A 144,179-nucleotide genomic window follows, 5' to 3' on the forward strand; every position below is an offset into this window, starting at 1 on the left:
TATTAAAGTCAATTAAATAGTCACAAAAAAAATGTATATCACATATAAACAATCTAAAATTACATAGCTGTATAAATTAAACAAAGAAATTCAAACACGCAAATTGGTCATTTTTTATAAAGAGCCCGTTTCTTTTGTTTAATTTCAGCTGTCATATGCGTATATCTGTCAAAACTGCAAATAGCAAAAATGATTAGCAATGAAGATCTACAACTCCGTGCCATTTAATGATTTCTATATTTTTTTAAGCGTTTTGGTATTACAGTAATCCAAAGAGAAACAGTAAACAGCCAAACTTTAAAAGAAAACTGCAAATCATTCTAAATCTAGATCTGAATATATACAGACCCCATGTCCACGCTTTGTTCAATCTAATGACTGTTTTGGGGAGAAATTGAGCCATTCGATTTGTGGGAGGGAGGATTTTGAAATTTGTTATCTTATTTTTTTTCACGTAAATATCAATATTGTTTAATCGGGCTCTTGTGGCCTCTAGTTTAACACATTTATCATACTTTGTGGTGGAAGAATGAATCGTTTGTCGCAAACCATTTGATCTCTTAGACGTTACGCACGTTATTGAGTTAATGTTATATATTTTTTTTTTCATACACACCACAATGATAAGCAACTCTGATTAAAATTCACAGCATATAAGCTATGTTATCTTTATATCTACAGATTCAGTAGGTATAACCGTTTCTAGAAATCTATAAAACAATATCTCATATTTTATTAATGGTTACCGATACAGACGAAACTATTATCAAAACGTAAGACGTAACAGACTACATTTGGTCTCTTGTGGAGAGTTGTCTCATTGGCAATCATACCACATCTTCTTATTTATAATATATATATACGCATAAATATCCTTTACGGATGTGTTTGCTCTCTTCTGAAAAATGTGGAAATTTGCAGGAATGTTCTATGGCACATTTCGTTTATGATTTCATTAGCGATTTTTTTTTGCTAATTTAACGACCGAACCGATTTTTTGTAAAAATTAAGAGTTTTCACCGTGGTCAGACTTTAGAAAATGTTATGAAGACATTTGCGGTATTGATGATGGTCTTATCGAAAAGTTAGCTGAAAAAGACATGGTTGTTACGGTTTAAGCAGAGGATCCAAACTATGAATATTTTCTTTTAAAAGTAACAGCAAAACCATAAACAATCGAACAAAGTATTTATATGACTTGCGCTGTTCATTCGACAGAGTTTTGAAAGTTGTCAAAGGGCTCTAATATGATTGGATTAAAATATGAAAACTGTGACGACGCTTCTTTTCATTCAGTTAATTTATTATCTTTCCTTGATTGCACAATGTTCATCTTGCTCCTTGCATTCTTATAGAATGTGCATTTCTCAAGTTATAAAAAAGAGATGTGGTATAATTGCCAATGAGACAGCTATGCAACAGAGTCCAAATAATGTGTATTTAAGCGATTTCAACAATGAGAAAAATCCATACCGCATAGTTTCTCAAGTAAGTTCGTTAATTTTTAAAAGTGTAAGATTTTCATGACTTAAAATAATCCAAAAATAGGATTTTGTATTGATGGCAGATATCTGATAGCTTCTATCTGATAAATTATTCAAAATTGATAGTAGATCTTTGATTGTTAAACTTATTTTCAATTTTTATAGATTGCCGATGATTTTGTCTAAGAACTTGACATAAAATTATGTAGTATTATATCTGTATGAAAATAAGACGATGTGATATGATTGCCAATAAAACAAGACAAAATGACGTAGAAGAAAGTAACTATAGGTCACTGTAAGGCAATCAACAATGAGCAAAACCCATATGTGTATTGTTGAGTACTGTATTTTGTCCTTTATAAGTCGTTTTGTTACTTTTGTCGTTGCGATATATATACTTCTTTCATTCATATTTAGATATCATCCCCATGTATCATTATGACCCTCATGATTACTTGACCTTTGACCTCAGGATCAAAATATTCGATTTTGGGGACGTTTAGTGTCCTGTACATAACTTTTTTTTTAAATAGGGTTATGATATTCGGTATACGAGTGCACCACCACAAGACGATTTGCAGGATTATATGAAGGACGATCTCTGACATTGACCTTTGACCTCAGTGTCAATTAATTAATTACTTAAAACTTTTATTAAATTGTTTTATAGATACAAAGATTTGGTTTGGGAGTTTGGTTGTATCCTTTGAAATCTTATTACAAACGGGCGGTAGAAGAGGAGCTATTCTTTCAAGAGTCATATGATTTGTTACTTTTGGAATTAGACAGAAACGGATATTATTTTTTATAAGAGTCAAATTTAAACTTTTAGTCATTTTGAGAGAGAGAGAGAGAGAGAGAGAGAGAGAGAGAGAGAGAGAGAGAGAGAGAGCAAAATACAAAACTGATTGCGCCAATGTGTTCTTATGTAATCAGGGACATATATACGGTACTATATGTTTTCAATGTAAATATGAGGCTTTTCCCGACGGCATTGTAGCCACCTGCATGTTTATTGTTTAAGACCATATGGTGACCTCTAGATGTCTTTGGGTAGCTGTCACTCACTAATGTATTTACCACATCTAAATTTTTATACAATATCCAACATACCATCTTTTTCAGAGGCAGTCTAATTTCCCGACCTTCATCCTAGTCACACTTTGCTGAACCTACCTAATGAACCTATATATAATTTGTTCTCGACCTGAATATAGATGAAATAATTGCCACTGGACAGTAAGCAATCAATCAATCAATCAATCAATCCCTTTTCATAATCAAATTGTTGGGTGATTAAAAATATGGAGAGAAAATGTAACTTTAATTTGTAAAGTTTCTGCTAGTCTTTTTCGTTATTGGATGATACCATAAAATGAATACATTTGGTATCTCATCTTTCCTTTTTCATTTATGGTATTTATGGTATTTGCATTATTTAGATTTTTGCATATACTACCAATGAGGGGGCAGCTCCAATTATTTTTGGATTTCATGTTCACAAATGTATTACCAATTTAAGGATGTCAAGCGTACCTTTCTATGTTCATTCAAGAAGGTATGTCTTGCACACTGATATCAGAATCTAACATTTACATTAAATAACATGTAACTGTCCATAAACCAGTATTATAAAGTTATGTGCTATTCCCGGGGCTGTATTGATGTTCATCGTATGTTCCGTGTATTTTTAAGTATTTCACTGTATTGATGTTCATTGTATGTTCTTTGTATTTTTAGTTATTCCACTTTATTGGTATTCATCGTATGTTCTATGTATTTTTACTTTTTCTACTGTATTGATTTATTGATTAATGTTTGCTTAATGTCCAGTGGCAAATATTTCATACATGTTCAGGACGTCCACTATATTGATGTTCATAGTATTTCCCTCTCCTCTGAATTTACTGAGCTAATTGGACCCCAACAACCACCATTGGGGTATCTTCTAGTTTAAAAATGTGTTAGAGTGTTATTTTATCTTCCACTGTAATTAACTTTGTCATATTCAAGTTTTGGTTATCGTCTGTTAAAGTCATTAAGTCAAATGGCTATCCTGCAATAAGAGATTAACATAGCATGTTCTCTAGGTCACGTAGTAAATACTTTTATATGATTTATATGTTTTGTTTTTGTAAACAAAGAGTTGGAGAATATTTGGAGAATATTTAGGTCAGTTGCCGAGAATATTTGGAGAATATTTAGGTCAGTTGGAGAATATTTGGAGAATATATAGGTCAGTTGGAGAATATTTGGAGATGATAAATATACAAGGTTAAGATTTTTCTTATTCTGGGCAGATTTTAGTAGATTCTGGGCAGATTTTTATAGCAGATCTTAGGAGGACTTATAGATTCATAGAAAGTTGTGTTACATTACTATTCAACTGTATTTAGTTTTGATATTTTGTCCGCACAGTATTGGACACTGTTGCGTGGTTTTTGTCCGCTCAGTATTGGACACTGTTGCGTGGTTTTTGTCCGCTCAGTATTATACACTGATGCGTGGTTTTTTTGTCCGCACAGTATTGGACACTGTTGCGTGGTTTTGTCCGCATAGAATTGGACACTGCGTATGCATGGTTTTTTTTGTGTGCACAGTATTGGACACTGTTGCTTATTTTGATGCGGAATGTAATGAAATCCGTTTGTGATGTGTGAAAGTGATGTACCAATGAATCTTTGAATCATACATTTTGTGAACTGTGTATAATGTGAATATTAGCCTGGAATATAATTTTGAATAAATCATAGATTAGTCAATTTACTTGTATATTATCTTTAACAACAAGACTACACATCATTGGATTATTTGTCGTTAATTGACCGTTATTTCAATGTACCCGGCCTGACCTGAAAGTTTTACTATACTCGACCCAGTGGCGGATCCAGAAATTTTCATAAGTGGGGGCCCACTGACTGCCTAAGAGGGGGCCTCACTCCAGTCATGCTTCAGTGATTCCCTATATATAATCAAACAAATTTTTCCCACAAAAGGAGGGGCCCGGGCCCCCTAGCCCCCCCCCCCCCCCCCTAAATCCGCCTCTGCGACCGCCATGGCAAATGTGTCGATGATCGACGCTTAACAACCAACAGGGCGGATTGGCTAAAAATAGAACATAAGAGTAAAATGCAATTTTGATTATAATCTTGAAACTCCTATAGAAAGAGAAAATCTTACAGTGGCAAAAATGTTCAGAATTTTGAGATCTACCAACTGGTAATTTTCATCAAAATTGAGTGAATTTTACCTTTTTTCTTCATTTTTAGCACAGACGATATACCAGTAGTACTATATATTTCAGTGTTTTTAGGCTATTATCTTCAAAACAAAATATAATAGATAAATAGAAACTTTAAACAAGCAATAACAAGCATTCTGAGAGTATTGCATGGCAATACAGAGTCCCCTACCGGTTAAGAATTCATTGTACTGGAATAAAATGCAAACTTGATCTATAACTTGTCATGGTGTAAACTAAATAACAAATATCAAGTCAATATATTCAAGCATGACGAAAACTAGAGGCTCTCAAGAGCCTGTGTCGCTCACCTGATTCTACTTTGGTTTTGGAAATCATGTAAAAATAGATTAAAATCGTAACAGATACCCTAATAATGAGTGAGGCCAAATTTGGTTTAATATTGGTCCTGTAATTTAATAAAAAATCCTGGTGGCCATCTTGAACAGTAAATCGGCAACAAAGTAGCAACACTTAATCAGCACCTCATAAGAAACATTTATGCCATGTTTTGGTTTCATTCCATTCAGTGCACCTCTAGAAGAAGCATTTGTATGTATTTCCCATAGGGTCTTGTGTTAAAGGAAGTCCCCCCATTGGCGGCCATCATGAATGAAGGATCAGCTTCAAAGTAACAAAACTTAGTCAGCACCTCATAAGGAACATTCATGCCATGTTTGGTTTCAATCCATTCAGTATGTGGTTCTCTAAAAGAAGACATTTGTATGTATTGTCCATAGGGTCCTTTGTTAAACATTGTCCCCATCTGGCAGCCATCATGGATGAAGGATCAGCTTCAAAGTAACACCACTTGGTCAGCAACTCAAAAGGAACATGCATGCCATGTTTGGTTTCATTCCATTCAATGGTTCTCTAAAAGAAACATTTGTACGTATTTCTCATAGGGTCCTATGTTAAACTAAGTCCTCCGCTGGCGGCCATCTTAGATTATGGATCGGCTTCATAGTAACAACACTTGGTCAACACCTCATAAGGAACATTCATGCCATGTTTGGTTTCATTGCATTCAGTGGTTCTCTAAAAGAAGACATTTGTATGTATTTCCCATAGGGTCCTATGTTAAACTAAGTCTCCCGCTGGCTGCCATCTTGGATGATGGATCAGCTTCAAAGTAACAACACTTGGTCAGCACCTCATAAGGAACATTCTTGCCACGTTTGGTTTCATTCCATTCAGTGGTTCTCTAAAAGAAGACGTTTGTATGTATTTCCCATAGGGTCCCATGTTAAACTAAGTCCCCCGCTGGCGGCCATCTTAGATTATGGATCGGCTTCAAAGTAACAACACTCGGTCAGCACCTCATAAGGAACATTCATGCCATGTTTGGTTTCATTCCATTCAGTGGTTCTCTAAAAGAAGACATTTGTATGTATTTCTCATAGGGTCCCATGTTAAACTAAGTCCCCTGCAGGCGGCCATCTTGGATAATGGATAGGCTTCAAAATAACAACACTTGGTCAGCACCTCATAAGAAACATTCATGCCATGTTTGGTTTCATTCCATTCAGTGGTTCTCTAAAAGAAGACATTTGTATGTATTTCCCATAGGGTCCAATGTTAAACTAAGTCCCCTGCTGGCGGCCATCTTGGATTATGGATCAGCTTCATAGTAACAACACTTGGTCAGCACCTCATAAGGAACATTCATGCCATGTTTGGTTTCATTCCATTCAGTGGTTCTCTAAAAAAAGACATTTGTATGTATTTCCGATAGGGTCCTATGTTAAACTAAGCCCCCCGCTGGCGGCCATCTTGGATTATGGATCGGCTTCAAAGTAACAACACTCGGTCAGCACCTCATAAGAAACATTCATGCCATGTTTGGTTTCATTCCATTCAGTGGTTCTCTAAAAGAAGACATTTGTATGTATTTCCCATAAGGTCCTATGTTAAACTAAGTCCCCCGCTGGCGGCCATCTTGGATGATGGATCCGCTACAAAGTAACAACACTTGGTCAGCAAGTCATAAGGAACATTCATGCCATGTTTGGTTTCATTCCATTCAGTGGTTCTCTAGAAGAATTTCAAAATGTAAAAAGTTAACGCCAACGACGGACGACGGACGCCAAGTGATGAGAAAAGCTCACTTGGCCCTTCGGCCCAGGTGAGCTAAAAAAGTGTTGAAAACTGTTTATTTAAGTGAATTTTCTAAGTCAAAGGACCATAACTCTGCATAAAATCATCAGACCTGAACATAATTCCAACTTGATCTGTAGCTTGTCATGATAAAACTATATACCAAATTTCAGATCAATATCTTCAAGCATGAAGAAAAAAAGTGTAGAAAACTGATTTGCTGGACTGACGGATGGACAGACAGACAGACAGACAGATGGAGTGCAAACCTAAAGTCCCCTTCAACTTCGTCGGTAGGGGACTAATAGTCAGCTAAATGAGATCTACAAATAATTCAATGTGGCCAAAATCACTGATTAGACTTCTCCTTATTGGAGTTATTGCCCTTAAATGTTGATTTTTAGCATTTCTCTTTTCATTTTTGCCTATATTATCTTGAAAACTATAATAAACAGAAATTTTAATAAGCAATAATGATCAGGAAGACAAGATCTTCAAATAAGTCAACATATTCCAATGTTTTAGAGTTACCATTGTTGAAGATGAACATAGACCCGTTGACTAGAGCCTCTAGTTAGTTATTCCACTTAAAAGAGTGGTTTAACAATCAAAATCCTGAGTTGAATCTCGACACATTAGTAGTTGTCTGGTTATATCTTAAGGTTTTTTTTTTGTCAATTAATATGGACGTTGGTGTTAATGACAGATCTTTCATAGTCTATGTTAAATTTATTTGTCTAGACTCTACACAATTAAGAGCCTAACATAAGGAATGGGAATTTGTATATTCTGGAAGACCATATGTAATCTTCTAATGATCACTTGAGGCTTTTTATCTTGCTGGTTTACTGTCATTGATATATACCCCACATCTCCTTTTATTCATAAAATAAGATTAATGTAACTCAAGAAACTTAACTTGTTGACCTGCTATGACTCAGTTTCTTCTAATCAGTAGATAGATATAAGAAGGTGTGGTATGAGTGCCAATGAGACAACTCTTCATTCAAGTCAAAATTTATAAAAGTAAACCAATATAGGTCAAAGTACGGTCTTCAACACGGAGCCTTGGCTCACACCGAACAGCAAGCTATAAAGGGCCCAAAAAATTACTAGTGTAAAACCATTCAAATGGGAAAACCAATGGTCTAATCTATATAAAAAACGAGAAAAGAGAAACACTTATGAACCACATCAACAAAAGGTTGTTATAATCCAGAATATTCAATATAAAATCATGAATCTGGTGGTTCTAATGGAGACTCAAAAAGGTCTCTCTTTTGTAAATATGGATATAATAACAATTTCCAGTAGAAATATGATTTAAGCACTAGCATCTGTTATTATCTATCTCCGACCCCCTATAAGTTTACCGTCCTGTAGATATTTTTGTGACCTCAGTAGCCTGGTTGTCAAAGCAGCTGATACCTAGTACAAGTAAAAAACACATTAGCTTTTCATCACTATAGTAGATGTCCTTAAAAAAGTTCAGGTGTATCTCATAATCTGACTTGTGATATGTGATTATTTAATCGTCTGTGATATGTGAGAGTTTAATGTAAAAATAAGGAGATTTGATTTGATTGCCAATGAGACAACAATCTGTAAAAGACCATATGACATGGATGTAAATAACTAGATTGCATTGTGCAGCCTTCAACAATGAGCAAAACCATACCATATATATAGTATGCTATCAGAGGCACAGGCATGACAAAATATGAAACAAATCAAAAGAGAAGATCAACTGCCTGATTTGTCCATTTTTTACTGAAGGAGTAATACCACCATTGTTTTCCCTATTAGTCTTTGTAAAACTGCATTTTGCAAAAAATTGTGCAGAATTTATGTTTCTCATTGGCAAGCATACCACATGCATCTTCTTATTTTTATATGACGGTATTTTTATGATGTCAAGAAATAAGTCTTTGTTCATGAATATTTTTATTCAATGACTATATATAGATATATATATATAGTACTAATGAGAAATGATGAGTATGATGATGGTTTTAATACTGCCCAACAATCTGACAAAAATATCATACACTGTACAAAATATCACAGAATTAGTATACTCGGCCAGATTTTATATCAACATTTAATCATACAATAAATGTATTTCTAATTTATCATCATCAACAATCTAATTTTCAAATAGTGCAAAGATAGTTTGTTTTTTTGACAATTGTCTAAGGGAAGATAACTCCAATAGTTGATCATAATTTACTTATATTGCTTTTAGGTTGGAGGAAATTGTTTCATATCTTTTTGAATTTAGCATTTTATAACTTAATATTAAGCAACATCTTTTGTTTATACATTGTTTATAATTTTCTCAAATTCACTGTACAAAATATCCCTGCTCACTATAAAAACTTTACTGGGCAAAATACTAGAACTAAAAAAAACCATTGAAAATAAAATGAAAGTTACATAAATATTTTTCCTGGAAAGTTTTCTTTTTTTTCCAACAATTTTACCAAAAGTCTGAACAAAATGCCCACTTATGTTACTGATTGTAAAGATTGATAGACATTCCGTTAAAAAAAGTTTCAGATTATCTGCCCAATTACCGAGTCAATATTAGCTGACATGTTTTAAATAACTTAGCTGTTGAAAATACATTTAAAGGGTAATGAAATATCATTAAATTACCTATACAATGAAATATACACCAATTAACAACATTAAATGACTTTTTACATGCAAAAATAAAACATTCTTCATAAAAAACCTTCTGTAAAATGACTGACTTAAAACATCAAAGTTCATAAAAAAACACTCCAAAATGCAAACAGCATAGCTGTAATATAAATGACTAAATCTAAAATAATTTAAATTCATAAAACTATAATTTAACCCTTAACACAAGATTTTCTTGTAATTCATAGCAAAATAAACGTCAGCTTTCATAAAATATAAAGATTAAAGAGTAATCACAATTTACATTGCCAAATTTTTGCATATTAACATAAGAAAATTATAACGTAACACAATTATTCTTTGAAACATGTCTTAATTATCTATTAAAAATAAAAAGTATTTGATGTAAAACGTAATAACATTTTATGGGAAGGCAACTTCATAAAAAAATGAAATGACTCATTTTAAATTTATCTTTGGCATTTCATCAAATAAAGATTTTTTTACATATCTTTTCTTACTGCTTTTACTTTTTCCAAGAGATTAAAACTACAAATGTATCTTTGTAAAATATACAATTAAGCACCTTGTGAAAATGCATAAAAGAACACTAAAAGAGTACACCTTGGTTTCAAACCAAAGAAATATAAATAAAACCTGATTCACAAAATGATGTAACTGAACTTTTCATTTTTAATTCATCTGAAACTGCAACCCTTGTGTTTATACTTTATAGTCAACTGTGCATTATATAACAACATATTCTATAAGAAATATTATATAAATAAGTATTTAGAAGGTTAATAAAACCTCTCAAGCAAATCCCTGTATGCAATCTTACAACTGATCCTGGCAGTCTTTGAACAGGGATCCAGTCTAAAAGAACAAAGGACAGGATAGGTAGGATAAGATATCTAAAGGAAAATTAAAAATTCTTAAATTACAATAATTTGGCCATTATAAGAATAAAAAGTCAATTTTTTTTTTTTCAACTTGATTGTTCTAAATATGAAATTTTGCCAGAAAATGCACATTTCCTGAATTATTGAGTTATGAAACGTTGATAATCTATTGCAAATAATTCTACAGACAAAGACCTGAGTAAAAGTGTGGTAAACTTGGTATGAACCTGTGAGTTATAAATTTTACAACAGAAATTAATGTTCTATCCTATTAGCAGTTTTCAAGATGAACACTTTCGAGTAAACATTAAGTTTTTTTTCACAATTTGCACATTTCAATTAAAAGAGAACTTTATCTTATTTGCAACTTTACAAACATGTATATGCATTTTGTTTGGTAAAAGATATTGTATAAAAAAATATTTTTACACAATGCTTAAACATTCTTGCTGTGTTATTTTCAAAGGTCCAAAAAAGCGCTTATCAACATTGTCCTCAATTGTAAATTGTTGAAATGATAGCTAAATGCAGAGTGGGTCTTAGAGTACAAAATTGTCACCTTAATCATGTTTTTAAATGATTCCCTTTAGATGAGTCCGATTCACAAGAAAATGTACTAAATAATCTAACTATTACAGAAATAAATAAATAAACAAATTTTCCTGAACTTATTTGTATGTAATTGGTTATAAACTGGATGAAAATGCCATGTAAAAATAAATTAAAACCCTGAGAAGCAACATTCTGACAAAAACCTGCTGCTAATAAATTTATATGTTGCTGAGACAAATAGCATAAATTAAAATGGAATAATGACACATAAAATTCAAATCTTGAAGCCATTACTAAATGTGACAGGTGTTTTAAATGCAATTTAAATGTGCCTCTGAGGTCAAATCAGAAACAGATGACCATAATGGTGATTTACAATGAAAAATTGATATAAAATTAATAACATAAATTCAGGCAAAAATGTAAGAAATGTTGATGTTATTCTAATGCCACCTTTTCATCTTTTTTAACCTTATAAATCTTTATACTCTATTGAAAGCGAAATGAGAATGAACATGAAACTTCAATAGAGTATTGATAAATAAAAGAATTTTCATAAAACCTAGAGTTATCTCCCTTACAACAATCTTTGAAATTTATTAAAATATTCTGCTCTCAATTACAGTGCAGTGTGAGCTTTTCATAAAGGCCTCACTTTAACTCTTTTTTAAATAACGACAAGTAGTATAAGAATTGTTCCCTTCTTTCCTCCTTAACTAGAAAGATGACAAATACAAAATTATTTTGTAAACTTGTATAAGGAACAAATAACCACTATAAAAATAACCGAAACTTTTCCAAAATCTGTATTGTACAATGTGGTCAATTAAAAAATATTTATTGTGCAAATGTCAGGTAAAAAACAAAGCATTCTTAATTGTTTGTACTTTATTCAATAATTTTACGACATTTTACATAATTATTCTAAGATTTAGATTCCTTCACAAATTACTTAATGACAGAAGGAAATATAAAACTAGCAATCGATCACGTAAATCAAAAAGATGTTTTTATATTGACAGTTAATAACGATGACTTATCTTATTGTGCAAGTTTTATTGTGGAGAGCATCTCAAAACTGATTGGAGAGAGAACCTGACATCAGTGGTTATCTCAGGTCATATCTCAGTGTTTTTTGTTTTTGGGAGAATTTGGTATGATGGGGGAAGATCTTTGATGCTTTCTGTGTAGGAGAGTTGGCCCTTGATGTATTTTATAGACACCTGTCTATTGCCAAAGAAAGTGTTTGTTTACCTCTAAGTGTCTTTTAGTTATCTATGTTGTTGGTTTGCTGACTCATTGGCATAAGCCCCACATCTCCCTCCTTTTATTCACAAGAATAAAATTTAGAATTTTTATGGAGATATCCAAGTTTATTTTACAAAATTGCAATGAAAGGTTTAAATGATGGTAAATGACATTTATAAGCCTTGCCTACTTTAGTTCTTTTCTTGTCCACCTCTTTTTCTCCAATAATGAGGTAATAATAAATGATGGACATTCATTGCAGTATTTTCAATCCATAAAATGGGTTTTAGTTGACCAGGAAATCACTGTATAACCATTGCAACCAATGTAATACTTTTAATTATTCTGAAAGTACATTTCCTTGGGAGCAATGTGTTAACACAGGTAACTTTCACAACTTTGTAATGGAATGTGTTTTGAGATGCTCCCTTTGATCTTTTACCACAAGTACAAATGACAAATCCCATCTTCATTAATGAAATATAATTATAATAATTTTATGAAGAAATACCTTATTCATGTTATTCACGACAAAGAATGTCATTATTGCCAATTTCAGATACAGAATATTTAAGAATTTCAACATTTTTTTAGAAGATATCATTACTTGATGACATTATCAAATTAAAATTATACATGACATATTTTTTTAATGATTGTTGACATGTTAGATGTCCATTGTGATAATTTTTTTGCTCATTAACAGAATCTGATATCCCAGATTGACCCAGAAGCAATTGTTTTTATAAGCAGACACTGATACAAATTGACATTATCTTCGTCATCTAAAATGGCCAGGAATTCTTCTCTTATGCCCTAATTAAGATTAATATCAATGAAACTTCTAAGGTCAGTTCTTATAAACAAATTACATACTCAAATCAGCATACAGCCATTAATAAAATTGAGAATGGAAATGGGGAATATGTCAAAGAGACAGACAACCCGACCTACAACTGTTTATTTGACAAAAATTACCCTTAAAATTGTTTTATTAAAAAAAATGACTTTATTTTCCCTTTTTCTGAATGAAAACCATTTCAATTTCTCAAATTATTTAATTTTTTTCTTTAATTGGTGATTAAAAAAGTTCTTTTGTAAAGTAGTAAAAATTAAATAAAAATTAATTTGTAAATTTATTTTGATAAATTTATTTATAGTAACTTAATAAACATTATACACAAGCACATTTTATATCTTAATAAATAAGGTTAGCTAATTAAAAAATATTTATATGCTCAGCACAACAACTAATGATTTTGAAAATACACATAAATATCATTATATACAAAATATTTTGCTACACCAATGTTGACAATTTAGTACCCGACTCTTCAAACAATGCAATAGTTTTAAATGGTTTATCTGGGAACACCTTATCCGATGAGGTATGACGTGGAAGTGTTGAAGACTTTATGACAGGTGGCACCACTGGTCCATGTTCTTCTACAAGTTGTCGCCTTGGCAACATTTCAGGTGTTTGATTCATTTGTTGTCTATTATGAATTAAAATATCCTGGTGAGTTTGTACTTTTGTTTTCATCTGATTGCCACTTTTGGATGATTTATCTGTTGATTTTGAATTTTCTCCACCCGTGGAAGATTTTCGCTTTTTACCGAACAAACTTCCAAATGGATTCCATGATTTATTTTTAGAAGCAACACTTGTTGATGATGACCTTGGACGAGGTTCATCCCTTTCATTGAAAATATCATTTGGATCACTCTTCCCTGATGCTACAGACACAGGCACTGCATGAAAACTGTGACGATATGATGCTGGTCTTTGAAGTTGCGTAGCTAAATTCTCCTTACTCTGAAAAAGATTATATATATCAGCAGAACTTGCGAAAACGGTCCTTTTTCCATTTTGATTAATATTGTCCACAGACACATATTTCGTCTTATATAAGTTTCCCGGCACTGAATGGCCAGAGTGTACACTAATATTATCATTACTTGCATGAATAAAGTCCTGCGATGAAAAATGTCCCGAACTATTTGATACAAGTGATCGATATGAGGTATTCTGACTTTCATAGCCATTGGATAATCCATAGTTTTGAATTTGCCGTGGATCTTGTGAATATGCTCTTTGACATAATTCAGGCATATTTCTAGTATGCGATTGTGTTGGCAATGTCTGTGACCTAGAATAATCCACTGGATTCGAAGCACTTTGATAAGAACTAGGTTTGTAATAATTGTCCTCTCCATATTGTTGTTTAATCATTTTCTCTTGAAAATATAGCACTTTTGGACTATCCTTTTCATCACTTTGCATGTTATCAAATCCATAATAGTTACGATAATTCAAATCCATGTCTGTTAATTTATCGTATAATTCACCTTCAAATTTCTTCAAGTCATTTTGAACAACCTCTTCCTGTTTTTCCTCCTCTTCTGACGGATGCCCTCTTCTAGTTATTCGGGTATTGTCTCTCGTTGATGTAGAATTAACAACACATTTCCAATGTGAATCATTGTCAGAAGAATAACCAAAACTGCCAGCATCAGAATTTCTCCGTAGTGTTCCTAATCTATCTTCCTGATTCTCATCGTGAGTATTTTCTTCTTCAATTATGGCAAGTTGACGTAATTTTTCCTGCAACGAATTATCTTGTGATTCCGTCATTTTTGTCCTTCTCCTCACAGCCCATGTAGTATTAGACTGTCCATTTTGTGAGGTATTGTACACATAAGAATTTGCAATTCCATTTATACCGTTTGGCATATTTTGTCCAGTTTTCTTTAAAATACCATGAAGTGGTTTTTGTTCTAGATCCCCATTAGCAAGCAATGACAAGGCAGAAGAAAAGTTTGTACTTGTACTTGAATTTGTACCATACCCATCATCTTCTTCAGAGCTTTTAGGTGATAAATCAATGTCCTTAGAATGTTTTAGATATTGTGTACCACCATTTTGCATTCCAATAGGATTTGCAGTCTCCCTGGTAGGAGTCTGTTCTCTAATTGAACCACATTTTGTATTCTCGAAACTTTTCTGATTCTTTTGGATTTTTTCGTCATTCCGCTGTTCCTCTTCCGTTGTCATCATAATCATTGTATCAGCTGATGAATCACTTGCAGAGTCTAATGCATCAAGGGGATCATAATTATTCCACAATTCTTCTGTAGTTTCAGGGGTTATGTCCTGAAGAGGTGGTACAAGTGTTCCTGGTCCATGTTTAGGTTCGTCCCTTACCCAGATTTTGTCGTGTTGCGTAACATTGGTTCTTGTCAATGGATTGGCATCCCTTATTTGTTCTGATACTCTTTTATCCTGACTCAAATCAGTTTCTGAATGCAAGTTATAGCTATTTTCCTTTCGTTCAGAAGTCAAATATTTGTCTCTATTTGCTATCTGACTTGTTCTCCTTTCAGTTCTTACTGGAAGAGCGCTTGGCTCATTTTCTTTACTTTTTAGATGATGATTTTGAGTCCTATAACTCTGATTAGGGACTGAATTTTGAGTTCTCTCTAATTTGTTTGACGTCTGCTCTTGAACTCTAGGTGATGGCAGTGTTCTTCTTTCTGTTCTCACTGGTAAATTACTCTGTGTTCTTGTAGATGAAGGTTGGCTTGGCAACCTTTTTCTTGGAGGTAACTTTGGTGGCGCTTCTGTATTTTCCTCTTCTTTTTCTTCTTTACGAGAGTCCTTCAAATAAGGTGAAGGTCGTGCAACAGAAGATACTGGTGTGATGATTCGTGGCTTTGAATCTTTTGTATCCTTAAAATCCTGAGAATTTCTATCCACGATTTTTGACACAAAATTATTAGCATCTGGTGGAAACAATGGTTTGAATCCGTGTGCTTGACTTTTACGCCCAGTGACAACTGATCCAGATCTTGATTTTTGAGCATCTTTACGACTATCCCTAGGCAAAGAGCTATGTGCAGACGAGGAAACAACTGGCAACATTCGTGAACGATAGATCTCAGATTGCCCCGAGCTTACTTTGCTAGCCATTGTGATCAACTTTTTATCAGATAACAATTTACAATATCAGTCTGGTGATCTTGATCTGAATTCATCCATTTTTTATCCAATTAAATCATGATGTCTGCAAATTATAAAACTGTTATGTCTGCTTATTACCTCAAACAAGGTATACTCAAATTAACAAAATATATTCCAAAGATATTTCCTCAATGAACTTAACACCAAATATGCCTCTCTTTATGTAAACATACGTACACACGAAGTAAACTTTAATTAAAATTCATTAAAATATGTTCCTGACATTAATTTGTAATTCCCTTTTGTAGCTATGTCAGCAGTAATTTTCCTTTATAACTTTTTTGTTCTACGTATGGGTTATATATCCTCAAGATACATTTAATGTACGGTACTTTAAAAATTTTAACATTCCTGTCAATAATTTATGAATAATATGTATCCAATATTTCAAAGCAAATAGGTCACAATTCACGCTGAATTAACCATAAATTGCAAAAAAATATTTATTTTTGTTGCAAATTGTTTCCAATCCAACAGTTTAGTAATCCACTCATGAATATATCGAAAATCACTTTGTAGCTCCTAAAACTGACTTTGTGTAGGTTTTGATGTGTTATTTTTAGCCCTCCTTATAACCTACTACCATCTTTTATATTCTGAAAAGAGAAAAAAGGACATATAAGCATTATTTCAATACCAAATGGTGCAATGATAAATACAAAGTCTGTATAAGCGTAATATCTAATCAGCTTATATGAAAGTTCATGTGAAGACATCTACCGAATTGTATGTGCACTTTTACAAATAAATCTTATATCAGAGACTTGGTTTAGTTCATTTGCATATTAATCTAATTCACCTGGCATGCATATCCCAATGTTTAATATTGGAATGATTGTAAATGTCACTTATTTACTTACAAAATTTATGGAAAATATGTTTATTTAACAAAAAGTAGGTCTGGTGAAGATAAATTACCCAAAGTCAGGTTCAATTTAACACAGTAATTTATTTAAACTGATTATAGAATTTCACTCATTACATCAACTCAAATACCCAATAAATATCCAACTGAAACTGATTTCAGGTCAACACTGAAAATTGTCTGATATCTAGAAATATTCTCATTTCAAACTGAAGAAACATGAACCTCACAATATGTCAATCAAATTCATATTAAACAAAGCATTCAATCTGTAAAATCGTATGATGCAAGAATTTTTCAAAAAATATTTACTCAAAATAATTGATTTAAATTTACCTTCCATTAGTCTATTGGACTTCCAATCAAGAATCTGATACGAGTCTAACAGTTATATTTACATGCACAAACAATTAAGAGGAACATCCTAATGACAAATTACATGTATACTATAATGTACCTGCCCACAAAACACCTTTTTTTTGACAATCTAGAACAATAAGCATGTTACCTGTTAATGACTTCCTTTGATGTTATACAGGTGAGAACAGGTATGCCCTGACACCTCTTACTTCATCCTAACACCCCAGGGAATTGAGGTACATCTTGTAAAACATTCCATGCTTCCTTTCAACCAAGACAATGTCATTATTCAGGGGGAGTGAGTGTGAGGTGATAGTATCATTAGGATATTAACAATATTTAATTTCGACATTTTTTTTCATCTAGAGTACTTTCTCTGTAAAGGGGAAGTAACTCTTAAATATGAAAGAGACAACAAATTAAGTTAAAAGTAAAAGTAAATACTTAATAAAATAATTGTTTTAAAAACTTCAGCACATAGATCATTTCTTCCTTTCATGACTTGTAAACACTTAAAATAAATTGAAACCTTCAACCTTTCAGGAAAATAATGTAAGATGTTTTTTCTGAAACATTTAGGACGTAGATTTACTTTGTGCAGTGAATTATTGTAACATTTCCAAAAATTCAGTTAACACCTTTATTTTAATGAAGTATTAAAAACTGCTATATCAGTCACATAAAACCATAGAAACATATAATTAACCATTAGACAAAATGTTTTTAACAGAAAATACTAATTTATTCCACATAAAACCAACTGAAATTCCTCAGAATCAGTTCAATCTATTTTAATATCTACCTAGAAACAGTTCTTTCAAGGATAAATTGAATTGTTATTAATTCTATCAACAGTTAGTTGCATAACTTTTCACTGATATTTTTTAGACAAGGGGAGATAACTTAACTAATCTAATGGAAATCTACTGATGAACAATCTTCTGATAGAAGATTAATTCTTCTGATCAACCTACCAAAATGTAAATTTTTAATTTATAGATCTGCATCATGTATGCCTTGTCATTAGGAATACTTCATTAATCTAAATCAAAGATAGCTAAAGTATGCTTTATTTTATTTCATTGGAATAACACACTGTTTTTGGTTGTTTTTAACAATTCTAGAGTAGCTTTGACATGAAAAGACATCTTAATATGCTTTATGAACTACTGCACAACCTGCTTAATGCTTTATTCAAACATGGATTGATTGTTGCTCACAAATCGTCCAGTTGCAAATATTTCATGCATTATATTTAGGACATTTTAACATGGAGTACTTATTAATATTTTGAAAAAGTTAAATTTTATCTGTCCAATAATATTCTAACAAATGGCAAAAAATTGGACAACAAATGTCTTTGTCGACCATTTTCCTCATCTACGCACACAGAGCAGGAAGTTGATGCTTCAGCAGTTCCAATGTGTTACAATTTATAAATGTATTTATCATACAAAACAGACTATTGGTTATGATTGTCATGTATACAACATAACCACAATAAAATATAAATGTCAGTTGCCAAACTATTCATCAAACAATTGGTTCCATTTTATATCAACAATATATGTACTGAGCAACCCTGCCCCGCCCCCTTATTTTGTCCTACTTGTTAAAATGCTTTTTATTCACCACTTTTTAAAAATTTTATTTCAGAAATATTAATTTGAGTTCTTTGTTTACAAATATAATCTAATCTAATTATAACAAAACTAAAAGCCTTAGATCAGTGACTAAAATCATCTAGCTATGGAACTGCCATATTGAGTTCTAAAACTTTCAGAAAATGTATCAAATAATATTAAAATGGCTACATATCTGAATCTTTCACATTAAGTCTAGTTTTCCTTCTAAGAAATGATAAATAGATACTTATGCACCAAATGATTATAAGTAAGAATACATATGTTCCCTCAGGTTTCTGACATATAAAATATTAGAATCAACTTTATTGAATCAGTAACTCCAGGCCATATTAAATAACCTACAAACCTACTTAAAGAAAGTCCTTGCATGTAAAATGGTTAAAGGTGTCTATAAAATTATACTTGTAATATATTTTGTTTGTTTTTAGTGGAGAAGGATGTTCAATAAAAAGATCTGACAGTTTAATGTTTTATCAACTTTTAATTAAATATTCATGTCACAAATAAATTGGTAAAATATGTTCAAAAACTCGGCTTCCATTTTAACAGTACAAATTTGGCTGACATTATATTGCAATCTTTGAATTTTTTTACTATATTTTCAAATTTATTTTGACATCAAGGATGCTCTGTGTGAATTGCTATTTCCCAGAATCAAGATAAACTGTTAAGGAGAATCATCCCTTTAAAACTCAATATTTGAAAACACATCCAAATGTAAACTATTATTGAGTGGGTGGTTTTAAAAAAAGAAATGGTCTGTCCACACTTTACAAACTGGAATACCCTATATAGATGTGATTGTGTACCCAATAGCTTGCTTAACTCCACCTTTTCTAATTCCTGCTAAAATAAACAAGAAAATAATGCCCTATTATAGTTATTGATGTGGTTAATCATTACTCCTGTTAAAGGAATTTGAGGTTTGTTGTTATCAGGGGAAAATTTCATCTTGTTTTACTTTTGTATTACAATTACCTGACACTAAGATGTCCTAAGCCTGCATTTATATTCCAATATATGTTTACAGTCCAATTTATTGACAAATTGGACCATAAAATAGACTCTATAAAACCTATTGTTTTCAGTGTATTTTTTGTTGATACATTATTGGGTCTTTGATCATTGTTGATAAGATAGATTGATTGATTCTTGTTTGCTAAAGGAGCTACCATTTGATTTTTATGGGGGGCTAGGATGAAAAATTTTGTCCTGCCTATTTATTTTTCCCTCTATTCAGTCCTGCCTTTTTATTTTTCACTCTATTTGGTCCTGCCTTTTTTTTTTTAGTTTATCCTGACTTTAAGTTTTACATAAATTGTCATCCTGCCTTTTTTTTTGCAAATAATCTCATCCTGCCTTTTTTACTCAAAAATCCTGTCCTGCCTATTTTTTTCAAATTTCATCCTAGCCCCCCCCCCCCCCCCCCCCCCCCATAAAAATCAAAGTTTCCCTAAAGGTTGAATCACTTTTTAAGACATTACAATCACCAGAATAGGCAATAAAACATATATACATCCATGAAACAAATCCTTATAATACACACATGACAAAGCCTCAAGCAAAGAGCAATTATTGTATTGCTGCTTTTTTCATCTAAGGTCATATACAATGTGAGGCATTCGACATAGGAGGAAAAACTCCTACCTTATTAACTCCATGTTTAAGACACTGCCACTATCACCTGTTTGAGGAAATGTTTTTGCTACATGTCGATAATTTTACATCACAACAAAGATTCAGGGTAAAATCGATGAATTACAAACTATAAAATGAACACAGAAATCTCATAACTACAAACTATAATGAACACAGAAATCTCATAACGTGAACACAGAAATCTCATAAATACAAACTATAATGAACACAGAAATCTCATAAATACAGACTATAATGAACATGGAAATCTCATAACGTGAACACAGAAATCTCATAACGTGAACACAGAAATCTCATAACTACAAACTATAATGAACACAGAAATCTCATAACGTGAACACAGAAATCTCATAACTACAAACTATAATGAACACAGAAATCTCATAACTACAAACTACAATGAACACAGAAATCTCATAAATACAAACTATAATGAACACAGAAATCTCATAACGTGAACACAGAAATCTCATAAATACAAACTATAATGAACATGGAAATCTCATATCTACAAACTGTAATGAACACAGAAATCTCATAACTACAAACTGTAATGAACACAGAAATCTCATAACTACAAACTGCAATGAACACAGAAATCTCATAACTACAAACTGTAATGAACACAGAAATCTCATAACTACAAACTATAACAGAAATCTCATAACGTGAACACAGAAATCTCATAAATACAAACTATAATGAACATGGAAATCTCATATCTACAAACTGTAATGAACATGGAAATCTCATAACAGAAATCTCATATCTACAAACTATAATGAACACAGAAATCTCATAGCTACAAACTATAATGAACACAGAAATCTCATAACTACAAACTATAATGAACACAGAAATCTCATAACTACAAACTGCAATGAACACAGAATTCTCATAACTACAAACTGTAATGAACACAGAAATCTCATAACTACAAACTACAATGAACACAGAAATCTCATAACTACAAACTGTAATGAACACAGAAATCTCATAACTAAAGTCCTTATTTAGACCACAATCTCAAGTACAAAAACAATAAAAATACTTCACAAACACCATTTTAGCAAATAAAATCTTAAAAATTCTCTTACAAAAATACTAAACTTACATATATTGAAAATCTGCAAATTAAGAAAGAACATAAGGTCTAGTTGTCCATCCTCAGTTCTGTTAACTAAATGTAACAATTGGCACACACTCTGACAACTTGTTTCATATATAGAACATCCCATAAATAATATGCACTACATGTAAACAAACCTGCACTATTTGTAAATAAACTCATTGCCAACTATGCAGAGCCAATTATAATAGAAATGTTGCAATATGTGTGATATGTGTTACAAAGTATAAGCATTACATAAATGATAGCAACTGTAACCAACTTGATAATTGGCCAATTTTATAATCAAGCAAAAAATAGAAAGTCAATAAACTCCTAAGTGTCAACAAGAAATAAATCAGAACGTTTTTTGCAAGTACCTCCATGCAAAACCACAGGAAAACTATTTTGATCACCTGGGTTTTCTACGTAATGACAAAGTTATAACAATGGTAGCTTTTGTAGCTGAATGATCCGAAAAGTCATAGAGGGTTCTACAGAACTCTTTGTCTCAATAACCATCACTGCTATCAGAGTAATAGTGTAATGTTGACTGCCAAAAATTTAAGCCCATTTATCAGTAAAATACAGATTTTTTCATATGTTATTTAGTGATCATGAAGAAGCTTCTGTCCATTAGTGTCCTAACAGTCAATGAAGGTTCCACAAAGTAATTTATATCTAAAATATTTTATCTTTTTGAATTTTTCACTGTTGGGGGATTCAAATGATTGCTAAAAACATACAATGTTCATGCTAATTTATCCAATTATACTCAGTATTTATTTACAGTAAACAAATAGTTGCACACTTGTAAGGTAAAAGGATATACTAGTACGCGGTAAATGCATTGCATCCGACAGAAAAAGAAATGATAATAATTATCTATCAGAATGATTAATCTTTGTACTTTAATGTGTTGAATTAAGTCTTCAATGTCTAGTCTAGATAAACTTTAAACATGTAAATCATTTATTTATTCAAAAGATGATTTTATTTATACTGCAATATAAAATGTTTGCATATGTAAATACACTAATTTCTTTTCTATTTATCTACACTTTTCCTGCATGACCTTGCATAACAAACTGAAAATGTAAAGGCATGTATAAAAATCATCAAATATGTAAATAATTTATTTATTTTTGATACCTTACAGGTAAAAAATTGTTTATCAATTAGTTTCACGTCACTGACCCATCAATCAAAGGCCAGAAAATAATTTACAAATTTATTAAAGATGAATGGGATTACTGGTAGTCTACTGAAATGAACATGATTGAATAATCAGGTATTTCTGTAATTTATGAATGTTTTTGCAAGAATGATCACTCACTAAAAATCTGCCAACTTGTCAATTTCAGATCTCAAATCTTTATGAAATTATTAATACTCAATTTAAATAAATTTAAATATGAAATCATTTTACTGTCAGTTTGGTTATATATAAAAGCAAAAAAATCACTTTTACAATGAATTCTGGTACATGTCGTTAACATTGACCTTTAACCTTAGAGGAGTTGAAGAAACATTTATTTAATGATTATTTTACGAATGGTTTAACAAATAAAGTGAAGAATAGCCTCTTTTTAGCTATAAATACATGCTGTGTATATGTTTATGTGTGATACAAATTAAGTACCAAATTTTGTTATGCGAAATAAGAAATTCTCTACACAAAGCCAATTGAAATTTACTTAAGTGATTTGCATGCAATGCAGAAAAAAAACCTTCCAATTAACAAATATTTTTCCATAAAACAGGGGGAAAAATATTTTCAATGTTGAACAAAACATGTATTATAATTTAGCAGCACTAAAACTTTAATCATGGGAGTATCTAATACTCACATCTGCCAGATGATAATTTGCCATTTACCAAAAAAATACTAGAACCAAGATTTTGCTGATGCCAAATTACAAAAATGGAAAGTAAGAAAATGTAAATAGTCAGTAAACACTTCTACAATATCAATGTTTCACTAACTTACTGAATCCACAATATCAATGTTCTATTGATTAACTGAATTCACAATGTCACTGTTTTACTGACTGACTGAATCCACAATGCCAATGTTTTACAGACTGACTGAAATCCACAATGTCAATGTTTCACTAACCGACTGAATCAATGTTTAACTGACTGACTGAATCCACAATGTCCATATTTTATTGACTGACTGAATCCACAATACCACAATGTTTTACGGAATGACTAATATCCACAATGTCAGTGTTATACTGACTGACTAAATCCACAATGTCTATCTTTTATTGACTCGCTGAATCCACAATGTCAGTGTTTTATTGACTGATTGAAATCCACAATGTCAATGTCTAAATGACTTACATGAATCCACAATGTCATATTTTTACTGACTGACTGAATTCAAAGTCATAACTTTGTCTAAATATAATACTGTCATTGAGAATAACACTTCAACATTATGTAACAAAGTAACTATTCAGAGATCACAAGCAAGATGTAAAATCGTGTTCTAATTTAAACTTATGCATAGAGTTAATTAGTACTACTAGTACACAAAGTTGATTAGTACTGTATTAAAAAAAAATCAATTTGGTTTTTAATATTGTATAATGTCTTTTGTATTGTTTCATTGTCAAATCCTGCAATGTTTGCTAATAAATGAGCTGCGTCACATAGAAATCGTCTTTATGCAAATGAATATCAATACACTCTGTAAACCTATTTTGGGTTGAAAAAATCTCTTGCATGTTCCAAAATCAATCAAGATCTTATACATGTACATGTATACATGCACTTGCATAAGGTTGATTTCTATCTGACGCAGCTCAAATGTTAATACTTACATGTAAGTTTATATTTTATATGTATAAATACTTGTATAACGCAATTTTTTTTTAATAGATATCCATTTACAGGTATTATATTAACCAGCTCAGGAGGAAGCAAATCAGAGCAGAGCAGCTTATCTTTCTTATTAATACATAAATAAGAAGATGTGATAGGATTGCCAACAAAACAACCATCCATAAAGATCAAAGTACAAAGATGTGAACAATTACAGGTCACAATATGGCTTCAACAATGAGCAAAACTCATTCTGTATAGAAAGCTTTAAAAGGCCCTGGTATGACAAATGTGAAACAAATCATAAGAGAAAACCAACAGCCTGATGTATCCTACCATAATGAATTAAAACAAAGTCTCTGCACTTTTCAAACAGCTTGCAGCAATTTTCCAGGATCTCTCACCTCAGCAAAAATATGAACAGTGCTGATTTATATGTATCATTTCATTTTTGTAAATGCATACCATTTCAAACATATAAATATCAACATCATCATAAAGGAAAAGTGTGGAATCCAAATCATATATGTAACCATAGTGAGATTTAAAAAGACAAGTAGCATAAAGACTAAAGAAATATTTAAAACTGATCTTCTCTCTAATTTCATATTTATCTTATTTTAATATGAAAATTATTACCAGGTTAAGTTTAATTTGGTCAGATTTGACATTAAACTCTTCACAACTTATACTCTATTGAACCAAAAATATCTATACACAAAATCTCATACATAACCACTATCTTTCCATATTATCTCATTTAATTTACATTTAGAAGATGTGCTCTAGAAATTATCTACTTATGATACATTATCATAAAAAATTGCTTTTGGAGGTATGATTTTATTTTAAATTTCTTTATGCTTTTCATTGGTTGCATGTACATGGGAGTTAAAATAACTTTTACGTGGACAAATCTCAACATTATTAGGGTATAAGTAAGGTATTAAAATGCTAACTTCTAAGTGTCATTTGAACCATAGCAATTGATTCACAATTTTGGTGAATTGTTGGGCAATTGGACTGTATTTATTTTCTACATATAAAATATTTTGTTTGTTGGAGGAGATTGCGTCCTGTATTTTGGACAGAAATGGATTTAAATATTGTAAATTCCGAAATTTTTGCAATGTTTATCTTTGTAAAAATAATTATCCTAGCATTTTTGTCAAATAATTGAGTCAACATTGGCAATAATAAACGATGCAAAAAATTTCCAATAAAATAAAATGGAGAGGCATGCAAATGTTTTCTTCTATCCGAGAAAATTAGAATGTCTTCCAGTTTAATTTATAAAGAAAAAAATATATAGTATTTTACATTACATCATTCTGATGTTTTTGATTTTCTAAATACAAACTTTTTACATTTTTTGCTTTTAAATAATAATTAAAATGCACCGTTTCAGAAATAGCTGCAGGTTGCTATTTATATAAATTCATTCTGACATAACCTAATTTCTGTGAAAAATAACACTTGTTATGTGTCAAAAATAGTTTATATAAACAACAGCCATATGTTACTTACAGTTTACAAATTACGTCCATACCAATCAATCCTCGAAAATGCATCAAAAAAATTCTCACAAAAAATTCAGTCCACAAGTTCTCCGAAAAAATAAAAATAGTCTGTTAATTTGTCTAAAAGTCATCAATAATCTATGAGTATTGATCCAGTACTGATCACAAGCAGTGAAATCACCTTGCTCTAGGCCCTGTGTGTTATGACAATTTATTACCCTACCTTCACCTAGCCAAATTACTACATAGTTTAGTGATGAAATCACCTTGTGCTATTTTTACCTGTTGAGAAGCATTAAAAATGATCACTACCATTTATTATTAGAGTTGGGTTGTTACCCCCATATTGTGCAGTTACGAATGGTCTTAGCTCCTTGGTTTACAAATAGCATTGTGCAGTGTGACAATAGCTATAGAGATTTACCTAAGGAATTTAAATTTTCTTTTTTTCTTCTTTTGAATTAATTGCAGGGTATTTTATTGCAAGCTAGTTCTTTAGCTGACCTTCAAAATTTTAACACATTTTAAAATCCTTTCAGTAATGTGCAGTATTATCGCAGAAGTTTACTTAAGATAAGATTACAGGACAATTGCATGATATACTCTTTTGTTGAGTTCTTTTCATTTTCTTGTTTGTGTTTTGTTGTTAATATAAACATGATAAAAGTATTTAAGTATATTTAAGATTTTTTCTAAAAAAAAAAGAGAAAACACTGGCAAGCACCTGGCACATCTGCTCACGTTGTGATGTACCATTTTAAGGCTACCATATAATAGAAATTATACAAAATAAGCTTGTATTATTCTTAGTTATATGAAAAATTGTGCCACATCTTTTAAAAACATAGCACTTATTTCACACAGGCCAAATCAGTTTTTTTACCGTCCAAATAGAAGGCCTTAACTAAATATATATTCTTTATCCTAAACTAAGTTGCTTTCTTGAAAAAGAAGAAATGCATTTGAAAGGCATTTGAATATTGTTCTAAAAATTAAGATAAATAAATTTGGCGCTAAATTGTCCTCAATCTATTCCCATGGAACTGTGGGGGAATATACACTTAAAAATTCCTAAAACCTTTCATTATCTTTTTTGCTTTCCTTTCAGTTTCTTGCAATTAATTTGATTATCTTGTCAAATTTACAAAGTTACCAGTAATTTGCATTTAATTAACAGTAAACCATTGGAGTTAATAATTTTTTTATAACAATATAACTGTTAGTCAGTCACTAGGAAGAGAGATGCGTTTATAATTTACTCCATTTAAAAATAAAGACTAAGGATTGTTCAATCGAATTAACTTTTTCAAAATATTGAACAAAACTCCCCAAAAAACATACTATTTCTTTATCTTGAAATAAAAATGAAATAGCACTGAAAAAAATGTAATTGTTTATTCTGATTTCCACATAAACAAGGATCTATTTATCATGGTTATCATTCATATAGAACAAATAAAATTCTGTAAACCAACTTATTTTCGCGACTTTTGCGAGTAGAAACATAATGCAAATATAAATTTTCGCGAATATTTAAAACTTGGATCTTTCCTTATCTAACATCATCAAGTAAATTTGAAAATCGCGAAATTAAATTGTGCGAAGTGTGCTAAAAAGGCCAAAACCCGAAATAAGGTATCCACGAAAAATAAATTGGTTTACAGTATCCTAGCTAACTGACAATAAGCAGATTGGCCATGAACCTAGGCTACTCCAAGAATGTATTAATGTTCTCAAAATATCATTATGCAGTGATAATAGAGGCAAAAACTGTTAAAAATGAAAAACTTCTTCATGCTGAATCAACATTAGATAATGTATGTAAATTCAACTCCAGTGAAGGTCCAATATGCATCCAACCAGTCACAAAAGTTCAACCAATTATAAAATGTTTTGACAGTAATGTATTAAGTCTGATCTTGCTTGGCTAATGCCCTTTCCTGTTAGTTTATTTAAATACTTAACTATTTTTACACAATTATATTTGTTATAAGAAAGAATTATTTTTTAAACTTAAAACCCATTTACACTAGACTACACGAGACTAATTTGACAACTCCATCAATTAACACGTACAAAAAACTCATTTTAGGTGTCATAATTTAATAGGATTACAAACTTCAGGTGGTAAACATTTCATCTCCATAATACTGCATCTAAATTAATTTGAAGGTACTTTAATATAAATCAAACCTTCTGATTATTTAACAAAATGATAAAATCAATTAAATCTGGTTATCAATATCAAATTTAAAATCATAATCATATAAGTTTTAACAATAAACTATAACCTGTTCATTAAAATTTTAAAAATATTTTCCATATACAATTCAGTTGTTTTTGGGTTGCTGCCTCATTTGGTGAACTTCTATTTATAGCACTTCTGTTCTCTATTACGAGGGTAGGAAGGTCCTTTATCGTCAAGCATCAAACGTCCGTTTTTCGCTACCGTTAGCGTCAAATGAGCTTTAATTTTTTTATCGTCATTCGTCAAATCTCATTTTGTAGCTACCGATAGCGTCAAATGGAGTAAAATGTTTATTGTTAAAGTTATTTTCACAAATATTTTACCGTCATTCGTCATGTGGGGTACCCCATTTGTACCCTCTATTACAAGCTGCAGGTTAACAATGTTATGTCACTTTTTAACATGATCCCATTTTAACAATTAATCAGCCTGGTTACGAACAACTACAAATGAGAAATTACAAATGAGACAGATGTGTACAATTTATCCTAAATGTACACAACATTTAATTACTTGAATTCATCAACATAAAAAATCAGTGCCCATGAGGCAAATCATGAATCATTGCACAAGATGAAACTGACCAATGAATACATTAGCAGGGTAAAAAATAAAGCATTTAGGAAGCCACTAAAGTCCAGACTCACTCACCATTGAACTAAGAGTATAAAGTTGTTGTGTAAGACATAAAACACCCAAAACTGACCATATTTAATCCTTCCATCAGTTAGCAAGTCATTGAAAACCTATAACCAAGTGAGCAAATTAGTTACTGACTAAGACTACAACTCTTTTCTCATTTCTTCAGGAATTTTTGTACAAACTTAAAGAGGTCCTTAAAAAATCATAAAACATAAAATTGAGAATTGAAATGGGGAATATGTCAAAGAGACAACAACCCGACCAAAGTGCAAATAACAGCCGAAGGCCACCAATGGGTCTTCAACGCAGCTAGAAAATCCCGTACCCAGAGGTGGTCCTCAGCTGGCCCCTAAATAAAAGTGTGTACTGGTTCAGTGAAAATGGACGTTACACTAAACTCCAAAACATATAAAGGAACTAAAATTAAAAAAAACATGTTTGATTAATTCAAAAAAGTTCGTAATTAAAGTTTAAGAATGCCAAAAACGTGATACAATTTGGTCAACAAATTCATAATGGAGAAAAAAGCATAAGAAATTTGAATATCTTTACCTGTGCAAAATCCAATTAACGCTACTTCCACAATCCTGCTAAAAAGGAGAACTACCGAAAGTGATGAACCCGAAATCCTATACTTGTACCACAACTAGTTCACAAAACAATTTTTTGGGGCCCTATATAGCTTGCTTTGCGGTGTGAGCTAAGGCTCCGTGTTGAAGACCGTACTTTGACCTATAATGGTTTACTTTTAAAAATTGTGACTTGGATGGAGAGTTGTCTCATTGGCACTCATACCACATCTTCTTATATCTATCTACCGACTAATTCAAGGATGACATCAAAATCTTTTACACAATGAAAACGACTTATCCGTTTTGCAAATCTTAAATTAAACCAAGAACTGAACAATTTCCTCATATATAGGCAAGGTAACATGTAAAAAGTTTTCAGTTCAGAGGTAGTTGAATGGATGGATGAATTGATTGACAAATTCAAAATTAATACTCAATTGCCGAAATACATTCTCCTCAATCAAAGCCAGATATACAATAGCTTAGCAAGAACATATGTTCAAAACAAGTTTCCAAACCTTAGCTCTAACGGTCATTGTGATATTTTTGTTTTTGATAATTTGCAGACCATAGATATCACAGCTATTTCAGACCAAACAAAACACATGCAGGACTTTGATTGTGGGGAGAATATAGACTGATGTTAACCTATAAAATTAAAGGGCAAGTTTTTTAAAAGTTGGTATTACAATAATGATCTTTGAGATTACTATACATGTATTGATAAATCATTTTTATGCTCACCTCTAACACTCAGAACAAGGCTTCTCACATCAATGCTCAAAAAGTTAAGACGATTTTAAGATCCAATTATGTATTTTGTCTTAAAACATGTAGAATCCATTGAATTTTCATATAACTTACACAATGAGGACAAAGTTCTACGCCAATAAGTAATGCTTTTTATTTTTATAATCCACTTCCAGAAATTCCACATTTTATATCAGACTTGAACTCCAACAAATTGTTCAAAGTTAAAGTTCTGGAATTAAAAGTTATCTGCCCAAAAGGTTCTTCATGTCTGACATGGTATTAAGCCCAAGACACCATTTTGTTTGGACAAAAATTACATGGTGAATTTGAACTGATAAAAGGTCAAGATGACATTTATTGTATTTAATAATCCTCTCTTCAATACATGTTATAATCTTTAGGTAAGAAAATTTTAAATATATTTTAAACCAATATGCTTCATTTAACAAAGATAAGTCAGCCTACTAAAACTTGTGAATTAGTTGTTATTTATAGAAGTCTGTTGGTATTCAGCTTTTAAAGGGTACATGTTTGAGATAATTTATTTAAGTCGCTGTGACCTAATGTCCTATAAGAATTAACCAGTTAAAATTATTTCCTGAAGGGAAAGTAGTAATTTGCAAAAGGCCAGACTTAAACTGTACAAAAGGAGTACTGTGGATTCATTTATTTTCGTGGGTACCAATTTTCGTGGATAAGGGAAATTTGGCATGTTCGTGGATATTTAATTTCGTGGTTTTACCGAAAGTCTGCGTACAAGCCTATACAAAATATGTCATTCGTTGAACATTTAATTTCGTGGTTCACTTGTACCCACGAAATCCACGAAAATTGGTATCCAACGAATAATAATGAATCCACAGTATTACATCCTATATGAAAATAATAAGATGTGGTATGATTGTCAATAAAACAGGCATTTACTAGACACCAATGATGTTGATAAAAACAAATGTAGGTTACTGTAGCTATGTTTGAAACAGACTCCATATTCTGTTTACCACAGTGAAATTTGAACTAAATGTTTATTTTCTCTTTTACGAATACTTTTTCTTCTGTGAAGAGGTAAACTCCACTATACACACATCTGCATAGTTTCCAGATAAACAGCTTTATTGGTAGAGAAAGCTAGAGTTGTGAGAGTTAAAAACGTCCACAAATGAATGAATTCTATTACAATTCATGTGCAATTTGTCATTTTGCAAACAGTGAATCTAGGTTTACATCCATACAACAGCTACAATTATTGGTAGAATATGATATAAAAGGCAGGGTTTGCAACTAAAAATTTCAGGGTCTTACCAGGATTTCATCTTCACATTCGTCTTTATTCAAGAATTGTCTCAGAAGACACAGACATGAAAAACATGAGTTCCTTTGACTAAAAGACATTTCAACAAGCCATCATTGTACAGAATGTATTGAACAGTGAAGAGAAACATGCAGATCCCAGCTTGGGATAAAACTACCTTGGAATTTGGAACTGTGAAAGGGAAATAGCTCAGAAAATGTTTAGGCCTGGAAGACAGACACAAAATTCCAAGATTTTTCTAGTTTTCAACCCTTGACCATCTACCTATAGCTAGCATACTCAACAGCCAGGCCACATGTTTTTAAAGGGTTCAATATGAAACCTTACATTTTCTTGCAGGTTGTCCTTAACAATCATAATAATAATAATATTGAACCTAAAATTGCTCTGGTTGAACTCAGTTAAATTTAAGGTAATTAAGCAGTAAAAATTTCAAAAACAATTGGTACACTTCAGGTCTAATTATACTTGCACTCTTGCTTATCTTTTATGCATTTCTCATTTTAACTTACTGAAGCTATTTGAAAATTCATTTTGAAAAATTACAAGTACCTGTTCGTCTTTTGAGAATAAACTCTTAAACATTCATATCTCTTAAATGATTTTGCAATTGACTTGATTTCAACATGCATCCTTGCACATTTCATATATATTTGTGTAGTTAATAATCTTTTGAATGCACATTCACCATTAAATAAGACTTTGACACCTACTTATGTCATTATAAGAAACAAAACTTCTGATAAAATTCCTCAACTTAGGAAACAATATCAGGAAAAAAGCTTTCTTTAACATGAAAATTTGTAAATAAATGATAAAACACCTGGTGATATAAACATTATAGTGCAATCAATTTTTCCTACCTGGCAAAGATGTCTTTTTCCTTATCATTAAAAACAGTAAAATAAATAAATGTTTGTACTATATGTAGAATTGATGGCATGGTGTAAAATATAAAGATGTCATTATCAAAGTTACATGTACTTAGTCCAAAAAAAGTGATAGTCAAACCGTCATTATCATGTATATAATATAATACATAAAATTATATAATAAATAGGTAATAACAGTGTCAGAGATAATGGAGTTCAAGTAGTGTACAAATTGCGTTCAAAGCAAGTATCCAAACATGAAATTTGGAGCAATGGAAAAAGTTTTCCTCGTTATAAGTTTACATACTGTAAAGCAGGAGATTTATTTGAGGGTTTTATTTTCACTAATTTCATGAACAAAATTCCTTGGGTAAATTTGATCTTTAAATCATATCAGATTAAGGGAAAAGAAAAACATGAAAATAAAAACTCTGATGAAATAGGTTAGGACTTTATAGAAAACAATGGAACTTAAACTTAAAACAAAAGTCCTTACAGAGTATTATACATCTAGATATGCATTTGTATGCATGTGTCAAATTGCCCCAATGTTTTCCTAAATACTGGAAAGTCAAGTTTCATGCAAATTGAGATGATGCACCAATTAAACATTATTAACAAAAAAGGAAAGTCAGTAAATCAAGGCTAATCTTTTAGGTGGTCGATCTACCTTATCTTCTGATTGCTGATTGAATGCAGATGAGAGAGAGAAAGAGAAAGAGAGACTCTTTTTTTCACAAATCAATTCTCCTGTCATCAAATAATGAGCCTAAAGATTTAACAAAACAAAACTTCAACCATTATATTATAAGAAATCATTAAATTCAGCTTAATAGTACTGGTAGTTAAAAAAAAGTTTTGTAACAGCACAACACTTAATACTGTTAACTAGATGAGAGCATATTTTTGTATATCAATAGTTGGCAAACGAATATCTAGGATAACATAAGAGAAGTTAATATATTATGTAGTCCTTTTTACATTTTTTTGAGACAAATTGAAAATTCCATGCAGAAAATCTCTAACCAATGACAAAATAAAACATCCACAATTTCCACCACTCCCTCACTTTTTTTTACTACAAGTTTGGATGACCTATTTTATCTTTGAAGGCATTAATTACCTATAGTAATGGTGTCCCCAGCAAATTATATGATATCTGAGGGAGATCAGAATTGTAATAATAAAGTCCATTCTATCCAAGTCACGCTGGTTTGTTATTAGGAGACAATTTTTATCTCAATACATACAATTCAGCCGTATTATCCCGTCACATAGCCTTCTAACAATTTAATCGCAGGGGGGAATTTAAAATCATTGTTCAAAATTGCATTGCGCAAAGAAAAAAAAATTAATTCTATTGTTATGTAAGTATTAGTGAGGGTTTTGATTAAATTAATGATTTTTGTGCCTTTTAATATTGTAAGATTAGTAATGCGATATATTTTGATTTACTGTCGTCTTTACCACTTTAAATACAATATCTTCATTTGAAAATATAAAAGATCAACACTTTGTAAAATTATGAGTATCTAATTCTCTATCTAAAAAATTCCAACCTTGATGCTTGCTTGTTATTTTCTCTTTAAAAAAACCCAGGCCTGTAGCCAGGATGTCTCTCAGGAGGTTATATGGGGTCTTGATGCTTTAACAGTCAAACTTCAATCTGAACCTCATAGTCTTTAATAGTATTTTTTTGTTTTTCAGAAAGGGGTTTGTCTGAACCCTATGATTTAACCTGTGCTTTAGGGAAGTGTGATAGTTGCAGGAAAGACTGCAAATGAACAGTACAATATCCTGAGAATAAACCAAGCAACAAGCCAAGACATTCTAAAAATGTCTACAGACGGACAGACAAAGTATACAATATAGCCCTGGCCTCATAAAAACATAATCTAACAGAATTTTTGTAAGAATCAGTAATATTTACCATTTTAATTCTGTTTCACCAAATTCCTTTAACTTAAAACTTCATCTGTTCTAAGCAACCTGTAAAATCAATTAACATTTATACAAGATTATTTTAAGACATACTATGTAATCTGATGTTAGCTTAAATGTTAAAGTTGCAGTATCTTAATCAACCTCTACTAATCACATAAAAGAACAGAGTTCCAATGTCCCACCCCCACCCCCCTTGCGTGGCACATAATTTCCAAGGGGAATAACTCGTTAAAGATATTTGATCAGAACTTTTCAAAAGTGTCAAAGACATTGCTGATATAAACCTATGATATAAGTTTCATAAAATTCTTGCAAGAATTGTACACATGAGAGTGCTAACAATGCAACTTTCCATATAATCAATATTTCCAAGGGGTATTACTCTTTTAAAAATAATTGATTGGTACTGATTTTCGAACTCGTCAAAGGCATTGATTAAATAAACCTATGATATAAATTTCATAAAAATCTTCAAGAATTGTATATATTAGAGCGCTCATAAGGCAATTTTCCATAAAGTAAATATTTCCAAGGGGCATAACTCTTTTAAAAATTTTTGATTGGAATTTTGTCAAAGACATTGCTGATATAAACCTATGATTCAAGTTTCATAAAATTCTGGCAAGAATTGTACACATGAGAGTGCTAACAATGCAATTTTCCATATACTTAATGTTTCCAAGGGCATAACTCTTTTAAATAACTGATCGGCACTGATTTTTCAAACTTGTCCAAGACATTACTGATATAAACCTATGATATAATTTTCATTAAAATCTGGCAAGAATTGTACATATGAGAGCGCTAACAAGACTAAACGGACACCCAGTATATCTATGTCCATGCAACACATTGCGCGGGGGACAATAAAAACTTAAACCAGTATTCGAAAAAACTCTATAGATATTGTTGTTAACTAGCCATCAAATGACTGCTAAAGTAGAATAACATGGCAGGAATCCAAGTACATGTACACTAAAATTACTGCAATGTACAAAAGAAAACAACATTGACAATAATATCAATGTTCAACTGATACAAGATGTTCCTGAGTTCTAATTGATTCAGTTGTTTATATACCAATCTGCTGCATAAATTATTAATACTACCATTTCATTTATGTGTCAATGGTTTAAGTCAGTGGTTTAATTTCATTTAGCATATATTGTAGATTTGATCACAACCTGATATGAAAATCATTATTTGATATTCATCTGTTGAGCATGCAGATTAAATAAGTAGGTTGGGAGACGGCAAGGATGGAAGATAATCTTGCATTTGCTGTTTCATGAACAGCTGTGCCATTAGCGCATGATACTGAGTCACCCCTTTATCCAACTACTGTGGTTTTGTATGTCACAACTAATTTGCTGTTCTCAAGTTTTGTGGTTTTATATAGTTGATAATATCATTTTTACATCGGATGACCGTGAGGGCATTCCGGTGTATTGCATGTTGCCTAGATTTCCATTATGTAACTTTCGTGTTGGGATTGTAACCGATCTATAAACTTGATAAATATGCGGACATGATCGAGTGCAAAATAACATTCCTTATCGCTTGTTATAAATTCATTTTTTCAATGGATACTCCTAAAAATATTTTTTTTGGAACATAAATTAATAATATGAAAATGTTTTGTCGTAAGAAATATATATTTAGGTAAAAAATCTTTAATATCTATGCACACGTACAGAAAATGTGTGTTAACGCATGCAGAAGAATATCTCAAGAACGTTTGCAATCTCCCATGCAGATTTATCGGTCCTTGCTCTCTCTCAAGGACCGATACCTCTGCATGGGAGATTGAAAGTTTGGCGGGAAAATATGAATGGCTACTCAAATCCCATCTATTAGAAAAATCGAATTATTACAGAAGAGTGTCCACCATGCACTTCCACTGCACTATTATTAATATAGTAGAATAGAATGATATACAAATGGATGAAAATTATATATACATGTAACTGTAATATACAAATATCCACAAGAACTTGCAGTCATCCGATTTCAGTACTTCAGTACTTTGATTAAGAGTACTGTAACTTAAAGAGGTTTATTTTTAATTTACTGACTGTAACATAAAATCAGCAAGAATAAGTACACTATTTTTTTGGTGGTATATAGTATTATTACATCTTTTGCAAAAACTTTACAACTTGTGAAAATATAGCTTGCCAACATACAATCGTGTCTTAACCAAGATCTTTCAACAGATCTAAGATACAAATCCCTTTGAAAGCTTGTCTCGTATTTGGGTCAATAGGGTCATCAATTATTGTCATACATCGTTACCTGTTAAATTGTTTAAATCAAAGTAAAAGTCCTAGGTACCTTTTTCAACTCATTTCAATTCTTAAAAATGTGACATTTTTATTGTAATGAATCATAATCTTAATGGCTTGTAAAAATTAACACATAGATATGATATTTACTCAAACATTTTCTTGAAACCTTAAAAAAACAAATATATTTGTCTATAGGACACCATGCCCTGCTCACAATCATATGTCCATGTTCAGTAAGCCTGTAATCTGGGTCAAAATTGTAATTTGTCATGTAATACTAAAGTTCACCTCAATCACAATGAACATCTGTACAAAGTTTCAAGTTGATGGGAATAAAACTTAATGATAAACTACCTAAATTGAAAACTTTAACCTGAGAATGTACTTATTTCCTGCAATGGTAATAAGTTTTAATTTTTCACTTCACTCACAATGAACATCAGTACTAAGTTTCAAGTTGATGTGAACAAAACTTCATGGTAAACTATATATAGCTGCCTTAACAAAAAACTTTAACCTGAGAATGTACTTATTTCCTGCTATAACATTCTTATATTCAGTGAACCATTAAATCTGGGTCACAACTGTAATTTAAAAACAAGAGTGCACATGCTGAAATGTCTTGCCTTCTTTACTAATCATTGATATTATGTTGATAGTCCTAAAGATAAAGCTTTATTACAACTGTCACATAAACTTAACATTAATCAAATAAACTAAACATTGACCAATGAACCATGAATATGAGGTCAAGGCCAGATGAACCATGCTAGGCAGGCATGTACAGCTAACAATTCTTCCATACAACAAATATAGTTGACCTATTGCTTATAGTTTAAGAAAAACAGACCAAAACACAAAAACTTAACACTGAGCAATGAACCTTGAAAATGAGGTAAAGGTAAAAAAAAACCTGTGTGACTGACAAATAGATCATAAAATATTCCCATACACCAACTATAGTTGAACTATTGCATATAGTATTAGAAAAAAAGACCAAAACTCAAAAACTTAACTTTAACCACTGAACCATGAAAATGAGGTCAAGGTCAGATGACACCTGCCAGCTAGACATGTACACCTTACAATCATTCCATACACCAAATATAGTAGACGTATTGCATACAGTATAAGAAAAACAGACCAAAACACAAAAACTTAACTATAACCACTGAACCATAAAAATGAGGTCAAGGTCAGATGACACCTGCCAGTTGGACATGTACACCTTACAGTCCTTCCATACACAGAATATACTAGACCTATTGCTTATAGTATCTGAGATATGGACTTGACCACTAAAACTTAACCTTGTTCACTGATCCATGAAATGAGGTCGAGGTCAAGTGAAAACTGTCTGACGGGCATGAGGACCTTGCAAGGTACGCACATACCAAATATAGTTATCCTATTACTTATAATAAGAGAGAATTTAACATTACAAAATAAAATGCTCCGCAGGGCGCAGCTTGATACGACCGCAGAGGTCGAACCCTGAACAGTTGGGGCAAGTATGGACACAACATTCAAGCTTGATACATCTTTGCATTTGGATTGTGATTAAATATTTGACACAGCATAGGTTTCTGACACAGAATGAATGTGGTCTAAGAACTTAAAAATTTTAAATTGGACATTCACCTATTATGGTCCAATATCCAAAATCTAAATACATGGTTAGATTCAGCATATCAAAGAACCCCAAGAATTCAATTTTTGATGAAATCAAACAAAGTTTAATTTTGGACCCTTTTGACCTCAATGTGGACAAAGTTGATAATGGGGCCCAAAAATCAAAAATCTAAATACATGGTTAGATTCAGCATATCAAAGAACCCCATATATTCAATTTTTGTTGAAATCAAACAAAGTTTAATTTTGGACCCCACTTTGGACCAACTTGAAAACTGGGCCCATAATCAAAAATCTAAATACATGTTTAGATTCAGCATATCAAAGAACCCTAAGAATTCAATTTTTGTTAAAATCAAACTAAGTTTAATTTTGGACCCTTTGGACCTTAATGTAGACCAATTTGAAAACAGAACCAAAAATTAAGAATCTAAATACACGGTTAGATTCGGCATATCAAAGAACCCCAATAATTCAATTTTTGATGAAATCAAACAAAGTTTAATTTTGGACCCTTTGGACCTCAATGTGGACCAATTTAAAAACGGGGCCCAAAATCCAAAAACTTAATACACGGTTAGATTCAGCATATTAAAGAACCCCAAGAATTCAAGAATAAAACCCCAATGAAATTGGTAAAGAAATAAGCAATTTATACGAAGTATCTTCTTTTGCACAATACTGTGCAATTAAATATTTCTTGCTATTGCGCAATACTGTACAATTGACAATTTCTTGCTATAGCGCAATATTGTGCTATTGGATATTTCTTGCTATTGCGCAATACTGTGCAATTGAAGATTTCTTGCTATTGGGCAATACTGTGCAATTGAAGATTTCTTGCTATTGTGCAATACTGATGTGCAATTGAAAATTTCTTGCTATTGCACAATACTTATTATATATAATAATTTACACATCCTGTTTGGTGTGTATCTCCTACCATATCATTATTATTTGCTTTTAAATATAAATCAGAAATAACCAACTTAAAATGGAAAATTTTAAAAGAAAAAAAAAAGGAAAAAAAGAAAAAAAAGGAAAAAAGAAAAAAAAAAAAAATCCCCCCCAAATTTTTTGAACCCCCTTATGATTCATCACCCCCAAACTCAATCCCAGCCTTCCCTTTGTGGTATGGTACCTTGCAGTACAATTTCAGAGAGATCCATACACTTGAACACAAGTTATTGTCTGGAAACTAGAAAAATGCTTATTTTTGGCCCCTTTTTGGCCCCCAATTCCTAAACGTTTCGGCAATTACCCCCAAACTCAATTCCAGCTTTCCCTTTGTGATATGGAACCTTGTAGTACAATTTCAGAAAGATCCATACACTTACACACAAGTTATTGTCATGAAACTAGAAAAATGCTTGTTTTTTGCCCCTTTTTTGGCCCCTAATTCCTAAAATTTTGAGGCAATTACCCCCAAAATCAATCCCAGCATTCCTTTTGTGATATGGAACCTTGTGGTACAATGTCAGAGAGATCCATACACTAACACACAAGTTATGTCTGGAAGTTACAAAAATGCTTATTTTTGGCCCTTTTTTGGCCCCTAATTCCTTTACTGTTGGTACCATAACCCCCAAAATCAATCCCAACCTTCCTTTTGTGGTATTGGACCTTGTGGTAAAATTTTATAGAGATCCATTCACTTAAACTTAAGTTAGAGTGCGAAAACCAATGTGTCTTCGGACGACGACGACAACGACGACGCCAACGTCATACCAATATACGACCACAAAAATTTTTTTGCGGTCGTATAAAAATCTTAACTTTTTTTTCAAGTAGTCACTGAACCATGAAAATGAGGTCAAGGACATTGGACATGTGACTGACAGAAACTTCGTAACATGAGGCATCCATATACAAAGTATGAAGCATCCAGACCTTCCAACTTCTAAAATATAAAGCTTTTAAGAAGTAAGCTAACGCCGCCGCCACCGCCGCCGGATCACTATCCCTATGTCGAGCTTTCTGTGACAAAAGTCACAGGCTCGACAAAAAATGTGGATTTCATCAGTTATGATTTATTTGACCTACTTAAAAATGCAAAAGCATTTTTCTTTAAACAAAATTACCCCTGGACCTAGTGCATCTAGGATCTAACACAGAACCTCTGCTAAACAAAGCCACAATTATGGCAACTAAGCCAAGAAAGCAAATCTTTGCTCCATAATCTAAGCTGAACAACCTTTGAGATTTTGTACTTTCTTGATTGCAAGAGGTTATGGGTTCTATCCTGGCTGTGGCTGATTTTCCAACAAGGAGGTTGACTCAGAATAAGAATAATATGTCCAAATAAGGTGACATGTCTTCACCTTGTGTAAGCTAGCATAGTTAAAACCTGAATCACCTATTGGTCTAGCTCAAACAGCACATAATAGTATTCAATTATCATGTTATCATCAAGAATGCTCTAGCTATTCATTTCAAAAGTCTCTTTTGGGGCTACATATAAAATGTTATCCTGGCAACCAAAAAACTGAAAAATATGCAGTGAAAGAATGAAAAGTGCAACAAAATGCATCTACCTGAATTATATAAGCTTTTTGATGATAAATCTCATAATAAGATATCTTAGTTATAAAGATTAGCAGTATAAAACAGTAATTGAAATTCCGAGACATAATTCTGAGCAATGGTAATTTGACTGATTGAGCTAATTGAAGAAACTTTCCCTACTTTTTATGATCTTAAAGAAACCTTTCTTACCTAAATTCAGTTTGGATTAAAGGTAATTGATAGTTAGGAGTGTTTAAATTAATGGAAAAGTAATGAAATTTGAATAAACTTTAGGGTGGGTTCAAATTATCAATTATGATTTCTTTAAATATTGTGTGAGAAAAAAATTGATGGAGATTTTAGGCAATATATGGGGTTATTTAAAAATATTTAATTAAGTTCCAAGTTTTATTTCTAAATTCAAATTAAAAATTTCAAATATCCATTTACATAAAATTCTACAATGAAAGTAAGTTTTTTTCCCATATAAACATAAAAGGGCAAATTTATTTGCATTTCATAGAATTATAATTGTGTAAATTTCTCCAAAGTGAAGAATGTCTTCTAAGGAATATTTTGTAGATAAAACTGCTGCAGAACCTTTTTAACATTTATATGCATGAAGTTATTTACTGAAATACTAAAAACATCTGCCTTGCATATGAACTCTCTCCCTCCCCTCCCCTCTCCAAACCCTAAAACCAATACTTCCAATATAAAATTGCTTTTAAAACTATTTTTTTGTCATGTATAGTTTCCAAACATTATATGTTATGAAATTCCAATGTAACAATAAAAATTAAATTGTTCCCTATAATATCAGCCATTTCATTGATTCAAGGTATATGCTTATGGTCCTTTTAAAAAATACAGTTTCTAAAGATAGAATTAAAGGAAATTCATAAAAGTCTTTTTAAAGTGACTTATTTCTCTGATTCCCCTTTACAATTGGTTACAAGATACTTCCCCAAAATAATGTGGAATTTTGATTCAGAATAGTATGCAGTTGATACTGTAAATTCAGAAATTATTGCATGCATCTTATAATTATTGCAATTTTGAAGAATGGACAAAAATGGGATATTAAATATTGTGATTTCATGAAAAGCTGCATACAGATATATATATATATATATCATATGTCAGAATGCAAGTGATACTCTCCCAGTGGCATTAGTCACTTTAATAAAAACCTTCATTAATTTCTGAATTTACAGAACATAGAATATTGCATTTTTGTTTATTGACTAGCATCTCTCAAAATTTAGTATTCTTGTTTGTGGATATCAGAGGTCCAACCTGGCAATCCACCGTTTTAAAAGAGTTGCCAAAATTTCTGTAACACAGATATGAATATGAAAGTTTGTTTTGGTAGTAACAACTGGGACTTGAGAACTTGGGGGTATATTGGTGCAGTAACACCTATCCAACATTTAAGGTTTTACTATCTTCACTTAAGAATAAAGGACCTTTTATTCTTTCAAAATCTTCCCACATTCAAATCGATTATCTCCAAGACTTACAACTAAAGCCTTTCAAATTTCAATTTGCATATGCTGCGGTTTTGTTATACATAAATTTGATAAGTTATAAGTCATGAAAACATCAACTTCAGTATTAAATTCAAACTAATCATTTTATACTTTTACAACAAAAGAAATGTAACTTTTTCTTGTGAGAAAGTGTTTAAAGACATCAGATTACAATCTGAGGTCATACATACCTATTTCTATGTAATTTTGTGGTTTGGTGTTAACTTCAAAGTAACATTTGTGTATGTTGATTTGTATATAGATATATATTAATGTGTTTAGATTGTTTTTCTATTTAAAAATCTGCTGATAGCCAAAAGGTATCCTTATTCATTATAAGACCACACTCCTAAATCATAGTATTCCATTAGTAAATATACTGATATAAACTTTGTCCGTCATAGGTAAAATATTGCATATTGATCCTTGCATTTAAAAACTTAGTCCAAAGTCCATTCCTCAAATCCTTTTTCCAATCCTCTTATTATATTATTCAAACAGTCTTCACTCTTCATAATAAATAGTTACCATTACCGTCCCATTTATGCAAGTCAAATACAAAATTGAAAGAGCGTGTGTTGCATATATAAAAGACCTTTTACATTTTATCGAAAAAGATGCTTGTCAAAGATAATCATAAATATCTATGGAATAGACAAAAGGATAGGGACACTAGTTAAAAGTTAATTATTTCTATATTTGTACAAATTAACAACAAATAGAAGACAAGTGATTTTTGTTTGTATCTCTTAGCAAAATCATGTACACACCCTACCATTTTATAAATATGGACCATCCGAAACAGTTTTTGAATTCACATTTTTCAGGTAGACCTTTAAAAGACCAAACATTTGAGAGCTAGGGAAGTTTAAATACAGTATTGTCAAACACATCTGAAGTAAACTTCAGGCCTATAGTTTTTTCGTTTGAATTGTTTTACATTTGTCATTTCGGGCCCTTTTATAGCTGACTATGTGGTATGGGATTTACTCATTGCTGAAGGCCGTACAGTGACCTATAGTTGTTAATTTCTGTGTCATTTGGTCTCTTGTGTAGAGTTGTCCCATTGGCAATCATACCACATCTTATTTTTACAATTAGCCTACATTAGTATCAGATAAATTATTGCATCCACATGTAAATTTTAGGTCTATAATTGCTTTTAGTTTGAATAAACATTACCTTTAACATTTAAGGTATGATAATGTAATGATAGTAAAAACAAAAATGTCAAAAGGTAGCAATACACCAATTGTATATTTAGTCCCAGTTGCGTGAAAATTGTAAAAGACTATCAAGACAAGCTTTAATTATGTCCCCGCCGTACCAGTGGGGGCATTAAGTTTTACCCTTGTCCGTCTATACGTACGTACGTCCCAAAATTGGTTTCCGTTCTCTAACTTGAGTTTGAGTGAAACTTATACACAATGCTTATTACCACAAAACACAGATCAAGTTTGAATTTATTTTTTTTTGTGGTGAGCATTTTGCATGTCCTTAAAAAAAAATTACACTCACCTTATGTTTTCAGCTAAAATCTTAATGAAGATACTATTCGCATTAAACGAATACAATCAAGTCTAAATTTCACCTTAAACTTGGCAACAAGTACAGAGTTCCACAAAAAAATGTCACCAAACATTTGTCAACTGATAGTGACAGTCTGATGTATAATAAATACAACATATATGGGAAACAGAGTTGTGATTGTTTGTAAAATATATCAACAAGTACTACAAATAGTTTAGTCTCCAAAGAGGATGTCATCTATTGTAACCAAAATATAAAATTGTTTTTCTAAGTGACAACTTAAAGCATTTTCACAGTAAAACATTTATAAAAGAGGCTTATAAACTTCCTTTTCACCTAGTTGGAAAATTGTGAAACTCTTACCTTATATGCAATATAAACATGTTTTAACTGCACAAGTTTCCGTCTTAAACAAATCCCTGCTAACTAAATATGGTACATATAATATGGTCTTTTCTTTAAAATTTCAATTGATTTTTAAATATTGACAGTAAGGTGTTTTTAGAAAAGAAATATGACTCATCTATAAAATGAAAACTAGGGAACAAGTGATATGGTAATCTGTCGAAAAAATCTCGTTACCTGAGGGGTTAAATTCAAATCTTGGCTACGGATGAGGAATTTGCAAGATCCCGGAGAAATACTACGAGAAATGTTTATTATATAAACAAGTGTCAACAACCTAAATAAGGATTAGTTTTACAAAACTAGTTCAACTTGCACTAGAAATAAGGAAATTTTTAAACAACTTATTAAACCACCAAAAGATAGCTTTTCTTTTTAAATGTTTAAGATAAAACTTATCATAGCAAGTTCAACTTGCAATAGAAATAAGGACATTTTTAAACAACTAATTAAACCACTAAATGATTGCTGTTGTTTATAAATATAAAGTAAAACTAATCGAAGTTTATTTAATTTCAACTTGCGACAGAGAAAGTCTCTTGAATATCTAAATATATAATTGAGAACGGAAACAGGGAATGCATCAAAGAGACAACAACCCAACCAAAGAGCAGAAAACAGCCCAAGGCCACCAATGGCTCTTCAACACAGCGAGAAAATCCTGCACCCGGAGGCGGGCTAAATATGTTCCTTTCCATTCTGTCTATAAACATTGTTTTTTTACTTGCATTTAAATAAAATTCTTCTTCTTAATATCACTTACTGTGCATCTGAAAATCAAAAATCAAGCTTTAATGATGCTTTACCCTAATTTACTTTCTCTCATGACTTGGCATCTGAAGTTTGAAGCTTTGAAAGATAGGGATAAACTGTTTACTATCTTCTTAACATTTTGATCTGTTTGCAGATCTAGAAAAACCTATTTTTAATTTTTAACTTGACACAGAGCCCAGTAATGACTGGACCACACCAAGTTACTGGGATGTTGTCATTGTCAAAAAGACTTGGTGTGAAGTTTTAGTTTATATTTCTTTAATTTGATTGTTCATGGTACTTTTTTCATTTTTCTGTGTGCCAGTCTTGTATTGACCTCTAATATTCCTTCAACCATACAGGTGTTTTAGCACTTATGTACAATGGTGTAAAAATGTAAGTGAATTTAAAAAAAAAGTCAAATTCAAACATGTACCAAAGTTGCACATCGAAATTAAAAATTCTTCACTTTCATTAAAGCTAGGTTACATGCCAATGTAATATGTTAAACCCTTTACTACTTGAACTTTTTTCATTCTGTATTTTAACGTTTGGTAATTGTCAAAAACACATTGTTAAATTATCATGTACATTTTTCATTCTGAACTTTAACATTCTGTAATTGTCAAAAATATATTGCTAAAATTTGTAACATGCCAATTTTGTCCACAGTAAAATACCTGAAGCAACTAGGGGGTAACTGTATTTTTAAAAGCCGTCAATCACAAATTACAATAGCCTAATTTTTCATTCATTCCATTGTAAAGTTGCCTACATAAGGGCAGCGTAAGATCATTCTACAGGGGTCTATAAAAACTGTTTAAATAAACGGAAGAGACTTAATCAATTTTATAAAATGTTAAAGAGCTTATATGAAGTATTAAAATTTTTAAATGACAATTCAAAATCAATTTGACCTTGCGACAAACATCAATAGATATATATTACCACTTAAAATCAATGTCACACCTACCAGTTTTAAAATAATTTGTTTTACCAACAAGTCTCCATCAATACTCTCCGATACTTGATTACGTAATTAATACACGTCTTTTGATAAATCCACCCACTATAAGACCTAATAAAATGCTACACCTCAAATGTCTCGAAGTGTTTGTGACTTGTCAAAAATGTGTGGGTTCTGATAAACAAATATGTACCCTTAATACATCAGATACTACTTCACACATATTTGACAGATCACTGATAAATAGTTTGTGTATAAAAGGTGGAAATGTTTCTCGATACTGTAAATTTCTGAGTAAAAATTCTTTGAATTAGGAAGATCTTAGGGACGCACCTTTCCTTGCATTAAATTAATTGGCCATGCCCCAATGTCAAGGAATGTGTACATTAAAGTATGATCCTTTTTCAGTATAGCATTTAAATTTACCATCTTTTTTTGGTGCAGTTTGTATTGCTTTTTTAGGTTTTCTGTGCATTGTTATGTGTGCTGTTGTCTTCCTTTTTTTCTTTTTGCCATGGGTGCTGTCTTTCTTTTCTTGACATGATTTTTTATTGGTCTCTTGGTAACTTCTTGCTTTTTAAAAATGGTTTTGAATTTTTCATTTATCAGATTGGTCCATGCCTCAAGTACATATGCATTTTATTTCTCCATTTAGTTGCCAAAACAGAAAATCCTGCAACAATTAACTCCAGTCAGGATATCATAACAGTGAACTCTTTGCAATTATTGTCAATTCCCAAATCAACAAATTTATATCAAATTTAGATAATGTGGGATGGGTCTGACAATAGATTTGACTTCCAATTGCATTACACATTGATGAGGATGTGGATGGGGGTTTACAGAATAGAGAATAATGAGCAAAAACTATAAAGAATAGAGAAAAATGGGCCAAAAAATTAGAGAATAGAGAATAATGAGGTGCTAAAATATAGAGAATAGAGAAAAATGGACAAAAAGTATAAAGAATAGAGAAAAATGGCCTAAAAAAATTACAGAATACAAAAATGAAGGACCCCCCCACCCCCATCCAGAATCTCATTGATGGTAAAAATGCGAATTACAAAACAGGTGATTATGCAAAGAAAATTCATAGCAGCTCTAGGTACATCAAAACATTTCTTTCCAAAGCTTTGCATAAGTAGGGATTCAGTTTGTTCTACTAAGGAGTTGTTTCCCCTGGCAAATTCTATAAAGCTATTATTTGAACTTTTGGGTGTTAAAAAAGTCGATTACATTTGCTTCTCATGATACCCTGATAAGTTCTTCTGTATCTCTGGTCCAATCAGAATGTTCTTTTTTATTGACAATGTTGCTACTTTAAGTTAAATTAGGACAAAGTCGAATCAATGATATTAAAAAAACTTAGTTTGTCTTACAATGTTAAAGAGCCTTTTGATTGGAGCAGTCATGAAAATATCCTGTATATATATATATATGAAACCCTGGGACATTAAGGGGAACTCAATTGTAATAGAAAGGAAAATTGTTGAAGCACACATTAAAATAAACTACAGGAAGTTAAGCCATTAGAATTTAGGAAATATCATAACAACAGCCATTTCCGACACAATTAATATTCTTACAAATGTAACCTCACATACCAAAGAGCTCCAATGTCAGTCACAAACTCCTGTATGGATGGTTTCCACAAAAGGAAGGTTCATTTTAAGAAATTAAATATGGGACATAAAACATAGTTAACATACCTGTATATCTATTATTTGTCAACTTCTTGTCACCAATTGTCATTCAGGACTGAACTTGTGGTTCTGTTTACATTATTTAAACTTCTTTCTGAAATAAAATAGGATTTTTTCTTAAATTGGTGAAATACATCATAAAATTTGCTTATTTATTGTTAAAAACTGTTTCAACAAATGATATCATTGTTTTGCTTTTGTTTGGGTTTTGTTTTAAGTTCCAGTAATCTTTCTTAGCATCCACAGGATTTTCCTGTTTTACCAAATATCATTTTCTTCATAATTATTTCAGCAAGGTGACTGAATTTTTCAAAAGGCTCTTTGGATTCTTGATGTGTAAAAACTGAAGACTTTACAAAGTCCTGAATTTCAGGAATGTTCAATGAGGAATATCCTAATAAAAATAAAAAGATGTGGTATGGTTGCTAATGAGACAACTATCAACCAGAGATCTAAATGATGTAGAAGTTAGCAACTACATGTCACCATACAGCCTTCAAAATGAGCAAAACCTATACCACATAGTAAGCTATAAAAGGCCCTAACGAAATAATTGAATTCAAGTGAGAGAACATAATGCCTTTTTCAATATTCCCCATACCATTTTCCTTTTCTAATTCCTATTTTCGGCATTTCCCATTGCATTACAGTGAAAAACAATTGCAATGAAATTTCTTTATTTATTTTTTTTGGTATGTGTACTATTTTAAAACACACAGCATGCAGACATTTGTGTGTGAATAAATATTTTGCAATTTTTATGATTTTCCATAATTCAAATGTAAAATGAAAAATATCACATTCAGGAAAACACTGTTACTTAAAAAATAACCAGCAGTTGACATCTTTCAAAAAGTCTGAATAACATCTAATTTTTGACAACTACACTAACAAATTTGTACAATGTATTTGATGTATCATTCCTTGTAACCACAAAATCTACCCCTATTATTTAATCCTGTGACGGTCAAGTATCTCCTTAAAGGATAAAACCCTATTCTATTTCTATTTATCTCTCTTGAAAAACTACTTGTAAATACCTTAATCTGTCAAGTTGTAATCTCAATTACACTGTCATCAGCCCTTTGTAAATACTGTGAAGAGGGCAATAAAATACTCTAATGTTGAACAATTTTAATTATCGCCCTCTCTAGATAATGAGATATATATGAAGGTCTTATGTGAGTACTGTGTCATTGTCGGTCAATTTTAAGTTCATTTAAAGGTCTTAAAATGCAACAATGTATTTATTCTGTAGGTTTCTTAATTTTGAGACCTATGTATCATTCTAAATCATTGTAGACAAATGATCTTATTATTTCTTTTCTTTACTTTATAGTTGAACTGCAAACTCAAGAATTTCTGTGAGAATGTGACATTTTAACCATAATGATTTGAACCTTGGCCTCTGTACAATTAACAAAACAAGGAAAAATAAAATAACAGAATTCATCTATTGAAGTTCAAATATTCAAGGATAGCAATACATGTATAGACATAACTTTTTAAACTCTGTTGCAAGTTGAGTAATATTATCCAAAAATGAACCCCTTTCATGATTTTTTTTAAGGTAAACAAATCATTGAAATCATTGAAATTGAAGCAAAAACTTTCAAATTGCAAGACAAAAGTTTCTTCAGATTTCCAAATCAAGCCTGTTCACTATATCCTAAATCAGCACCATGATTGTTTAAGATTTTCTAATTAGTATATAAATCATCTAAATAGATTTGCATTTATTACAGTTTTTAATTCATTAGATATAGCAACTTCAACTCAACTTTAACAGATTTGTTTAACACAATGTGCTATGGATTATTTTGAATAATTACCCTTTTAAGGTCAATACTAATAAATCTAAATGATGAACCAGATCTTAGACAACCGATTCATTATCTATTTAAAACTGAATATGCCAGAATCCAATCTTAAAGAATGCAAATTAAAATCTAATTCATTTTGTAGAAATCAATCTTAGCTTGAGATAAAGATGATGAATTCTTATTCACTGTAGATTATAGATTGATGTGTCTATGAGAATCCCTGAGGAAATCATAACAGAAGTAAATATCGGATTAAGTCTTATTTCATAGGATCAGCACAGTTAGGAAACAGTAAAACATATCACTTTCCTCAACCTAAGGTTATATATCATTAGTACATTTTTTTTTATGGAACAAATCAAAGCAAAATATTAAGCCTTTTTGTGATGACAATTAACAGAATGAATTCAGATACGCAGTGGACATGGTGGATGGATAAAATATATTGGCAAAACCTTTTGGAATTTTTGGTCTTGAATGCTCTACAACTTAGTACGTTATTTGGGCTTTTCTAACTTTTTTTATTCAAGCGTCACTGATAAGTCTTTTGCGTCTGCATACAAAATTGTAATCCTGGTATCTATGATGAGTTTTAATACCTATAAGTATTTTTTTCATACAGTCATTTTGAGAATTATAATTAATGTATATATATTATACAATTTGAAGGCAGCTCTTTCACTTGCAAAGAGAGCTGAATTAGTAAAAATGACTTTTAGTTTGAATCTTGAGGTTTATACTGTTAATTTCCGTGGAGTAACTCTGGTTATCAAAATCAAATTTCATCATGTGAACAATAATCTTTTATCGTCTTCAACTGGTATTTAACTTTTCTAGTCATTTAGTATACTTGATTCCATTTATAAGTATCAGCCTCTGAAAATCCTGTCTATCATTCATTCATTCATGATTGATTGTTGGTGTTTAAAGCCACTTTGATCACTGTTGACTATATTGTGTCGGTAAGTTTTTTATTGGTGGAAGAAGCCGAAGTGCCCAGAGAGAACCACTGACCTTCAGCAGGAAAACTGACAATTCCTAATCAATTAAAATTTGAGTCGTACACGCCTTCCATGTGCAGGGTTCGAAATTACAACCTCAGTGTTGACAGGCTAGTGATACAGTAGTTCCGACTACTTGGACCACTCGGCCATCGAGACCCCTATAAATAATTTATGGTAATTAACTGCCTTACTAGGAAGTTCTTCAAACTTTTCTACTCAAAAATACAAAATATGAGTAAGTATCAGAATAACTCATAACAAATAAAAGACAAATTCAAACTTTATCACCAAAAAAATATGAAATACAAGACTTGAATATAGAATGTAAAAACCTTACAGGAGAACAAACATTGAGTATAATATTAGTCCTCTAATACAATGTAATACAGTAAATATATTAAAAAGATTTATTGCGAACCCAATGAAAGTTTTCCACAGTGCCATCTCTATCTTGACCAGGTATTTAAACTTTTGCAGGTTCACCTGTCCTATTGAATAAATACAATAGCTATTGTTCTCTGTGTAGTTTATTCACTGGGACCTTTAAATTTCTTCTAAGAGAAATCTATCATTCATTGATTAAATTACCTTGAGTAAAATAAAATTCTTATATATAAACAAAAATACTTTTTTTATACTCATTAATTGCGTGTGATGATGTATTTATTCAATATTAATAATATATTTTCATTCAGTTTAATATAAACATTGATTCAATCATAAAAATTTGATTTCTAACAAAAGTTTTATCAATGTTCCTATTGAAATTTGATTTTTTTTTTGTTTAGTTATAGAATACATTTAAGATCTTAATTTGAAACATCATTATTTTCAAGTTCTTATTCATGTCAAACAATTTTTTTTTTAAAAGGAACAATGTTGAAAGTTTTGTCAGAAATCAACTTTTTATGATTGAATCCATGTTTATATTAAACTGAATGAAAATATATTATTAATATTGAATAACTACATCATCACACGCAGTTAATGAATATAAAAACAGTATTTTTGTCTATATATAAGAATTTTTTTTTACTCAGGTAATTTAATCAATGAATGATAGATTTCTCTTAGAAGAAATTTAAAGGTCCCAGAGAATAAACTACACAGAGAACAATAGCTATTGTATTTATTCAATAGGACAGGTGAACTTGCAAAAGTTTAAATACCTGGTCAAGATAGAGATGGCACTGTGGAAAACTTTCATTGGGTTCGCAATAAATGAAAACAAATATGAATATAAGTCCTTTAACTTGAAGATGACAAGTCCTATCTTCTGAGTAAATTCTAACAATAAATCCAAATATCTTCAAAACAAACAAATCTACAGTCCAAAGTGAATTAAAATCCAATCAATCAGTCCCCTATCTGTGTAAATAGATAGCAGAGCAGGTTTATCAAAGTACTGTCAATACTATGTGAACTGATTATACCAATATTGTGGTAACTTAATGATGTTTGTATAACGGACTTGTTGTATAAAATAAATACTCAGTTTGTTTGTTTTACAAGTGACAGACGGAAGACTGGGAAATTCCTTAACATAAAAATTATGAAAGTTACCTTTACAATAGACATGATAGATGTATAAAGCTTTATATATATCCTGTATAAGATCAGAGAGAATGGTCCAAAACTAGTTCATGGTCGTTTTGATTTCAACCTATTTTTATGAATTAAGATGGATCTTGACTATAAAATACCAGAATGCTAATCAATTTTTGAAGAAAGGGAACAAGTTGTTTTGTAATTAATCGGTATAATACACATTCAAATTTACATATATTTCACTTGTAACATAATTTAAAGTTGAACCTGGCAAATATTGTACGTATTGTATCAATCAGTGTATTCATCCTGACATAAGCTCTGAAATAAAAGTGTAAAATAGTCATGGGAAAAACAGATTTTATAAGTCATGAATCTTAACTGCAGGATTAACATTTAATACTTCTAGGTTGAAGGTGGGTTGCATATATGTCAGAATAAAATTGAATAGCTGTACTTAGTGTCTTATTTGTTGTTGGGATGTATAAGTACCCTGCCATGTCAGGTCTGTGTTTTTGTTAGATGTATTTCTGCTTTATATCGATGTGATGAGTTAAGCCATTTTCAAATATTTTTTATAGTTTGTTCTTATGTTGTACTGTTACAACACTGTCCCAGGTTAGGGAAAGGGTTGGTTCCTTCAAACTAGTTCAACCACGCGACATTCTGTACGTGCCTGTCCCAAGTCAGGAGCCTGTAATTCATTGGTTGTCTTTTGTTGCTGTATACCATATCCGTTTTTCATTCATTATTTTGTACATAAATCAGGCCGTTAGTTTTCTCGTTTGAATTGTTTTACATTTGTCATTTCGGGGCCTTTCGTAGCTGACTATGCAGTATGGATTTTGCTCATTGTTGAAGGCCTTACGGTGACATATAGTTGTTAACATCGATGTCATTTGGTCTCTGGTGGAGAGTTGTCTCATTGGCAATTATACCACATCTTTTTATTCTTATATAAGACAGGCAATTATACCACATCTTTTTATTCTTATATAAGACATACAGAATATAAGTTTACAGTTGATACAATTTAACTAATGAAAATAACTCTTTATAAATTTGGTTTGTCCAAAGTGCTTCTCTGAATTTAACTTTATCACTTAACGTCATCATCAAACCAACAAATTTGAAAGCCAAGGGTGTATTAATACCGGAAAAAGTGAGGAGCTATATGACTAAGGTAACCTTTGCCTCTGGGAGTAGGATATTTAGATACCTTAATCATTTCTAAATGTATAAAAAGAGAATCTTAGAAAGGTATGTTACAAACCATGTCAGTATTAAAGCACTGACTAATGAGCTAATGATTTATATAAAGCTTCAAACAACAATAAATTTATTGAAAATATCAAGTTAAAACAAGCATTCTGTGAGTATTGCCTGGCAATACATAGCCCCCTACCAGTTAAAAATTCATTGTACTGGAACAAAATGCTAACTTGATCTATAACTTGTCATGGTGTAAATTATATAATAAATATCAAGTCAATATCTTCAAGCATGACGAAAAATAATGAGGAAAATTGATTTATTTGAGTGAATTTTCTAAGTCCACGGACCATAACTCTGCACAAAATCATTAGACCTGAACAAAATCAAACTTGATCAGTAACTTGTCATGATAAAACTATATACTAATTATCAAATCAATATCTTCAAGCATGACGAAAAAAAGTGAGGAAAACTGATTATTTGAGTGAATTTTCTAAGTCCAAAGACCATAACTCTGCACTAAATCATTAGACCTGAACAAAATTAGAACTTGATCTGTAACTTGTCATGATAAAACTATATATCAATCATCAAATCAATATCTTCAAGCATGACAAAAAAAAGGGCGGAAAACTATCATTTGAGTGAATTTTCTAAGTTCAAGGACCATAATTCTGCACAAAATCGTCAGACCAGAACAAAATTCGAACTTGATCTGTAACTGTCATGATTAAACAATACACCAAATATCAAATCAATATCTTCAAGCACGAAGAAAAAAAGTGTGGAAAACTGATTTGCCGGACTGACGGATGGACAGACAGATGGACGGAGTGCAAACCTAAAGTCCCCTTCGACTTCGTCAGTAGGGGACTAAAAAGCAAAATTTCACAACATACCCAATATACCTAAGTCTTCTACATTATATAACTAAACACAAAGTTTTATAATGTATGATCCTTTAATTATCCCATTTAAACATTAGTCCTTATCATCATAATTAATATTAATGAGGTCTATATAGATTAACAAGGGCTCAAGTCTATTGAAATATTGAAAGATTCTAATAGCAGATGTAATAAAATACTTCTTTTGAACCCCTCCTCTATTGATGGAATAGGTAATAGGTAACATAAAAGGGGTTCAAAGATCAAATGAAAAAAAGCCTTGATCTAATGTCCAGTGGCCAATATTAAATTTTAAGTCCCCAGGTGACTGGATCCAAAATTTTTAAGCTAGAGTTTCATGTTGAAAAATGATGGTTTACAGCCAAATTTTCATAGCATTTTTATGTGATTCATCCTTTTTGAAGAATGAGGGTGTTCTAGGAACCCCCTCTTGATCTACCAGATTCATCAAGCACTTAGTTTTGCTGTATTAGTACTGTCACACTTCCAAAAGCAATACACATCCTCCTTTATTTATTCTCTTTTCTATATCAATCTACAACAAGTGTCTCTATAATGGTTTATAAATATTACTTTTATTTGTACAGCATACCCAGATCATGAGATGGTCCGCAACCCAAATCTTACAGCATTGTTAACTAATGCTTCTCACTTAAAACAGGATCATTTTAAAGATTTCTAGATATCTATACCCATAGATCTATAACCTTTCTATGCTATATAAAGGCAACAGTAGTATACCGCTGTTCGAAATTCATAAATCGATTGAGAAAAAACAAATCCGGGTTACAAACTAAAACTGAGGGAAACACATCAAATATAAGAGGAGAACAAAGACACAACAGAAACACTAAAATGCAACACACACAGAAATGATCTTTAAGATAACAATAGCCATTTTCCTTACTTGGTACAGGACAAATTTTAAGAAAAAATGGTGGGTTGAACCTGGTTTTGTGGCTAGCCAAACCTCCCTCTTTAATGGCAATGTTAAATATAACACTAAAATGACAACATTACATGACAAGACTACAATTATACAAATAAATGGAAGAACATACAGGACAGAGAAACACACAAATAAACAATACAATAGAACATTACGATAAGCTAATAGTTATCAAAGGTGCCAGGCCTAAAAAGGAAGAGCATTGATGACCCAATATTCCAAAAAGTTGTGCCAAATACAGCTAGGTTATCTGCCTGGGATAAGAAAATATTTAGTATACCATAGAACACATACTACCCTTCCATTAAGTTATAATTTCCCTGCTTTGTTTATTTCATATCTTTTTTTATGTCTTGTCTACAGAAGAAAGATACATCTATGCACACTTAGACATTACAAAATTAATGTAAAAATTTTAATTTGAGCACAAATTCCTGTTGAAAGTATGATAACTATATTATACCTTGAACTTTAGTAATTACTTCTGCTACAAATAAACCAAAATTATCATAGCAAAACTCAGCACATTTAATTAACAACAGGTAATTTAAGTCCACATAGGAGTTTAAGCAAAACTGTAATTATAAGGGGAATTCCTTGAAACAGATATTTTACAATCCCTATACATATCAATGGAACCTTACTATAGACAGCAATGCACTCTTGACCTTAGACAGATAAGATACAACAAAGAATTATTGATTGTTATCTCAAGGCTAATTACCATAAAATATCTAAATACCAACACCAATGTCAGCACAGCAGAACACCCAACAGATGTATTATGTTAACTCTGACATGGTCAATATAGTGCACCATACAGTTAGCTTTCTCCTCATTTCAACCTTGACACAATCAGTAAACATATCATAGAAATATAACCACCAAACAGTGCTAACTTCAAGGTTCAAGCAAAAAAATATCATTTTTTTCCTACAAGACATAGACATCTAAAGGTATTAGCTCTTCTGCAGACGGTTCAAATTTCATGTTTCAAAAGTATCAAAAGAATTTAAAATGCCATCCTGCAGAGCTGTCTAAAAAATATAACAGGTAATTCTTACAGTCAGCTTTAACTGTACATTGTAAAAGATAGACTAACCACAATGAAATTTATAGGAAATACTTTTAAGATCTATGAATCTGAAGTTGTATATATATATATATACTATAAATCAAATCAAATCAAATCAAATAATTTATTGGTGTAAAATCCAAATAATGGATTGTTACCAAGACATACATGACATACAAATGACAAACATACAAAATTGGAAGTTAACAATCATTCAAAGTATATCATATATTTAGATACTTTCAAGGAGGTGATACTTTTTTTTCTATATGAATACTGCATTAGTTTTATTTGTAAACCTTTATTTGTATAGTAAAATGGCTGATTGTAGGATAAAAAATCTAATTTTTACTGGTTGAAAAAAGTAAATGTTCAAAGCAATTGTTCTGACTTTACTAGTTCATTATATGCTTGATTAAATAGTATTTTTACAGGTTGTGAATGTAAAGCATGAGTATGTCTGTTGGAATAAATGTCCCCAAAAACTAAAGAGGTTAAGTGTAGTGATACAAAGCAAACTATTAGCAATAATGTTAATGGCCATTACTGGTTATAAATGTGAGGTGATACACAAATTGCACATTTGGGCCTAGATTATATATTTCCAGTTGACAAAATAACATTCAAAGTAAAACAACCATTTTCTGATTGCTGTATTAGTAGTGTCGAACCCTTTTTATTGTAATTTGTAGCTAAATGTTAAACAATAAATACTGTATTTGTTGTTAATTTTGCAGGTTGTAAAATGTGTTAGATTCTATCATCATACATCCTTCAAATCTGTTGAAAGATGACAATGTTTTAACTTTCAGACTTAATTTCTAATTTCACAGTTCCCCTCTCTTAAACTCAGGCATCTGTCATTTTCAACAGGTTAACTAATTAATTTCTGCCTTTCATATCAGCATGCTTTTAAGCTACATCATATTTCCTATTGTTAAAAATTACAGCATAGTATTGATTCATATTGAAATTAATATCATCTACTTTTCAAAAATCAATTTTGACACAACTGCAACAATTATTGCTAACGAGACATGGAAATCAACATCCCTGCTTGTCCTAATTAAAACTTGTCAATAATTTATTAATAATTTGTATCCATAACTTACATCCTTTTCAAGCAAAACAAGTGCAGCATATCCAAACATTGATTTTTTTTTTCTCTTCTGTAACTTTTCACATATAAATGTCAAAGTGATAAAGTGAACGAAAATAGGGTTAAAAACAGAGTACAAAATACTACGGAAATACATCTTTTTCAGATTTTTAAAAAAGTTTTAAGTTCTAAAAGAATCTCATTCAGTAAATTGATATTCTTTTTCACAGCAGTATAGAAATTTAATCACATGAAAGTCATTAGTAATATAAGTATAATCAGTGTGTGGTCCAGTTGTAGTATATCTGATATATATTCTGTTTCATTCTGTTGATAATTATCAGGTCTTAGTTGTTTCACTTTTTGTTTTCTGCACATGCCTTTGGTAGTAATGAAAGAAATAATATCAATTGTTGAAAACCATATGCTAATCTCTGGTTATCTTTGTTTTTTTTCTGTCACTGGGTTGCTGTCTAATTGATGTATATCCCATACCTCCTTTTATCTATATGGTTCCAGTTTGAATAACAGATAGAATTTTAACCTGTAAACATCTTCTTGTCTAGTCTAGTTGGCAATGATGCCACATCTACTTATGTCATATTTGATCAAACATTGGGGACAGCAAGTATAGAACATTAAACTTAACCAGGTGTCAGTTCTCAGCCCTAACAACCCTGAGCTCACTTCAACCACCTTCTTATGTATTTTTTAAAACCCCCTTATCCAAGAATTTAAAATTTTGAGTTTCAAATTGGACTGCACCTTATATGATTTGAAAATAAACTAAACCTAAGTCTTAACTTCAAGTTTTCAAAACAAACTTATTTTTCCACTCTAGTTGGTTGAAGTTTCTGTAAAAATTTTGAAAATATTATGTCTTTACAACAGAGTGTCTCATACAACTAGTAATTACTGTTTATGAATGACATTACCCCCTTGATACAGCATGCAGTAATTACATGCTTAGGATGTAACAATAATCATTTATAACACTGTTTTTGTTGTTTACCAATTATCACCCTTGTATCTAGTCATTATCACAGGGAGATATCTATGTGTGATAAAATTCTCCCAAGAGGGAGGCTAAGAAAAATATGAGAAATTGCTATAGACAGAAATTATCTTAATATAAAAATAAACTCATAAGGTGCAGTAGAAAAAGGCCTAAATTCTGACTTTCTTTTTCATAATTATAAAAAAAACAGTGGAAAATAAATTAATTCAATTCATTATGAATGCCTAAATGTATTCAAGAGGAAATACATGGACATCTATGTGTTCCAGTATAAAATCAATCCGGACTTGAAAAATGTTTGAAAGATGACCCAAATAAAAAAAAAGTAAGAAAAGAGCCAAAACACAAGTACTGTAAATACAAACATGTCCTAACTGTCACTGGTTTGATCTACTCTCTCAGGTGAGTGACTGCAAAAAGTAAAATAACAAAATACCGAACTCCAAGGAAAATTCAAAACGGAAAGTCCTTCATTAAATGGCAAAATCAAAGTTCGAACACACCAAACAAATGGAAAACAACTGTCATATTCCTGACTTGGTACAGACATTTCCTTATGTTGAAAATGGTGGATTAAAACTGGTTTTATAGCTAGCTAAACCTCTCACAAAAGACCTCCTCTTATCAGGTCTTACGATTTTATAACAATCAAATAGTCAACTTTTCCAAACACACAAAAATAACATGTCATATATTTGTACCCATTCTTTTTAAAAATGATTCCAAAAAGGAAAAAAAAATAAGAGAACTGTTTACCTATACTATCCTATGCTTACTTTATAAATCAATTTGGTGTGGGCTGTCTGATGAATAAGATACAGGGATATATTGGTACTATTGTTATCAGACGTGATTTTAGTAAACGTTGTCCTATTTCTTGTCAACAAACACAAACATGTGATTGGTCCAAAAATATCTATCTATTATTAAAAAGACTATTTATTAAAATTGAGTACTAAAGAGGCATTAAAAATCTACAAAAAATATATCTTATTTCACCCCAGGTGTCAAAGTGTCACAAAAAATAAAATAAAAGTTAAATTATGTCAACGTGGAACAAATTGAAGGCTGGGACATCAATTCAACAATTATAACAATTCACACATACTAATTTTCATCAAACATACATAATTTTCCCCACCAAACTATATACTTATATTCAAATTAATGTCACAAACATGATATTAAAGGGTATACTTATGTGTAATTCTAGTCAGGTTTACACGTAATAATACAATGGGTCATAGGAAAAAAGTTGAATTATTACTCTTTGAAAATTTTATACCATTGCCCTTAGATTTAACCTACGTGGTTTGTATTGTACGTTACATGTATTAATGTGTGAAAGAAGATCTCAGTATCATCAGATTCCCGTGAACCAACAATTACTTAATATGATGAGAATGTTTGTAAACAACTAAATTAAAGGTATAAATTCATCTTACAGATGTCTATGCAAATGTGCAGACTTTTGTTATGTGACACAAACATGAATAGCATAAAGCACATATGAAAAATATATATCTCAAACATCCAAAGCTCGATCTAAAGCTTCAAAACACTGGTTAAATAAGTGAAAGAGAGAGAATAAAAATAAGTTTACTCTAGATGTTTATTAAATAAAATTGAGAATGGAAATGGGGAATGTGTCAAAAAGACAACAACCTGACCAAAGAGCACAAAACAGCCGAAGGCTACTAATGGGTCTTCAACACAGTGAGGAAATCCCGCACCCGGAGGCGGGCTTCAGCTGGCCCCTAAACAAAAATGTGTACTTGTTCAGTGAAAATGGACGTCACACTATACTCCTAAACATATAAATGAACTAAAATTAAAAATCATACAAGACTAACAAAGGCCAAAGGCTCCTGACTTGGGACAGGTGCAAAAATGCGGTGGTGTTAAACATGTTTTGTGAGATCTTAACCCTCCCCCTATACCTCTAGCCAAAGTAGAATAAACAAACACACAGCAATACGCACAGTAAAACTCAGTTTAAAAGAAGTTCAAGTCCGATGTCAAAATAGGAAACAAAAGAAACTAAGCAAAATGACAATGATACATAAACAACAACAGACTACTAGCAGTTACTGACATGCCAGCTCCAGACCTCAATTAAACTGACTGAAAGATTATGTCTTCATCATATGAAAATAATGACTGTTAAGGTGATAGGAAGTGGACTTGCTAAAGGACTGTTAAGGTCGTAGGAGCTGGACTTGCTAAAGGACTGTTAAGGTCGTAGGAGCTGGACTTGCTAAAGGACTGTTAAGGTCGTAGGAGCTGGACTTGCTAAAGGACTGTTAAGGTCGTAGGAGCTGGACTTGCTATAGGACTGTAAAGGTGAAAGGAGCTAGACTTGCTAAAGGACTGTTAAGGTTGTAGGAGCATCGTTGGCAAAACTGACTATTGTTTATCAATAGTATGTATAGGCTTATCATCAGTATGATAGGGGTTTGAAACTTACTAATGTCACTTGCAAAAATAAATGCAAAAGTGCACTGGTATTCATATTTCAAATATGGACTGGAATTTCATATCTAATTTTGTTGTAGACATTGTTTGAAATTCATATGCCTTTATCTTCACTGATGAAAAACAGATGTGTCTTTTTCTCTTTATACTTTATGAGAAGACTTACTACACCTCAATTTTATCTGATAACTGCATTTTTCTGCATACAAATGATTGAAGTGCAAAACATTCCAAATATGCCCCAAAAAATTATTAAAACAGAGATGTTATTTTGGTTAATAAAAGTTCTGTGGGTCTTAGCTAGTACATGGTCATTTATTCTGTAAACCTTTCAATAATTCTAAGATTATTATGTGAGATTCCTAAATCAAATTTATATGCTGGTAAAGGGAAAATAATATATGTGAAAGTAAAGGCTAAAGATTGCTAATGTTTTGTCAATATAAAAATAAGGAGATAATGAGACATATATCACCGAAGTCAAAAAGCAACTATCGGTCTCTGCACGGCCTTCAAAAATGAGCAAAACTCCTACTGTAGTCTTTCATTAAAACTTTGCTTAAAATAAAGCATATATAATCAAAATGTCTCAAATTTATAGATATATATCATATTTCAAATTTTGTTAGTTCAGCCTCTTTGTTCTATATGAAAAGGTACAACCTTGTACATACCAAGCAATGTACAGGTAGTATAATTTTTAGATGATGAAAATCATTTCTTTTTACTTTGTAAACATCTATAATACCAGTGAGGACCAAGATAATATCCCAAAAATATAAAACTCTGTCAGTCATGGTTTTCATCAAGCAGTCATAAGAACTGAGAAAACAAGTCCTCAAATCGGTTTCTGTAGATATATATTTTTGTATTGCATAATGTATAGTGTATATCTATATTTTATCTGTGATCTGTTTATTTTTATTCGGTACTATATGTGTCAGTGCTTTGCTTGTTTGCATTAATAAAGTTATCATTTTGTTGGTATTTAGACTTGTTCATAGCTCAATGGTTAACATAAGATTTTAATTCAATTTAAATCTCGTAGATTTGAATATATTCCATTTGACCATTTAAAGGAAGGTTCTCCATATATTCGCATCAAAGTTTAAGACATCTGTATTAAAGGGTCAAAGTATTATAGAGGAAAATGCTACAAGTTATCTATTGATTATCTGTCATAGATTTAAGAAGATATGGTATGAGTGCCAATGAGACAACTCTCCATCCAAGTAACAATTAATAAAAGTAAACCATTATAGGTCTTCAACATGGAGCCTTAATTGGCTCACACCGCACAGCAAGCTATAAAGGGCCCCAAAAATACTAATGTAAAACCATTCAAACGGGAAAACCAACAGTCTAATCTATATAAAAAACGAGAAACGAGAAACACTTATGAACCACATCAACAAACAACAACTACTGAACATCAAATTCCTGACTTAGAACAGGTGCAAACAAATGCAGCGGGTTTATGAATGTATGATGACATACCATATCCTTTCTTTAATTTCCATTCTATCTTATTTTACATACAATTTTCTTTTTTTAACTTGTTATTTCAAATCAAGCCCAAAACACTATATTTCTAGTGGGCTGTTTATATGAATTAATCTACCCCATCTTTCTCCATTGGCAAAAAATTTGAAAATTTAACTGCTAATTGGTTAACAACCATTTGAATGATATTTTAGGTAGCGGATGCTTTTCAGCCATTTCCAAAAACTGGCCTTAAGGGCTGTAAAAAAATATCATGACCTTAAACTGCAAATGCACTTCAGCACCAAGACTTACTTTTTCTGTGCTTACAAATTGTATTAATAAGAAAATCAGCACCACTAAATTTCATGATCAATATTTAAAACTTACCTGCATGACAGTATTCCTCTGTTCTATGAGATATAGTACTCCATCATACAATTCAAATATATTTACTTAGGGCCAACAGAATACACTTGTAGGTCAACTAACAAACAAATATCATAAATCCATTGTTGTGTTATATTGTCCACCTGTGATGGTTACCTGAAATAAATGACAGGTAGTGTTTAAAGCCTCCAGGTAAATAAACTATAATTCACATCAATGTTAAATTCAAATGTATGGTTCCGTTTTATTCAAGTGATTATAATAAAATTCTTGCCACTCTCAATAAACTTTAATGTATTGATGCTAATAAACAAAAGTATAAGGGATGTTTGTTTTTGTAGTGAATTTTAAAAATGACCTAAAAGAATCATTGTATTCTCATTTTCTTCAGTGTTTTAAATGTAATATGTCATTTTGTCTATTTATTTTTATGGGATTAGAAATTTCTTATTCTTATGTCAACATACTGAACAAATTCCACACAGGATAAAAATATTTAATCCCATCAATGGACATATGATTTATAGCTTTAAGCAGCTTATAAGAAATTCAAATAAGGGAGACAACTTTTGTTATGCAATGTGGTTGTTCATTAGAATTATCTCTCTTTTAAATGTTTGGATGTGACATTTCATGCTGTTATTAAAAAATTTAAAAATATTTTTTGTGAATATCAAAATTATAAACAAAATGAAAGCAAACCTGAAGAAAAGGTATACATCAAATTTTATCATCTCCTCCTAAAACTACTTTCATCTAATATCTTATTATTTTTCTGCACTTTCATAACATTTCCTTTGAACTGTTATCATATTTCCTTTTTAAAACATATTTTTATTTCAACATGCTTGCTATTTTTGTGCTTGTACATCTGTGTAATGTATGTGGAGCAATAAAACATTACAGTAAGTTATCAGGTCAATCTTTGCTAATTGCATCAATACACAGTATATCACCTAATCATCTAACAAGTATAAACACTTCTGTACATCAGGGTAGTCTGGTTGTCTGGAATATGATAAGACACATTGCTGATTGATCTCTTGCATCTTTTTTACAAATACATTTAAAGTTACTTTCAAATTGATAAATTGTGTGCACAGATCTGTAGATTCATTTGATTTCATGTCTTGATGTTATTGCTTGGTATATCATTTGGATATATAACTATAAATAACCGCAAGCTACTGTAAATATTGATATTTTAATGAGATGGATGGCTATTTAATGTCCAGTGGCAAATTAAATGCATATTCAGGACAAGAATATCATGATGTGATCTGAATATAGAACCTGCTTTGTACTGCGTACTAGACAGGCAGGTTGAGCTAGTACTAGGTTACTGTCTGCAAAAAGACATATCACAATGCCCATACACATTATTCTGACTCCAACCAACCAGTCTTTGCTCTTACTTCTATATATATATGCTGTTTGCATAGTGGAAAAGAAACAAATACAAATTTTCAAGTTTGCCAGATCAAAGCCATGAGCTCCTGCACTGGAGGTGAGCATGCTACCAAGACTTTACCAAGATGGTTTTTATGTTATTCTTAGTTTAAAAAAATTGAATTTAATTATACATTTTATAATACTTAATTAACATGTCGTTCGTCTTCATTGGTCAAAGGTCAATTGTGATGTCAAATTATCTATGTCCTCTGATTTCTCTATCCTGAAATCACAAAAAGCCCATAGATGACTCGTAGTCAAAAGAAGATCTTTATGCAGATCATTGAAAAAGAACAAAAAGGTTTGCCTATACACTTGCATATTGTCTAAAATCATTTGAAAAACAAATTCCTTTACCAATCTTGTGTGCATTACTCTCGACAGATAAAATCAAATATTTTTAAAAATGCTCGACAAGCCTCATCTTTTAAATTTGAAAAGTTAACTGCGATGACTTGAGAAGAGAAATATCATATTACACTCCATGCAGTGGTAGAATGATAGAATATTCATAACACATAACCTGTATGTCATGCTTGGGGTCCCCATATTATATACTCTGTATTACATACAGTTTATAATAACTTTATTGCATACTTTTGCAATTTTATAACAACTCAGTTTTGAAAATAAGTGAAAGTAAAAGAAACGTTATTGACAGCTGTATGTGGAACCTATAATTGCTTAAATCTACCTCATATTGACTCCATTGGATAGTTGTCTCATTTGGCAATCAAACCACATCCTTAATTTATATGGACCTTGGTGATCGTGATACAGCATATGATATTAGTTTTGTCATGTTTTCAGTTCTTTATATGCTATGCAGACAAACTCATATGGTCATATCTGTCAATGTGTTGAAAATAAATGTCATACATGTATTTAATACTACTGTCAAAGAGTACATATGCTAATTGCATTGCACTGCAACTATACTTAGCAAAATATCCAGACACTAAAAACTACTGTGGAAAAACTATATTTTGGTCAATAAAATTTGTAAAAGTAACAACTATATCACAACTAAAACTTTCTGCTGATAGTATTTTCTGACACTATGCCAAAATCAAAATAATATGAAAATTTAATGAGTACATGGAGTACATGTAAAACATTTTCATGCCACAAAGGGCAACTGGATCTCAATCTGTTTCCATATTCCCATTTTTTAAAAGAACTTTGTTAAAATTTCCTATGTCTGATTCATGCTTCATAATCCATTGCTGTTCTATTTATATTCAGGGTTCAAAGAGACTTCTATTTGCATTTTAGAAAATATTCAATGAAACATAATGTGTTGCTACTGTTTAATAGTATACTGCACAGAATTTCAAAGAAACATATACACTTAAGAAATATTTGCATGAAACATACAGCTATTTAAATCTTACCTTAATTGATTACAATACATCCTAGTTTCTTCCATTCAAACTTGTTTCTGATGTAGATTTCATCTTTGTAATAGATTTCACAGCCTGTTGTGATGCTGATTTCTCTTATCTGTTTCAGATGAGTTTCAGCTGTTCTGTAAATTTACAAGTTATCTTTTAATTTAATTAACAACTATTCTTCAATTTTCATATGATATTAATTAGATACTCCTCACAAAGTTAAGTAAATATATGTATACATTGACAACCATCACTTCTTTATAATTACAAGTTAATAAGTTTAAACAGAAAGAAAACAATAACATTATTATGTCTGCAGATTAAATTACCTACCAGCTAAAATATTTGTATTTCATTTCTAGGTTAATTTCATGCTAGAAATTGATGAACATTGAATAAACAAAAGGAGAATGACTCAATCCAGGTGTTTTTAGAAACTGCTAAAGAAAGATGTATACATACATTGTATATGTAATTCTTATTAGAGAACTCTTGATATCTCACATTTGTAATGATATATATATATACATTAGAAATCTAATTCAATCAAATCATTTCTATCATTTTTTATAAGAAGAAAGACCACTCTGATTTCTCTTATCGAAAAATTCATAACCTATAGAACTTATCTAAAATAATATAAAGTTTTATAATATTGATTTAAGTGTAATACTGCTGATGTAATTTTAGCTTTTATTGATTGATTGATTGATTGATAGACTGATTGTTGCTTGCTTAACATCCAGTGTCAATTATACATGTATCATAAATTTCAACAAGTGAAACTATTGATAATAAATTCAACCAGTAGGTTCTGTAAGCAAGATGAAGGGAGGGAGATTTTTGCTGTTAAGACTTTTGATTAAGTCAGTTGTCTCCCATTACACAAGTAAGTATGAAAGTTATGGAGTCCCTCCACTAAATGAACATTCTGTTAATGTTGATACTAAATTGGTTAATTTTGAAAAACCTATAAAATCAAAAGAAATTTTCCCAGTATGAACAATTGATACTCTTGGTATTTTACACTAAATATTTTAAGATAACTTAATTTTTTCTATTGATTCATTACAAATAAGAGAAAAATATTAATTTAAATATTGCCACAAAAACATGATCACTTTACAACCAACATAGCTTAAAGATTTCCTGCATATTAATTTGATGCGTCCTACGTTGATACGCAAGATTTTGGTGTTCCTTAAGTTGTTACTTTTTCTTTTATCTTTTTATACAATTGAGAGATGTATAAAGAAAAAAATGTCTCATACAAATAGCTATGAATTTTTATACACTACTTTCGACTTAAATCAAAACTCAGGTGCATATATATATTGGATTGTGTCCTTGTATTGAAACAAAGCTTTTCATATTACATTTTCTGTTGGCAAAAGTGCAGTTCATGCACTAAAAGATCCTATTGAATGAGCTAATTGAAGGCGAAATACTCAATTCAGAGCATGCCACCTTAGCATCTGGAATTACAGTACCTCCATCAGGTTAAATCAAGACCAGAAGTTTAAAGAAGTCAAAACCAAAAAACTGTTGAGACCAGAATAGCCAAATACAAAATACATAAAGTTTTGAGGAGCATAAAAACTAAAAAAACTCTCTTTAACACGATTTGTATTATTGTGCAGAACAGCTATAAAGCAAAATGTAATTGGACAAATGATAGATTACAGGACATATTTTAAAAAGAAAGTAAAGCATACCATTTTGAATGCACAAAAATTATCTTATTAACTTCCGGGGCCTTGGTGGCCGAGTGGTTTAAGCAGTTCGTCTACTGTTTATTTGCACATGGCAGGTGCGTTCAACTCCGATCTTAATTGACTAGGGTTGCCAGTTTTCCAGCCAAAAGTTGTGGCTCTCTCAGGGCACTGCGGCTTCCTTCACTAATAAAAAAAGTTGCCACGATATAGCAAAGAGTGCTGAAAGTGGCCTAAAACACCAACAATCAATCAATCATTAATTTCCAGTATATGATTCTGTCTAGAATTTTATGTACAAATTCATGTTAATACACGAATGTAAGTGTAAACTGTCTGAAACAGATTTAACAAAACATGTTTAACCCTGCTGCATTTTTGCCCCTGTCCCAAGTCAGGAGCCTTTGGCCTTTGTTAGGCTATTTACATTGTGTCATAGGTCAAATTTATTTGTTCAGTGTATGTTCAATGGTGTTAATATGTCCTTTGATTGAGTTAAGCTATTTCAGTTGATATTTTATAGTGTGTCTTTCTATGTTGTGATGTTACACTATTGTTTCAGAAAAAGGGTGAAGGTTTGGTACCATTAAAAGTCCTAAGTCAGGAATCTGATGTTCAGTAGTTGTCGTTTGTTGATGTGGTTCATAAGTGTTTCTCGTTTTTTATATAGATTAGACCGTTGGTTTTCCCGTTTAAATGGTTTTACACTAGTAATTTTTTGGGGCCCTTTATAGCTTACTGTTCTGTGTGAGCCAAGGCTCCTTGTTGAAGACCGTACTGTGACCTATAATGGTTTACTTTTATTAAATTTGACTTGGATGGAGAGTTGTCTCATTGGCACTCATACCACATCTTCTTATATCTATTGTTTTTTAATTTTAGTTCATTTATATGTTTTGGAGTTTAGTGTGACGTCCATTTTCATTGAACTAGTACACAATTTTATTTAGGTGCCAGCTGAGGACCACCTCCAGTTGCGGGATTTTCTTGCTGCGTTGAAGACCCATTGGTGGCCTTCGGCTGTTGTCTGCTCTTTGGTCGGGTTGTTGTCTGATTGACACATTCCCCATTTCCATTCTCAATTTTATTCTTTAGTTTCTGTACAGAAAGAAAATTACATACCTATTTTGGGATTGTTCTTTCTCAGACAAAAGAAATATGGTTTGAAATAAAGCACTTGGTCAAAAAAACATTTGAGACACTGAATTATGTATTTCTGCAAAAGACGTAAATTATATTAGAGATAACTAATCTGAAAATTTTTGACATAATTGTTTTCATTAACTATTAATCTTAAGGCCTAAACGGTAAAAAAATTCTTCCTCTGTTGGTGCTATTGATGTATTAAACAAGCTTACAAAATAGATAAACTGACAACATTTTTCTACGTGAGAAGATAGAGACAAAGTGGTCTGTCTTAAAGGGGTAAATTCAGTAAATAAATATACGTCATCAGGGACCGCCCATTTGGGGGAGAGCTTTCTGTATAAAACTGAAGTCATGTGCTCTTCTGATTGGTAGATAATGTTTGTAATAAATATTTTTTGATAGATGGATAAAAACTAGAGTTGAAAAAAAATAAAAAATAAATGCTGAATGTACTAAATTTTTTTACTACAGGGTTGAAAAGTAATGGGGGGTCAGTGAAGGAATTAAGTGCGAATCTACAGTGTTTGTAAACAAGGCCATGTGAATGCCCAAAAATGCCGCATGACCCTATGTTTTTATTGTTGCAAATGATAGGGCTACATTTGTACTTTCATGAATGATATATGAAATTTTCTAATTTCTAAAGGTAAATCAGGTATAAATTTAATTCAAGACATAGATTAGCATTACAGTCAATGGGAGATTTTTTACTGAATTTACCCCTATAGGAAAATATGCATTCTGTCACTGTACTTGTCCAAGGCCACACAATAATCACAAAACTTATTTCCTGTGTATATTAATGTAATGGAAGCATTTTGGAACCATTTGAAATTGTTTTTTACACAAATTTCTATGTTTAACTCGGCTATCCAAGATGCACTTAGTGTACTGTGAGAGGAAGCATGGGGTATATGGTAAAAATCAGTTTTTGTGTCCAGATTGAAAGAAACAATAGAAATTACACTTGAGAGTTATGATATCAATGAAAGGCATAAATATTCCCCCCATTTTACAACACATTTTGCACATATTTCTCCTCATTATGTGTAAAATCATATGGAAAATCAGAATTACCTCCCTTTGACAGTGTATTTTTTTTAGCTGTGTTTCACCATGTTAAGTTGTAGAACAAGTTGTAAATAAGCACTTTTCAAGTATTTTAACACTTGAATAATCTGACGGCATGAAGATATTCATTTATTTTTACATAACGCATTGCGTTTCTTTATTTAAAAAAAATTGTAGATAACTTTTTATGATTACATGCCCTTCATCTATGAAACTAGTGTTGAAATGTTTGTAATTGGATTACTATGTTAAATAATTGCTTTTAAATATTTTAAATTGTTACTTTAATCTTCCAAATGCAAAGTTTGGTCATACCCAGTCTTATTTTTTCATATTTGGCACTTTTTTCTACTTCAGTTTTGTCTGTCTAGTTTTGGCGAAGAAACCATCCTGATGTTGGGGTAACAGGAATTTCTGCAGAGTGATTGTCAATGACATTTTGTGAACTTTACAAGTAATTAAAACACAAATTTAGTAAAATGAAACATAATTGTTGTTTTTTTTTGTATGAAACTGCTTAAAAAGCCTTTGAAAAGTGTTTTTGTGGTCTTTTCAGGGTATTTAATCAAAAACTTCCATATAAGGCAAAATATAACTAAGAGTACATCAAGACTTTAGTTTCTAGATGTACTTGCAATACTGGTCAAAGCAAACACAGAAAACAATTCATATTTATTAAGCATAGTATTTTACACCATTCTTTTACAAACAGTCAATATGCAACTTTATATACCAAATATACATTGGCCGCAGTATGGGCTGTAGTATAAATTTTCCTCTATCTTTACAAGTTCAGCATTTATGAATGTTGTATTGAAACTGGAACTTGAAAATTGGATACATTACATGATTATTACAAAAAAAGAGGGAAAAGCTACTAAAAAGTCCCTTATAGGGGTAAATTCAGTAAATAAATATACGTCATCAGGGACCGCCCATTTGGGGGAGAGCTTTCTGTATAAAACTGAAGTCATGTGCTCTTCTGATTGGTAGATAATGTTTGTAATAAATATTTTTTGATAGATGGATAAAAACTAGAGTTGAAAAAAAATAAAAAATAAATGCTGAATGTACTAAATTTTTTTACTACAGGGTTGAAAAGTAATGGGGGGTCAGTGAAGGAATTAAGTGCGAATCTACAGTGTTTGTAAACAAGGCCATGTGAATGCCCAAAAATGCCGCATGACCCTATGTTTTTATTGTTGCAAATGATAGGGCTACATTTGTACTTTCATGAATGATATATGAAATTTTCTAATTTCTAAAGGTAAATCAGGTATAAATTTAATTCAAGACATAGATTAGCATTACAGTCAATGGGAGATTTTTTACTGAATTTACCCCTAAAAATATGATATAAGGGGAGTAACTCTATTTAATCACGTTAATGATTTTTGTTGTATTTACTATATACAGATTGCAAATTACAATTGTTTTATTTTCATAGGTGACAACAGTATCATTTGCGAGATTCAGACTTTAGAAAGTTAATTGTTGGAACAAAGTCTTTTTAATATAATATTAGAAATTATAACACCAATATTTACAAGTCTAAAATATATAGGTTCCTGTAGCTTTTCTTTACAATCTTCAACTTTGCCTATCAATTCTGTACTTAAAAATAAATGTCTAGTCAATGTCTAAAAAAGACTTCTAAATTCCTTTGGAGCAAAAGAAAATTAATGATTTTGTCTTTGGTATATATCTCTTATTCTAATATGATGTTCTTTAAATGCTTTGAGTATACATCTGTACGGTAAAATATGAATATATTGATATGTCAGCTGACCGTCAACGTCATGGATTGTATGGGCTGTTCAAATCTTACTCCCACGTTGTTTGCTTTGAATGAATAAGTTATCCGAGGTCAGATGGTTTAAATGGTGTCATTAAACGACGACGTAAGAATATAAACATTCTACGGCCAAATGCATGAATGTCATGGAAACTGAAAGTTGTCAAAACATGAAAACATAAACAAACGAAGATAAGAATTTATTGAAAGCTCATTTTCTTAAATAAAAGCAAGGTAATCAATTAACTTCAACTAAACCCAGCTGTCCTAGTATGTTATTGTAAATAGTGTTATCATGTCACTAATTTAGATTTCTTCATCTTTTACGTCCATATTAAAAGTGTGTTCAATTACACGAACAGCAAACATTTCCCTACATATACACCTAGAGTGCTTCAATCTAAAAGAATTGTTGTCTTTGTCCTTTTAGAATAGAAATAATTCATAAAGCTTGAATTTATACTGATTTTACTACAGGTTGGCCTTTAATTTTATGGTGATATTTTACCCCTCACTATTGCTGGAGATAAAATATTAAGCATGAAGGGCTAACCCGTGGTAAATTCATGATAATTCAAGCCCCCCATGAATTATTTCTTGAATAATATACTCATCAAAATTTTCAGTCCATTCCTCTTCGCCACATGTGGATCAGGAACTGCTTACCCTTCAAGAGCACTTGAGTCCGGCACCCCAGGTTTTTGGTGAGATTGATGTTGCTCAGTCTTGTACTGAGTTTTCTATGGATTGTTTGGTGGATTTGTTCGTCTTTTCGTCTTTTTGCTGTTTTAATTTTTTGCAATGGCGTAATAATGTCAGCTTCTATTCATCTTATAAGCTTTGAATGTTCCCTGGTACCTTCCATCTCTTTGTTAGAAATACCCTTAAATGGTGATTTTTATGAACTTTAAAGTTTATGAGTCATAAAATACATGACAAAAATACAAACATAAAAAATCTAATAATGGTAATAATTAACATGAAAATACTTGATCTTAACCGTAAAGATGTATAGAGAAAAATTTTAAATTTGTGGTTATCCCTGTAAAAATTGTAGCACTACATCGCACCTGTGGACACATGGACTTGTAAGCTGGGAATCTAAAATTACACAAGAACCCAAATATTAAAGGACGAAACAGTACTGTATATAAATGATCAATACTTAGTCAATACGAATACGAATACGAAAGTTTTATTTTGATTCGGTTCACATATAACAATACAAATATAAGCTTCTACAAGCTTTTTACCGAATATAAGGTAACACAAACACAACATTAAAACACACAACATGCAGACAGGATATATAACAGCACAGGCATATTGAAATACATGCAAGCAAAGCTCTACTAAAATACATATCTAAAGCCAAAGCTGAAGCACAACTAAAATTTAAGCACAACTAAAATGAAGCACAAATAAAATATAGCACACATGCAAAAATTTAAGGCATAATAACATGTTAGAGCAACTTCTAAAATATGAAAAAGCTTATCTACAAGCAGAACAACAACATTTTGAACCATTCCAAGACTGTATAAGGCTCTTAAAATGAGAAAAACTGTTTTCAGTCCTGAAATGGTCAGGTAAGCTGTTCCACAGAGTAGCAGCTGCAAATTTAAAATTTTTCTTACAAAACTGTGTAGTGTTTACTTGTGGTATATCCAGTATATTACTATATCTGAAAGAATATTTACAATCTTTTACATTTAATAAATCATGTAAACAGATAGGTGCTAATTTATTGACTATATCAAAAGTTTCAATTGCCATTGATCTTTGTCTTTTTATGCAGTAAAGGCATCTCTAAGCCTTTTCAAGCAACTGTTGATATGAGCTTGAATGGTCTTCGTACACAAACCTTAGTGCTCTTTCTTGCACTTTTTCTAATTTTTTTGAATTTTTCTCGGTACAAAAATGCTATGCCAAAGGGCAGAAATTGAAATTTGACAAAATAAATGTATGGAAAATAGTAAGCTTACTTAGCTTGTTCAGATAAGCTCCCAAATGTTTCAAAATATTTAGTTGCTAAGATGCCTTCCTGCATATTTTACCAATATGAATATCAAAATTTAGCTGATAATCTATGTCAATGCCAAGTAATTTGACAGTTGACTCACACGAAAGATCAGCACTTTGGATACGTATAGATGGATTTTTGTTATATGTCTTTTTCCCAACTGCTAAGACCTGAAATTTGTCGGGGTTTGCCTGCATTTTATTTATTTTGAACCACTCAATAAGTTTGAGTGATTCAGATTCCAAAGTAGAAATCAAAACATCATAATCAGGGCTACAGTAAAATAAAGTATTGTCATCTGCATAATTATACAGAGTTCCATTTTTTATAAATAAGAATATATCATTGATAAATACATTAAAGTAGAGGGCCCAGGATAGAACCCTGAGGAACCCCCTTATGAATGTCAGCCCAACTGCTTAGAATACTATTTATTTTAATTTGTTGTTTCTTGTTTGTCAAATAAGATTTAAGTAGTGAAATAGAATGAGCAGAGACACCATATGTTGATAATTTATCAAGCAGAATTTCATGTGGTAGGCAATCAAAAGCCTTTGAAAGGTCCATTAAAACAGCAGCTATATACTGGTTTTTGTCTAATGCTGCACGCCAATCTTCTAGCAGTCGTAACAGTGTGGTCTGACACCCATGGTCACGTCTAAATGCACACAGATAGGGATGAAAAATAATTTCAAAAAAATCACCAAGTAGAATTTAAAAAACCTTTTCACAAATTTTAGAAAAAATTGGTAGAACGCTGACAGGCCTATGATTGGCTTTGTCTAGTTGGTTGTTTTTCTTGTGCAGTGGTGTAACTTGAGCCTGCTTAGTCTATCAGAAAATACTCAAGTTTCTACAGATAGATTTATAAGTGTTGTTAACTGTGGCACAATTTTTGGTTTACAATGTTTCACTACTTTTGCTGGTATGCCATCTACTCCAGTAGCTTTTTAAATGTTAATTTTGTTAATAATTTTTGCTACTTTTTCTGTTGTTGTTTTACTCCAGTAGCTTTTTAAATGTTAATTTTGTTAATAATTTTTGCTACTTTTTCTGTTGTTGTTTTCTGAAAATCAAATTTTGTGTTAGTGCAGTTTTGATCTTTTATTTGCAAGATACTGGCATGAGTTGGTGGGTCGTATATCACATCACTACCAATCTTGTCTGCAACTGTCGAAAAAAATGTGTTAAAGTGTTCTGAAACATCTTTGGTGTTGTTTATGATTTTGCTGTTTTCACAAATCACAATTTTTTGTTCCCCTGAGTGACATTTTTTTTGAGAAAAACGGCTTTATAGTTGTCCAAAATGCAATGTCATAATGTTTAGCTTTTCTTCATACACATTCAAACATGTGGCAGTTGGTCTGAGACCCTTAGCGTTTCAACGATCTGAGGATCTGACGATGTATAATGTAGATGAGAACTTTCAAGAAAGGGGAGAGTTATGAACATTTAGAGTGTGGCGACTCGAAGAGTAATCGAGTGGTTCTCATGAAATGTCATTCTAACAATAATCTTGTTCTATGGATATTGATGTGTATTCAAAATCATTTAATCTTGTCCTTTAGCTGCACGCCTACAGAACACAAAATCACGCGTTGTGACACCATGTTTTTGATATAGTATATGATCTAATCACGGGGATCTAATTTAGAATATTTCCTCCCCAAAGGGTGACTGGGGAATAGAAGTATGGTCACCATTGGTCTTCCCCCGACCGGCAGTAAAACCCTTGCTAAAGTGGGCGTCCGTTTTGGCTGTGCGGGATGTACAAATTTGCAGCCACGTCCGGTCAGAATGGGGACGTTAAATCCGATGCCTCGTGTAAAGAGAGTGCCACGCTCTTTGCACGTTAAGAACCCTTGCAACAACTCTATGAGGGGTCCGTAGGTGACCTGTTGCAAGGCAAAATTTCTGTCCCTATCCTATATACCCTCATTTCCCGTGGCAGCCTAAATTTCTCCGACCTTAATCCCGGACGCCCCTATTACAGAACCTACCTATTGTATTTATTGTTAATTTGTTTTCGTCCTGAATATGCATGAAATATTTGCCACTGGACGTTAAGCAACCAACAATCAATCAATCAATCAATAGAATATTTCAAATCAAATCAAATCATAGGTTTATTTATTGTCGATACATTGCAAACAAAGTAACACAAGCTCTACTGAGCTTTTAAAAGCGACATTATAATACATTACACACAAACAAAATTACATATGCAAACAAACACACATATTAAGGACATTAAGGATCTTTAAGACAAACTTACATATAATAAGACATATGACAGCAAGCAGTCAAGCACATAAGCAAAATAAAATAATACTGTTCATGTAGTTAAATAATAAAATCAAAGTAAACTAATTTAGCATAAAAAGCAGCAAAAAAAGCCAAGCTAAGCTCAAATCATAAAGCACTAATTGCATGCATTACATTGGCATGAACTGCCATTCCAGGTGATCCCAGGTCTGTATTACATTGAAAAATAGAATTAAAGAAGTTTCCTGTCTGATGTGGTTTGGCAGCTCATTCCATAATTGTGCAGCACTATAACGGAACGATTTTAGCCCATATATTGAAGTGTTTACTCTCGGTATATCAGCTGTATCATTGGATCTAAAATTATAACGTTGAGTTTTGATATTTATTAAGTCATAAAGATAACTTGGACTGTTCTTGTGTACAATTTTAAATGTTTCAATTCCAATGGTTCTAAGTCTGCGAATTTTTAAAGATGGAAGTTTAGAAGTCAAAAGTAAATTTTCATAGCTGCTTATATAGTCCTCATATATGAAGCTGAGAGCTTTTTCCTGAATTTTTTCAATCTTTTGTGTATTTTTTTCACTGCAAAAATGCCAAATTACCGGACAATAATTAAAATTTGAAAGAATGAAAGAGTAGTAAGCTGTTAGACGTCCCAACCTGTTTAAATATTTTCCAATACGTTTAAGAATGTTAAGTTGTCTTGAAGCTTTTTTTTTTTTACAAATTTGTGAGATATGTTTATCAAAATTTAGTACAAAGTCTATTGTTACACCAAGGAGTTTAACACCTTCATCAAATGAAATATTAGTGCCTTCTAAATCAAAAGTTAAATTATAATTTTTTTGTCTTTTTCCAAATAGCAATGGCATGGAACTTGTCTGGATTCGCTTTCATTAAATTTTGTGAAAACCATTTTATCATTTTTGAACTGTCTTTTTCAAGTGTTTTAACTAAACTATCTACATTATTGTCACAGTAAGACAGGGTATTGTCATCTGCATAGTTATAAATTGTACAGTCTTGAACACAGTAGAAAATGTCGTTGATGAAGACATAAAACAACACCGGTCCAAGAATTTACCCTTGGGGGACCCCCTTTAACAGTATTTCCCAGTCACTGTAAGTGTTGCCAATCTTTATACGTTGCCTTCTATTTTCCAGTTAACTTTTAAATAACTTTAACGAGCTATCAGAAACGTCATAAGCCTTTAATTTTGATAAAAGTAAATCGTGAGGCAAACAGTCAAAGGCTTTTGATAGATCTATTAGGATGGCCGCAATATATTTATTTTCATCAAGAGCTTTTTTTCAAATCTTCTATAATTTTTAATAACGCTGTTAGACAACCGAAACCAGAACGAAAAGCTGACAAAAGGGGATTAAAATGATAATTTAGAAATTCCATTAGTTGGTCGTGAATTGCTCGCTCATAAAATTTAGAAATAGTTGGCAGTACACTTACAGAACGGTAATTACCTTTTTCAAGGGTGTTGTTCATTTTGAAAACTGGGTCTACTTGGACAGATTTGTGTTTTTCTGGAAAGACTGAATTCTCAAAAGATTTGTTAATTAACACTTTTATTGGAATTGCAATAGCTGGCTGTGCTAGCTTTATGATTTTAGAAGAAATGCCATCATATCCTGTAGCCTTTTTTACATTTAATTTGTTTACCTGTTTATTAAAAAATCATCTGTTAAAAACTACTTCTTCTTTACGTATTCTGTTCTCCTCAAATTGTTTTATGCTTGGATGTTTTTTGTCAATTTTTATATTACGGTCTCCAATGTTTTTGGCAACATAAACAAAATTGTTAAATATTTCAGAGGTTTCCTTAGGCTCACTAACTATTTTGTCATTTTCACACAGAATTATGTTGTTATTTGTTTTTGTACCTTTACTTGATAAAAATGGTTTAATTGTTGGATTAAAAGTGGTTGATTTTGGTCCACTAGCTGTTCTTTCAAAAAGATATGTTTTTATAGAGTTTTTATATGGTCATTTTAGTAAATTTCCTGTTGACAAAACTTTAAATTTTTCGTAAAACTAAGGATTTTCTTAACCTAGGAATAGATTACCATAGCCGTATTTGGCATAGCTTTTTGGAATTTTGGGTCCTCAATGCTCTTCAACTTAGTACCTGTTTGGCTTTATAGCTATTTGATCTGAGCGTCACTGATGTGTCTTAAGAAGACGAAACGCGCGTCCGGCGTATTAAACTATAATCCTGGTACCTTTGATAACTATTTTCTTCATTTTGGTTACAAGATTTCTTTGTTTTCCTAGTTTGTATCAGTTTTACATTTCTGGAATTTATTATTATACATTCTTTTTTTATAAATTGCCTTTCTTATAAAATATTGTTCAACAGAACAAAAGTGGCGTAGCTTCCATTGTGGCACCTCGGTAAAATAATTTTAAAAAAGCGTTTGAAATGGAACAATTGGAATTTTGGGTCCTCAACGCTCTTCAACTTCGTACTTTATATGTTCTTTTAACTTTTTTATTCGAGCGTCACTGACGTCTTTTGTAACGCGCGTCTGGCGTACCAAGTTGTAGGACCTTGTATTTTTGATGAGTTTGATAAATCTCAAACTGCTTCCAACTAATGCCACTAAATCGTATAATTTATACTCACTACTCATTGCCAAGAACTACAGAAATATTGTGCTTCTCGGATTCGTTTTTTTTTTATCACAAACATTGCATGGCTGGCAACACAGGCACTTGTCTGAATTTTTTTGAACCAACATACGTTATATTAAAGTATATAGGTAAATGTTTTCAGAGACAAATGCCTGTGCTGTTGGAAATATCTTTTTATACGGTGATTTGTAAAATTCGCCAGGTTCAACAAATCTTAATATTCTGTCAAAGAGAGGCCGAAAATATCAAAATATTAAACTCATAAGAAGAAGACAAACTGGAGTTGTCAAGGCAAAAAAAAAAGCAGATCGTTCTCGACATGTGGCACCCATGCACCAGGTTGTTCATCTTTATAGTATACGCTCTGCGATAAATTTCATTCGGTGATGTCACATCTCACCGGAATTTTCCTCAGATATCAGTAACACGAGCAAATATCACTGCGAGAAAGACAGGAAGCTCAAAACTAAGAGAAGCTACGAATTCGGACTATACCAGGACGGAATACACCCAGGCGAGCTATTAGCAAAGAACTGGCTAAAGAAAATCTCTGAACAGACAAAGAGAGACTGCTGGAAAGCTGTACATAGACCATTCTGAAAATAAGAACGCAACCGACAGATTAAGTCAGCGTGGGTTTTTCCACACTACACTGAATCACTATGTTTGTAGTGAACTTTATTTGCATAAATGTACTACTTATTATACTAAATAAAGGCAACAGTAGTATACCGCTGTTCGACTAACACAAAACAAAATCATGGACTCACCAGCAAATGGTCCAACAAATACTAAATATTAAACTACACCCAGCCGGTAGAAGACCAATCTGCCTACCTATCTGTAACACCAAAAGTAAATATTTGCTCTTACTATTGATAACTTTAAGTGGAGACATAGAATTAAAATCTGAACCGCCAAAAAAAGAAACTGTATTCCCCTGTGGACTATTCGAGTATCCAGTCACATGGAACTGTCGAAGAGTATGATGCGATGGATGTAACACCTGGCACCACAACTCTTGCATAGAGCTTTAAAGGACAATGAACTTCTGGAAAAATCCAATGTACAGTGGATCTACTGTAAATGCGAAAGCATAAACCCAAGCTCATTCACCTTCAGAATTTATGAACTAGAAATATCAAATATATACGAACAAATAACGGGATTGGACTATACCATGGACTCGATACCATCAGTCTTCAGCCCGCTGAAGTCAAGCAGCCCAAAGAGTGGAAACATATCATCACATATAAAAACCCGATCATGAATAAACCCAAGGAAATCACACCTTAGTAGCAACCCATACTAGATACCAGCGAAAACAAACCTCCGTATTATGACAATGAACTGTTGGAGTATAAAAGATAAACGACAACAGTTTGAAACAGCACTCCACTATCTAAATAAAGGCAACAGAAAGTCATAAATCTATTGAGAGAAAACAAATCCGAGTTACAAACTAAAACGGAGGGAAACACATCAACTACAAGAGAAAAACAACAAAACAAAAGAAACACTGAAGGGAACAAAAAACAAACGACAATGCAACACACACAGAAACGAACTATAAGATAACAACTGCCATTTTCCTGACTTGGTACAGGACATTATAAGAAAAAAACAGACATAGTATGCGCCACAGATGTTTGGTGTTTTTCTGCATATTATCGATCTGATAAATTAAGACTTTTTCAACTGATTTTTAATAGTTTGTTCTTATGTTGTGCTGTTACACCACTGCCCCAGGTTAGGGGAGGGTTGAGCGCTCACAAACATGTTTAACCCCGCCACATTCTGTATGTGCCTGTCCAAAGTCAGGCGCCTGTAGTTCAGAAGTGTTTGTTGGTTCATGTCTGTCATATTTGTTTTTCGTAAATTGTTTTGTTATAAATTAGGCCATTAGTTTTCTCAATTGAATTGTTTCATATTTTTCATACATGTCAGGGCCCTTTATAGCCGACTATACGGTATTGGATTTTCTCATTGTTAAAGGCCGTACGGTTGTCTATAATTGCTTACATCCACTTCATTTGAGCATTTGTGGATAGTTGTCTCATTGACAATCATACAACATCTCCATATTTGATTTTGAAAGGAAACATCTATCCTTGTCAGTTCGTTCCTTTTCAGGTTTAGCGCTTTGGAGAATTTTTCTAAAAGCTTATTCTATGTCTACAACTGTTTTACTCTTTGATGGGCTTCCATCCAAAGACGTCACTCGAGGACTTCAATGGTGATTAAGATGAATTTATATCCAGTATTCGAATGAGAAATATTTCTATTTTCCATTAAATCAGCACCCAATATGTTACCAATTCGTGTTGTATACACACGCAGTCTCTTCAAAGAACACTTAGGTGTTTTTTGTAAGGAATAATTGTCTGGTGCATTTAACCGTCTTTTTATTTTGTTGTAACCATTTTTTTCCATTTGCATTAACAATGCGGTAGATCTTGCTAGCTGAGGAAAAAGAACTCGGATTTAAAATAATAGCCTTATCTAACATATCTAGTTGGCAATGGATCGACACATTATTTAATCTAGATTGTTTTTATTACATCATACATTACTTTCATCGCCTGGTCATGTAGATATTGCCTGGTGGAAAGCAACTAGCCACTTATAAAAAATATAATAAAAAGTATTACCATAATTTTCGTTTTGTTAATACATGTATGAAATTTTAATTTCCATTGTTTATAATACACTGAAAAATTATCAAACATACATTGCAAATCATGGCTAAATTTAGTAGAAAGTAGCATTGTATCATCTGCATACAATCTTCTTTCTGAATAATACAAAAATATTAAAATTAGGGATGTCAACTCGGTGAAGATAAACTAATCGAGTAATCGTAGGATTTACCGAGCGATACTCGAGTACTCGCTCGGTCAAGCATTTTATATTTACAAAATGGAAACACAAAATTATATTCATTTTATGTATTGTATTTAGCTTAAGAAAGCAAGAAAGCAACAACATTCTTACAGGAAACCGATTAGTCGAGTATCATTTTGGTAATCGATACTCGGTACAACCGAGCGATACTCGAGTACTCGTTGACATCCCTAATTGAAATACTAGTATACAACATAGTATAAACATGGATGTTTTTCAATATCGAGTGTGACAGACTGAATTCCATCTATATTATTTAGAATTTTCTAAACTTTGTTGCAGATCATTTAGATACTGGGAAAAAGATAAGGTTCTACTACTCACAGTTTATTTATTTTTAAACATCATCGTCAGCAGAAAATGATCTGTTCTGCTGGAACAGTTACAGGAATGCAAAAGGGAAATGCGAGAGCTGAAAAAAGTTTTTCAGTGGACAAATGCAAGCCACTGAGTGTAAAAAGAAGACTGGAAATTTCGACAAGTAAGTTTAAATGACTACTTAATTTTATCTCGATGATATGTTCACTGTTCTGGTTGATTTATTGTTCTTATTGTATTGTTTTGGTTAAAAACAGAGTATTCAAATGATGAAAACTGTTCACAGTATTTTTAAAATTTTCTCGAAATAATTAAATGGGGCTCAAACTGTGAGGGCTCATATCTTTGAAGAAAATGCTCACAATGATCCTAAATTATTAGTATTCCTGTTTTAAAGGATGTTGAATTGATTAAAATAGAAAAACTGAAAAGTTATGATAAAAATTTGGGGGTTAAAAAAGTGTCCCTCCCCATTTTTCCCCCATTTTTTTTTTTGCAAGGGGAATGTTAGATTCTGTTCATATGTAATCAATTATGCCATCAGATTCACCACTTCGTTAATTGTGTGCGTTGTATGCTTTTTTGTAACTAGACCATGTGCTTGAATGAAATTAGTTAAATATGAAAAAATAGAAAAAGAAAATCCTGCATTCACATTTTGTAATGATAAAACAAGTACAGAGTATTATAGGTTTGTCTAAGAAAAAATCTTTTGATAGTACTTCAACATATACAACTGTTTCTGGGAGACAACAAGGAATTAACTGTGACTTGACAGTCAGTCTTGTCCGAAAGTTCATCACGCATATGAATACCAACAACTTGTCCGACAACGCCTCAAACAAACAAAAATGATGGTGAGCAGGGACAAGACGCTGATTGTCTCACAAAAGATTTATTGCTGCCCTTTCGGATGCTGGTTTCAAGACTTATTTTGGTGTATCTATTTTACCAAAGAACGATAGTTTCCAACATTTGATGCTTAACCTGGCACGCTAGGAAAGTACAATCAAACCATTGTTCCTCTGTCAACAGATTCGACAAGATATTCCGGTTATACACATGGACACATTCTGTAGTCTGTCATCAAAAGCTGACCTGTACCAGAACTTGAATCCAACACCACAGAAAGTAGTAAACAGGTTCACCACCGACAATGAAGACCTCATACTACCAGAAGCCTATACACTATTATCTTAAGGACTTTGTCTATTCTTTGAGCAGCGACGACCTTTTCCTTTTCCTTCTATTAGCTACTGGGTCGGATGCTTCACTAAGAAACGACTACATTGTAACGTTTAACACTCATACTGGAATGTTGTGTGTACCAGTTGCACATGCATGTGGAACACCCTTGCGATGTCAACTACGTACGAGAGTATTCAAGACTTAAAGAGGGAGTTCCTGATTATTCTGCACCATCAAGAGGTATTTCAGATGCCAATTGCATAGCCCTAACAGTGGCAGATGTTGCAAAACTACAAACTGATCAAAATCTAATGTAAATGGATTCCCTTGAATCTACTGTTTTAAACTGTTTTTTTAATCTTTTGAAACTACTAATTGTTTGCAGTTTTTTGTAAAATAGATTGTTTGGTAATCTTTAAAAATACTGTTGTTTGAAGATCATAATCTACTATTACTGGAAACTCAAACCATATATGTAGGCAAATATTTTGAATCCAAAGTTTGGTTTTTAAAATCTGTCTTTTGTCTTTTGGTTGTAATATCTGTGACAGAAATGATTGCTTTGAAAACGTTTGAATCTCCTTTTTATTTTTTAAAACTTCGATGTTTGCCAATCTTTGAAAGTTATTTTTGTTTTGCTTATCTGTTAAAAAGAAAAGTTTGTTTTAAAAAATCTTTTTGAAAGTTGCTAGTTCAAAATCTTTTGAATGTTATGTTTGTTAGCAAAACTAATCAGTTTGAGTTTTAGAAAATCTTTGAAACGTCTGTTTATTTGAAAGTTTTTTTTAAAGCAAATTTGGCAGTACTTCGGTTTGTAAAATATATGTGAGGAATATATATATTGTCGATGCATACTGACTTATACCTGTTAATGCATAGAAATGGTAAACGAAATAAATTTATTAAATGTTTTTCTTTTTTCTTTTATAGGAAATTGTCCACTGGAAATAACTGAAACATTAATTAATATATCCCAAGTATGATATGTTCATTATTCTAGGTCCATCAATTGTCTGTGGGATAAATATTCTACCAATAGTTAGTAAATAAATGTCCAGACACATTTATAATACCTTTTGAAAGATGTAAATACTAAATTCTGAATTATTGGAAATCTAATATTGATTTAGACAATAAGATATTTCAAAGCCATATACGTCTCCAAAACTTTACCAAATACAAATAGAACGTTGTTTTCTTATATTGTCTTTTGTTCATTACACAGCAGATTTTGCTGATCAAGATATGCAGTAGAATCTCCAAATGTTATGCAGTTTTTTTCTCATTTTTTTCAACAAAGGTTGCTGTTGGAGCTGTCAAACTGGGTCCAGGGTTGCTCATAATTACAACGTATCTTTAGCTGTCATGATGGTCCATGTAGACTAATATACATCCGATTAGCATTTCAATCATTTCTGAACTGGATACTTATGATGTAAAGCCCTGACATGAAAATTTTTGTCTGGGTCCAATGAAATTGATAGATCATCTTCAACTGAATAAAACCCATTATAAAACAACGGCGGTACTTCTAGGTGAAAATCCCTTCACATCCCCACTCCATGCGTTAATTGTGTACATATCAGCAAAATATATTGTATGTATGGTATTTTTCTTTCAATGATGTTAATGAAGAAAACTACATCGGAACTCCCCAGTTTATGATCTGAACAAATGTAAACATAAGGAGATGTGGTATGATTGCCAATGAGACAACTATCCAACAAAGTTCAAATGAAGTAGATGTAAAATTGCAGTCCGTGAAGGGTGCAAGTCCGTACACATGTCATTAAGTCCCAAAAGCAGTGTTACTGGTGCTACACACCATAAATCTATGAGCCAGCTTCAGTTATTAATACCGTCATGCATAGAAAAATCAAACATGGCTATAACACAGTTGCTAAAAATCTAACAACAATTGGAACAATATCGTCCAATATGACAACATAAGACGTCATCATACATTCAAAATGCGGCTTGACTTTGTAAATAAAAGACAAAAGTGGTCTTTACAGATGTTCCAAACTATTAAGTAGCGCAATTATGCAATTTTCCAAACGTGATAATCCTATACTGCAAAACTATTTGTTCACATAGAAGAAAACTGCTGCTTTACATGTAACAACCATAGGGCAAATTCATCCAATATAAAAATTTTATAAACTTGAAAAAAATAAAATTTAGATCAAAGACTGACTGCTGTTCTGTTTCTCGTATTTAGGAGTTGAGACTGTCACAACAGTCTGGCAAAAGGGGTATACACAGAGGGAAATTTTGCTCACGTGCTTTTCACCTCAAACGAGCTTATACGTTTCACGTGAATTGAGATCCGCTTGAATCTCACGTGAAATGTACCCCAAAAAATTATAATTGTCATGATTTAAATCAAATTTGAAAATTTAGATGAATTTCACGTGAGTGAAATTTCGCTGTGTAAAGTTTGATTCCGTGGAACATCTACGTTTTTAAAAAAACATGATAAAACATGTACAGTATTAACAAAAATACCGAAATTTAAGGCAAATTCAAAAAGGGGAGTCTATTTAACCTGATAAATTCAAACGATCGCATATATCAACATACGGAACGAACGGAAAACAAGTCATATTCCTAACTTAGTACAGACATTTTCCGAAGAAAATGGTTGGTGTCAAATCTGGTTTTATAATATCTAGCTAAATGTCCAAATGGATGATTAAACAGCATATAGTATGTAAATAAACATAGAAATAAATGGGGGTTCATGTGTTTATTTGAGAAGTGTTTAAAGAAAACCTTTTAACATTTCATCATTTTACAGTTTGGTTCTAGATCCTTAAGTTGTAGATCGGATAAGATTGTAAACAGACAATGTGCCCTGGCGAGTAGGTCTTTTCAGAGAATTTTGTATATGTCTAATTCTAACCCAATGAAAAGGACATTAAGGATAAGCTGTTCCGTAGAGTGCATTTCTTTCAAAGTTCATTTTGTTTTATTCAAGGACTCTTTATGTCTTGGTATACAGTAGGAGTGGCAGCACATGGTTGAAGGCATTTTTGTAATTTTCGGAGGTACATTTAACCAAAAAGACAATTGATGGGCGAAAAATAATGAACAAAGTTGCCTGATATATATAAATGGTGTGTGTTAATGTTGTATAAAGGTTATAATGTACAATAAACGGTCAGAAAATCATAAAATCACTGGACAAACAGTCACAATCAATAAATCTACAATTGCATGAAAATGGAAAATAATACATCATTTTTTTTAAAATAAATTCATTTTAGATTAAAGGAAATGATGCAATAACATATATTTAAAGATTTTCCAAATTATAATTATACAAAGAATATATTCCTTTGGACCATGAAGCAGTCAACTAAGGTGCCACTCCGACAAAATATCTCTTCAGCAGTTTTTTTGGTTATCATTAAATATTTGACATTACATTTTGTTTACAAATTTCAATGTAAGATACTTGAAAGAAAAATAAATAAATATTTTTTGATTTTGATTAGTCAATTGAATTGAGAGTTAATGTCCGTGACTTTCCATCCTAATTTCCTCTGTACTGCTCATATATGAAACAAAAGTATAAAACAGTATTTTTTGACAGAAAATTAACTAAAATTAGTTACAGCTCTTGCTTTTCTATGATCTAGATAATGGTAATTTTGTTTAATGGCGAATGAATAGTCAGAATCTGCAAAATCTGACGCGAATTTATAGATACAAGAGTGATCGAAGAACTTCAGCATCTGCATGTATATTTAAATTTAATTCTGATATGATTTGCATATTTTCAGATACTTAAATGCAATTGGCCGTTATAATTGATACCTTTTGTTTACACTTTGATGGACTTATTGTCGAAAATACATTCTTAAACTATGTACAGACTATATATGAAAATAAAAACGTTGTGGTATAACTGCCAATGAGATAAATATCCACCAGAGCCCATAACATATATTGAATAAAGAATGTCGGAAGTACAAATGACTGTTATATTATATTATGATGTACTAGAAAACACCCGCGACATTGCGGGTCCGTGACTGAAATAAAATACCTGCGCTTTATTTTTGCCTGGATTTTTATCATTCGTATTGTCATCTGATATAAAGTCATGCTGATTATAAGGTGGAAAGTTTTCTCTGCTTTCAAAATCTTTCTGTTTGAACCCGTCCTAGTTTTCTTACTACAACCGTGTGTCTGAGCCTGAGGTTTTTAGCTGTTCCTCTAATGGATTGATAGTTTCTTTCCGAGATCCATAATCGTAGGATTTTCGGCTTTCCTCTACCAGGAAAACAGCTGGGCATTTAGCGGTATCGTTTTGGAATCCAAGTATGTCCATACCGATTTCCCGTTCGTTGCTATGCATTTGTGCGGCATCCGGGGTGACCTTATACGTAATTTGTATTTTATTGTTTTTATATTTTGCATTTCTTATATTTTGAGGATGAGCAAATCAGGCGAGTGTGTGTTAGTATGATTCATTGCATTGTAGATTAACTTTCTGGTAGTAAGACCCGCCACGGTCAGGCTGGGAAACTGGGTAGTCAAATGCTCATATTAAATCTTTACCGATACGGTGTGTTAAATGACCCATGGTGGTGCTCCTAATAAAGGAGGGAGATACAGAACATACACACATAAACCGGAAACTCTATGTGACATATACTATTGGTATCGGTATCGGATTTGACCCGGAACTTGTTAATTATTGGTAATATTAATAATATAGAAAACAAAAGGGCATGTTATTGTGTAATTTTTAATCAACACCATTGTCCTATACTAGTTATATATAAAGTTGAATTCTTTGATTCGTCGTTATAACGTCATGCCGGCTAACAAATTTGACCTTGTTATTTTAGTAGTATAGATATTTGAACAAAGGATAGATGAATAATTATATAGTTGTTTTTAACCAGGAGGATAAACTTTAACAGAAATAGATTTAACAATGAATTTGATAACACATACATTATCATTAAAAAGTTGTAGTAAGTATTTGGTTTTTTTTTTACATATGATAATGGTATTCGTCACTGATGTCAGCTCAGTCCCAAAGTGACACAATCTATCAAATCTTGTTAAGTTGTGACACCATCCCGTCTCAATTAGCAAACGATTACTCCCAAATCTAAATTTTCATAAGGTTAGTAATAAATTACATGATAGGAATGATTAAAATTGTTCAAATCTTAAATCACAGCTCTTTTGGCCCTTGTTGCCCATTCTTGAATGAAAAGGTCTCTTAATCTTTGCTGAACATTTAATACAAATGAACGTTTTTGAAACAAATTGTTGAATTTGACATATATCTAACATTTCACAGTGGTCAAAAGTTTTCTTTATATGGGATAACCATTTACTGTCATAACCATACTTGTTGAGATTTGCATATAACAGCTTATATATTTATATGGTATTTTGTTCTCTTTTCCTTCCTCAAAGCGACACCAGAAACTAATCATACCTGACTTGATGGTATCTGAAATATGGTATCTTCCTAATTTCCCGTAGATAATGATATTCGGGGTTGAATTTTTTAAACGTTATATATACTTGCAAAAACGGAAATAAACTCTTAAGAATACCTTAATATTCGAATCCCATATTTCACAACCATATGTTAGTATAGGAACAAAATCTTGTTGGCACTGGATCGACAAATTATTTAATCTAGATTGATTTTTATTACAGCATACATTGCATTAATCTCCGGGTCATATAGATATTTTCTAATGGAAAGGAATTAGCCACTTCTAGAAAATATAAAACAAGTATTTATTTACTGACTACCTCAATTCAATTTTTATCAATACTAAATATCGAGGTATTTTTCTTCTTAAAAATACCATAATTTTCGTTTTATTAATATTGATTTTTAATTTTCATTGTTTATAATACTCCGAAAAAGAGAAGGTTTTACGTGTCTACTTAAGTATGTTCAATTAGTTTATGTTAAAGATTTGAACTGATTTGGTCATTAAAGACTCTCAAATTCAAGCTTAAATATGAAAAATCAATCAAATACGCCATGAAATGTCACTTTTCAGATAGTTTTTGTCTAAATTCGTGTTCAGTCTCAACATTTGTATATTTTATGTATTATCATTAAACACAACATACATTCAAATATTAAGACTGAACACAAGTGCGGCCATTTCCATTTTAGACAAAAACCGTCTTAAAATTAGCAAAATAATGCCAAAGTTGTGAAGATTTCAGCATTTTTGAATGAAATAATGATGCTAGTATATGATCGATGCATGTTCATTGAATTGTTTAAAAAAGCCCATATTTATGTAAAAAAGTATTGTATTTCCCAATACATAGCTAAAAGTTAACATTTTTAACAACTTTCTGAAAACGCTATATATATATAAATATATATATCAATATTCTGCAGAAACAGTTAGAGGAATGCAAAAGGGAAATGCGAGAGCTGAAACAAAGTTTTTCAGCGGACAAATGCAAGCAACTGAGTGTAAAAAAAGTGCCCCTCAATATTTTTTTTTTCATTTTATTTTGCGAGGGAAATGTTAGATTATGTTTATATCTAATGAATTATGCCATCATATTCACCGCTTCGTCAACTTTTTGCCTTGTAATGTTTTTTTATTAACAAGACCATGTGCAAATAATTGTAATAATTGTGAATCCCTTCCCTTAAAGTTTGTGAACAGTGTAGTTGTCTAGCTGTCTGCAATATCTTCATTTTTTCAATCAGCTTTGCATTTGAAAATTTTGGCCTCGAGCATCACTGAAGAGACATTGATTGTCGAAATGCGCATCTGCTGCAGAAACATTGGTACTGTTTATGTTATTACTGAACAACATAACTGTAGAAAACACAAACTTGACAATAAATCGATGGAGATTTTTTTTTACTTTTTCAGTCTGAAGTTGTGTTGCTAAGCTTTTATTTTAGTAGTATATTATGGCGCACAATGTACCAGTAGTATGAAAGTATACAATTATGTTTTAATACATGTTCATGATGAAATTGGGTAAATGTTGAAAAAATAGAAAAAGAAAAATCCTGCATTCACATTTTGTGGTTATAAAACAAGTGCAGAGTATTATAGTTTTGTCATAAACGTTTTTTTTTTCTCCTGTCAGGACTTCAACATATACAACTGTTTCTGGGAGATACCAAGGAATAAACTGTGACTTGACAGTCCGACGTTCATCGCACATATGAAGACAAACAACTTGTAGGACAACGCCAAACAAAATAATTGCTGGTGAGCAGGGCCAAGACACTGATGGTCTAACAAAAGAAATATTTGCTGCCTTTTGGGATGCCGGTTTCAAGACTTATTTTTTTGGTAAAACCAGCATCTACATTTTTAACTTGGCAGATTCCTTTCACATGGTACAGCACTGATAGGAGTTTTTCTAATTAGACTCTGTAGATCGTCAGTATTTTCGATAATACATGGTATTCCATGTGAAGATGAAAAGATGACCTTTGGGATCTGCAGCTGTATCTGAGAGATTTTGAAAGACAGGTGGCAAAACAGAGTTGAAAGACTTCCAAAAAAAAACTAACAACGCTGATGATCAACAACCTCACAGGCATGTTCATTATATTTGGTGTATCTATTTTACCGACATTTGAAGCTGAACCTGGCACGCTCAGAAATTACAATCAAACCATTGTTTCTCTGAACACAGATTTGTGAAGGTATTCCGGTTATAAACATGGACTCGTTTTGGAGTCTATCACGAACCGCTGACGTGTACCAGAACTTGAATCCAACACCACAGAAAGTAGAAGACAAGTTCAACATTGACAAGGAAAACCTAAGACCAATACACTCTATTTCTTTAAGGACTTTTTCTATTCTTTGAGCAGCGACGAATTTATCCTGTTCCTTCTATAAGCTACTTGGTCGGATGTTTTGCCAAGAGACGACATTCAACGTTCAACACTCGTACTGGAATGTAGCGTTTACCAGTTGAACATACATGGGGAACACCCTTGCGCTGTCAACTACTTACGAGAGTATTCAAGACTTTAAGGAAGAGTTCCTGATTATTCTGCACCATCAAGAGGCATTTCAGATGTCAATGGCATAGCCCTATCAGAGACAGACGTTGCAAAATTTATAATAAACGTATTACTTTGTATCGATTGTTTTAAACAGCTTTTTAATCTTTTGAAAATACTAATTGTTTTCAGATTTTTGTCTTGTTTTGTAATCTAATTATAAAACACTGTTGTTTGCAGATCATAATCTACTACTACTGGTAAATCAAACTATATATGTTGGCAATTATTTTGAATATAATAATTGTTTTTTTTTTTAATCTCCTGTGTTTTGTTTGTAATTTCTTGGACACAAATGATTGCATGGAAAACGTTTCAAACTTCTGTTTGGATTTTTCCAAACTTATTTGTTTGCCAATCTTTTGAAAGTTGTTATTGTTTTGCATATCTGTTAAAAAGTTAGATTTGTTTGTAAAACTTTTGAAAGTTGCAAGCTTGCAAACCTTCTGAATGTAGTGTTTGTTAGCATACTATTCAATTGAGTTTGAGCAAATCTTTGAAACGTTTGTTAATTTAATTTTTTAGCAACTTTCCCAGTACTTCTGTTTGCAAAACATGTGTGATAAATTTATTTATTGTTGATTCATAGTGATTTATATCTTCAATTTATTCAAGCCTTGTAAATGCGAAGAAATAATAAATGAAATAAATTTATAAATGCTTACCTCTTATCTTTTATAGAGCAGTTATCCAATGGAAATGACTAACACACACTATTGATATATTCCAGGTATGCTTTATTCATTATTTTACGTCCATTAATTATATTTATGATAAGTATTCCACCGATAGTTACAGAGATGTCGACTACTGCTAGGGGAAAATTATGGGAAGTAGTAAACCTGCCCAAATTCTTGAACACAATCTTTCTTGTGTTAGGTCGCGTAACAGACCATTGACAAAGCGTCATTTATGAAGTTAATGTGTGCCAGGGAACACATAATTGGTTAATAAGCTACATATAAGGATATTTTCGGTGTAAAATTGTGATAAAAAATATATAGAAAACACCAAAAAGACTAGTCGTATCGTAGCGTGTCAAACATTGCTTAACACAGCTTAAATCTCAATAAACAATTCAACTGCATATCAATATATAATGCTGATCGTATAATAAAAACGGACCCATCCGCTGATTATTTCTTTTCAAAAGGCGGAAATATTACTTCCCTTTTGACTATATTTCGTGCACGTTTTATTTGAGAAATTTAATTAATTTTCAAAACTTGAAAATTAGATAAACAATTTGTACAATAAACAACAGTTAGGAGCAGGCCACATATATGAAAATGTATTATAAAATATCAGCTGCAACTCATATATTAAGTTTTAAATGGAGATAATTGAATGAGCATACAAAAATGCATGATAGTCAATTTAGAACAGTTAACTCCCTTTGTATTTAAGTTTTTTGTTATTACGAAGAGTTACCATAAGTATGTTAAACGCCACTTTTATGTATTTTCCTTCTTTTTTTTTTTTATTAAAATCTAGATTGCTGCATTATATCAAGTCAGTATCATTATAACATTTGTATAGTAGATCAACTTTATAACCCAATAGGCCAATTTTAATTCGTATTTCAGAAATTTATAGTTTTAATTGATATACCTAGATAGTCACTTTACTGACTTCAACAATTGACAACCACCTTTACTATGTTACTGGATCTAAAGGTCCTTGAATAGATCAAAATGTGTTGCCATAAACTATACAAGTAATGAACAAGTAAAGAACAGCTTATCCTTAGCTTCCTATGCATATAGGTACTGTGGATTAACCAATTATCTATAGTGTTATTCATATTTTAATACTGGTCAATGAAATCATAACAGTGTGAACTGGCTGGTCATTATCGCGAATGATACGATTTTGACACGCCTACATAGCTATTGAATATGCATGACTTCAAAGATAAGAACAGCGCGTATAGCCAAAACTGAGAGTTGTATATCTGTAGCGTTAACGTATATATGTAGTTTATAGAATAGAAAATAACAACAGAAATATAGCTATTAATAAGTATTAGCCAAGCGAGTAAAACACGGATCTATGGTGGAGGACCCGGGCAACGGACCTATCAATAGGCTTGTATGGAGACTTTACCAAAGCCACGAAAACACAAGTGTTTCTCAATCCACGAAAAATGATACCCACGAAGATAAATGAATCCACAGTATACAATTAAACCCCCAAACCCTACTCTGGAACTTTAAAAGTAATGCACTCTAGAGAACAGATTATACTTAGTTTACTATTAATAGGTATACAATTTAGTCCCGGACAACCAACTCTAGAAAGAGTTGCTTACCAGGAAACATTGATATGCTTACAATTTTTCTCTGATCTTCTACTGAAGGATCTTGAACCAATTTTTGAAAGAATGAAATGTTCAATTTAGGACACGCAAATTTTATTCACTTTTTTAGGTACATTTGTAATTTCTATTTAATTTTGAAATTTCTTCAGATACATTTTTATTTTTTGCAATTTGAAATTGTGCCTGTATCAGCATTCGATGTATTAACCCATCTAGCTTGTAACTTGTAATCCACCCAAGGTTGCAGACTGAATTGTTTTGTCTGTTTTACTGGTCGTTACTGAATTTTGTGTTAAAAGACTTAAATGAGTAAAAGGTCAAATAAAACAGACCAAACGGGCAATCAAACCTTGCAGTCACTCCATGCATTCAAAATCGTTGACCTATGGATTTAAGTTTTGAGAAAAATGGACACAATTCCGAAGACTTAACGTTAAAAAAACAAAACCACATGAATGAGTTGACGGTCAACTGAACCATGCCACAAAGACATATACAGCTAAAATTAAACTCCATTCATGAAATATAGTTTTTAGCGTATGGTATCTGCATAATGGATCTATTCACGAAAATGTAAGTTTAAGGAAAGACCATGAAAATTAGTTTAACATCATACCAACCCTGTCAGCTGTTCATGAGCATTTGATATCATATATATACCAGATACACTTCACGTATAGCTTATGGTATTTTAGAAATTGACCAACCATTGTTAATTTAGGCAGAAAGATATTCAAAAGCCACATGCACTTCTAAAACCTGACCAATACGACACATAGAACATTCTGTATCTAACATTGTCTTTTGTTCTTCAGACAGCAGATTTTACTGACCAAGATCTGCAGTTGAAACTCCAAATGTTATATATTTATTTTCTCATTTCTTTTTTCAACATAGGTTTCAATTGAAGATATCAAACTCGGTCCAAGGTATTTAAACATACCATTTACCTATAGCTATCATGATGGTGTATGTAGACTAGTATACATCTGATTAACATTTCAACCATTTCTGAACTGTTCAGTTCCTCTTATCATTGTGGGATACACGTGATGTGATGGAATTGATAGGTCATCTTCAATTGAATAAAACCCTTTTTAAAACGGCGGCGTTGCCGTCAACATCGTCATGCAAAGAAATGTCAAAGATGACTTTAAAAATGTTGCTAAACATCTAACAACAATTGGAACAGTATCTTTCCATGTGACAGTATCCAATATCATCATACATTTAAGATAAGGTTGGACTTTTGTAAATAATAGACAAAAGTGATTTATACAGATGTTCAAAATATTTGATAGAGCCATTATGGAAACGTTCAAAAAAATCCTACAATGCAAAACCGTTTGTCCTCAGAGTAGAAGATTACTGCTTTGCATATAATACACAGAGAGCAAATGCAAACCATTATAAAAATGTCATGAACATGAACAAGACATAATTCAGATCAGAGACTGTTTCTGGTATCAAGGAGTTGAGACTGTCAAAACAGTCTAGCCAAAAGGGCAAATAAAGTTAATAATATGATTTCGAGGAACACTTTCTTTTTTCACAAAACATGATTAAAAGTATTAACAAAAATACCGATATCTAAGGTAAATTCAAAAAGGAGAAGTCCATTAAACTTGAAAAATTCAAACGTTCGACTATATCAACCAATGGAACGAATGGAAAACAAGAGTCATATTCCTGACTTGGTACCGGCATTTTCCGAAGCAAATGGTGTTTTAAAAATGGTTTTATTGCTGGCTTAACCTCCCAATAAATTATTAAGCATCAGTATATGCAGATACACATATAAATAAATGGGGGTTCATGTGTTTGTCTTGACGTGTGTAAAGAAAACCTTTCAACATTTTATCCTTTCACAGTTTGGTTCCAGGAGTCAGTTTCACAAAAAAACTTACGACTAAGATTGAACGCAAGTTTACTGAATTATTCATGACTTACGATCAATCTTAGTCGTAATTTTGTTTTGTGAAACCGACTCCAGATCTTTAAGTAGTGTATCGGATAAAATTGTAAACAGATCAATGTGTCCTGATGAGTAGGTATTTCCAGAAAAGGTTTTCGGGAACTAATAGTAATCCCATGAAAAGGACATTAAAGATAAGCTGTCCCCTAGGGTACGGTTCAGTCAAAATTCATGGAATGACATTTTGTTTTAGTCAAGGACTCTATGTCTTGTCATGCAGTCGGAGTGGCTACCCATGGTTGAAGGCTTCTTTTGTAATTATCGGAGGTAATTCAACCCAAAAACAATTGATGTTCGAAGACCAATTAACAAAGAATACATGAGATATAAATATCAATGGTGTGTGTAAAAGTCATAATGTTCGATAAACCGGCACAAAAAAAGAAATACAATCAATAAATTTATAATTGTTTGAAAAGGGAAAATTCTAGATTATGTTTTTTAGATAAATCTTTTTTACAGGAAAGAAAATTGTGCAATAACAGGTATTAAAAGATTTGCCAAAATTATCATTAAACAAGAATATCTTTCTTCGGGTCACGAAAGCAGTCAACTAAGAATAATTCAATTGTACAAAAGTTTTTTTTTTGTCAGTAATTGACATTACATTTTGTTTGAAAAGTTTAATATAGAATACTAAAATGAATAAATATTTTTGATTTGAATTGAATTGAGAGTTTGTGTCCGTGACGTTCTGTCCTAAATCTCTCTGTACCACTTATTTATGAAAAAAAGTATGAAAAAGTGTTCCTTGACAGAAAATTAACTGAAATTAGTTACAGCTTTTGCTTTTCTATGATCTGAATAATGGTAGAAAATTTGTATAATGGCTAAAAAAGATTCGGAATCATTCAAAACTGGCGTGAATTCATAAAAAAAGAGTAAGTGAAGAACTCCAGCATCTGCTATATATTTCAATCTAATTGTTTTATATGATTTGCATATCTTCAAATATTTCAATGTGATCGGACTTTAGAATAAATACCCTCGGTTTACACTTTGCCAACTCTACTTTCGTAAACTTTGTAAACACTATATAAAAAAATTAAAAAATAACTATCCACAAGAGACCAAATGACGTTGATATAAGCAAATATAGATCACCGTTCTGCCTTCAACAATGAGCAGAAACCATGCCGTAGAGTTAGCTATAAAAGGACCCGACATGACAAACATAAACAATTCAAACATTAAGAAGCAATCAGCTGATGTATGTACAAAACAATAAATGAAAAACAAATATGTGAGGCAGCGACCAACGACAAACACTGAATTACAGGCTTCTGACTTGGACAGGAACATACAGAATATGGCCAAGTTAAACATGTTTACAAGCGTTAAAAAATTAAAACAAAATCATTTAAATTGTATACAACCAAAGCGTTTTTGTATATTTGCCTTCATCGAAAATACTCAAAGACAAATACCTGAAACCCAATGTATAAGTACCGACAAACGTGAAGAGCTATATTACCAAAATAGCATATAAAAATTAGCCAAATCCATCTAAGGTTAACTTTTCTGAGGAAGTTTTGAACCTTAGTTTTATAATAATTTCTAAAGTTATCGACGCAGAATGTAAGATAGTAATGTTATATATCATGTAAGTCCGAAGCATTGAGTTCGGAGCTTATGATACTCTCATTGACTTAAAGGCAACCCTATCCTTACCTGGGATAGTGTTGCAACAAAAGAACGAACTGTAAAAATCAATTGAAAAAGCTTGACTCGTCATATCGACAAAAACACTGCAAGTTCAGTAAATCTTTGTGGGTTATGTTATGTCTAAAGTATAGAAATTTTATCAGGTTAACCTTCTATTTACTTTTTAATACCATTATTTTATTCGCTACTTTTAACATTGTTAAGATGTCATCCTCATTTAATGACAACCTTTATAGTAACAGCAAATTTAGCTCCGCCTCCTTAGTTTAGAGGAACCTTTGCCGACAAAAAATGATTTTTGGTTTTCAAAATGCTGCAGCAAAACAATAATTTTTATTTGTATAAAATGATAGCCAACATCTCCACTTCCCATTTCAATTTAATGATTTGATTGATATTTTTTTATTTGCAAACATGTTTGTTAATAAAGATTGATAAGGGAAAGATGCATGCAATACGGTGACATTTGTTGTTAATGAACATCTAAATATTTCCTGAATCATGGTCATGTTGATATTTTAAATGTAAAAAGTAAAACAATCATATAAAACAGTAAAGCCAACATTTAATTATTAAGTATAACAAACCTGCGAAAGCATAGAAATGGGAGTCTGACGATATACCGTGCTATACATTTTGGAAAATAGTCAAATAATATTATAGATTTGTTGACCTGTATGCAGGATAAAGCCATGTTATTTTTAACGAAATGACAACTATTGCCTTTCATTTATCTTCATCTGCTCTCCATTTTGAGGCTTCGAGGGATATATAGTGCAGCTGCATGCAAACCTTGATAACTCATATTATGATACTTATAATGCTTTTGATATAACGGTGGAGATGGCAAATGAACATGGTTAAACATGACGCACCGTTGAGAAATTTATTCCATATTAGATATTAAACAATCGATTTTCCGTATTACAAAATAAATAATTAACACAATATAATGATTTTTTGTTGAAAAATCGTATTTATTCAAGGCATATGAGATGTTAAATTGTTTGGAATCATGTTATGTATTGCATGCATTTTTGTAGTATTTATTAATGTGAATACTAGACCGATTTACTCACAAACTGAATAAACGTCTTTCAAACTGTAAAGCAATGGTATTAATTCTAAGAGACTTATCTCATTCAAGTATTTGTAGATATGCAAGTCATAAAAGAATAATCGAAATATAGATGTAGATACGGAAGTACTTCACTAACCTTTGCAATGAACCCTTTCAGAATCTAAAAGATTGAGGGTAATTTCACTGGTTGTACCCCGAAATAAAAATAACGTCACGTCATTGGTTGAATTTACATTGTTTAGGATGTTGTTAGCCAATCACAACGTTTCGGTGTACGCTTTTCAAAATACTACCCATAATTCATTAGATTCTGAAACGGCGAATTAGGAGATAACTGTATTGTATTTAAATCTCCGACGGCATCAATTGGTGATTTGATGGTCGCAAATTAAGTTTATTGGCGACGCATTAGCGGTGCCAGTAAACGGGTATTTGCGACCATCAAATCAACAATTGATGCCTTCGGAGCTTAAAATACAATATTTTTTTTTTTTTTTTTTTTTTTTTTATAATACAATAATGTTATCTCCATTCTAATGACAGAAAACAAATCATATATTTAAAATCTGTCATACGTCGTCTGCGCTTGCGTGTACGTTTTCATAGCATCTAATTGTGAATTGATGCCATGAAAATTGGTGACGTTATCCAATCATAATTAACGTTACAAACGATGTTGCATTAGAATTATGAATTCACTCCGATTTTGATAATTCAGACTGTTCGTTAGACATTTATACTATACTTGTCACATTATTTAGACAAAAGAAAGGAAAAACTGTCATAAATTTTAATCTATTTTTAGTCAAGGAAGACAACTACATTTTTGTTCCATATGTGAACAGTACAGAAGAATATATAGAACAAAAAATCATGGACAAAAGCTCTCAATCCAATTTTTGTTTTGAGTAGGGACAGACTTGTTGAAATCTAAAATCTAGAAATCATATAGATATTTTATTTTAAACTTTATCAACGAAACTTATTGTCAAATATTGATTAAGGATTTATTCTTCTGGTGTTTTAGTCTCGTTGAAATCTCGTTCAGGAATTATTTCCAAAACATGTTGTAAAGATTGTTCTCAATCTTTCTTACAATACTTTTAGTCTCTAGATATTTATTCTATTCAATAGTTGAAATACCTTTGCCAGGTTTTCTAAATAAAAAAACAACTAAACCACTACTTCAAGGAATAGAAATTATTATTACAACTATAAATTACAGAAAATAAAAGTACAATATGTTTAACGGTTTTCTGTGATTTTCGTGCGTGAAGTATTTACCTATTAAGTTTCTATAAAGATGAGTTCAAATTCGTTTTGCAAGTCCGAAAAGAAGTTGAAATAATATGCGTTTTGTTCTAAAAGAAAGAGAAAAAACCTCGAATTTGCAAAATTTACAGCATGGTCAATTTGGCATGAAAAAGCAACAAAATTTTATAAAACTTTCTAATATTCACACCAACCTATAGTTTTTTAAGTTAAATTTTTTCAGATTGGTCACCTCATCTTAAATGAAAGTATGAAAAAGAGTAATCGGTGAAACTGTGATTTTTTTCATAATAATAGCCCAAAAAATGGATAACAATTGATGAAAAATGGGAAAATCATTGAAAATGGGGTACTTTCAAATGGCCGTAGCAAAAAAGAAGTGCACCACCATATGATTATTTTTTCGTCAATTACTTTCTTACAGTCATATAAACCCAAAAATCAAGTTAAGAAAAAAAGTTAAATTCTAGAAATGTTTGGTCTTAAAATATATTCTGTGAGTGATAAAAATAATTATTCTTCAAATAATTAAGATTTGATAAATCTTTTAACAATGCTACTGAACTATTTCCGTAAATGTAAAATAAATTTAACTTGAATATATAAAAATAGTCAAGACTTTTAACTTTTTATCAAAAAATCGTAAATTTATCAATTGTTATTTTTGTCCGTGTACCGTTCAGTATTACTTTTATACTATATAATAAAGTGACTAACACACATCATTTATATATTCCAGGTATGCTTTGCTCATTATTCTGCGTACATCAGTTGTCCATCGGTTAAATGTACCACCCACAATTAAAACATAATGGTCAACAAACAGTCTTTATCGACGGACACAGTCTTATACTCTATGACAAGATCTAATGGGTCCTTGAATAAATCAAAATGTGTTGCCATGTACTTTAAAAGAAATACTCTCTGTAGAACAGCTAATCCATAATGTTCTATCCATCTGCATAAAATAAAAATCCACACTGGAAAAACTTATTTACCAGGATGCAATGGCATGTTTACAATGTTTATCCGATCTATAACTGAGGGGTATGGAACAAACTTTAAAAGGTTGAAATGTTAGACGTAGGTCAACATTATCCTTTGGATTAGTTGATAGATACATTTGTATTTTTCTATTTCGTTTTGATGCAGTTACATTTGCAATATACTTTTTGGCCTATAACATCATTCAGCCAGTTTGTAGTTTGCTTATTCATCAGAAAACGTATGTTGATCATATACTATGAAATGAGATCAAGGCTAGATGAACCATGTATGACAGATATGTATGATATATCTTGGGTGATTCTATGTATCAGAATAGTTTTACAAAATGTATTTTTACACATAAAAACTAAGCACTTATTGAAACATGAAATGAAGTCAAGGACAACATACAAATATAGCAGACAATTATTGCAAGTAGAAATGAATCTGTATACAAGATTTTAAAGTTATAGCTAGATCCTGAAGAATATCAATAAAGCTGCATACAATAGTTTATGTCTCCGAATAAGCATTCCTTTGTTTTGCGGCCATGAACACGCCAAAACAGATCGTAAGAAAACTTGTTTGGACTAAAACATAGGCTTTATTAAACTTCCTTAGTGTTAACATGAGCAATAGGTACGAAATAACGTATGAATCTTTTTCTAAATTTGGATTGAATTACAAATGCACAATTTCACATATATTGCAGACATATTGGTTACAATGTCTTTAAAGATACATGTACACAAGAAAATCCAGATATACTTAACCTATTGCTTGTAGTATTCAGAAAACGTATGTTGATCATACACTATGAAATGAGATTAGGCTAGATGAACCATGTATGACAGACATGTATGATATATCTTGGGTGATTCTATGTATCAAAATAGTTTTACAAAATGTATTTTTACACATAAAAACTATGCACTTATTGAAACATGAAATGAAGTCAAGGACAACATACAAATATAGCAGACAATTATTGCAAGTAGAAATGAATCTGTATACAAGATTTTAAAGTTATAGCTAGATCCTGAAGAATATCAATAAAGCTGCATACAATAGTTTATGTCTCCGAATAAGCATTCCTTTGTTTTGCGGCCATGAACACGCCAAAACAGATCGTAAGAAAACTTGTTTGGACTAAAACATAGGCTTTATTAAACTTCCTTAGTGTTAACATGAGCAATAGGTACGAAATAACGTATGAATCTTTTTCTAAATTTGGATTGAATTACAAATGCACAATTTCACATATATTGCAGACATATTGGTTACAATGTCTTTAAAGATACATGTACACAAGAAAATCGAAATAATTTACAATTTCATGTTTATTTAGGCTGAAGTATATTCAAACACTGCATACATCTCGAAAACTCTACGTTACCAGAAGGACAATTAGAAATAAATAGCTATATTTGCTAATCTACTATGAAAGACTATACCGCCTTCCATTGGCGATCATCCCGTTTTGGACTGTTTTTTGTTTTGTTTTTGTCTCTTGTGATTTCAATTAGCGTTCACTACACTTGATGTACACATTCAATATTTGAAAACTTTATGCCTCTTTGGTTAAAGGATCAAAGGACAAGGTTAAGTATATTTTCAGGTTGCAAGGGAATGATCCGTTTCATTCGTACTCATTCTAATGTTTGGGTACTTCCCTTTTAAATTAAAAAATTTTGAATAAACTTCTCGTTCTTACGTAGCAATATTCTTCCAGCACCTGCGTATTGAGTTTTTATCTCTCAATTCCTGTGTTCCTAGAACGTTTGTTGCAGAGACTTTTTGGAAAGGACCAAATTGACAAATTAAACAGGGGTTTGTTGACCTACAATTGATGTTATCCCTTCGTATGTGTTCCATGTTCGTCATCACGATCTGATTCAATTCTGACTGAAATGATGGCTAACTATTCAAATTGATGTAGCAAATTGGTAAAGATAGTCTGCAATATTGCCGTGAAGAATTTGTTCACCTCGGAGAAAAAATATTCATATCGCCAACCAAAATGTTATTGTATTGTCGCTGAACATGAACTTTGTCAAATTATATTATATATTTATTGAAGCCAGGAGTTTAATTCCGTAGGAACAAAGGGGGTAATCATATTACAGATACTAACATATTATGACATCCATTGTCAAATTGAGAAGAGAAACTAATAAAAATACACCAAACAAATCAAGGTAAGTTTACTTTACACATCTGGAAACAAACAAAAGGATTCATGAAATGAAAATCTTATTCAGAATGATAAAAATCAATTGATTGTAATTATCTCATTTCTTTGTGACTTAAAATTCATTTGATTTCAACTACGAAAGATATCACCAAATGCTTAATGTATTCCGATTATATTCCTTACAATGAATGTTCCAACGTTATAAATCGCTATCATATTATGTTCCTTTTACAGATGAATAACGAAAATTATATAATAGGAGATATGCTGTTTTGATGACTTTTCCATATCATGAACTTTCATATTCCTGACTTGGTCAGGCCATATTCCGTAGAAAAAAGTGTGTTAAACCTAGCTAAACCTCACACTTACATGACAGTTCTGTTATATTGACGAAATTGGGTGGTCAACTCAAACAGACATAAATGTTATACCGCCAAAACTGGAAAAATACTTAAATTGTGAACATACCAAATAATTCATTGATAAAATGTATTTTGATTCCTAAAAAGGTATTTAAAAGCGCTGTTCCTTTTGTGATTTTTTGTCAGGAATGGATACCACACATCCCTTGTGTTTCTATTATCTATATACTCTTCAACTTTGTAATTGATTCGGAGCTCAACTGTTAATTATTAATGAGTATCACAACGACGATATACGTATTTGGAGTACTAAATTATAAGCCTGGTACCTTGAGTTGCTAATATATTTCTAAGGCTCTTCAACATCATGCTTGATTTGACCTTCTTTCTGTTGTGATTCGTACGTAACTGGCGAGTCTCACGTCGACGAAATGCGTGTTTTGTGTATCAAATTATGAGCCTTATGTCTTCATTGATACGTTCATCAATATGCTATTTCTTCTTGATTAAATCTACAGTTGAAATAGAGTGCAATGCTAGGTGTTTTTTTTTTATTCCATACAGTTATGCTTGAATAATGAAATTGTTTTCTTCCTATAGCTAAATCTGAATTTTGGTTGAAGTACACAAATATGTCTTTCCATTAGTATTTAATCTAACACAATAAAAAAATTGGTAATTTGATTTTAATTCATTGATTGTTGTTTGCTTAACATTCAGTGGCAAATATTGTATCCATGTTCAGGGCGACAATAAATTAAAATTAATTCAGTAGGTTGATCCTTTAAAACGGGGAATTTGAATGCCACTGGAAATTTGGGGTATATTGGATAGTAACAGAAATTTAGCCTTGCAACTGGCCGTCGTTTACGGACACCTTAAAGAGTTGTTGGAAGGGTTCTTAACGTACAAGGAGGTGACACTCCCTCTACACGTGGCAACGGCTTTAACGTCCCTAGTCTGAACGGACGTAGCTGCCAAACTTTGGCATTCGTTTTACTGTCGGTAGAAAGAAGACCAAGGGATGACATGGTTTCCTTGTGGTGAATAGGATTTTAAAATATCACATAAATAATCTGGAGCATAATTGTCAAAACTTTATACATAAGTACAACTCAAGGCTATTTATTAAATTCATTGTATAATAGTAAGCAACAACAAAAGAGACTGTAGAGATGGAACTTCGTGATTTGCATTTAGAATAATTATGCGGCTCTTTTTTTTGAAATCTGTATATTTTTGTCAGAATTCAAAATGAATTATTCACTCCATATTGTGTCACAATTATAAAACGTTTCCAAATATTAACGTTACACTATAATGAAATAGCTCCAAAATGCAATTTTTTTAAAGTCGATATGATAAAGCCAGTCTGGAAAAAATTCAAAATCATGTATTACCTTAAACCATGACAGAGTGTTATCAGTTATTATTCCATGTAGCTTGAAAAGATCATATTGTGCATCATTGTGCAATATATCAAGACTCCACGTTTTGTAATTTACGATTGAAAAATAGATTTAGATTTTCCTCATTGTTGTCCGTACATGACGTAAGTACATTATTCATATCTGAATTGAATATTCTATCTCGTTTTAGATTAAGCACAACAGATGATAAATGATAGAAAGTAGTGGCATCTGCATATGAATCACTCTATTTATAAAAAAAAAAAAAAAAAAAAAAAACAACACGCACGAAGGTAAATTTTACTGCTATATCTATAATCAAAATTTCTATAGTCAATCGATGAAAAATATGAGGTTTTGTAAATCATTTAAATGTTGAAGGAATATGTAAATGGTTTTCTGATGACCTGTTTGTCATATACCCAATTTTGTTAGTTTCAGTCAAATTTAATTTTCATTTCGGGATGTTGTGGTAGGTTGGTTTTTTTTCGAAACATTTTAGTGTTCAGGGCAACAATAAATTCAAAATTAATTCAGGAGGTTGATCCTTTAAAATGGGGAATTTGAATGCCACTGGAAATTTGGGGTATATTGGATAGTAACAGAAATTAAGCCTTGCAACTGGCCGTCGTCTACGGACCCCTCAAATAGTTGTTGGAACAGTTCTTAACGTGCACGGAGGTGAAACTACCTCTACACCTGGCAACGGATTTAACGTCCCTAGTCTGAACGGATGTAGCTGCCAAACTTTGGCATGGGTTTTACTGTCGGTAGAAAGAAGACCAAGGGATGACATGGTTTCCTTGTGGTGAATAGGATTTAAAAATATCACATAAATAATCTGGAGCATAATTGTCAAAACTTTACACATAAGTACAACTCAAGGCTATTTATTAAATTCATTGTATAATAGTAAGCAACAACAAAAGAGACTGTAGAGATGGAACTTCGTGATTTGCGTTTAGAATAATTATGCGGCTCTTTTTTTTTTGAAATCTGTATATTTTTGTCAGAATTCAAAATGAATTATTCACTCCATATTGTGTCACAATTATAAAACGTTTCCAAATATTAACGTTACACTATAATGAAATAGCTCCCAATGCAATTTTTTTAAAGTCGATATGATAAAGCCAGTCTGGAGAAAATTCAAAATCATGTATTTCCTTAAACCATGACAGAGTGTTATCAGTTATTATTCCATGTAGCTTGAAAAGTTCATATTGTGCATCATTGTGCAATATATCAAGACTCTACGTTTTGTAATTTACGATTGAAAAATAGATTTAGATTTTCCTCATTGTTGTCCGTACACGACGTAAGTACATTATATATATCTGAATTGAATATTCTATCTCGTTTTAGATTAAGCACAACTGATGATAAATGATAGAAAGTAGTACAACCTTCATATGAATCACTCTTTTTAATAAAAAAAAAAAAACAAAACAAAACAAAACAAAACAAAACACACAGGAATGTAAATTTTACTGTTATATCTATAATCAAAATTTCCATAGTCAATCGATGAAAAATATGAGGTTTTGTAGATCATTTAAATGTTGAAGTAATATGTAAATGGTTTTCTTTTGACCTGTTTGTCATATACCCAATTCTGTTAGTTTCAGACAAATTTAATTTTCATTTAGGGATGTTGTGGTACGTTGTTTTTTTCGAAACAAATTATCAAGGTTACTTGTACTATTTTTTGGTTCACCAATTTTTCAATGGAAATGTATGATACATCGTTCTAGTCAAATTAATGTCTTTAGCACTATACAAACTGCCTTAAAGTGAAAGATACGACTAGATGTATGCACAACACAGCTAGATTTTAAAGTATTTACAACTAGAATTGCAAAATTTGTTGAAATGGATGTTTAAAGCTATATATATATTTATTAATAAAGCATGTTTTGATTATGAAAGGCAATAACATCACAAAAGTTACAAGTCTTGTATCACAATAATGTGTTAGTCATATTTTACCATATTGAAAAAAACAATATGCCTTTGCACATCCTATGAATATTTATATATAGTTGTAACATAATTTGGATTTCTTAGAAATAAAACAGGCCAACGACGGAACTCTAAAGAAGTTGTTAAATGGGATTGTTAACTGCTCGGTACGGAAATTTGATGCGTTTTAAAATCCGACACAGCCAAAATTACGCAATCCCAACATACTTATCAAGCTGTGTATTTGTGCAGTCTAAGAGTTCACATTTTGTTAAACTTTTGAACGTTTCTATCAAATTGCCAAAAGGTTCGTCATATCTCTTTTCTCATGTTACAATGAATGATTAATGAAAGTACGCACTTATATAGCTAAAATATCATAAGCGTAATCAAATTCTACATACACAAAACTAATATGGTTATTAACTGTATATATGCAGTTATGGCATGAGATAAAACAATGCGATACAAATACGGCGCTGTTTTCGTAAGAATGTTATTTGTTTTGCATCATTAAGACACTGTGAATATTGTTATGTACTTTTTACAATGAACATGTGGTACTACGTTCGCTATGGCTTTTATGATGTATCATGCTGTACTCATTATTATGTAATAATCTAATTTCTCCAAATGAAAATACCTGGTTATTTCAAATACAAATATGTTATTGTTTTCCCACAACAATTGTTTCCTGCTTGATATTTTGGTGTTGATTTATTTAAAGGGGATAGATTGATTTGGAATGTTAACCGGACTGTGACAGCTCTTCAAATTACAGTAAGTTGTTCTTTTAATATTTTTCAACAAGTTCGACATTTTGTAACTTACGTAGCATGGATTGCAGAGTTGCAATTACTTAGTTTAAACTATGATTCAAGTAACTGACAACACTACATAAGATGAACAGAGAAGTTTACTTTAGTAGTTCGGTAATATTTTATCTAATACTGTACAATCTACAAATGGCTAATAACTAATAACTAATGAAATTAACATGAAATTAAAACGGAAAAGAAGTTTGTTTGCTTAAAGTTAATTAATTTTATACTGCATTGTTTTTTTTCTTTTGAATTATTTCATTTTTTGTAATGGCCTGGCCCTTTGTAATTTTTTTATACCATGTCTGCGGTTCTCATTGTTGAGGGATACACGGTGAACTGTAACATAACATAAATGTCTTTTTGTCCATTGATAGTTTTTCTTTTTTAACTATATCTCCTCATTTGCATTCATAATATCTGCCCACGCAACTACGTATTGTGTACTATGTATGTTGTAAAAAATCTATTTATATTTCTTGACAAAAGACTCAAACTGTAGCGAACATAAAAACAAAATAATTTTTCAAATTATGTCATTTTTATGAATAACCACTACAATCGCCAGTAAACCATTTATTGACATTAAAGGCTGGATATTCATCGCGGCTATATCTTTTATGCTTGTTCATATATGAAGTTGATTCTGAATAAATGGTAAGTTAGTTTTGTATTTCATTCTCACGAACAAAATACATGTAAATGTGAAAAACAACACACTTGTTATTCATATATTTTGCTTTTGTGCTGCATAAGTTTTTCGCAGCAAATTTTAATAGTATAATCAGTACTTTTTTTTTATATTCAGAAATTTTTATGGTACATGGGAGTGATGAAATTTAGTAAAATTCGTTACCTTTATTGTAATTATCATAATTTCAGTTAGGTAAAACTTCACGACGATACCACTCTCCACTTCTTAAAACACAAATATTTATTTCAATTTCATATCAATTACTTCATAGTGCAAATTTTTCCGTAAATCGCTCTGCCTTATATTTCACGAACAGAAAATGTATAGATGAGTGTTACGGAGATGAACCCCTTGCTTCCGTTGGAAAAATCACATGTCGAGGAGATGAACTATTGATATAATTTTTGTAGTATCAAGTATCATTAATAGGCAACCCTCGCATATTATGAAATTAACGTTTCATAATTATATAATGTGGAGGAAAATAGAGTTTATAATTTGCCTTGTAGAATTTTTTGAAAATAATATGTCATCTGAAAAAAACTCATTGTGAATGAATGGTCAGTGTGTTTTGTATTCCATTCTCATTGCAATTTTTTTAATGTACATGTGTGAAAACTATGTACTTCTCATTTAAGTTTTTGGCTGTTTTTTGTTGAAAAGTTTGTCTCAGCAAATGTTGGCAGTATAAGTATTATTTCTTTGTCATATTTTGGCATATATATATATATGTTTAATTGAAGTGATGATAGTAATAATTTAATCACAAATATTCTATAAATCTGATAACATTTGAATTAAGAAAACATTGGACGAACTTTAATGAGACCAGAACGAATAACACATCAAGTTTATCGAAAATTGTTCTCATAGAAATAAAAAAGAGTTTTCAATTACAAGTCAAGAATGTTAACCATATCTAAACCTCTAAACAGATTTTAGTTCTTGCAAAATCTCTAATTTATCAACAGCAGCATTCCGGGAAAGATGTGTACTTTTCTTCAACGTTTAATTTTTGGATAAATCATTTTTGGGAGATACGTGAAAAACCATTGGGATTTTAGGTGATTTAAAATTTCAAGAGGGTCATTCACCATATGAATGTTGTTTTCATGTAGAATATCTATTTTCTATCACATAAAAATCATTTTCCCTTAATATATCCGACTTGATAACCGCTTCATTAACTTAGTGCTGATTACATACTAATCTATATTCTCGAGATTACTTATCATTATTTTTTTTGACATGATAAAATATACATATTTCATTTTGTTTATCACCATAATTCAATATTAGTCTTTGCTCCTACAAACCTTGATAAGTTCAATCTATGCATATCTATTTCAGGAGTTTTTGTACATTATTTAGCTTTGAATTGCCGATTCTAAACTTGCTTTATTGTTGTGTGTTTAAGCTTTACGACATATGGTCTATATCAATAAGCCACAGAAAGAGGTTTGTGTGAATGTTAACTGGTTTAATCCACCCATCGCTTCAGGCATTCTGTACCGTGTGTTGTTCATTTATGCTGTATGAATGTTACCTCGGGGGTTCGTGAGGTATATTGTGCTGTGTGGTATTTTGGCGATTCCTGTTATCCCTTTAAGTAGAATGTACAAAGCTAGTAATCATGTGAAAATTTCAAAAAATAGATCATATTTTTTTTATTTCAATGTTTTAATTTAAGACATGCTTTCGGATTTCTTTTTAGAAAGAATCGGTGGATGGAATATTTAAAAGTTAATAACAGGATTAATTCATGGAGGTGTTTATTCGTGTAGATATAGTTATAAGATTGATATAAAAAAAAGAATATGAAAAGCAGAGATGTTAATAAACTATATTTTAACTGAATGTACCAACATTATCATAAATGTGGAATATAAGCATAAAAAAACAGCTCTGGACTAATCAAAGGACGACATCTAAATCAATTTTAGAGTGACTGGTTACTGCTAAATATTTCCTTCTATATTCAATTTTTCATTTTATGACTTAGTTAACAATTTATAATTAATTTCTTGCAAAGGCAAATAATACCTTAGTTGACCAAACTGTATCCCTATCGTTTGGTATTATGTCTCTTAGCACAAAACATTGGAATATATTCTATACATAGATACTTTGTATTATTGTAAAATGATTTTACAGTTTTATTTCTATCTTGTTGGTGAATTTAATTTGTAAATGAGTTATTTTGCTTTAGACTAAAGCTTAGTAAATTTAAAGATCTTTTGTATGTTTTTTTAAAACTGTCTTTTGTTAAAACATTTGAAAAAGCTCAAGCCGCGATATAGCCTTTTTATGATGATGCAGCGTAAAGCAATCACCAACCAATCAATCAATCTTAACACAAAAAAAGTCGTTAATTGCCTTATATTTCATGAAGAGAAATGTATAAATTTGATGTATAGATTTGTAATTACGTTACCTAGGTAAACAACCTGAGATATTAGAAATTCTCTGGTTAGAAAAAGTTTAAGTCGGTGAGACGAAATATGGATATAAAATAAAAGTCAAATCCGGTTTGTTCCTCGATATACTTAGCTTGTCAAATAAGCAACCGTTGCATACTATGAAATTGACATTTTATAATTATATTAAAGTGGAGGAAATGACAAAATGACATACAACAATAAAGTTTACAATTTGACTTTAAGAATTTCTGCTAACGATGTGTTAATGCTAATGTGATATTTGATAAGATAAAAGGGGGAATATATATTAATGACACAACGAAACATATAACCAGAAGCTGCCAAGCAGATACTATCCGTTGTTTTTGCCATTTAAGTCCTCAACAATGGGATGTCTATTAAGTTATTAACAGATGCCAATGTTGTAATCATTGTTGCAATTATCATTATTGAAAATAATTTCAGCTTATTGTACAATCTGTTGTATATATACTAGCGACAGAAAAATAAATATGCATCATACAAAAACTGCCTAAAACAGAAGCTTTTAAGCTAAAACATATATAAATTTTGTTTAAAGAATTCTTTTGACGATATCTTGTTATACTCAACGTCGAAAGTCGGATAAATGCGTGCTTCATGAGCACTTGATTTTTTTAATTTTCGTGCTAACCAAATGGTTGTATCAGCGTTTTGTGGATAAAGGAAGAAACTAAAGAATAATAAATAGTAAAACATTATTTTTGAATGAGAGAGTCCATCATTGCACAGAACTGCAAACGTGTTATTTTATCTTTATAATGTAATTTAAAAGTATTTTAGTTATCATCTGTTTAAAAGTAATTAAATCAAATCGCTATCCTGCGTAAGAGATTAACATTACATGTTCTGCCAACTACAGTCCTGTAGTAAAATCTTTTAAATCATAAATCTTTTTTATTATGTAAATAACAATGAATAAGGAGTAAGATATAATTGGTGAAAATGATTCATAGATTGGTGAACATTTGGGGTTTTGTTTACATGAGCAGAATTTAGGAGAGTTTGGGACGGCCGTTTTTGTGATATTTTGTGACGTGTGTTTTTTGTCTGCATAGTATTAGACAATGTTGCGTTTGTTCATCTTGTGTTTGTCTTAGAGTATTCAGACTGCTGTTTTCATTCGGTGTTTAATTGCTTTCGTACAAAAGGTAATGAAATACATTGTGTTGTGTTTTTTAATGGATATTTATGTTGTAAATTGTGAAAGTTCCGTATACTAATGTACCTGCCGAGGGTGTCTACATTTCTCTACTATTTTTGTAATTCAGACCTGGTAGGAATATTTTGTGAACAATACTGTATATTCCTTAGTTTGGTTGCATGGGATATCGATTCATTATCAATGGTAATCAAAAGAAAATGCTATCGGTGGCAAGTTTGACCGAAAATGATATCAATTAAATTCAATGGATCTCTTACTTAAAGCAAGACAGTTCGTCTGATAGAATGCAAAATGTAAAAACAGTTATTCCATCGTTGAAATGGTACTTGATGTCAACAAACGGTACGATAGCGTGTATGTTTCGACAAAATATGCTTTGACTCTTTGATAGTTGATCACATATTGTAAACTCTAATTTGTGAGATATGAAAGGTGATGAAAAGTAAAATGCCAAAAATACTGAACTCCAAGGAAAATACAAAATGGAAAGTCCCTTATCAAATGGCAAAATCAAAAGCTCAAACACCTCAAACGAATGGAATACAACTGTCATATTCCTGACTTGGCACAGGCAATTCCTTATATAGAAAATGGCGTATTAAACCTGGTTTTATAGCTAACTAAACCTCTCACTTGTATGACAGTCACATAAAATTCCATTATATTGACAACAATGTGTGAACTTTTGCCTTTTGCCCGTTGCTTTTTGTTTGATTTGCTTTTAACCATTTCTTTTGTCCAAAAATATACCTTTTTTGGGGACACCCGACATTCCAACACAGTATTGACGCTGCATAAGTCCGATATCCCCATTTGTCCGACACCCCATTATTCCGACACTAGTTAATCAAATTTATTTCGTAAAATCGGTTTTTATGTGGTAGCTGTATTTTTAACGACTCATTCAATCACCCCGAGGGTTGACTTTGGTATAGAAATTTAGTCATACCTGGACTTCTCACGTCCGACAGTAAAACCTTTGTTAAAATGCGGCGTCCGTTTGGATGTCCAGGATGTATAAATTCGCAGCCACGTCCAGTCAGATACCGCGTGTAAGGAATGTGACACAATCACTGCTCATTAAAGATCCCTTGCAACAACCTTCTGGGTAATCCTTTTGGGTGGCCATCTGCAAAACAACAGCTCTGCTCCTATATATATAACTAACTTGCCTTTATTTTTAAATGGCAGTCCAACGTCTCGACCCATCACGCCAGTTGGTCTACTTAGCAGACCTGTACATACGTATAAACTATTAATTTGTTCCGGTCTGAAAATGCGCTAAATATTTGCCATTGGACTCAACGCAAACAACTTTCAATCAATCAACCAATAATTATTTCGAGTATATCAAAGCAATGGATAATACCATATTTATACTGCCCATCTGGAATCTCAAATATAATGAACCTATCCCTATGAGGAAATTGAGATCCTTGTAATATTTTGGTTTACGAATACAAGTGTGGTCGATTGGATAAAAGTACCACATTAAAAAGATTTCAAAGAAGTGTCCTTACTAGTTTTGCAGTATCTCGTCGTAAAGGATAAAGTTCACGCAATAAAGTCATGATGGTCTCCGATATAGGTCAAACTGCAAATATCGTGTTACCATGAAAGAGAATTAGCCTTATTCAAGCATAGTTCAGTTAGTTTCCTAACAATAGGGACTTAGATTTGTTAATTGTATATTAGTAGTTGTTTATCATCTTAACAACGTGTAATATTGTTCTTTCATTTGTCTTTGTTCTATTATTGATATTACTTTTACTGTCTGGTTTGTTTTCTGTGATATCCATTTGACGTGGCTAGGTACTTATACATCCCGTCAATGTGTTTGTATTATCTTTCATTTTTGCTGGTATGTTTTGTATATGCGACTTTTTGTGTTTCTGTGGTTCTTATAACGTGACTCTGTACTTTAAAAGATCCCGTCATTATGTTATTGTTCTATTATATGTCATTATGTTATTGTTCTATTATAAATTTGAAAATACTTTGAACGACAAACGACAAATTTATTTTACTCCCGTAGTGGTATTAACCATATGTGGATTCTTAAAAATTCTAAAGAACTTCTGGACAATTTTAAATCTCGGTCTATTTCTGAAATTAATTCTAACATAACTTTTGATTTTTTAACCCTGTATACCAACATTCCCCATGTGAAATTATAAAATTGTTTTGAATAAACATTGAATGACAAAATTTCTTCTTATGTGACGTTTACATTTTCTGACGTCAGACACGCGAAGCAATGAATGTGGTTTTTAATTTGATAGATGCTTTTGTTCTTTTTTGTAAATAATTGTTTGTTTTGATATTGTAACACAGTGATGACTGCTGTACCCATATTTTGACTATTTTATTTATAATGTCTGTTTTGTTCACGCATCGTTGTAAATATAACGGAATTTGATAAGACTGTCGTACAAGTGAGAGGTTTAGCGCTATAAAACCAGGTTCAATCCACCATTTTCTACATTTGAAAATGCCTGTACCAAGTCAGGAATATGACAGTTGTTGTCCATTCGTTTGATGTGTTTTGTCATTTCATTTTGCCATGTGATTAGGGACTTTCCGATTGAATTTTCCTCGGAGTTCAGTATTTTTGTGATTTTACTTTTTAGTAAAACAAAATTATTTAACTGAAAAGTTCCAAATTGCTTTTGTGCATATACTTATTATATAACAGTGGTTATGAAATCAGATTAAATCAAACCTATAAACTTATTTTCCTGAACTTTATGCATAATATTAATGTCTATTTAGATTTCCATCGATATTTCATTAGTAGATATAAATTACTTTATCAAAATAGAACAATATGAATCAAATTAAAAAGGCATTGTTCATGAACAATTGGAAGGTCTTTCCTTTTTTCTTTTATTGATAGCCTTCTTAGTGGTATTAGGTTGCTAAGGACTTTTATGTTCATAACAAGTGGTTGCTAGGAACAAAAATCATTCCTAAGGATAAAAATATTACTTTCAGTATTAAAAATGTCATATGTACTATTCATAGTCTTTAAAGTTAAAAAGATAAGTGATTGCTAAGGACTTATATGTCGTTGCTAGGGACACAAATGTCATTTCCATTATTAAAAATTTCATATTTATGTTTTTCATAGCATTCTAAATTCAAAAATATAAGGTTGCTAAGGTGTTTTATGTCGTTACTATGGACTTTTACTTCTGACCTTGACACAACTTTGTAGATCTTATAATGCTGAAAATTTTCTTTCTATCTCTAACCTCTTATGAGTTATAAGCAAAAAACCATTATTTCGGACCCGAAAAACAGTTTTGGTCCTCTTGGTCCATAATAGTTGGTCCAATAATTTTGGACCCACATAACAAATGTAGATCTCGACAAGACACACATTTTATTCTTACATTTTATCAGCCATATTCTACGGTTATTAAGGTAAATCCGATAACAAGCTAAGGTCAAAATCTAGGTCATGACCTTTACCTTTGACCTTAAGTCAATTTTCATGGCCACGTGAATTGATGAAGATCCTAGTTGGCTACAACTTACGGTTTCTGAGTTTTAGTGGTCAACCAACATCGCTTAATTTTCGAAGGGGCATAACCCTACCAATGAGTCCTTGAATCTTTTCGATTCATATGTAACGAAGAACTAGGGTCTGTTCCTAAACAAATTCCACCCTTTTTTTTCTACCTATTATGGTTACGGAGTTAGAATGATAACAAGGTTTTCGGTGTTAGGGGAGATAACCGCTATAAAGGAAATGTTACGGGGTCGTGCCCTGACCACAAGATAGCTTTTTTAGCGTACTTTTTTTGGGAAATGTTGTTAAAGTTTAGCGGAAAGCATAATAATAATAATTAAAATGTCAATTGTTCTTGAACAATTGAGAGGTCTTTCCTTTTCGTAATGTAAAATATATGTTTCAATAAGCGTAGAATGCATTGAAAAGCTCAAAAACACACATAAAACCCTTAAAATATGACAAAAAACACATAATCCGCTATTTGCAAAATGACCTTGACTTTTGACATTTTGACTTTTGTCAAGGTCATTGGTCAACGATGTCAATATAAAAGACTCCATGGGTCTAGACCCTTTGGTTCAAGAGTTGAGGCTAATTTTGTCTTTTCAGAAACAGTTAACAGGGGTTATGCCCCTTACGGATAGGTCAAATCTCTTCGGTCAAAATGTAAAAATGTTGCGCCTTTAAGACCCAAACATTTTTCACTTTTTATGATTTCTGTAAGATTAACCGTTTTTGAGATATCCGATAAAAAGTTGTAAAGTCAAAGGTCAAGATAAACCTTAAAATGCTTTAAAACACACTAAAAATCCTTTAAATAAGGCCAAAACACATAATGCGCTATTTGGGACATGACCTTGACATTTGACCTTGTGGCCAATGTCATTGCTGAAGACCCCATGGGTCTAGGACCATTGGTAATATAGTAAAAGCTGATTTTGTCTTTTCAGAAACCTAAAACAGGTGTTATGCCCCTTACAGAAAGGTCAAATCTCTTCGGTCAAAACGGAACAAATTTGCGCATTAATGACTCAAACATTTTCCACTTTTCAACACTTCTGTAAGTATTAAGGTTGCTGAGATTATCCCATAACAAGGTGTTAGGTCAAAGGTCAAGGTCAACATACCAGTTTGACCTTGAGGCATTTTTAAAGTCACATGAATTGAGGATGACTGGTGAAAATCCTAGGTGTTTACGACTTACGGTTTCTGAGTTTTGTTGGCCAACCGTCACCGGTTGATTTTCATAGGGGCATAACCCTACCAATGAGTCGTTGAATCTCGTTGATCTCTTTGTTGCATCTCATAGAGACATTACTTGGGAATGTTACCAGAATAAATACACATGGATAGCGGCCAAATTGAATTCTGAGAAAGACCCAAAGTGAAGTGAGGAGTAGTACAGAATTTAAGTATAAGTCTAAACTCTTAGAAGTTCGATCATAAATGTTGAAAATATGCCGCACAGCCCTACGTTTTGACTATTGAAAAAATTGTAGTGCATATGAACTTTTCATTCTATGATTTAATTTTTTACGAAACGTCATAATAAAAGTGGAACAGTTTTAGATAAACTGGTAAAGTAAGATTTTTTGGTGGGTTTTTTTTTCAACACACAAGTATTTGTGTTCAGCTTTTTGGTAGGGTTGTTTTCTCTTTGACACATTCCCCGTTTCAATTTTCTATTCTAAGTAATTTTTGTTTGTATTTATCTTTAAGTATTTGGAATGTGAATTTGTAAATTAAAATTCAAACTAGAAAGTTACCAAATTTCCAATACCGACATTTTCTATAGACGCAAGAACCTTTATGTTCCTGCTAGTTTGTATTGAGTAGCGAACCAGTATATCTAACTTTTCTTGGGATGCTAATAACTGAACCATTGTAGTTTCTTGGACTCTAGAATAGCTTTTAGTTTACTATGTGTTTTGTCATTTCCTCCATGGTTGAAATCTTACCACAACTTGTATTTTATAAACTAACGTGAAAAACATTGATTAAATCTCAAGAAAGTCTCTGGTTATATGTTAATTTTTCTTTTCAATGCATTTGTAACATTAGTGAGACTGTTTAGACGAAACTGTTCTTCTGTAGGCAATTTGTGAATATAAATTTTTATGCCGTACTCAACTTTCGCCGACCAATCTGTCTTTTATTTCAAGGTTAATTTCAAGTAATATCGTGATTAGTGAATTGTTTAACCTATCTGCCAAATTTCAAGTTATCTTCGTTTCAATCTTGTATACACATCCGAAAGTTAGAAATATTATGGAAAAATACGGGTTAGATATTCTCACTTCGTTTGTATTTTACACAGCCGGATGATGTATTTGTCGTTTATAATCTATTTTCTTGTATCCGATTTGACCTTGGTATAAGACGAGGACCTAAAAAAAAAGACACACCGGTTCGCTGCTACATTTAAATTTGTAGACTGAATTGGCTGGCTTGATTACATAAACAATTATTTTATATGTTTACGTATTTTGCAAAAAACATCTTACTTTGATATAATAATGGTATAAAAAAATCAACCAGAAGCTATTACCCTTTATTTGAGGCAGCAATAGTTATCAAAGGTACCAGGCTTATAATTTGATAATCCAGACGCGCGTTTCGTCTACATAAGACTCATCAGTGACGCTCAGATCAAAATAGTTAGAAAGCCAAAACAAGAACAAAGTTGAAGAGCATTGAGGACCCAAAATTCCAGAAAAGTTGTGCCAAATACGGCTAAGGTATCTATGCCTGGGATAAGAAAATCCTTAGTATTTCGAATATTCATACTTTTGCAAATAGTAAATTTATAAAACATTACCATATAATTGATATTCATGTACCATTTGGTTCAACCTAGTAGTTATTTTGATTGGAAATCGGCTGTATCATAAATTTGTTGACATTCTTTTCACTTTAAGATTTGTGTCTGTATTACAATTTAAAGTGTATATACCAATGAGAGGGATTTTTACATAAGGTACAAATATCAATGCTCTTAAGTTTTTAATTTTACTTATTTCTGAATCTATCAATTTCACTACTTTTTTTATATTTTATTGTTATATGTACATCGGGAAATAACTGAATGAAACATTTGTGTTTTACACATCGCGACAATTTATTCTTCAGTAATTAAAAACTATTAAAGTTTTCTACTTCCAGTCATATATTGTACTACAATATTGAATACATGTATATACCGCATACCAGAGATTTTTGCACCACCAAATTGAAGTACTTAATTTTCATGATCATTGTTAATTTTTTTTTGGTTCAACGCTATATATGTAATGATGTATATTTAATAAACGAGTAGGATTGTGTATGTCGCGAAAATTCAGAAAATACCATCGTTTGAAAGTAAAGAGATATGGTATAATTGCCAATAAGATATGGTTTTCACAGGGTCCGCTTACATAAATAAGAAATTTTTAAAGATGGGACAATGACATGTTGCAGTACGGCTTTCAACAATAAGCAAACCCCACATCGTATAGTAAACTATAAATAGCCCCGGGATGCCAAAATGTCGAACGCTGACATGTCGCCACTAAACTAAATTTTCGAAGATCAAATCGCAAATTGATGCACACAAAAATACAATATTCTTATCTCCTAATTTACAATCAAAGTTCCTTTTCCCAGGCCACAACTTTAGCAGAAATCACTCAACCGATATTAAAGACATTCACACTCCTTTTAGATCTGCCACGTTTTATTGTAAGACTGTATGCAAAACAATAAAGTCAAATGATTTAGGCTTTAAACACAAAAATCAAAGAAAAACTGATATTTTCGAGCATTTTTTTGTTTTTAAGGCCCACAACTAACACAGAAATCACTCAATTTGAATGAAACTCATTATCGCTTAGTTATTTCTAATGATATGATCTGATACCAATTATAAAACCAAAAGATAAACAAAAATGTAGAAAACTGAGATTTCCAAGTAATTCATTATTCCAATCGCAACATTTTATGCAAAATTCTTTAACTAACTTTATAACATCTTTTGATATGAAATGACCTACTGTCTGACGTACGGACTGGGTGCAAATATCCTGACATAATCGGACAAAAAGCAACAAACAAAAAGCGAAAGTCGAGTACAAAAAGCTAAAACTCGAAAAAAAAAAGCAACGGACAAAAGCAAAAAATTCTGTCCAAGTTTTATAACAATTCATGTGAAGGTTTACAAATCTATCATGTCAAAAATAATTTAATCCCAGACAGTCTGTTCATGTTAACTGTAAACAACGAAGTTCATCTATCAGAAAAATACTAAAAATGCCAAAATTATATTTAAAAAGGTTTGCTACAGACATTATCTCTTAATCATTAAAAAGCTTCTGCCAAAGTTTCATAAAACTCTATGAAGGTTTGACAAAGTAATTGATGTGTATCAAACTTTAACCCAAGACTGTATCTTCTTGCTAACTGTAAAAAAAGCTATGTTCATTTATCAGTAAAATACAGAAAAATAAAAAAAAATATTTTCAAAATTTCGCTCTAGATACTGCATTCTGGTCATAAACAAGCTTTTGTCAAATTTTCATAAATTTCCATGAAGGTTTGAGAAAGTTATTGATGCCTGGAAAACGTTAACCTCAGGCTGAGCCTGAGTGTCAACTGTAAAAAACTAAGTCCATTTATCAGTAAAATACGGAAAAAATAAAAATAACTATTTTCAAAATTTCGCTCTGGATACCGTCTTTTGTTCATAAATAAGCGTCTGTCCAAATTTCATAAAATTCCATACAGGTTGGACAAAGTCATTAATGTCTAAAAAATACTTTGACCTCAGACTTAATCTGAATGTTAACTTTATAAAAAAAACCTTAGTTCATTTATCAGTAAAATACGGACAAATGAAAATAATTACTCACAAAATTTCGATCCAGATACCGTCTTTTGGTCATAGACAAGCTTCTGTTTAAATTTAATAAAAATCCATGAAGGTTTGATAAAGTCATTGAAGACTGAAAAACGATAACCTCAGATAAAATATGAATGTTAACTGTAAAAAAAAACTAAGTCCAGTTATTAGTAAAATACGGAAAAATGAAAATAAATGTTTTCAAAATTTTTCTCTGGATATTATATTGTGGTCATATACAAACTTCTGTCTAAATTTCATAAAATTCCATGTAGGTTTGACACAGTGATTGATGTCTTAAAAAACTTTAACCACAGAATGAACCTAAATGTTGACGCTGCCGACGCCGACGACGGAACCTAGGATCGCTATGTCTCGCTTTCGCGAAATAAATTTCGCAGGCTCGACAAAAAACGGTCTTAATAACAAGTCAAGAATTTTAACCACATCAAAACCTCTAAACATCTCTTGACTCTAAACAAAATTCCTAACTTATCAACAGGAGCATTCCGGGAAAGGTGTTTACCTTTCTTCAACGTTTTAATTTTTGGATAAATCATTTTTTGGAGATACGTGAAAAACCATTGGGATTTTACGTGATTCAAAATTTCAAGAGGTCACTGACCATATGAATGTTGTTATCATGTAGAATATCTCACCTCTTATTTTTCTCATCTTTCATTCAACTTTTTTCTATCCCATAAAAATAATATTCCCTTAATATATCCGACTTGATAACCGCTTCATTAGCTTAGGGCTGGTTTCATAGTAATCTGGAGATTACTTAACATAATTTATAAATGACTTGATAAAATCTACATATTTATTTTTTTGATCAACATAATTCATTTTTGGTATTCCTTGATAAGTACAACCTATACATAGTAATTTCAGGAGGTTTTGTATATTATTCAGCTTTGAATGGCAGATTCTGAACAGGCTTTTTTATTGCGTGTTTTAGTTTTACGACATATGGTCTATTTGCGTGTTTTAGTTTTACGACATATGGTCTATTTGCGTGTTTTAGTTTTACGACATATGGTCTATTTGCGTGTTTTAGTTTTACGACATATGGTCTATATAGGCAAAGAGAGAGGTTTGTGTGTATGTTAACTGGTTTAATCAACCAATCGTGTCAGGCTTTCTGGACAATTTGTTGTTGGTGTAATTTGTTGTGCTGTGCTGTATTTTGGCGGTTTCTGTTATCCCTTTTATGTACAAGCGAGTAATCTTGTGTGCAAATTTCGAAAATAAATCATATTTGTCTGAGCTCAATTATGTAATTTTAGAGTAATTTATTTTAAAATAAGGCAATGGGTTTCATATATTAGAGTTACCGAAATGATTAATTCAAATAGTTGTACGTTCGTGTAGATATAATCATATAATTCATATTGAAAAGAATGTAAAGAGGCAAAGATGTTATCAAAATATACTTAGCTGAATGTATTAAAATTATCATAAACTTTCAAAAATAAACCTTACAAAATACACCTCCCAACATATTAAAAGACGACATCTAACTCAATTTTAAAGCCAGTAACTGCATAGTGGTAAATTTTTCCTTCTATGGTCCATTTTCCATTTTATGACTAAGTAACAGTTTTAGAATTTCTTGCAACGAAAAATAAAAGCTTAGTAGAAATAACATATATATAGATAAATAAGAAAGAGTGGTATGATTGCCAATGATACAATAGTTACTGTCCACCAAAGTTCAAATGAAATGGATGTAAGCAATTATAGGCAATCCTTATTGTTTGGTATTATTTCTCTTAACACCAAAAAAAAAGTCGGTAAGTAACTTATACATGTTATAGTTCATAAAGAGAAATGTATAGTTTTATATTAACGTCAGCTAGACAAATCAATTGAGATATAAGAATTCTCTCGTTTGAAAAAGTTTAAGTCTATGAAACGAACTCTGATTGATATAATGTAAAAGACAAATCTGGTTTGTTCCTCTATACATGTAGCTTATCAACCGTCGCATGTTATGAGATCACATTTATTTATATTAAAGTGGATGAAATAACAAATTGACATATAACTATAAAGTTTACAATTTGACCTTTAGAATTTCTCCTAACGATGTGTGTTTTAATGTGATATTGAATAAAATAAAAGGGAGTTTGGATATATATCAATGACACAGACGCCAAACGAAAGAAATAATCAAAAGCACATTAAGTTATTAATAGATCTATGTCATTGCTGTAATCAAAGTTGGCATTATTACTGTTGAATATAATTTCAATATAGTGTACAGTCTATAGAATATATACTAGCAAAATAAAATAAAACTATGAATCATAAAAAATAACTGCCTTAATTTTTCAAACCTAAGATTTTAATTAAAACATAACAAAATCTTCTAATAATCTTTTGAAGTTATCTGATTATACTAAACTATGAAAGGCTTCTTGAGCACATGCTCGTTTGAATTTTTGTCCGAACGAAGTCGTTGTGTCAGTGTTTTGTGAATGAAGATAGAAAAAAACATTTCTTACATCTCTGATTAAAATAGAAGCAAATTTTATTTTAATGAGAGAGACCTTTCAGCGCATCCCCGAACAGATAAAGAAGCGTATCTGTGATTACGGAGATATGGGGTAAAGCAACGCACAGAACTGTAAAAGTATATTTTAATTTTAAAATGGAATTAATTGCTTCATATTATGCCTGTGCTTTTCGTCTATTAAAGTAATTAAAACAAATGGCTATCCTGCCATAACAGATTAACATTGTTTGTTCTGCAAACTGGGTTAGGTAGTAAATTCTTTAAGATTATTTATGTTTTTCATGTAATAATGAGTTGTGGAATATTTGGAGAAAATCAAAGCTAGCTTAGAGAAAATTTGGAAATTAGAGGTTCATCTTGAAGCTATATTGCTGCACACTGTGACGTGTTGTGTGTTTTTTATGTCCGCACATTATTGAATTCAGACTGTTGCGTGAGTTTGTCTTGCGTTTGCCAAGGAACATTTAGACTGTGGGAATGAGTATATGGCTCAGTAGCTTGTATCTGGTAAGGAATGTAATAGATATATTGTGTGGATATATTTTAAGTGATTATATACGTTGTAACTAAGTCTTGTGAACGTTCCGTAAAATTTGTTGCCGAAAGTGACTACATCTATTCCAAACAAATAAATGTAAACCTAGCAAGGTTACATATTATTTTTTATTTGGTTGCATCGGATATCGATTCATTTTCAAGTGACATGATCTATTCCTGGCATAAAAATCTCACTGGAAGAGAAAATAAAACGCTTCCGTCGACAATTTCGACCAAATTTGATATAACTTAAATACAATAGATATCTTCCATAATTATAGATACTTATCAAATAAAATGCAAAATGCAGTTATTTCATCGTAAATATAGCGATACCATGTCAACAAACGGTACGCTTGCATATATGTTTCGATGAAAAAAATAGATTCTCAGTCTCCTTGGGAGTTGATAACATTTTTTTAATTCTATATAAGAATAGAAAGGTGTGGTATGATTGCCAATGAGACAACTATCCACCCAAGTTCAAATGAAGTGAATTTAAGCAAGTATAGGCAACGTACGGCCTTCAACAATGAGAAAAATCCATACCGTATAGTTGGCTATAAAAGGCCCCGACATGAAAAATATGAAACAATACAATTGAAAGAACTAACGACCTTATTTATAACAAAATTATTTACGAAAAACAAATATGACAGAAATGAACTAACGACAACCACTGAACTACAGGCTCCTGACTTGGGACAGGCACATACAGAATGTGGCGAAGTTAAACATGTCAGAGAATAAGTATAAGTTTAAAATGGGGTGGATGAAGCCGTGTTTGTTGGTTTTTTTTTAAATTTCTAGTTTTGGAGGATATGTTAATGGAAAGAACATCATCAATATATTTGAATGTGAAATTAAATGATCTAGCTTCTTTGATCTTCTTGTTTTGGACAAGTGTCTGAAGGAACTCCGACTCATATGAAAATAAGAAGAGGTCGGCAAGGAGAAGCGCACAATTCATTCCCATAGGAATGTCGACAATTTGTTATTTTACTTTTTTCGACAATTTTTTTGAAAAGACACCTCCAAATTCAACAAATATGGTGTCAATAAGAAACTCCAGCATAATGATTTAGCATACTAAACAGTTTATCAGAAAACAAATTTTCTACGATTTAGAAATTTCAATGTAGTAAAAGCACAACTGGTGACTGGAGCTGAATTTTCTGATTACAATCTAAATTGATGAATATTTATGCAAAAGCATATACCAAATATGAGTGGTATATTTTTAATAATGCTCCGATAAACATGCCTTACCTGAACCTTTGAACAATGTTAACCAGTAGAGCTTAAAAACTGATCCCGTTGGTTAGCTTCTAGGTTATGCTTAGAATATACTACAGGTTTACACATTTTTAGCAAAAACACTATAAAACTACTTAATATGGGAAGAAGCGTAGCGTTATTTGTGTTGTTGTGTATATTGAGAAAATCTGATTCCTAATTTAAACTCTACAAAGCTAATATAACAAAAAAGGGCAAACCATTTACAGTCAAACATAGACGAAGATCAGAGCTATGCTTAATATATATTTATTTAATGTGTTTATCAAAGAAATCAAAGTTATAACCGAGCAATGGAACAATGCTGTATCATTACCCCCTCCTTCCCCCTTGTGTTTTTTCTAGGTATATTTCTCTTAATATAATGTTGCGCAGTTTAAGAGGTAATGTGTCTTATTTAAGCTTGATTTGTCTTTTTGTTTTGAATTTGTAATTAAACATTAATTGTAAAACAGGAAAATGCTGATATTTGTGTGACTGGCATATTCTAAATAACTGTTTTAAGTACGTTATTGATTTTCAAAACTCATGTATGTTTTGGATAAGGTAGTTTTGTGTCTTAATTACACCTTATGTAAGAATCCTGGGTTTTGATTGGTTGATAGCCAGTGTATTTTTCACCAATTTACTTTTATCAAATGAATATCGTTCATTTTTAAACAGCGCCGGGGTATATGCAAAAAGGATATGCCTTTTTTACCCTCTCTGCCGTGGTATTTGCCAAAAAATACTCTGTCCGACTGGACGCTTGTAATGTCACGATCATCAATGTGTTTTATGTCACGATCATCAATGCGTTTTATGTCACGATCATCAATGCGTTTTGTACGTTAACATTCGGTGTAATTAAACAGTCTTGAGAATGAATTTCCCTCGCCTTACGGCTCGCGAAATTTAACATTCTCTCGACTGGTATTTTTCGCAAATACTTCTCCTTAACATGATATATCTGTTCAATATCCTCTTATATAGTTCATATTTTTCTGCTTTTCATATATCTGATTTTGAGCCCCCTGAAAAGATAATTATTTTTAACAAACAACTGATCGCCTGGTTCGACAACATTAACTTCTATATCTTCTTATTTTTGTTCACAATTTTAATCTATTTGAAAAAAAATCAGTATTATTCCTCGTCTACTCTCATCTTACTGCAACAATTGTAATAATTTTTAATATAAACTAAATATTGAACAAAACAAATTCTTTTCAAATATATTAATTGCTTTGTTACAAAAACTAAACAATAAAATCTTGTGAGTTCTGTGTATGTAAATTAAAATGTCAGAAAACAATTTGCCACTGATTATTTGCAATCTAATTATGTGTACTGAAATATTTATGTGTAACAGTATTTCTAAAATCCATAAAACACAGTCAGTAATTTATTATAATTCGTGTACAATAATTCGGTCGTCAGACAAGTTCTTGCAGTGAAAACAAAAAATGTTTGCCTAAATGAAAGATCGAGAAAATGTTAAATGGATAATGTTCTGGTAATTCATATATAATTAGATGATGAATCCTATAAATAGATTTCGTAATTTGTAAAAATCAAGATAATGCAAAGTCTTTTTCGTCTCGGCGTGCTGAGTGTATTGGTTTGCAACTTGCATAATTACTTATGACGTTTTGTGTTTTCATAGATGTTGTGTTATTCATCAATCCAGTGAATTTCTCATTACACCCTATTGTTATTTTGAATATGTATCAGCACGCTTGCATTTACATGATTGTATTTGCAAAACCATTTCAACAACATAAAGAACATTTAGTAAGTAATTGAAAATACAAACTTTGCATCAAATATTTAAAAAAAAAGTTTACATTGGTTAACATATGAATGATATACAATTAGAAAATAAAAATAACACTTTATATGTTTCGTGCGACAGAAGAGCTTTTTCTGGATTTAGCTTCATCGGGACCGCTAGTACTCAATCATTTGAAAGCCAGAGATGTGTACATGGCATAGTAGGTTGTATATCATTGTAACATAAATACGCATAAAGATCACAATCAAGGGTCATAGAAGGGTTGGAGGTTAGTATTTCAATAGCGTAAGCTATAAGTTTGATTAAGATATGTATGCTGCAATATAATTCATATTTTCTTGTTTTAATTTTTTATTGGAAACAACGTTATAACTTCAAAACAAATAGTCATGAAAGAAGCATTTTTTATGTTTGTTTATATGAGTATGTGGATATAGTAGAATTACTGTATTTCAAGAATTGCCCCTTTAGAAAATAAACATATCTACAACAGCTGCACATATTACCTAGATTGTTGACCATCAGTTACATGGAATACAAAATAAAACAATTTACCTTCGAGTTATACATGTAATATAATAACTGAACAAACGACATGTTATCATCTGTGACCATCATTAAATATTATATACATATATAAATGTTCTTGGAAATATCTATCTTTGAACTTGTAAAATTTTGGAAACAGTTTATATATATATAGGGTCTGCCATTAAGGTAGGTAAATTTTTTTATCGATTCAGGAAAATTATATATCGATAATGATGTTGATCGCATGGTATTTAATTTACAAACTCCATGTCAAAAGAAAAGGTGTGGAAAGGCCACTTTTTCAAACCTTCGATTCAAGAATAAAAAAATATTATATATAAAATTGAGAATGGAAATGGGGAATATGTCAAAGAGACAACAACCCGACCAAAGAGCAGACAACAGCCGAAGGCCACCAATGGGTCTTCAATGCAGCGAGAAAAATCCCGCACCCGGAGGTGGTCCTCAGCTGGCCCCTAAATAAAATTGTGTGCTAGTTCAGTGGAAATGGACGTCAATCTAAACTCCAAAACATATAAATGAACTAAAATTAAAAAACATACTAGACTAACAAAGGCCAGAGGCTCCTGACTTGGGACAGGCGCAAAAATGCGGCGAGGTTAAACATGTTTTGTGAGATCTCAACCCTCGAAACACATATCAATTCGCACAGTAAAACTCAGTTTAAAAGAAGTCCGAGTCCGATGTCAAAATAAGTAACAAAAGAAACTAAGCAAAATGACAATGATACATAAATTAATAAAGGACTACTAGCAGTTACTGACATGCCAGCTCCAGACCTCAATTAAACTGATTGAAAGATTATGTCTTCATCATATGAAAATCAAGTACAATCCCTCCCGTTAGGGGTATAATATCATACCATCATAAAATATATGAAAAGAACATAACCCGTATCATGCCAACAACTGGTTTTAGAATAAATGTGTTTATTTCCGATGCAAAGACCCTATGAGTGAATCAATATTAATACCAAAATATGCAATCCTTAATGACTTGACAACAGTATCGTAACTATATTCTTTTCGAATAAGTCTGTTTAAAGGTTTGGTTAGCTTTTGAGGTGAATGCCGACATTTTTGTGCTTTGTAAAGAATATTACCATAAAATATTGGATGTGAAATACCTGAACGTATAAGATGTCTGCATGTTGATTTATATTTACGAATGATGTCCTTGTACCGATGATAAAATATAGTAAATGTTTTGACTAGTTTGTGATATCGAAAACGCTGGTGTAATAATTTTTCAGTAATACAGAGATTTCTTTCGTTGAAATCAAATACGTTGTTACATACACGAGCGAATCGAACAAGTTGAGATATATAAACACCATAAGATGGCGACAAGGGAACGTCATCATCTAAAAATGGATAATTAACAATAGGAAATGAAAAATCATCTCTTTTATCATAAACTTTGGTATTAAGCTTCCCGTTAAAGATAAAGATATCAAGATCCAGGAAAGCGCAGTGTTCATTGTTAGTATAAGCTTTATTTAAAGTCAGTTCGGCAGGATATATCTCTTTAGTGTACATACTGAAGTCGTCATTATTGAGAGCCAATATATCATCTAAATATCTAAAAGTGTTATTAAATTTTTGAATCAGATGTTGTTTCGATGGGTCTTTGCTGATTTTAGTCATAAATTGTTACTCATAACAATACAGAAACAGGACCGCAATACGTGGTGCACAGTTAGTCCCCATGGGAATTCCGATAACCTGACGATATACGGAATCTCCATAGCGAACAAAAATGTTATCTAGTAAAAATTCAAGGGCAGTTATAGTATCAAATCAGGTCCAATTGACATAGTTCTTTTGTTTGTTGTTACTAAAAAATGACCTAAAAGAGTTTGAACATATATATTCGCATTCCGACTTCTTAAATGCCCATTTAATCAGGTGTGTGAATTTTTCTTAATAAAATTATGAGGCAACGTGGTATACAGGGTAGAAAAATCAAAACATTGAACAGATTCGAAATCACCAATATAAGCATGCAATTTATCAAGTACTTCCAACTAATTTTTGACACTCCAAAAGTAATTAATTCCACTATTTTCAAAGGCCTTATTTGAACAATTTATTACCAGGTTTTTGATTGTACCAAGTGTACTAGTAATTAGAATAGATAGTTTAGTAGTGGAACAATGGCTTGAAGGCGAAATAAATCTATATTTGCATGGAGTTTTATGCAGCTTCGGAAGCCAGTACACAGGCTGCTCATGACGTCTTTACACTAAATCCGTTGGAGATGTACTGATTGAAATTTTAGTCCGGGATAATATTGTTTTCTCATTATTTGAAACTGGCTTTAAAGTATCTTTCAGTAATTGCGAGTACTCTTTATTTGATTTGATTTTTGGTGTTTTAACGCCACTTTTAAGCACCGCTTTTGAGCTATTTCGTGGCGGCCAGTTTTTATTGGTGGAGGAAGCCGGAGTGCCCGGAGAAAACCACCGACCTTCGATAGGAAAACTGACAATCCTAGTCAATTAAGATTGGAGTCGAGTGCACCCACACGAGCGGGTTTCGAACTCACAACCTCAGTGTTGACTGGCTAGTGATTACAGTAGTAACTAATTAGACCACTCGGCCACCGAGGCCCGCAAGTACTCTTAAATCGGTACTTAGTGCCTTTTGTCTTTGTGTTGTTTGTTTTATGCTTACTACTTATCTGGTGAGTAATCTATTGATTTTTACACCTTGTTTTTATTGTTTTTATATTGTGTTGTTTCATTACTGTCTGACAAGCACAAACTTAATAAATATTTTTGCAATCTGTATGTGCTTGTTCAAATCCTGGCTGTCATATTAGTTTTCCCCTTTATTAATGTTGTATAAATCAGACCGTTTTTTATCTTTTAAACTATTACACGTTTATTCATACAGGGGCTTGTGATAGTTACTATATGCTATTTACATGCTCCTTGTATAAAGCTGTACGGTACCAGTTATAGTTAATAATTCTAACTTTTGGTCTGTATAGATAGTTGTCTTATTGGCATTCATACCAAATCTCCTTATGTTTATAGCTTATACTTATTTAATTGTACGTTTTAGGAACTATGATTGCACTGACACTCAAATTAAGTCTTAAAGTCATTCTAAAAAGTCTGTTAATTTAAAATGAAATGGCATTTCCATTTTCCTGACGTATTTTCAGAGTATACAAACTGGTGATGCTAATTTTGTATTTTTATTCATTAAAACATAAAATTCTTATTTCTGTTATGACTCCGATCCCTTACTGGCAATCTACATTTTATTCACAAGATAATCCAATGTTAAAAACCTGTTATTAAGAGAAAAAAAAGATTATCTGACAAAAAAAATATCCGTATCACCATAGACAAAATAGTTCAAACGATAGTCATGAATATTATTACAAAATAATTAGTTTTTTTCAAATCACTTTACAGGTTCGAAGACATGGGTTTTCTTCTGTTACTACTATTTATACTAGAAGTTCACTCACTGAACATTTCGCATGTTATCGAAGTGTATACCAGCGCTTGTGGATCTAAACTTTGTGATCGCTCTGAACAACCGGATGTTATCAAGAAATTGGATATATCTAAATGCCCTCGTTGTTATTGTGACAAACGATGTTTTTCTCGGGGGGATTGTTGTCCTGATTTCTTTTTTTCTTATCAGTTAAAATGCACAAACACAAACATTGTAGAAAAGAGTCCTCATAAAAACAGTACTTTTGTGCTGATGGTTGATACGTGTCCATCATTTGCCGACAACAAAACAAAGTACCTATGCGAAAAGAAGAACGACGATTTAATAGATCAAATACAAAATTTACCGGTAACTGATTCAAGGAATAATTTGATTTATAGAAATATTTATTGTGCGTTGTGTCATAATGAAACTAAAGAAAATTTTAGAAAGTGGCAGCTAGAAATTCAATGTTTAGATTTCGCCGATTTCAATTTTCTATCATCATATGAAGAAATCTTCAATACCGTCGATGACAAAAGATGTAACATTGGTTTCCACACCGATATTCCGACACAGGATATACCGGTATGTAACTCGGCGGAAGAAACACGAGTTCATAAATGCAATATTACTGGTACATGGACTAAGTATGATTCAGATGTAAAAACAGCATGTGAGACATATAATCAGAAAAGTTATCGCTTTTTCAAGAACGTGTTCTGTTTTATATGCAACCCTCCACGCAACCAAGATAATTTTATTTCTCAATGTAACATAACCGGTCTTTGGCAGCATTATGATTTTGATTTAGAAAACGCATGCAAAAAGGCTATGTCATCGACAATAATCCTTCCGTTTCGAAATATATATTGTTACATATGTAACAAAGGTAGAGTGAATGATTTAAATGATGTCTGCCGTATTCGCATACATATGAAAAAGGATTTTCGATTCGAATTTTCTTTGGAGTTTTTCGAAAGTACATTTACTAGTCATGTCATACATGTCAATTCTGGGAATTATAGGGACATTTACCCACAGATAGACGCCAACAATACGGAAGATTCCCCGAAAATAAACAGAAATCGTGAAGTCAATGTGACTAATCTTGCACGTTACTTCACGGCATTTACAGGTAGACTAAACGAAGTGTGCACTAATATAGATAGAGCATGTGACTGTAGCGATGACTGTCATTTTAAGCCAAATGGCTGCTGCATCGACAAAGCTTTCCAGAAACAAACAATTTGCTCAGATGAAATTGTGTCTGACCGCAAAACTTGTGTCCCATTGTATGCTTCTTGTTCTGAAGAAACAGCAAGAAATGTAAGTGATCTTTGTCATAGAAATAGAAGCATTGAAAATTTAGCATTTCTACCAATAGCTGTTACCAGTAGAGAGAGAGGATATACTCATTATAAAAACAGATATTGCGCTATTTGTTCTCATAAGAACGCACCATTTCAGTTTCAATCATGGGATTTGATACTGAGTTGTGATACATATATAAAAATCAGTTCCCTAAAAACTGTTTTGAAAACTTCAGACCTTGTGAAATTCGCTGGAAAAATAAATGTAAATTATCAATTGGACCACCAAAATCTGTAAATTCAATGAGTATTCAGTGCGTGGAAAAAAAATTTAGCAAATGTAATGTTACGGGACTATGGCATAGATTTGATTCAGACATTAAATATGTATGTGAAAATATGAACGCTCAGAAATTTTCTAGCATTTTCTGTCTCATTTGTAACCCTGATCGCCAGATTGAAACGTTAATTTCATCATGCAACATGAACATGAAATCGTCGATGAGTGATTATTATACAATAGAACACCTTTGTTTAACTCTTCCTGCAATTCCGAATTCTGCACCGTATAAAAATGAGTTCTGTAGACGATGTAATGAATATGCAAATCATTGGTATGCTGTTAGTTGGCTTATAACATCAAAACCCAAACAAACTGATTTACCTACATTCCGAGTTATATTTACATTAAAACTCCCAAAGAATGAAAACAATTTGGACAGTTCAAATGAAAGCAGTTGTGAGGACGTTTTTATCCAGGAAACGGTAAGAAATTTAAACAATTTACAGTCATTCATTCCAAAATTCAGTGAGGTCCATCTTATATTAATACTGGTTTGGTCATGTCCCTCATTTCAACACGCATTGGAAGATATGACTTATTAATTGTATTATGTGTAAATAGCGAAAATGCTAACTTTACCATATCAATTCACCTTTTTGCGCTCTTTCTTGAGTTTCTTGAGATTCTGGTTGTTTCTGTCGCATTTTCATCCATGGAACAAAATGTATCGATAAATATAAAGAGAAAGGTACTTATTCAATTACATAACTGATTTGTTGGGATTTGTGTTGCTCAGTGTTTTGTTTTCTGTGTAGCCTTTTGTGCACTTGTTTGTCTTTTTTGTTTATTCCTTCCTTTTTTTGCCATGGCGTTGTTGTCAGTTTATCTCAACTTATGAGTTTTGAATGTCCCCTTGGTATCTTCCGCCTTTTTTTTTTAGGGGAACAGTCACATTTAAAGGTAATGTTACTTGTTGATTTCTAATGTCTAGTGACAAGTAAATCTTGTTGTGCTTTTGTTGTAAGTTAAATCAATAGGGAGGAGAGCATATCTGGTCGATGCACTCATCATCATATTCCTGATTTGGGAATTAATACATATTTAGCGTTACATTATTTTGTTGATTATGTATAAAAGCTGAGGTGACAAATTTCAAGTCTGTATAATCAGAGTCGCTGCATCAGGGTTTTCTAACTTGAGTCAGAAAAAAAATATTTCGAAGCCTTTCTGTAAAAACATTATTCAATAAGAATAAATAGGCTTCTTCAGCTAAGTGTGATTTAACAAGTTGTGAACTGAACGACGATGAAGCATCTGTCGAAAACATTCTTATAAAAATTTGATCCATAATGTCATTTAGACATTTAAAAAGAGGCGCTGTATAATATATTGTTTAATTTCAGGGTGAATGTCGGAGCTTGAAGTGCTATCCAGGAAGAATTTTAATGAATGACGTTTGTATTCCACTACTTCCAACATCTACTAATCTTGGATATATATTAGCCGTCGGTATGAAAGGTTTACTGACAGAAACGATAAACTCGACTCGTTTATTTTTGCAATCCATTGATAAGTTTTTTCAAATGCACCTTTATGGGAATTTGGAACTCAAAATGTCCTCTAGTACCGCGTCATCACTTTTACTGACAGATTTAAGCTGCGGCACTGGAACAAAATGGGTAAATGGCACTGAACTAATTCTGTTTGGTCAGCTTACTATTTTTATATCAGAATATGTCAACCGATCTTCAGTTGAAATAAGCCTGTTACAAAATTTGAATACGCAATTTAACGTAACCCATGAAGGAGCTACATACACCTTTAATACGTATCCAGTCAGTGAAGCGTTCAATACTTATAGTTTAATAAGGAAGAATGGATTTACTAACAAATGTTTCAGAAAACAAACATATGCAATGAGGTATCGTGAAGCTAGTCCCGATTTATTTGTACATTCTCAGGTTACAAATCTTTTAACGTGCATTCAGGTAGAATTAAAATCATCAGAATTTGAAACTGATGGATTCAGTATGAATCTTACGTTCTTGAAAAATGGATTACAGTTAACACAAGATCAGTATATCTTAACAAGATTTAAAACAGCAAGGGTATGCTTGGACACATTTGAAATGTTGATGTCGATACGGTCAGCACCGAAAGAGCAAATAGACTTTTGGGGAATAATTTTAAGAATATGTACATTCGTTTCTCTAGTATGTTTGTTTGCAACATTCCTGACCTATTGCTTGTTTCCATCACTACGAACTGTTCCTGGAAAAAATAACATATGTTTAATATTTGCAATGTTCTGGGCCCATACTATTCTACAGTTAGGAGTTTTCGAGACCGAATTACTAATATTATGTAAAATGATAGGCATATTCTTACATTATTTTTGGCTGGTAACATTTGGATGCTTAAATATATGCTCTTACCATATGTACAAAGTGTTCACGAATAAAACATTCATCAGTTCAAATGAAAAATCGAACATTAAATTGTACATAGTATATTCGTATGGCATTCCAGCGATAATTGTGTGTTTTAATATTGTTATTAATACATTCATCACAAACGATAGAGATGTTGGATACGGTGGTAAGATATGTTTTATAAGCCAACCAATTTCTATAATTGTTACGTTTGTTGTACCGGTTTCACTTGTGTGTGTCTCTAACATACTATTCTTTGTATTCACTTCAGTGAAAATAGCAACTAGACCAAAGTTTCGAACAGAACATTCGACGAAGATAGATCGTGTGTATTTTACCGTGTACCTTAAATTATTTTCAGTCACAGGAATATCCTGGGTTTTACAAATAATTGATTCGTTTTTAATGACTTCAACTTTTTCCCACATCGTTTCGGTACTGAATGCTTTACAAGGAGTTTTTATATTCATTTCTTTTACCTGTAACAATCGTGTGCTGGCGCTGTACAAGACAATCTGTGGAGAAACAAGTCAACATTCAGAAAACAGTGGATCGCAATCAACACGTTTACCAATGTGCCTTACAGATACCACTAATGATTAATGAATCACGGGCTAAACAAACATTACCGCGTCCCTGAAAGACAACAAAACACTGTAAGGACGAAAATCCATTATTTACTATAATAATAAGTGTCATATGTCACGTGATAAATGTCTGTGTTGATTTTGTGACTGCTCTGAAAAAAAAATTTGATTTTGTGTTAGCAAGGATTACTTTATCTCGATTGAAGTGTGATTATCAAAGCTCAAAGTTTGTAACTGACATTTTGCGACATTTTCCGTGATTAGAAGTGGAATTTCAGGGCGATATGGCTCAATTTCTCCAATATTCTTTGTCTGACGGGAATGGCGCCAATCAGCTGGTCAACGATCAAATGTTTTATAGTCAGACAGCGACTGTAAGTAATGATTATATTCAACAACCTTTTAGAAAAAGACAATTATCAGAACAAAACATTAATGCATCAGACGCAAACGAACACAAGAAATTTAGACAATAATATCAAAGTAACATGTCGAGTGCACCTATCAACTCAACCCAAACAGATAGACTCGAATCGCTAATATTACAACTTAGTAGTCAACTATCATCAAATATAAATAGTGTGAGTGAAAAACTGGAAAAAAGGCTTGATGAGTTAGAAACAAACTTCGAAGACAGAGTGTCAGAAAAACTGTCAGAAAAAATTTCTGGTATGATCGACAACAGAATAAAGGAAAAGTAAGTTGAGGTTAGAACAGAAGTAAAATCAGACATGATTGCTATGCAGGCCAGAATTGACGGTTTAGAGAAGTCTTTGGCAGAGGTTAACAGTACCAAAGAAAATGATACACGAAAAAACAGATTCATCATTAAATTAAATATACCTCTTGTAAGGAGAGATAACAGGTTTATATAGATACAACTTACCTGCTTTGGAACAGAAATAAATATATTAGGATGTGAAATATAATTAACAAATACACATGCTTGGAAATGAAATACATAAGATTGTTGATGCCATCGACAGAACGAACTTACCGTAATGTCTTCCTGTTTCAATCGGTATAATAACCAATTCATTATTCAACTATCTAAAATAGACGATGCTGCTGCTGCTGCTGCTGCTGCTGCTGATGATGATGATAATGGTGTTTTGATAACTTAATGTTCGGTTGCAAATATTATATGCATATCTGAACGAGAATATTATAATGAGATATAAATATAAACCCTGATTCGTATTTATTAGCCTATCGCCGCGATATAGCCTCTTTGTGTTGGGGCGGCGTAAAACAAACAACAAATCAATTGTATTAGACTGATACGCTGAACCAGATTTTTGACATGTTAGTTAACAAGGTAACAGTCCACTGGAACACACAAGTCCCTTACCCGGACACATCGTTCTGCTTACGAGTCTTTGATCTAACATATTAAACCTTTATGTGACGTACTAAGCGGAAAAGCAGTCAATACCAAATTAGCAATTTTCAAGTCTTTAGTTTGACGCGACTTGCGATCGAACCAGAGGTGGATGCTTCCACGAGACCACCGGGACGGGACAGTTATAATTTATCTAAAATGATGATTATCAACAATAAACCAATATCTATAAAAAATTAATTCTAATGTATGATATAAAAGTCTGACAATGTCTCAATATAGTTTGATCAGCTATGTTAACTCTGTATCAATCGAATAACGTAACTAGCCATTTACCGTTTAAAAGAAGATAGCAAAACCTAGCAAGAAAAGAATTTTTTGTTCTTAAATGGCTGCAATAGGTATCGACAGAGATTGCTAATTTCTGTAGTGCATCCAAGATGTCTTGTTAAAGGTTTCGAACTTTATAACCTGAATTTGTTTTGTCCAATAAAAATTCAATGAGGAGATCAGGTGGGAAGCCAGGAAATGGAAAGATTAATGACGACTAGAAAGTTCATATAAAGTTTCATTTGCTTCAAATATTTCCCTTTTAACAATAATGCTAATTAATTAAGTCAACATTAAAGTGCAATATCTGAAGAAGAAAAATACACTTAAATAAAAAAGATATGAGAAGACAACTCTTATAATGTGCTTTTAGAAAATAAAAAGAAAACTTGTGTCGCCGCACTCGTTTTCTTGCTACAAAACAAAATATATAAATTTCCGGTACACTTCTTAAATCAAGTAAATTAAAATATATTTGAGATATCTTCCCTTTTTAAGTCACAGTGGAAAAAAATGAATAAAACAAATGATATTTTCTTTTTATAAAAACATTCGTAATAAGAATATAAATCACATAATTTCCTTGTTTAAATATAAATCTTACAAATGAATTGAATTCCTGTCTCAAAATTTGCATATTTGACCACAGATCGAGACCGAGTGTTTGCTGCTATTTTTACAATCCAAGTTGGCGGAAAATACCCGATCTACATTAAAACTTGAGGTATATCATTGACTTCGAGATTTATCATTCGGTGAACAAACTAGTAGTGACGTTTATGATTTCAATGACCGTATAATTTACTCGATTTATTTCACTTGACTGGGCGGGGTTTAACCGGTTCGCTTATCATAGACCAGTCCATCTATAGATAGGTGTTTTTGGATAAACTCATCAATGAAGTGTCCAGTTATGGTCATTGATCCGGATAACGTATGTAAACACTATGTGTGTATTCGCAAAGTAAATAGTGAGACACAGCCGTTAACTTTCTTGTGAAACGGAGTTTAAAAACATGTAATAATTGTCACATTTTGGAAACTGTGGATATGAAAGTATATATATATATAACTATGACGATGGCAGTTACAAAATATGCAAATGTTGTAATTCTATAACGTTTTGATAGTTTTTTTTTCTTCCTTTTATACCGAATGATTTTTTTTTGTTAGGGTGTGGGGAGGGCAGGGGGATAAGTTGCAAATGGTTCTTCGACCTTATTGATTTCCTTTATTGAACAACAACAAGAATTTTCGTTAAAGATTTTCCTTCAAGATTTTACTTGATGCATATTAAATGTAGCAAAAGGAAATTAAAGGGTTTAAGTTACAAATGCAAATAAATTACCAACAGAATTATCAGAATAACTTCCATTCTAAACCATGTTTTTATGCTATAAATTTTAAACTCTATTCGTCCCATATCATACACTCAGTTCTTGTGTATATCCGTTTCATAGTGATTAGAAATCAATAATAATTATAATTCAAATCAAATCAAATCAAATATTTTATTATTCCAATCAGGGTCCCACAGGGGTCATTTACCCTACTTAGATATAGGAAGATGTGGTATGAGTGCCAATGAGACAACTCTCCATCCAAGTTACAATTTATAAAAGTAAACCATTATAGGTCAAGGTATGTATTCAATTATTGAAAAAGTTATATACTGACCAATACAAAGAAAGTAGTAAAGTATTGATTTCTAGGACTCGTTTTATTACTTGTCTGGTACTTATGTTACAAACATATTTATCACAAGCTAAGATATCATTCAATTCTAGATAATTTATCTTTAGAGCAGAAACTTTTTGAATGAAAACAAACACTTGTGCATTAACCGGAAGTAGTTCTTTGTCTATGCAAGGATAATAGATTTGTTGTTAGATGGTCTCGAATCTTAAGGTCTAGAAAAATATATTTTCAACAATTATGATAGTATAAGCAACAAACATGAGACATTGTACAGTATATAACGTGACAGATATTATAATAGACAAATGGAAATAGTATTAATAACAAAAATACATTAAAAGTACTCTTGAGTTTTTTTGTTGTTTTTTTCTTTCCTTATTACCATTATTATTTCTATGTCCAGCAATGCAAAAATAAAAAAAAATATTAATAATAAAGTTTGAACAAATTATAACAGCAATCATCCTTATCACACACATCTTCAAATAGACTGTCCTTATCCTTATAAAACGTAAGCTCCGCCCGATCAGTTGAAAAAAGACATTGGTAATACTAATCTATCATGAATAACTGGTCATTTCTTAAGTCGTTGATTTGTTACCACAAATTACTTAAATCGTGTACTAAATTTTTTCACAGAAACAAAGACTTGGTTTGAAATCAAAAGACATGTATGTGTCCAAGGTTTGTAAGTTTCGACTGTATGTGCAAAAAATCTGATTACAAATGGGATATCATCTCCTTATTCTACGGTGTTGCTTTTATGGAGCTCGTAAATTTATTAATCCTTTGAACAAACTATTCCTAAAGGTTTAACAATTCAACATTGTAGTAAGATCCTTATTTATCGAATCTATCGGTTCGAACATTCTTAGTAAATAAAATCATAACTTCATGAGAATTTTTTTAAATACAATTACGAACCATTATATTCCTACATCCTGTTGATAATTATACCATAGCTCGGCTTTAAACAATGTCATGCTTTTCTTTTACTGTTTATAACATTATTTTTTTAATTATTGTTGATTAACTAAGAAATTAGCAGTCTTCTTTCAACTAAATGCAATAAACCCAACTACATATTTAAAATACCAACACAAATTATGTTTGTCAGTGACTGGCTCGAATCATTGGCGGATCCAAGGGTGGAGCGGCGTTTTCCGGGGGTTGGAACCTCCCTTTTCTTCGATTTTTTTTATTTATTTAATTAATATTTGTTTTTAATTATGTTAACGTTTCATGGTGTTCCGGGGTTTGGACCTTCCTTTTCAAAATGGCTGGATTCGCGCCTGCGAATGTTGCATATTTTGAGCTGTCAGTTAAATACGACAAATGAATAATATAACATAAACACTATACAATATGAATTCAATAACTAATACTAGATAAATGATCTGTATTTGAAAAACTGAACTACATTCCAATGTTCCGTGGCCGACCAGGAAATCCCCAGTTTTCAATGCAAGGAAAATTTTGTTTGCAAATATGAAGAAAAAAGAAATCTTGTCATAAGGACTACGTCTAAAAAATATTTGGTACAAAAGTCGAAACACGATTACGTTTGTTTAGCCATTCCACCTACATAAATCTAGTTTATTTATCAAAATACGAAATTGTGCAAATCTTTGTGAAATTAAAAAAAATCTAGAATTTAAAATTGATACTTTAAGTCAGAAGAGCATCAGTTAAGGAACAAATATATAAGCTAAAATATTGATAGGTTATGGAGCTCCTTTTCGAGATATTTAATTTTTAAAACATGGCGGGAAAAGGCTGACTCGGACTTTTACCTTATATTTGCATTGGTATAATTTGGGTCTCAAATCAAAGGAAAGAAATCTAGAATCTGCTTAAATTTTGGTAAATTACCTTTTATGAGCTATTTAAGTCTTATATGAAAAGATAAATGGGTGTTATGGGGCAAAATAGTTTACCCTGTATGGTAGGGGAAAAAAACCAAGGAGTCCGAACAATTGACAAAAATTCCTAAACCTCACCTAAGTACATCCTTAAGCATTCAAAAAAAATGTAATGTTTTCAGTGCCAAGTTCATGCTAGAATTAAATACATAGAGCCGACGATTTACAACCTATTTTGCCGCAAAAAAAATCATACGCCTACATGAACATGTATTACACATTTTTTTTCCAATCTATGGTTCCAACTCATTCAGGCAAACTTGATCTTTGATACTAGTAATTGGTTTTTCATTTCGGGTCCCTTTTTTGTCATAGAGCTCCTTATGTTTCTAAGTATTTGGGAGCAAGACTTAAATCGGCGGTGATGCATGCATAGCAAGAGACGAATGGATTTCAGGAGATTCACTCAGTTTTTTTTTGTGTTACCTCACTTGTCTTCTTAATCGATTTACGTAATAAACAATATTTTATTTAGGAAAAAAATTAATAATGACGTACAGCAATACAGTGCAAGGATTGAGAAACAAGTGATAATTCACATATACATTTATGAGATCTAAACATCTGTAAACTACTGTTTCCTTAATTTAAACATCCCTTGCTTCATAATGTTTGGGTTTTAACGTTTATCCAGAAAAGCGATTCGCGCGCACGAAATATATAAATTGTTATGTTCATTTATGGTGTCTATACACTTTATTGGTTGAATGTGTAATATAGCTAATTAATTCAAAATCAAAAGTTCGCTTATTTTTACCCAATCAAGTAGACTAAGAGTGAATAGACATGAGCTAGTTTAAAACACGTGACAGCTCTGGAAACACAATCTGGAAAAGTTTAAAATCGAAAGGGAAATTACTTTTACCAGAGACATATAATACATATATGTCTCTGCTTTTACCAATCCAAAATTTCAAGTAAATCAATCCAAGCATCTTCAAGTATACCCGAACCACGAAGGTCACGCTGAAGTGCGATGGTTTTACGCTGAAGTCCGATGGTGACATTGTGGCGCTATCTTGTTGATAGCTACGCCGAAGTGCATTGGTGGTAACGCTGAAGTGCGATGGATTACCTTAACTATATGTTCAATGTTTTTTTCTTGTTCACATGTCCGATAGGCGATGTAGAAGTCAACGTGTGGTTCGTTTGATCTCAGTTCTTCATTGGTCAATTTTTATGTATTATTGTCATTTTGCTTACACATGTTACCTATTCTGACATCGGACTCTGACTTCTTTTAAACTGAGTTTTACCGTGGGTACTGCTGTGAGTTTGTTTATTCTACATTGGCTAGAGGTATAGGGGAGGGTTCATAATCTCACAAAACATGTTTAACCCCGCCACATTTGTGCGTCTGTCCCAAGTAAGGAGCCTCTATCCTTTGTTAGTCTTGTATGTTTTTTTTTATTTTAGTTCATTTATGTGTTTTGGAGTTTAGTGTGACGTCCATTTTCATTGAACTAGAACACATTTATGTTTAGGGGCCAGCTGAAGCACGCCTCCGAGTGCGGGATTTTCTCGCTGTGTTGAAGGCCCATTGTTGGCCTTAGGCTGTTTTCTGCTCTTTGGTTGGATTGTTTTCTCTTTGACACATTCCCCATTTCTATTCTCAATTTTATGTACATCTTTAAATTATTCAATATACCAAGGATTTGAATAGTAAGACTTGAATCCTTGAATATACCAAATAAAGTTGACTTATTCATTATGGTAAGGGAGCTACCATTTGATTTTAGGGGGGGGGCATTAGTGGCAAGGTTCCGGTGCAAAACATTTTAGGGGGGGGGCTAGGATAAAAAATGTTGTCCTGCATTTTTTTTAGTTGTAATCTCTGTCCTGCCTTTTAATTTTTCACTCTATTCGGTCCTGCCTTTTTTTATTAGTTGTTTTACATAAATCGTCATCGTCATCTGCCTTTTTTTTTGGCCAAGTTTCTCATCCTGCCTTTTTTTTACTCAAAACTCCGGTCCAGCCTTTTTTTTCAAAATTCATCCTAGCCCCCACCCCCATAAAATTCAAATGGTAGCTCCCTAATTGAAAAACAGACTAAAACACAATTGACCAATGAACCATAAAAAAAAGAGGTCTAGTTCAGACTATAACTTGACAGACAGGCATGTACACCTTACAAAAGAGATGATTTCAGCTTCCCAATTGTGAGAGAACTTTCCATTTCTATGTAGCAACATTCCAGCAGCGCCTGCATACGGAGTATTTATCTCCCAATTGATACGATATTACCGGGCTTGTATTTCCTATCATGATTTCCTTGATAGAGGATTGCTGCTCACAAGGAAGCTATTAAACCAAGAGTTCCAAATGGTGAAGTTGAAGTCATCCCTTCGTAAATTTTACGGACGCCATCATGAGTTGGTTGACCGTTATGGAATAACCGTTTCACAGATGATATCGGATATGTTCCTTATGTCGTAACTACAATACCCTTCCCTTTTCACGAATGTGACCTACCGAATTAGACTATTTACCGGATTTGTAATAAAATAAGCAACACGACGGTTGCCACATGTGGAGCAGGATCTGCTTACCCTTCCGGAGCACCTGAGATCACCCCCAGTTTTTGGTGGGGTTCGTGTTGCTTAGTCTTTAGTTTTCTGTTGTGTCATCTGTACTATTATTTGTCTGTTTGTCGTTTTGTTTTTGGCCATGGCGTTGTCAGTTTGTTTTCGATCTATGAGTTTGACTGTCCCTCTGGTATCTTTCGTCCCTCTTTTACAATCGTTCCATACACCAAATATGGTTGACCTACTGCTGATATGATTTGAAAAACAGACCAAAACACAAAAACTTAACATTGACCAATGAACCATGAAAATGAGGTCAAGGTTGGATGATACCTGCCAGACAGACATGTACACTCTACAATCATTCCATACACCAAATATGGTTGACATATTGCTTAGGGAGCTGCCATTTGATTTTTATGGTGGGGGGGGCTAGGATGAAAAATTTTGTCATGCATTTTTTTTAAGTTGTTATCTCTGTCCTGCCTTTTAATTTTTCACTCTATTCGGTCCTGCCTTATTTTTTTTTAGTTTATCCCGACTTTTTTTCCATAAATTGTCATCTTGCTTTTTTTTTTTTGCAAAGTGTCTCATCCTGCCTTTTTTTTTACTCAAAACTCCTGTCCTGCCTATTTTTTTCAAATTTCATCCAAGCCCCCCCCATAAAAATCAAATGGTAGCTCCCTTATGGTATTTGAAAAACAGACCAAAAGACAAAAAACCTGTTTGGTGGACATGTACACCTTACAATCATTCCATACACCAAATATTGTAGACCTATTGCTTATAGTATCTGAGATATGGACTTGACCATGTACTTAACCTTGTTCACTGATCCATGAAATGAGTTTGAGGTCAAGTGATAAACTGTTAACACAGAGATATGTCTTGCCTTTTTGTTATTTTGATAATTGCAAATGTTAAATTAAAATAGCAATACTTTAACATGTAAATTGCAAGTATTTAAAGTCAGTTAACCATGACTGAAGTTACACGACTAAACAATCTCCATGGAAATGATATGTGCAAATGCTAATACAACTGCATACCAAATACCATTGACTTATAGTAGGCCATTAAACAAACCTTAACACAAACATTAACTTATAAGTAAAAGTTTCAAAGTCAATGAACTATGATGGATGGATTATGGCAGCTATATAATCTCCATGGAATGAGACTTGCAAATGCCAATACATTTGCATAACAAATATTATTAACTAAACATTAGTGGTTCATCTTAAACTGACCTCATCACAAACTAATACATGTAAACTAATAGTTTCAAAGTCAATAGACCATGATTGAAGGGGTGGGGCCAAGTAATCTCAATGGAAATGAGATATGCCAATGCTTATACAACTGCATACCAAATATCATTAACCTACCACTAGTAGTTCCCCATAAACTGATCTAATCACAAACTTATACATGTAAACTAAACAAAAGTTTCAAAGTCAATAGACCATGACTGAGAGGGCGGAGCCAAATAATCTCCATGAAAATGAGATGTGCCAATGCTTATACAACTGCATACCAAATAATATTGACCTACCACTAGTGGTTCACCATAAACTAGACCTAATAACAAACTTATACATTGTTGACAGCGTCGCCAACACCAGAAACAGCTTACCTATGTCTTGCTCCGTCAAGGCAAGGACAGGCATGAGGACCTTGCAAGGTATGCAAATACTGAATATTGTTATCCTATTACTCATAATAAGAGAGAAATTAACATTACAAAAAATCTTAACTGGTTTTTTTTTTCAAGAAGTCACTGAAACATGAAAATGAGGTCAAGGACAATGGACATATGACAGACAGAAACTTCATAACATAAGGTATTTCTATGCATAGTATGAAGCATTCAAGTCTTCTACCCTCTGAAATATTAAGTTTTTCAGTACATGTAATTAGTTAAACCTGCAGTTGTTGCCAGATCACTATCTCTATGTCTTACTTTTTGCAACAAAAGTAGCATGTGAGACAAAAAGCAAAAAGGGTAAAAATTGTAATTTAATGGCAATAACTCTTGTATGGAGTAGTTTGAC

At 31.8% G+C, this 144,179-nt stretch overlaps 2 protein-coding genes across 6 annotated transcripts; one reads left to right on the forward strand and one right to left on the reverse strand.

The window, feature by feature from the left end:
* Positions 1-8,752: 8,752 nt before the first annotated feature.
* On the reverse strand, positions 8,753-65,787 carry LOC127720114 (uncharacterized). Of its 5 annotated transcripts, XM_052226529.1 has the most exons (5): positions 65,675-65,787; positions 62,829-62,984; positions 47,849-47,936; positions 34,514-34,572; positions 8,753-16,790 (listed from the first exon to the last, which is right to left on the reverse strand). In XM_052226529.1, exon 5 carries the CDS (start codon positions 16,141-16,143, stop codon positions 13,474-13,476), a length of 2,670 nt encoding a protein of 889 aa, XP_052082489.1. In that variant the 5' UTR covers positions 16,144-16,790; positions 34,514-34,572; positions 47,849-47,936; positions 62,829-62,984; positions 65,675-65,787; the 3' UTR covers positions 8,753-13,473. The 5 variants fall into 5 exon arrangements, with proteins under 5 accessions (XP_052082489.1, XP_052082488.1, XP_052082491.1 ...); XM_052226528.1 differs by lacking the exon at positions 65,675-65,787 and having other exon boundaries at positions 62,829-63,061; XM_052226531.1 differs by lacking the exons at positions 47,849-47,936; positions 62,829-62,984; positions 65,675-65,787 and adding an exon at positions 44,378-44,521.
* Positions 65,788-129,674: 63,887 nt separating this feature from the next.
* On the forward strand, positions 129,675-133,715 carry LOC127720119 (uncharacterized). Its single transcript, XM_052226547.1, has 2 exons — positions 129,675-131,771; positions 132,693-133,715. The coding sequence occupies exon 1, from the start codon at positions 129,679-129,681 to the stop codon at positions 131,302-131,304; it is 1,626 nt and encodes a 541-aa protein (XP_052082507.1). The 5' UTR covers positions 129,675-129,678; the 3' UTR covers positions 131,305-131,771; positions 132,693-133,715.
* The last annotated feature ends 10,464 nt before the right edge of the window (positions 133,716-144,179 follow it).

Source organism: Mytilus californianus, unplaced genomic scaffold (genome assembly GCF_021869535.1).
Source record: "Mytilus californianus isolate M0D057914Y unplaced genomic scaffold, xbMytCali1.0.p SCAF_11, whole genome shotgun sequence".
Lineage (NCBI taxonomy): Eukaryota > Metazoa > Mollusca > Bivalvia > Mytilida > Mytilidae > Mytilus > Mytilus californianus.

Bases quoted from the DNA above. Each gene is read 5' to 3' on its own strand.
- LOC127720114 (XM_052226529.1), bottom strand. From the start codon at position 16,143: ATGGCTAGCAAAGTAAGCTCGGGGCAATCTGAGATCTATCGTTCACGA.
- LOC127720119 (XM_052226547.1), top strand. From the start codon at position 129,679: ATGGGTTTTCTTCTGTTACTACTATTTATACTAGAAGTTCACTCACTG.